The sequence below is a fragment of the Peromyscus maniculatus genome, chromosome 1, assembly GCF_049852395.1.
Source record: "Peromyscus maniculatus bairdii isolate BWxNUB_F1_BW_parent chromosome 1, HU_Pman_BW_mat_3.1, whole genome shotgun sequence".
Lineage (NCBI taxonomy): Eukaryota > Metazoa > Chordata > Mammalia > Rodentia > Cricetidae > Peromyscus > Peromyscus maniculatus.
In genome coordinates, this window is record NC_134852.1 from 210,775,075 (window position 1) to 210,919,253 (window position 144,179).

A 144,179-nucleotide genomic window follows, 5' to 3' on the forward strand; every position below is an offset into this window, starting at 1 on the left:
ACACCAGTCACTATGCCTAGCTGTGGCAGCCAACAATCTCTGCATGCATTGCCCAGTGTCTCCTGACCTTCCCACCCATGCTGTTGGAAGGCATACCCCCATTACAAGGAGTACCGTGAGTGTACAAATGGCCCATTCCCAGTCAGACCAAGGACCTTTCCACAACATAAAATACAAGGATTAACTTGCAATTATTTGGTCAATTTGGACTTCGCAGACAATTAAACTAGTTAATTCAGATCAAAGTTTCTTCTTTGGGATTTGACTTATCAGGACTGGCATCTAAATTAACTCAATTAGTGGACTAACTGCTAGGCGACGTTTTAATTCTAACTTGAGGTTTCAAGTTCAGAAGCTCCCCAAGCGCAATGGTCATCTGCTTAATGGTGCTCTTTGTCAGCATGCTTGCATACACTCCTGCACACACCCACGTGCGCGCGCGCGCGCACACACACACACACACTCACATGCATACACACACATATACACGTATACACACAATATTCACATACATGCACACACACCACTCTTACATATATATACACACATATACACACAACACTCACACACATGCACACACACATATACACTTATACACACAATACTCACATACATGCACACACACTACTCTTATACACATATACACATATACACACATGCACAACATACCACTCTTATGCACACACACATACATACATACACACAACACTCACACACATGCACACACACATACACACATATACACTTATACAGACAATACTCACATACATGCACACACACCACTCTTATACACATATACACATATACACACATGCACAACATACCACTCTTATACACACACACATACATACACACAACACTTAACACACACACACACACACACACACACATACACACGGCTTCTTCCCACTGGCTCTGATATGGATATGCCTCCTTTCACTTTCCCTCAGTGTGGGTCTCAGTGTGAGGTGCCTGATCACTTGATGATGAAAGAACCATGTTTTAGGGTCACATAAAGCCATGCTTAAGTTCAGACTCTGCACTTATCATCTCCTGGAAACAAGACATGTCGTGAGAGCAATGGATGAGGATGGATGTTCCGTTCTTCAATGTGTGTCACTTAAGAGCCAAACCAGGACTGTGCTCAGTGTAGAGCATTTGCATGCATGAGTCCTTGAATTCAATGCCTAGCATCATGTGAACCAGGCACAGGGCTGCATGCCTTAATCCCAAGCACTCAAGAAGGGGAGGAATTGGGACCAGGAGTTGAAGACCTTAACTGCAAAATGAGTTCAGGGTCAGCCTAGGCAAGGAGAGCCTGTCCTGGACAAACTGATGCAACCATAACAAACTGAACCTTGATAATATCCATACAAGACTCCGTCAAACAAACACAAAGATACAAGCCATAAAAATACCTGATCCTTGAGCCTCTCACCAAACTTGAACCACTAGACTTTGTGGATACATGTGCTGTGCCATTTATTATCTAGTATTCTGCTTTTTGCTGCCAAATGCATCTTAATTTTCAAATGAAGAAAGAGAATTTGCAGCGGAAGAAGAGATATCTAGTTGCCTCTACAATATCTATTGTCCTCTCTTTTTAAATTCTTGGTTATATCTTTGGTAGCAATTGACCTCATTTTGTAGCTTCCTTTGAAACTCCAGCTCATTTGAGATGCAAATAAAAATTGATGAGTAATGGTGCTGTGAGTTCTCTCTAAAGACCCTTCATGCAGCAGGGTGCTCTCTCGTCCTTCTTCTTCGTCCTTCTGCCTGGAATATGAAGGTAAAAGGGTGGAGCTCTGGCCATCACACTTGAGTCTGAGTGACTTTAGGATTGGAGACCGCACCTGAAAGAGGTAGATAGCATGTCTGTGCACAACAACGCCTGGAATACCAGTGCTTGCGGGGTGGAGGCAGGAGGTCCAGCCACCAAGACCTGCTTTGATGATGCAGTGTATCCAAGGTACACCTGAGCTAGTGAGACCCTACTGGAACCCAGGCTGTGGACTTCTTGTCCCCTCTGCCTCCCAAATCCCCATCTCTGCCATCTATTAAGGCATCTGCAATTCTTCCTAATGACTACTTAGCAGCTTCCCATCGATCACATGGCCCCAGTCACAGACTGAACCTTCAGCACAAATTCCAATGGCAGGTCAATAATTCTTAGTCAAGAGGTTCCTTCTCAGTAACTGGTTCATTAGGTCAGGCTTAGGACCAATCTGTGAGTCTTATTCCTCCTGTGACTGTGATGTACACCATGAGCAAGGACCATTGACTTGGGTTGTTATCAGTGACTTGAGCCTTAGGTAAAGGTTCCGGGTTACTGAAATGGCTTAAACAGTGGTTCTCCCCCTTCCTAACACTGTGACCCTCATGCTGTAGTGACCCCAACCATAAAATTATTTTAATTTCTACTTCATAACTGTAATTTTCCTACTGTTATGAATTCTAGTGTAAATATCTGATATGCAGAGGTCTTCGGTAACCCCTGTGAAGAGGTCACATTTGACCCTAGAGAGGGTCATGACCCACAGGTTGAGAACCATGGCTCAGTGTGTATAGCACTAGCAAGCCTGTCATCCTGAGTTCAATCCCCTGAACTCACATAAAAGGAGAAGGGAGAACTGACCTCCACATGTGCATTAGTGCATGCACAGACAGACAGACACACACACCCTATAATGATAAAAATATATTTTAAAAAATTCATAAATTGAAAGCTCAAATAAAAAATTTTATGGGGAGGATGAGAAAAGGGCAAACACCCCTAAAATTGAAGAATGTGAGTGTCAGCTCTGATGATAAGCACATAGTTGAACCTCACCATGAGGTGAGGGCCTGGCCTGCATTAAAACACACCCCTTATGAGGCAGACAGACATAGGGGGTGTTTAGGACCCTGAGACTCCCATTTGCTTTGGTCTATGCACACACCCCTCCTGTGGTAATGCACTTGGCAGCCTACTTCTTCCATCTGCACCCACCATGCACAGACATCCCTCTCCAAACAAGGCACCTAGCAACCTTAGAACTACCTCTACCCCCAAATCTGCATCAGGCAGCAGGTACTATCTCATATTGATAAAATGAAAATCCCCCCTGGTAACAATCAAATTTAGTTTCTACTCAAGTGTATTACCAAAGTATTGAGGCATGAAGCCTAGAAAGGCAGAGCTCGGTGAATGGGCAGGAAGGTAAAAGTGTGTCCTCTAGTACCGTCTGGCTAGGTACTTACCATCTTAGGCCTAAGTGAAGTTGGGTGTGCATGTGATTAAAATCAGATGCATCATGGGAAGAGATAAATGTCCAGCTGAGAAGTGGTTATGTAACCCAATCTATCAGTTAAATAGAGAACCACCCAAACTAAGCTTCTTAGTGACCAGCTCCTCCTTCTTGGACTCCATGAGAGGCAGCTGCCAACAGCATCTGTGCCCTGGAACACCTCTTCCATGCGGCCTGCCATCAGTCCGTACAGTGTCTCTCTTTAGTCTGCTCTACCGCTTCGTTTCAACTCTCTTGCTACCTTTGAAAACCTGTGTGAACCCTTAGTTTCGAGGGGAAACTGTGGCGCTGTATCAGTTTCCTAGGACAGTGAGCCAGCAGCCTATGTGTACCCCACAATGCAGAGGAAAAGGCTACGCAGTTGAGCTATGGACAATGTGAAATGACGCTGAACAACGTGCTCCTGTTTTGAAGTCTTACATCAGAACCAAAGGTCAAGAGAGGGTCACCATGGACACTCAGGGTGACCCACTCAGGGTATCTTCAGTTATCACTAGAAAATGAAAAGTGACCTTAGCTACAGCACACTGCTGACCTCAGCAGTCCAAGGATCACATCTGGGGCCCATCACAGTTTCAGTGCACAGCCAAATTCTGCCTAAGGTTTTCCTAACTGACTCAGAATGGATCGGGTGTCTGTATGTCAGGGCAGGTCCTAATCTCTGTCTTCGTCTCTGACAAAGGAAGGTAACTGTAGGGGACACTTTCTCTCTTGTGTCTTGCCAGAACATGCGAAGATTCATCGCTCACCCAGAATAACCAGTTGTTTACACTGATAATTCTCTGAAAGCTCTTAAAGTGCTACATTTCATTGTTTCCCAGGACTCTCTTCCTCCGTTCTTAATTAGGGGATTACTCCTTGAAAAATGAGCGTGTTTTTATTGCAGGAGGAATTATAATAAATCTTACAAATTTAAACTAGGAATCAAAGCTCCACAGAGTTGGGAGGAAATCAAAGGACTGCAACCCTCTCTCTCATTTCCCCTGGGCAGCCTGATTCTTCTCACATCAGCCTCTGACTGCACCCTGGGCATAATGGGTTGAACTCCGCAGACAGTGCAAGATGAAACGTTACATCGTACATTGCTAATGATACATGCAGAATGCCAATGCTTACAAATATTTAATGTGTTGTAGGAGAGAAGATCTTTATTAAACACCTTGGAGTTTATCAGTTTCCAAGATTGGACATCTTAGAAAGCCATGTCCAATTGAAGAATTAATTTTTCAAAACTCCCGATTAAAGGGTGATAAGGAACTTTCAGAATTCAATATGATGGAAAATAGAATGCCTTATAGAAATGAGGACTGATTCCTTATTGCAATGGTAAGCCTGCATATTTTCTTTTACTTATTCCTAGAAATAAATGAGAATTACTTCAGAGAACAGCAGTCATTATCAGTTCTCTCCAGAGAAGTAATTGCCTTACTAAGAATTCTCACAGCACAGAGCATGGCGTCAAGGTTGTGCAAATGTTTTACTTCAACTTCAGAAAAGAAAAAAAAAAGATGAAATTGTTCTCTTACTGGAAGTACCGAGTTAAGTAGTTCCTTAAAAACCACAGAGAAAAAAAAAAGAAAAAAAAAAACCACAGAGAAGCTTTTTGTGTAAGTGCGAGAAAAAGAAGGGGCGGGGGCACTGTGAACTTCTAGAGAATACTGAGAATGGCCACACCTGTTTCTTCAGACTCTAAAACATAGCTTGCCTTTTGGCAATTCCTTTCTACCAAAGCAGAGCGGAGAGAAGGCCATCATCTTAAAATGAGCCACTGCACATGAATGCCCAGCAATAGGTTTTGTTTCTGTAATGGCAGAACCTACTTTCATTTCCTGTCACATCTGTGACCAGTTAGCAGTTTTCGAGAAAAGACTACTTTCTAAGAATGCATACCAAATGACCAATGCCATTGGAGGAAAAAATGGTGCTCTGCCGTCTCGCCAGCAGCCCTGAGCACCTGATTAATGGCCTTGCTCAGCCGACAGTAATTTCTGTCTTCAGTGTAAGCTTGGCCCTGGAGTCTGACTTGTTGGAGACCACTGACACCCTTTTTTTTTTTTTTTAAGATTTATTTGTATTTTTAATTATGTATGCGTGTGTGTGTGTGTGTGTGTGTGTGTGTGTGTGTGTGTGTGCCGTTGCCTGTGGTGGCGGAAGAGGCCTTTGGGTCCACTGGAGCTGGAACTTCAGGCAGTTGTAGCTGCCTAAGGTAGGTCCTCGAAAAGAGCTGTATGCTTCTTAACCCCTGAGCCAACTCTTCAGCCCCGAGAGCCTCGATGCTCCATGTCCATAAAGATCTGCTAAGTAGGTCTCTTTTAGAAACTATAGACAACTTCCACTTTTTAAGATGATATCAAGCCATGCAATTGTTTTCTGCCCCAAAATGAATGGGGTACCCCTGAGTCTTGCCGCCTCGTGCGTTCCCCACCTGGCACAATGCTGGCTACATTGTTAAGTGCCCACTGACTGGCAGTTAGTCCAATGCTGCCCTCGGTTGCCCAAGGGCAAATGAGAGAGAATGACCCCACTTTAATCCCTCCCTGGATGCTGGCCAAGGGATGATCATCTCATCCGTTCCAATTTCGGTGACTTACATAATGAAGCACTTTCTGAGACTCATTAAAGAGAAAGAACCGTGAGCACTCTGGAGCATATGCAGAGAAAAAAAATGTTTTAGTTTTCTCCACAGCTTGCCTCAAAGGAGCTCCTGATTTAGTGAGTTGCCATGTATTTATTTAAATATTGTTAAAAGTCATTTATTTATGTAGAGTTTTTATTTTTTTGTGCACATATCAGATGTGTGAATGTGGATGTGTATTTGGTGTTCGTGCACATCTGTGCAATGTGTGCAGAGGCCAGAGGAAGGCATACAGTGTGCTCTTTTATTATTCTCTACCTTATTTCTTTGAGGCAGACTCTCTCCCTGCATCTGGAGTTCAAGTTTTATCAGCTAGGCTAGACACCAGCAGATCAAAAACCTGTGCTAGGGTAACAGGCATATGTGGGACAACACCCAGCTTGTCACATGGGAGCTGGGACTTGAATTCTAGTCCTCAAGCTTGCACAACAAGCGTTTTAAACCACGGAGTCATAACTCCAGCTCCAGAGTCTCACGTAGTTAGACTGGCCTCAAAACTGCTATGTGGCTGAGGACATCCTTGAACACCTGATCCTTCTGACTGCCTCCCCAGTGCTGGGATTACAGGTGTGCACCACCACACCCAGCTAAGCTGCCATTATAATAATGATAGTTTCACCCCATGCGTATTTACTTCACTCCATCCATATTTTATACACAATTACATGTTATCATTTTAAGAGGAAATCATCCCAACCATTCTGCTTTCTAGATTAGGAAAAAGACCCAGGGTAGCTGAGCACTTTGCCAAAGGAGGCACAGCTCATAAACAATGGAATGGGATGCAACTCAGGTCTGAACCAAAACCTGTGTGTATTAGCCAATAATATTCCAAGTCTATAAAGGAAAAGTTGAGCTCTGGGCGAGTGATATTTACTATAGTGCTAACAGAGAGTGTCGCTCTCCTGCTGAGGAGAGGTTTCTATAGGAAGGCGGGCATCTCGGTTAGACTGCAGTGTATTACGACTTGCTCTTGAAATATTCAGTACATAAAGCAAAGAGAGAAGGGTCTGGTTCAGTCAGTGCTGCTCAGAGCCGTTCTGTGGATGGCACAGTACTGTCAGTCTTTGGTGTGATAATCTGAGGATAAGCATTTGAGGACTTTTAAAGCAGTAAGATGGAGAATGAGAACAGTACTGATGGGGGAGTGTCTTTCTGTACACTGCGAATATGTGCTGCTCTGATTGGTTGATAAATAAAGCTCTGATTGGTTGATAAATAAAGTCGTTTGGTCTTTGGCAAGGCAGCTTAGAGGTAGGCAGGACATTCAAAGAGAGATGGGGGGGCAGGAGGTGGCGCTAGCTGCTCAAGGAACAACATGTAATGGGACATGTGGCAATACACAGACTAATAGTTATTGGCTAATTTAAGATATAAGAGCTAGCTAGCAAAAAGCTTGAGCTATGGCCATGCAGTTATAATTAATATAAGCCTCTGTGAGTTTAATTGGGAGACATGAGTGGGAGAGATTTGTCCTGACCTCCGGCAGGCTGGGACACAGGAAAACTTCGGCTACACAGTACAGCACTGCATTTGGGCTTTTAAAATTTAATTTTTCTGGTAGTTCATATATATTGCAGTTATAAAATTTTCATTCTGGGGATTCCCGAGATGGCCCAGCAGTTAAGAGCATGCACTGCTCTTTCTTTCAGAGGACTGGAGTTCAGTTCCCAGCACCACCTCAGGAGGCTCACACGTGCCCGTGGCTCCAGGGGACCTATGACCTCTGACAGCCTCTGAGTGCTACCTGTGCTTATGCATACATAACCACATACATATATGCACATATACATAATTAGAAGTGTCAGCAGGTATCTTATCATATTGGGCATTCGAGATGTCTCTTCTGAGTACCAGATTGCATGTCTGTATCCTGCCCTAAGAAGAGCCCTTGCTTTGTTCTCTGGGACACTCTGCCATAGCCCTTACCACGTATTGTTTGAGAAGGATTGATTTTGCTCGTCTGGGAGTACATATGTAATATTTCAGTCATGTTAATGAGTTGCCAAGGTGATTTTCCAGTCACACTACTCTGTCCCCCAGAATATGTCACATCTTTCTCCCAGGCCCTTGACCACACCTGCGATCATGGGGCACACTGGAAGAACCCCTTCCCTAGAACTACATATGCACAGTGAAGTCTGTCTTCGGGGACCTTTGATGGATGTCAAGTGAACCAATTAGTCAGCAATGACCATGAAGTTAGAAAAAACTGTTTCCTGAGTTTTAACTTACATCTTTCTTCCAGGAAACAAAAGAAATGAAGCCCGGGCGGGCATGTTGTCAAACCCGGCAGCAGCTGCGATCGCAGGACTCAGTGGCAAATGTTGTCGACACTTGCAAGTGGTGTAATTCATCCACTGCACATTGATTGAATGTCCTGTCCTTCAGCCTACCACGCTAGAGTCTTTCAGAGAATAATGCAAGGTGATGTTTTTTCCAGGGCTCCTCTTAGGGCAGAATACAGACATATAATCTGGTACTTGGAAGAGACACCCTGGACAATTTATGTACCCAGGAATCAGAATTGGCTTATTCATGACTTCTCAAGGAAGCCACGCATTTAAAGAGCCAATTACTGCAACTGGTGATACAATGCTGCTGCCAGCAGAAAGTGTTATTTTACAAAAGCCTTTAAAAGAATTCCTTCCCCACCCCCTGGATGATAATATGTTTAAGACTGCAAATGCACACGCTATTTCCTTATTTTCAGAGTTTGTGTTCTGGCAACAGAAATGTCTGGGAACAGCAACACCTTTGCTAGAGTTGATAGAGTTGATTTTCTCCTGGCTGGTGACAAGCAGGAATCCATTGTGGCAAAAGCTGACAGAACGCGGTCTTACAGTCAGCCCTGTCTCCAGAGACCAGCTGTGAGCACACAAGATGGCTCTTTTATGTGCGACTTTGGGAGTTAACGTGATGACTCAGAGGGCGGGGAGGGCATGCTCCAGGGGTGTCTTCCTTCAAAGTCTGAATGGGAGGAAGACGAATGGCTGGTGAAGTCACACTGCAGATGATAATTCTCCCTGGGCAGGTTATGAAAGTCCACTGACAAAGTCTGCAAGGTGTGGGAGACAAGGAGCCAGAAGGCAGTGTGCTTGTTTCAGAGCCATTTATCAGGGGAAAGTATCTCTTGATGGAATGACATTGTGTATGGCATGTTGGAGTGTGCGTGAATTGTGCCTTTCTGGTAATCAGTGAACGGTTTATGCATGTGAAAAATGTAAATATTAAGCACACATTTAATAAAACAAACTGGCTATAAACTTAAGTGGATCAAGGTGAGAGTTCATGTCTGAGCTTGTCTTTCTGTTGATGAATTACACAGATGGGCAATTTTATAAATATCATGGCTGTGCCATCTTCCTAATAAAGTATGTAATATACATATTATAATATAGATAGTAAGTCCTCAGCACACACACAGACACACACAGATTCATGTGATAAACATGCAACTATTTTTTCTCCTCTTTCCTGCCTTAATTTCCTGTTCTTCATTTAGCACACACACACACACACACACACACACACACACACACACACACACACACACACCGAGAGAGAGAGAGAGAGAGAGAGAGAGAGAGAGAGAGAGAGAGAGAGAACAATCCCTCTAGATTAGTTATTTATTATCAGAGATAAATTTGTTGAGTGGGATGTAACCTGTAGCATAATAGGCTAAAATAGATCTTTTCAGCCATTAGCTGAGGAATCAGCCAATCCACAGCCCAGATCCAAAGTTTAAGTCTCCATGTTACAGATTAAGAAACAGACAGAAGCTGCAGCACAAGGTTGGCATGCGTTTCTAAAGGAATGAGGAGAGGGCTGGATCTTTTCTCTTTGGAAACTCTGATGCAGAAGCGATTTGACTTCCAGAAAGAAAACATGACCAAGTGTTCATGGCTGATTAGTGCATGTTCAAAGTAGGAAGGGAGGTAACATTTATAGTGGACTTAGGTTGTGGGTATAGATCGGGTCTTATTTTTATGAATCCTATTGTACAGCCATAAAGTAAATGTACACTGAACTACACACAATTCAGTGTTAAATTGTAAAACCTAATTCAGTATTCATATGCAAGCATTGTTTTTTTTTTTTTAAAGAAACATGCCTATTCTTAATAGCTAACAACAAGGATCTAGAAACTTAGCTATGCCTTGGCTCCAAATACAAGGGCACATTTTCATTTTCCAAATGATCTAAAACACTCAGATGGAATAGATACCCAATCACAGACCAGAAGAAACATCCTAGCTCTCCCCACCCTTCCCCTAAATCAACCTTACATTTAAAAATATGTAGAATATTAAAAAGGCAGATTATGCTTTTTCTAAATTCAATTAAGTAGTAATAGGGAAGGTTGAAGCCTTCAGGAGTTGAGATAATGAATGACAGAAGACAGAGTCCCTCTCTCTCAGCCTCTGGGCAGTTCATGCTAAATAAGAAGCTTTCATTCCACTTGGTAATGGGAAACATCCATCACCTGCCTCTCTGAGGCCTGCCCTAACGCTTCCTCAAGTGGAGAACATTATTAAACGCTTAAAGAAAACTGAAGTCACAGAAAGACAGTTCCCTGGCTCATGATAACGTAGATTAATCAATGGAGACGATTTGTACATTATCTTTAGAATGTGAATATAGAGTGGTTTTAAACATTCCAAATCCTCAGAGCCTACTTAAAAATAATACTCATGGCACTTCCTCCAAGTTCTGTATTAAAATGCCCCCATAGGCATACAGGATTGGCCCATATGTGAGTTACGTTATGTGCCCATCAAAAAGCAGGTACATAGTAGATGTGTACAGATGAGAAGACCAAACAATATTCAAACCATCAAAAGGAAGAGATGCTACATTTCACCGGTCCGGTGAGTCTAGTCTGTGGTATTTGTAACCTAATGCATGTATGTGGTTTATATTAGAAAGTGTGGAGGGGCTGGAAAGATGGCTCAGTGGTTAAGAACACTTGCTGCTCTTCCCGAGGACCCAAGCCGTTCCCAGCACCCACGCCGGGTGGCTCATAACCACCTGGAACTTCAGCTCCCTCTTCTGACTTCGGGAGGCACTCTCACACAGTGGCACACACACAGAGATACGCAAACTTATAAATAAAAATAAAATTTCAAAAAATAAGCATGTGTACTATGAATACAAATATGAATACAAATAAATGAAAACTTAATGTTTATAGTTGCTGTTAGATCTCTCAGGATGTCCAAATATCCAGAACTGAGCTAAATCTGGGCTGTAGAAGGTGTCTGGTGTTTAGGTGAAAGCCAGCATTCAGGAACTTGTGAAACTGGTTCCCATCTGCCAAGAGGAGTCATTTCTCTTACCGCTGAAGGAAGGACACATGTGGGTCCCATCAGCCATCAAAGCCCACGCTGTCCTCCAGGCCCCTCAGTATCCCAAGCCCCATCACACATCTCAAAGCCTCCACTCTGGCTTCCTGGCTTTCCCCACTCTGCAGGCAGGCTTCCCTCCTGCAGGTACTCATTTGTCTGTTCTCTTTATAAAGACACGGTTTTCACCCCGCCCTGGATATTGTCACTATCCACTGCTTTCTCCCTCCTCCCACTTCCTCTCTCATATTCCCTTACTTCCTCTCACTATGGCTATATGGCTATGCATTCTCTATTCTCTGTCTCCAGCTGTCTCTCTGTCTCCACTATTCTTTCCCTCTTCCCTAGCCCTGGCCACGTCTAGTCCTGCAGGCTGTTTGGTCTGTCTTTCTCTGCTGTGGACTCTTCCAGATGCCTCTGGCTGTTCCCCGAGAACACTGTTTTATCTACAATAAAAACCTAACCGTGTCATGGATTGGGTGTGTCGGCAGTCTCCTCGAGGCACGGTTGTTTATATTTGTTTAATAGGAGACTTTCCCATTGCCTCTCATATCCTTTGATACTGAAGTGTGCTTTGCTGGGAACTTTTCGTACCCTCTGAATGAATGATTTGAGAGCCTGGGAGCAATTATAGACATTTCTTCAAGGGCCCCCAAAGCTAAAATTTTAAGTAGTCTTATTTTATACTTTATAAGACAGCTTTATAGTCCTGGACGTTTTTGAATCGTTTTCCCTCTTTTCTGCTTCTTTACCCTTTAGAGTTTTCATATCCATTCTGAATGAGGAAAGGTTAATTAGTTAGTTTTGGTTTGGATAGAAAGTATCCTCACCAAAGGCTCAGGTTTTGGACACTTGGTCCGCAGCTGGCAACACTATTTCAATGTGTTCTGGAAACTTGGGGAGGTAAGACCTAACTAGAGAAAGTAGGTTATCGGACATTGAGGGAGCCTTGTCCCGCCCTCTCTCCTTCTGGTCATCGGTCATTGAGGGAGCCTTGTTCCGCCCTCTCTCCTTCTGGTCTGCCGACACCCCAAACTCTCACCACCACGTTCTGACAATTGAACAGAGTCAGGAGACTACAAACCGAGTTATCTGAAACTGTGAGCCCAAATAAACCCCTCCTTCCTAAAGATGTCTGTGTCTCGTATTTTCTTCACAGCCATAAGATAATAACCAGCACAGGGTGGGGAGATGGCTCACTTGCTGCACACACATGAGGCCCTGAGTTCAGATCCCCAGAACCCTGTAAAGCTGGACACAGCAGCCCAAACCTGTGATCCCAGTCAGTGCTCTATGGTAAGATGGGCATCAGAGAAAGGAAATCCCAGAGGCTCACGGTCCGATAGTCTGCAGCAAGAGACCTCTGTCTCAAATGAGGTGGAAGAAGTTGTCCTCTGACATCCACACATCCCTGTGGCACACAAGAGCATGCATGTGTGTACACACATACAAAAGCTAACAAATCAGAGGGCATGTCATTTCTTTTTTGCACAAATATGAAAACCTGCTCTCTGACAGGTGGGTTGTGTGCGGCAGCTCCACTGCTGAATGGATTAGCTTTTAGTGTCAATGAGTCAGCTGAGGCAGCAATGTGAGTTCACTTCATGGACGTGGACCAGCAAGGCTGCAGGCTGGTACTGTTATAACTTAATGGAACAAATTGTCAAGAAAATGTAGGTCAGGCCTGGTGAGACCTGGCAAGCGGCAGGACGTTTCTGGGCTTACGAGGATGCCCCTTGCGATCTGGACCCTCACCTCTTGGGTTCTTTGGCTAAAATGCAAAAACCTCAGCAAAGAGACGAACCAAAGTAGTCACAGGTAGAAGCTCATCAACTCTTTTGACTTGCTTCACTTGGTTCACACGGCCTTGTCAGGCTGAGGAGGAGGGCAGGGAAGCTTTGAGACAGGAAAAGAATATAAAAGATTTCCTTGGGTGAGCCATATATTCAGGGTCTGGTAACACCTCCCAGATGGACATAATTCTGTTATTGCTTCCAAGATTACAGCCAGACATAGTGGTTCCCAACTATAACCACAGCACTCAGGGGCTGAGGCAGAAGGATTGATCTGAGTTCAAGGCCAGCTAGGTATATGTAGCTCAATTCTGTTTTAAAAGCCAAGGAAGAAAGGGAGAGAGGGAGGGAGGGGGAGTGTGGGAAGGGAAGAAGGGAGGAAGGGGAGAGGGAAGAAGAGGGAAGAAGACACAGAGGAAGGGAGGAAGGGAGCAGGGAGAAGGGAAAGAAGGCAGGAAATAGAGGTGGGAAAGAAGGTACGGGAAGAAAAACGGAGAGAGAAAGAGAAAACAAATGGCACGAGCTAGTCTGGTGGCCTTTTATATTTGTATAAATCACTCACTCTAGACTGAAATTCCATGGGTGCAGTTGATTCTGATCTGTGCTTTCTATGGCCTGCCCATGGAAATTACTTTTTAACTTTCATATTCCAGGACCCTGTGACCATCTCCGTTCTCCATCTAAACTGAGCCTGTCTGTCCCGTCTGTATGGGTATTGGAACATTAGGGACTTTGGACACAGCAAATCTCGGTTCCATCAACTGTCATTTTTCAGTTGTTGGGCCTTCTGTGGGAGCCCACGGAGGCTTCCTAGTGAGAAATTACTAGGGTCAGAGAACCTGAGCTTGCGTTACCCAGCAGGGCTGCACAAGGAGATGATTTGGTCACCGGCATGTTTGCCAGGTGTTTGGAAGGGTCTACACTTGGCTATACCGTGTGCTTTGATATTGCAAGGGGGAGGTCTTTTGCCTCTCCCCTTGGCATGTTATAAAAAGCCCTTTTCAATAAAGAATGAGGCTATTGGGTATTGACCCAGGCCCTCCCAAAGCTATCCTGTGTTTCTGTCTTTCTTCTCGTCATCTAGGTCTCTCTTTCTATCTAGTATTTCTTATCCCTCTCTCCTCCTCATAAGAACCTTTCAAAAAGGTGGGAGCTGGACTCCTACAGCCTTTGTAACTGCTTATTGCTTTTAGAAATCAGTTTTCTCATTTTCACACAGCAACATTATTTCTCAGGTTGTTAGATGAGTTCCACATGGGTTTACCAAGTTTTTGTGCTAATCACTGCATATGCAACACATCATTAGTGCACAGAATTCATCTTTCTGTTCTCAGGAGTATTTTTTTCGCTTTCCTCACCTTCCTGTCAAGGTCAAACGATGTACACATATTCTTTACATTCTTGTTCAAGTCAGCAATACTTAAAATACTCCCTGACGCTGCCTGTTACCCAACACTAGAAATCTCTTTTAGATGACATTAATCTGTTAAGTATGCTATTTTCCCCTCAAACTATTCCATCTACCTCTTCTTATCATGCCCCTCACCCACCATCATGTTCTTGAGAATATCACAGCAAACCTCCAAATAGCTTTCTTAAGCATAAATAAATCATAGCTACTCATTTCCTTCATGCCCCAGCCTCTCAAGGAGGAAGTGTGTTAGTGTGCCCTGACTTATTCAAAAGGAGATCTGCACATAGCACACTGCCTCTTATTTACATCTGACAGTGGAAACTCACTGTGTGTTTGCTGAATTCCAAAGCACAGATAGGTTCTGTTTACTCACTGTGAACCACCCCTGCTTTACTAGCAGAGTCTACATATTAATGTTTATTGAATTATTAACCCCATTCTGGATTATTCTAATCACTACTTCTTTTTTCATATACAAATATCCTACTAGAAACTTCTAGAATCTTGCTACTGTTTATTTATGATTTGCTGAATCTACCTCCATTCATTTAAACATAAAAATATATCCAAATTATGTTATTGTAGGGTTTTTGTCTTTGTTTTTGTTTTTTTGAGACAGAGTCTCACACAGTAGTCCAGGCTGGCTTCAAATTTGTGATCCTCCTGCCTCTACCTCTGGAGAGCTGGGATTGTAGGGATGGACCTCCGAAATCTTACAATAATCTACAGTGAGGCTCCAGGTCTAGCGTCAGCCTTTCTCCTGTGTGCTAAAGGGTTAACCCAGAAAGCTTGGTTACTCAAATCCTGAACATTCCAAGAAAAGACTTGGGAGAACCAACCTCTGAGCATTGGAATATCCTATCTGACAGGAATATAATGGGATGTCTCAGACCTCAGGCCAGTATCGAATCATTTTGACCTCTGGCATCCAGAGGCTGAGTGTGTAAGGTCAGTCATGCAGAAGCCTTATCTACATGACTGATTGCCATAAGAACCCCTGACATGATGGCTCAGATGAGCTCTCGTGATAATGCTTCTGTTATAGGGTTTGGAGAGTTAAACCCTGTGCTTGAACCTCCACTGAAAGAAGAAACTGGAAGATCGAGACAGTTTCAACTGCTTTGCCTCTTGCTCATTTTGACCTGTACCCTTTAAAACACCAAACTTTAACTGTAGTAGAGAGGTTTTCTGAACCCCAAGTCTTTCTCATGAATCTTGCCTGAATTTCTTTTGGGGACTCCCAAAATACTACTGGCTCTATTCTTGTCATATGCCCTTAGTCAAATTAACCTCATTTAGGTTCACATTCCCTATAAAATGGGAATTAAATCAGCCGCATCAGCATCACAATAACCATAGCCAGCAGCAGCAGCAGCAGCACCATCATCATCACCATGACCATAATCATCATCACCATCATCATCTTCACCATCATCATCTCTGTTTTGTGGCTATCTTCAAATTGCAATATTCCCTACTAGAGGGCAGAGGATAGTTCATAAGACTCAGGAAGTAAATAAACTTTACAAGACCCAGGAAGCTTCTCAAACTTAGAGCCACAAGGCTCCTCCCCAAGGCTGTCTAAGCAGTGGGGAGAGGAGACTCTCTGTGAAGCGCAGCTGCTTGCAAGTTGCAGGGAGCTCCAAGATTGTGTGATGTATTGTGTCCCCCAATATACTGTGTCCCCCAGTAAAACTTGGAGATGAGAGGAAAAAGCCAGCCACTATATAGAAGTCAGGCAATGGTAGCACACGCCTTTAATCCTATCATTTGGGAGGCAGGGATCTGTCTGTATCTCTGTGAGTTCAAGGCCACACTGGGAACAGAGCCAGGCATGGTGGTACATGCCTTTAATCCCAGCACTAACCATAGAGGTCTGGAGGTCTGTACAGACAGACAGAAAGTGACAGAGCTGGGCAGGAAGAGGAAGTGATGTAGCTGGGCTGAGAGAGCAAATGAGGGAGCAGAACAGAAAGGCATATAGGCATGGGTATACAGGAAGCTCCCTTTGGAGACTGAGGTGTTGGTGACGTTAGCTTGTGGCTTTTCCTATTTCCCTGATCTCTCAGGGTTTCACCCCTATATCTGGCTCTGTGGTTTTTTTTTTTTTTTAAATAAGACCATTTAGCAATTTGTCTACACAAGATGTGGTTTTCACGAGTCTTCCCTCATGCTAGGGAGGCCTTTCTAGCAATGCAGCTGCTTTTGGGTCACCCAGGCTCCTCTAAGTGACACTAACAAACTCTCTGGTTCTCTAAACTCAGCTTAGGTGGAACTGGTTTTGGGGTCTGGCATTGGTGCCCTGTCTAAGGAGAACTGGAAGTTGTTCATGTCTCCCCAGGAAAAGTCACATAGCATCTGCATGGGCAGTGAAGTCATGCTATCAAGTTATTTTACTGAGAATCACCAGAAAAATGCCTGGGAAAAGCTAACATCAGCACATAGCATCTATCCAAGCTTGTTTCCTTTATCTGTGTCTCTCACGAGTTCCCAGGGGCCTCCATCCCCAGGACAGAATTCTCAAGACCAGAGTACTAACCTCAGTTAGAACAGGGAGCATTGCCCTTCAGTCTTTTTACCCTCTAGGACATTTTCTCTCTCTTGCCCTTCCCATTTCAACCCCCAAGGCATTCTTGATGGAGAAGACTCATCATCCATCATCTGTATCTTTTGGCCCTACACAGTACAGCTATCTCTTTCTTGATCTTTTAAAAAGTTCCTTTGGTTTTCTTTGAACATCTCTGGGATTTCTCCCCATTCCCAGATCACTGGATGTCAGCTTTTTTGACCTGACTTCTACATGTCTTTAATGCTCCTAATATTAGCATTTTGTCACAGGTCCTTTCTTTGCAAAACAAAAATATTCTGTAGATGAAATTCTAAACAGTCTTCTTAAATAGGAAACACAGAGCCAAATGCAGAGTTAAAAGCCCAAAAGATCAGAGCACTAGCGAGGACCTTTAGCTTACCAGTCGCTGCCGTCCCTCCCCTGAGAGAGAGACCTTCTCCTGTGTGACCTGTCTTTTTATTGTCTTTCTGTTCTACCTACTCATTGGCTCGAAACCCAACCACATGATTTCCTCATCACTGCCTGACTATACAGACCTCCAGGTCTCTATGGTTCGTACTGAGATTAAAGGTTCGGGTTGAAGCTTGGCTGTGTCCTTGAACACACGGAGACTCTGTCTGCCATGTGATCGGATTAAGGGCATGTGCTACCACCGCCGACTTCTGCTAAATGGCTTGCTATTTGCTCTGATCCCAGGCAACTTTATTTATTAACATACAAATAAAATCACATTTCAGCACAAATAAAATATCACCATAATATTCTTTGCTTAATTTTAAGTTTTATTTATTGCAGTTATTTTTCCTGATTACAAAAGGAATGTACACTCAAACGCAAGCCTCACACATATTTTCACCGAAAGGGCACCTAAACCTTCTTTAATCCCCTCAGCCCACAGCAGAGAACCCCTTGTGTAGCCACGCAGATTTCCTTAATTATCTTGTCATTTTCTTCCCTATTAGGATACTTTTCAATGGCATAGACAGAGAGAAAATTTTAAAGAGTTTTCCAGCCCTTTTAAATTCCGAGATGGAAATCATAAACAGCTGTCTTTCTCTTCTCTGCACTTTATAAACACGGTGCCTTTCCTGTGTCTGCGATACAGACCTGAGCATCCTCAGCTTCATCTTCCTGGCTGTCAGGAACACCTTCCCGTGTTTCAGTTTGGAGACTCAAATTGTAAGGCCCCAAAGCAGCCTCGGTGCCCTGCTGCTGTGGCTCCTCAGAAGAGCGTGTACAGATCCTCGGGGAAGAAAAGCTTCCCCAGGCCTGTGTGTCGGGGGTCAGAGCGAGCCCCAGGAACCACGGGGGACCCAGTGCTGTATTTGGATCTGGTCGATTTTTTTTTTTAGTCTTACTCATAAACTACCTTTGGTTTGTTGAGGGCAGCAAGGCATTTTATCTAGAATGTTAGAGACTTCAGTTTGCATCGATATATTTTGAGACAGGGTGTGTCAGTTATTTTCCTTTTGCTGTGACAGAACACTTGACCATGGCAACTTAGAGAAGAAAGAATTTATTTGGGCTCATGATTCCAAAGGGACCGGGAAGCAAGGTAGCAAGCTGGATCAGGATGCCAGGGCTCACGTCTCGAACCACAGCAGGAAGCAGAGAGAAAAGGGGAATGGCACACGGCTCTTAATCCCAAAGCCCGTCGCCTGTGACGCGACGTACTTCCTCCAGCAAGGCCACACCTCCCAAACTTACCCACACAGCCACTGACTGGGGACCGAGTAGTCAGACATCTGAGCCTGTGGGTGGCATTCTCATCCATTCCACTACACAGTGTCTCACTGCATATCCCTGACTGGCCTGGAACTCCCTTAGTAGACCAGGCTGGCCTGTAACCCACAGAGATCTGCCTGCCTTTGCCTCCCGAGGGCCACCACCTCCAGGTAGAGTCTATTTATTTTATTATGCTCTCGTTACACCCCGAAGGCAGTCCCCCTCCCTCCACTCCAGCCCACAGAAAATATTAAATAAAATGACCTGTGTGTTGAAGGCTTGCCTAATGTGTTAGATGTCGGTTACTTCAGAAAATTAGAGGTTGGTGCTTCCAATGCCAGGAATACTGTGTTTGCATTGTATTGTACTGACATGTATTTGTTGCATGAATGGGAAAAATGCAAATCCCCTGATTGGGATCACCTAAGAGGCTTCATGAGGACAGCACATTGTCCTGGGAGATTACTATGGAAAGAACAGTTGTGAGGAAATGTGGGAAAACAATTAAGAGAAATTTAGCTATCCCATAATAGCCTCACTTCCATTTAATGTATCAGGGGAAGAAGAAAAGGAATTTCCCCTCTATTTTGCCTTATTCTGGGATCAAAATAGTGTTTGTGAATTTTGTGGTGGATTGAAACACTTTTAAAGAGAAGAGCTGATGCCCCGTCCACAAATAGTTTAATTTTATTAATGTAAAACATAGTGTTTTGTTTTTGTTGTTGTTTTGGTTTGTGTGTATGTTTGTTTGTGTTTTTGAGATAGGGTCTCACTATGTAACCCTGGGTGGCTCAGAACTCACAAGATTTACCTGTCTCTGCCTCCTAAATACTGGGATTAAAGACATGTGCCACCATGGCCCACTCAGCTGTAATTTTTAATATCTAACCAATCTACAAAGGAATGGAAACTCCAAAAGAATATTTTTAAAAAAATCTTAGAATTGTCAAGAGCTGCAGTTATCAGAATAAGTTCATATGGTTTTGTTGTGGGATATTTGTACACTATGTGAGGGTGTATTGTTGTAATAAAAAGCTGAATGGCCAATAGCTAGGCAGGAGGTATAAGTGGGATTTCCAGGAAGAGAAAGGAAGAAGAGGAGGAAACTAGGCACACAAAAGAAGAAAGGAGACATGGAAAGGAAATATAAAGTGCAAGATGGAAGAGAGGTAATGCCACACGATAGAATGTAGATGAATAAAAATGGGTTAATTTAAGTTATAAGAGCTAGTTAGCAACAAGCCTAAGCTATAGGTCAAGCTTTCATACTTAATAAGAAGTCTCTGTGTCATTATTTGGGAGCTGGCTGGTTGGCAGAAAAAGACTCATTACACATGGTGACCAGCATGGGGCCAAGTATCTCCACAGAAGGCCTGAGAAAGCTTTAAAAAAAAAGTTCAGAACACAGAATCAAATACAGCTTCTTGACTGGCTTCCAGGTGACCAAGGTCTCTCAGGTGACCAAGGTTGGCTCATCATATAGAGACACAGCTACCAGCTGCTGCCTGCAGGCTGGAGCCAGATGACAGAGCCATGCACCAGCACCATGTGCTAAACTGAGTCTCGGGGCTTCTGACTTAGCAGTTTAAGATTTGTCTCACATGGTCAGAGAATGTTCCAGGCGCTTAGAAAAGTCAGGTCCAGACACAGAATACCTCTAAAAAGGTACAGTATGTTAAAAAATGTGCTTAGGTGCCAAAGAAAGAGAAGAAAATGAGTATAGACAGTCATAAAAAATAAATAGTTTAAAAACAATAAAGACTTTAAAGAGAGAGTAAAGTAATATTTAAAAAAAGTAAGCCACAAAAGGATGGGAAATACACAGGGTGTGTGGATCCTGTTTGGTGCTTTGTTGACTTTGAATTTTTTAAATGCTGATAATTGAATGGCAGCAGCTGAGAGACATTGGACAATGAAAGGGACTGATGAATTAAACTAGCTTAGATACTTTAGAGATGTCTTGGCTTCAGAATGGAAGTAAAAAATGTGTGGCTTTGGGGGAGAGGTTGTGTTTTTGTTTCCACAGACTATGAAAGGCTATGGATTCCTCCAAAATTAAGATTAGATTTGACTGAGGGAGACCTCCTGAAAATCTGGGCTACAAACATTAAAAAAAAGGAACAAAAGAAAAAACTATAAGACAGGTGATGTATAAGCTGATCTTTTGACGTGGGAACAGCTCTGAGACTGGATGAGACATGACAAATCTTGTTGGCTATAGATTCCTCATGACTTATTACATGCCATCCTTTCATATGGCATGGATAGAGATTTATATTAGAGTTTGGTTATATGGTCCAAACAAACTTATAAGGTTAACAGATGCCTTTTACCTGCTCAAACATAAAACATAAATCATCTTTAACTGACTTGTGCACACTACACAATTCCATACTTATGTTAATGTAGATATATGATACCTTTTGTGTGTTTTCAGAAAAAAAAAGGACCAGATACCAATAAAGGCAAGTAGTCCAGGTGATCCAGCCTCTCAGAATGCCTCTGTTGAAGTTTTCTAAAAATTGTTCTTCCAAAATTATCTTCAAAGCTGCCAGCTGAGATGGTCCAGCCTCACAGACTACTTTTGCCACAATTTCCCCACAGTTCTGCACTTTCCCATTACACAGAGACTGAACAACAAATGATACAACTCGCTCTCTCAGGACTTGACCATTATCTCAATTTTCTCAGGGTCCCCTAAAGATGCCATCTCTCCCAGACAACAGGAAGCAGTCTAGAGAACTTGATGTCCACATTCCCAAGAAGTGGGGTCAGTTGTTTTTGATCATTCGCTGGGTTATGGATGTTTGTCATTGTTTAGGGAGGCTGAATGCAAGTTGTTATTGGTTGTGGTCAGGAAAAAGCTGAACAAAGGAGATTAGGTTCAGAGATCTCTTTCTGAAGGAAAAAATGGGTATGGTATAAAAATAATGGGCTAAAAGGGTGGATTGTTGAGTTTACTTTTGAACAACTACTAGCCTCAAATATTTTACATTGGTATGAATTTTTATATATTGATACAAATTTAAGGTTATTTTTGTTATACTGTATATATGTTTCTATTTTTGTTTAAGGTATTGTACCTCTGTAGCTCATTTAAAAATGTAATGTAAAGTTCTAGTCCTTGAAAACTATTAGAATAACAAAGAAAGACAGGTTAGTAGTTAGTCTTCTATAATTATCAAACCTATAGTCAGTTTAGGTATGTTTCAAGGTTAAACAGAGATATATTTTAAATTGATAGATGGTCTTCAAACACTTCAAAGACCTACAGAATATTTAAAATGTTTTAATAGCATACAGCTTTTCATGACAGTGAGACATGTCTTTTCTTGGCAACACCAATTTACTTCCAAAAATGATGATAGTCATCGAAGAACCTCTACATGGAGTTTGCTTTCTATGTGGCAAGAGGGAAGAGAGGTAACACCACGTAATAGAACACAGATTAATATAAATGGGTTAATTTAAGTTATAAGAGCTAGTAAGGAACAAGCCTGAGCTGTAGTCCGATCTTCATAATTAATAAGTCTCCATGTCAGAGATCTGGCTGGTGGGACAGAAAAGACTTGTCACATGATTTACCACCGGCTTAGTCTATAAGGGGGCATTGAGTGGCTAGAATTCATTTATTCATTCCCAGATATTTATACAGTCACTAACGTGTGAGGCATCTGTGATACAGGATGAGGTCTATACGTACCTTGCTCTGCTGAGTGTATATATTCAGATGATTTTTCATTCTAAATGGCAAACCCAAGAGTATGCTACATCAGATAAAACAGTGAGCCAAGCAGAAGGTGAGTCTTCAGAAGCACCAGAAAGTCTTTCAAATTCCATACATATCACACACACACACACACACACACACACACACACACACACACACACACACAGGAATGTGAAGGTAGGGTTTTTTTTGGGGGGGGGGGAGGGGTTCTTTTAGTTGTAGAAGGGTGCCCATGAACAGGAAGTGAGTCCTTCACACCTAAAATTCACAAATTTGGTGTTTGTGTTGGGTACTTTACAACGACAACTCCAATGTACTGCCTCAGGGAACTAAGAGCACTTTAGAAACAGAGATCAAGTGGAGATTCCATCAGAACTCTGAGCTGCCCCAGCAAGCCCATGGCCAGTACCGTGAGGCTATGGACTACAATTCCCAGAAGGCCGCGCGGCACAGCTCGAGAAAGGATGCAGCTCAGGCTCGTGTGTCATCTGTGTGCGCCTCCTGGTAGTGGGTACAGGCTGTGAAAGCATGGCAGCTGCTGAGACAGAGGTGGTGTCATCTCTGATTGCAGCCCCAGCCTCAGACGCTGCAGGAACAGCCGCGAACCCTGCAGCCGTAGCTGCAGCTGCAGTGGTAGCGTCCGGGACCAGATCTCAAGCTCAGGTCTCCAAAGCCGCCCTGGCTGCTAAGCTGATGTCGCTCAACGGCGTGTTCGCCGTGCACAAGCCCAAAGGGCCCACTTCAGCCGAGCTGCTGAATCGGCTGAAGGAGAAGCTGCTGGCAGGTACTGCAGCCCGGGTAGGGACCAGGCTGCGGCGTTCTCCGCCGCAGGGCAAGGACCCTGGGGTTTTTACATTTTACTTTAGTATTTATTTATTTACTTACTGACTTAATTTGCGCGCTCACGGCTCAAGAGAGAAAAAGAGCGACCGTTGAATTAACTTTAGACAGAAACCCCGGGCATCTAGGGTTGGAGTTATCAAGCGCAGACTCTTCCAACAGTGGCCATGTGAGCGCCTCACGGGAAGTATGTGTGTGTAGATTGGGGGCCAACTTGCATACACAAGTTTCCACCCTGATGCTTGCAGCCCAATTTTCTGTGTTTGATCCCTCCCAGGGTTTTTGTTTGGCTCTTGTGAATGAGTCCTACCAAAGGAAACTCGGGTTTGTACTCCCAAGTTGCAAACTTAAAAACATCAAAAATATATTTGAAAAGCCCATAGACCGGGTCAGCTAGGACTTAGAAAGGACATCATTTTCACCTACTAGTGGTCATGAGAATTCGTCTTTTAATCAAATACAGGTTCCTAATCCCCACATTTGCAGAGGTGGTGATTCTGAAGATCTGGGATATTTTTGGGAAATTGCACTCTTAAATAGTTGCTCCAGATTCTAGTGGAAGTACTTTATGGAGCATATTTTGAGGAACATTAAAATAGAAGTTTGTAACACGAATCTTAAAAGGTCGTATTAATAAAAAACTTGGGAGCCAGGTATTGGGGTGACTTCTGAAAGGTCAGAGAAACAGAACAAGCCACATCCAACCTCACCTTGCCAACTTTTCAGCTGATCCTGTTTCCTCAGACTGAAAGCTTCTGAGTCCTCATCTGAATGGATCTCAGCTGTACTGCTGCTAAAAAGCATAAACATTTAAAAGCCTCTAGTTCCTGGTCCTCATACCTCATATACCTTTCTGCTTCCTGCCATCCTGCCATTAAAAGCATGAGTTAGAGATGAGATCTCAAGTAAGACATGAGATCTCAAGTCCTGGGATTAAAGGTGTGTGCCACCACGCCTGGCTCTGTTTCAATGTGGCCTTGAACTCACAGGGATCTGGATTTGTGCCTCCAGAATGCTAGGATTAAAGGCGTGTGCTACCACTGCCTAACCTCTATGTTTAATATAGTGGCTCTTCTGTTCTCTGACCCCTAGATAAGTTTATTGGGGTGCACAATATATCAACCACAGAAGTTGGCCATTTTTCTAAGCATTCTTCCTGTTGATTCATGTGCACTGGGAAAATATTAGAAAAGCATAGTTCATCAGCCCAGTAGATAATTTAAAATCGTGGCATTAACATCAAACAAACAAAAAACTTTAGTTTTGTTTTGCATGTGCATATGTGTGTAGTGTGCATGGATGTGCCCCCCTCTGTGTCTCTCTGTCTCTGTCTCTCTGTGTGTGTGTCTCTTTCTGTCTCTGTCTCTGTGTCTCTGTCTCTCTCTCTCTGTGTAGGTCAAAGGTGATGATGGCCATCTTCAGAGAAGGCTTTCCATCTTACATGTTGAGGCAGAGTACCTCTCTTGAACTCAGCTTGCTCCAGGGAACAACCAGCCTGGCTCTCTCACACTGGATATCAGACAGGCTCCAATGCCACATGGTATTCATGTGGGTGCTGGACGTCCAAACTCTGGTCCTCGTGATTGTATCTCGAGCACTTTACCCTATGGACAATCCCCAGTTCCGAAGCCTTGGTTTTACCTGATTCTCACGTTAAGCTGCATCTTTGCCGTCCTGTAGAGACACAAAGATGAACAGTGGCTTTATGTTACTGGGCTTACAGTCCTGTGATTTCTGCAGGCTTTAGTCATAAAAAAAGATGTAAGTTGTTGTGGGCTCCCAGCTCCGCACTCCGATCTCCAGGTAAGCTTTATTTGTTAGAGCACAAACAAAATATCACCACAAGCCTCGCCTGTCTTGGTACTAATATAGAAACTTTTTACATTGCTCAGTGTCTCCTGGAAGACTTCATCTATTTTGTTTGTTTTGAGATAGGCCTGCCTTGAACTCATTATGTAGTCAAGGGTAGCCTGGAACTCACAGTGATCCTCCTGACTCAGCTCTTCAATGTGAGACTTACAGGTGTGCACCTCCATAACCAATTTTAAATTGTTTTTTAGACATGGACCCAAACTATTCTGATAGGAATTTGCTAATTATAACAGGTAAAATGCAGATTTAAATGTCTGTTGACAAATAGGTACATTCTTCCAGATGCTAAATGCTGGTGTTGCACCTGCTCATTTGTTAACTGTGACGGTTGACTTTGATTGGCAGCTCAAAATAGCCTAGAATTCCCTGGGAAGAGAACTTCAGTAAGGGAGAGGGGTTATCTCTATTGGGTTGGCTGTGGGCATGCTGAAGAGGGATTTAATTATGTCACTGATAATGCTAGGACATTGAGTTTTCTTTATATGCTATTTTCTGTCAGAGGATATTAGTGGTGATATTTCATTTGTGCAACCCAATAAAGCTTATCTGAGGATCAAAGGAAAAAGCCAGCCACTATAGTAAACATAGAAGTCAGGCAATGGTAGCACATTCCTTTAATCTTATCATTCGGGAGGCAGGGATCTGTCTGGATCTTTGTGAGTTCAAGGTCACACTGGGAACAGAGCCAGGCATGGTGGCACATGCCTTAAATTCCAACACTAGTTAACCATAAAGGTTTGGAGGTCTGTACAGACAGACAGGAAGTGACAGAGCTGGGCAGAAAGAGGAAGTGATGTAGCTGGACAGAGAAAGCAAATGAGATAGTGTGGTGGTATTGTGTTCCCCAAAATATTATGCACCCTAATAAACTTATCTGGGGTCAAAGAACAGAATAGCCACTAGATATAGAGGCTAGAAAATGGTGGCACTCACACCTTTAATCCTAGCATTCCAGAGGCATGGATCTCTGTGAATTCAAGGCCACATTAGAAACAGCCAGGCATGGTGACACACGCTTTTAATTCCAAGAAGTGAGCCTTTAATCCCAGGGAGTGATGGCAGGAAGCAGAAAGGTAAATAAGGCATGAAAACCAGGAACTAGAAGCATTTGGCTGGTTAAGCTTTCAGCCTTTGGAACAGCAGTTCAGCTGAGATTCATTCTGGATGAGGACTCAGAGGCCTCCAGTCTGAGGAAACAGGATCAGCTGAGGAACTGGCAAGGTGAGGTAGCTGAGGCTTGTTCTGTCTCTCTGATCTTCCAGCATTCACCCCAATAACTGGCCTCAGGTTTGATTTTATTAATAAGACCTCTAAGATTCCTGCGACAAGATAGCAGAACAGAAAGGCATATAGGTGTGAGTATACAGGAAGTAGGTCTCTCTTTTGGAAGCTGAGCGTCACTAAGGTGAGGGTGGCTTGTGGCTTTTCCTATTCCTCCGATCTCAGGTTTTAACCCTGATATCTGGCTCTGGGTTTCTTATTAATAAGACTGTTTAGCAATTCATCTACAGATACTGAACTAAGGAATTGCATCAAAGGGAGTGCTGTGGTGTTTTTAGGAGTTTTGTTTTTTTCTTCAGAGATGTATTGCTTTCATCTGGCCTGGTTTGTCAGTAAACCAGCTTTTTTGACCAGAGATTAGCATTCTTAGGGAAGCTTTTCATAGCATCGAAACTCTCAAGTTTCTTAGTTACACTTCATTAGGACTGGTTGTCTCGAGGCTGTCACTAGGCTGGTTTCTGGACAGCATCATGGAGATGCTGGCCTCCTTCTTCCCTCCTTGTCTACAGTGCTTGTCATTGGGCTATTCTGTTTATCCATATTAGCTAAACTGTGCCTCCCAAATGCCATCCTGACTCCCGTCAGAATCGCCTTGCAAGCTACTTAATGATAGCACATTGTGACCTTCCCAGGTCTGACAAACACTGGTTCCCTCTTGGTCAGCAGCCATAGGCTCTTAGTAGACATTCTCCGCCTGTCCTTGCATTGATTTCCGCCACTGTAGGGTCCCTTCTCTTCTATGACTTTGAACCTTCCAAGGCCTGAAGCATACTAAGTTTTCATAGTTAGAAAGGAACTTACGTGGTCATCCAGAAACACTCATTGAATATTTGGTTTAGAAGAGTGAACAAAATTTCAGAAGTGTGGCAGAGACGTTATGTGTGTAAGTTAGAGATAAATTTGGCCTCAGACAAGGTGCTTGGATTTATGAGATGTTCATACTGTGAGGACACTCAAGTTGGAAATACCAAGAGTTCCCTAATGTGTTTTTGTAACACTGACAGAGATCCACGATGCACTGGAAGGTGAAGCATTTGAAGTCCAGGCCTAATCTTTGAGAAGTGGTTCTCAACCCTCCTAATGCTTCAACCTTTTAATACAGATCCTCATGTTGTGGTGACCCCCAACATGAGGGGGTCATAAAATTATTTTTGTTGCTACTTCATAGCTGTAGTTTTTCTACTGTTGTGAGTCATAAGTAAATATCTGATATGCAGGGTCTCTGATATGTGACCCCTGTGAAAGGGTTGTTCAATTTCCAAAAGGGTCTCGACCCACAGGGTGAGAACCACTTCCTCAGAGGCTCCTGTTGCTTCAGTCATGTTCCTCCACGTGTGGTGACATTATAGCCTGAGTGACACTGGGACTGTATGCCTGATCTGGAGATTCTGAACCAGTGGGATGGGAGTCATGCAGTGAGGCTGGCTGACCCAGCACAGCCCCCTGAATGTCCATCTGTCTTCTCCACTCCCACTGCTGCCGGCTTTCTCCTTGTCTCTGCCCTGCCCTCTTCTCATTTCCTGTCATGTTTCCTGTCCCCTGGTGTCAGTGGCTATAAAGTAAGTTAGATGTGCTGAGGGACAGGGTACAGGTATGACGGTTGTCATAATGGCGGGCATGTGACATGAGCTGGGTTAGGATCCTTATTTTTTCTTTTTATTAAACACATGGGTTTGCATCAGGTCCTCTGTGTATATTATGGCTGCCAGCTTGGTGTTATTGTGGGAGTCCTAACAGTGGGAGCAGTGTATCTCTGACTCGTTTGCCTGCTCCTGGGATTCTTTTCTTCCTATTGGGTTGCCTTGTCCTGACTCCATATGAGGGCTTTTACCTTGTCTTATTGTATCTCGGAGGCCTGCTCTTTTCTGAAGAGAAATGGAGGGAAAGTGGATCTGGGGGAGAGGGGAGATGGGGGAGTAGGAGGAGGGAAACAGTGGTTGGGATGTATTATGTGAGAGAAGAACCCATTTTCAATAAAACAGTGCGTCAGAAATCCAGCGGCAACTTAGCTGCTCTGTACTTGTCCTTACGCTTTCTCTGAGATTAGTTTCTTTAGTGAACTGAAAGTTTTGATCATGAGGGCAACAAATAAAACTAGCTCAAGAACTCAGTGTAGAATCAGCCCTGTGTGAGATGTGCTTTCAAGGTTAGCAAGCAGCAGGGAAGGACAGGAAACTGAAAACATTTAGAGATGTTAGCTGAGGGTTTTTAAAAGTAGCAGAAGTGCCCAAACCAGCTTATTGTCATTTTCTAACTACAGGGGCATTACTAGAATTCACTGAGTTAGCCTAAATATTGACACGCTTAAGACTGTTTTTCCTGGGGCTGGAAAAATGGTTCATCAGTTAAGAACTTTGGCTCCTCTTCCCGAGAACTCAGGTTCTATTCCCAGCATCCACTGGGGTCTCATGTCTGTCTGTAACTCTAGTTCTTGGGGCTCTGATGCCCTCTGCTGGCCTCCTTGGGCACTGCATGTATGTGGTACCCAGCTATACATGCAACCAAAGCATCCATAAACAGCAAACAAATAAATAGGTAAATAAATAAGAATTTTTTTCATAAAAAATTAGTTCTAGTTTCTAGTTGACCAATTTTGAAGTACTGTTCTTTTGTTTAGGAAGTGTCCATACATTTGTGTGTGTGGATGTGGATACCTGTGTGTGGAGGTCAGAGGTCACCCTGAGGTGTCATTCCTCAGGCACCATCCACACTATTTTGAGACAAGGTCTCTCACTGGCCTGGAACTCACCAAGTAGATGTCTTTGAGACCTGCCTGTCTCCCCTTGCTCAGCTCTGTGATTATAAATTCATGTCACCACGCCCAGTTTTTTCTTCCGTGTGTGTCCTGCGGATTGAAGGAAGGCTTCATGCGTGAGTGGTAAGCCCTTTACCAGCTGAGCTATTCCCGGGCCCGGCTATACATTTTCTGTTGTTCTGATTTTTGAGACAGGGTCTCATGCATCCTTGGCTAGCCTGGAACTCACTATGTAGACCACCCTGGCCTCAAACTCATTGTTAAAGGCACGCACCACCCATTCAGCTTGCTACACATTTTAAAATCTGGTTTGCTAGTTGGGTGGGCCTGGCCTCACATTTGCACTGTGTTAGTTTGACGAGGTCGTCTTCTCATCCACATCCCCCCTGACTTACCTGGTAATTACTCTTTTCACCCCAATTACTCTCGTAGAAGCTGGAATGCCAACTCCAGAATGGAACAAGAGGCAAAAGCAGACACTGAAAATTGGACATGGAGGGACACTGGACAGTGCTGCTCAAGGTGTTCTGGGTAAGCGACATGGAGGAAGTTTATTGGCACTCTCCTTTGATACCAGGAATGCTCGGTGAATGCGGATTAAATCATGACGCCCGGCTCCTCAGCACACCTTGGAAGTTCTAGTTGTACTGTACTTGCAGTGCTTCTTGTAGGAAGCCCTTGAGTGGTGCAAAGCAGACAGCACCACACAGCACACAGCACACAAAACAAAGCACACAGCACCACACAGCACACAGCACACAAAACAAAGCACACAGCACCACACAGCACACAGCACACAGCACCACACAGCACACAGCACACAGCACCACATAGCACACAGCACACAGCACCACACAGCACCACACAGCACACAGCACACAGCACCACACAGCACCACACACACAGCACACAGCACACAGCACCACACAGCACACAGCACACAGCACCACACAGCACACAGCACCACACAGCACCACACAGCACACAGCACACAGCACCACACAGCACCACACACACAGCACACAGCACACAGCACCACACAGCACACAGCACCACACACACAGCACACAGCAACACACAGCACACAGCACACACCACACAGCACACAGCATACAGCACCACACAGCACACAGCACACAGCACACAGCACCACACAGCACCACAGCACCACACAGCACACAGCACCACACAGCACACAGCACACAGCACACAGCACACAGCACCACACAGCACCACAGCACCACACAGCACACAGCACCACACAGCACACAGCACACAGCACCACACAGCACACAGCACCACACAGCACACAGCACCACACGGCACACGGCACACAGCACACAGCACCACACAGCACACAGCACCACACAGCACACAGCACCACACAGCACCACAGCACCACACAGCACCACACAGCACCACAGCACCACACAGCACACAGCACCACACAGCACACACCACACAGCACACACCACATAGCACCACACAGCACACAGCACCACACAGTACCATCACCTCTTCTGTGTGTGCACAGGGTTTTGAACAAAGCTTTGAATCTGAGTAGAACAGTTAACACACCAGGTATGAAACCATTTTGTTTAGAAAGCTGTGGATGTGGCTGCCGTCTGTGGACCTGTTTTGTAGGAACTGTTTCCTCCCTTTCCTCTGTCATACACATGGTTTGCTGTTTGACTCTGGACTTCTGTTTCCTTCTAGGAATCTGGAACTCTGTGCTACCTACCGCATAGGCACGGGGCCTGGGTGACCATTTCCCAATGCCAAATCAGGTGTTCGGTGCTGTGTTTCTGACATGTTTCCCCAAGAGAAGCACTCTATGTGTGATGTTGCATTTCAGCATTGTTGTTGAAAGAGCAAGCCAAGTATCTCCCCTCAGCAGGAGGGGAGAGGTTGAGGGAGCTGGAGTGGGATTTCTCCAGTCTTTCCCTGGAACATCCTTGCTATGTCAGGAACTCTGTGAGTCATAAATATACTACAAATAACAAATCCTATCTGTTTGTTGGTCTTTGGGCATGGGATAGTTGTGGGGCTACTGACAAGGTGTGGTGCAGCTTTGGGGCATTGCTGTATCTAATATAATCTCAGATTAGTACTTTTTAGAACATAAACCTGACAGTTCTTGAGGGAAAGCCATTTGTTTCTCACAGAGTTTTATAGGTTTAATTGCTTGTGGAAGAAAACTTGGTAGTATTGACTGAGAGGAGAAAAATCATTTGTCCTTTTAATTTCTTGTTTTGAAACTCTGGAAGAAGTTCTGAAGTCTTCTCTTTATGGACAGACTGTTAAGGTGTGTATCCTTAGGTTAGTTATATTTGAAAACTTTCTGAGATTGTATCTGTAGGCACAGGAATGTATAGACTGGGCCTCCCATCACTTCCATCCCCATGTATTAGAAACAGACCTTTATTGCTTTACAGGATACTTTACTTGATTTAACCCGCCTGCCGTTGCTCCCTGAGTGCTAGTTAAAGGCTGTCCACAGTGCCTGGTCCCCGAATGCTAGCTAAAGCCTGCCCCCAATGCCTGGCCCCATAAAAGCTTTTTTAAAAGAATAAAATAAAAGTGCTGATGAACAGGGGAGGCTGCACAAGAAATTGAGGGCCTTCCCTTTGGTTCATCTAAAGCCAGAATCTGTCCTGGGGGTGGGGTTCAGGTGAATGTGTAGATGAAGCACAATCCTAATTAGTCTTAACAATAAATACCTGGAGTCTGATATTGAGGATGAAGGCTGAAAGATCAGAGAAGCAGCCACTCGAGAGACTTCTGACCTCTAGGAATCCTCAGACTAAATGGGCTGGAGATCCTGTCTCCTCCTGCTTTGTATTCCTGTTTCCATCTCCCAAGTGCTTGGATCAATTTCTTGTATCCCAAGGTGGCCTTGAACTCCTGATCTTCCTGCTTCCTCCTCCCAAGTACTGGGATTAAAGGTGTGTGCCACCGCTGCCTCGATGGTTAACTAGTGGCTAACTCTGCCCTCTGATTGCCAGGTAAACTTTGTCAGAACACAAACAAAATATCACACAATATTTCCCCCTTTTTGTCTAAACAAAAAGCACAGGTTTTAACTAACATAGAAAAACTATATGCAAAAAGTACAATAACTATATACAAATATATACAGGCAATAATTACATTAAGAATGTCTAGTCCACTAGCATTTGGCAAATTCAGAGAAAATACTCCATTATCTATCCTATCTTGGTGAGTCTAAAGTGTTGTACCTAATTCACTTTCTATCCTAACTTGCATTACCAACCCAAAACTATCTTTTTATGTCTTTCAACCTTATACACTTTACACCTCTTTTGTGAGTGTCTTTTCTGAGATGGGTAACAAGGAAAATTATAACTATGACTATCTGGTCTTCAGCTCCATCAGAGATGTGAGAAGGATATAATAGTACCTGAGTAAACAGGAAGTACAGAGCAAACAACTTCCAAAAATAAGAAATGACAGAAACAGCTGGCTGCCTGGACAGTCACCCAGGGTTCCTCTGTAATGTTGGGGCATCCATCTTCTGCCTGCAGGCCTAGCATATCTGACAGACTTTCTGAGAAGCAGGATTGTAGAAGGACTGTTCTACCTTGTCTTGGCAAAGTTCAGCAGTCCTTTCTTTTGTGTCCTGCTTGTCCACTTTGGACAGCATACTGTCGGCAGTCGAGGCAAGGGCAGTTTCTTGCCTAGTGGCTAACTTTTGCTACAAAGAAAGTAAAGTCTTTATGGAGTTTCTTTGATGCCCATCATCTTCTGTGAAGTTGATTGGTGCTGCCAGGAACAAACATGTCTCATTGTCATAAAAAAAGAACCTTATGTTATTAAAACATAAACGCTATATATATTTTGTAGATCTCTGAAGTGTTTGAAGACCATATGACTATCTAAAATATATTTCTATTTGACTTTGAAAACATACCTAACATGACTGCAAGTTTGATTGTAATAGGTGACTAACTACTAACCTGCATTTCTTTATTATCCTAAATAGTTTATAATAACTTTCAAGGACTAGAAATTTGAGGTACAAATTTGAGGTACAATACCTTGAACAAGATTAGAAACATGTACAGTACATTCTAACCAAAATAACTTTAAATTTGTATGAATATACAAAAACCCATATCAATGTAAAATATTTAAAACTAGAAGTTGCTTTATTGGTTTAAAAATAGATTCAATAATCTACTTTTTTATCCTATGCTGTAGATGATTGATTGATAAATAAAATGCTGATTGGCCAGTAGCCAGGCAGGAAGTATAGGCGGGACAAAGAGAGAGGAGAAGTTGGGAAGTAGAAGGCAGAGGGGAGGAGACGCCAGCCTGCTGTCCAGGGAGCATCATGTAAAGGCAGCAGGTAAAGCCACGGAACACGTGGCGACATATAGATGAACAGAAATGAGCTGAGTTTAAGTGTAAGAGCTAGTCAGTGGTAGGCCTGAGCTAATGGTCGAGCAGTTTAATTACTATGAGCTTCTGAGTGATTATTTTATAAGCAGTTGTGGGGTCTGTGGGGCTGGGCAGGACCTGAGAAAACTCCAGCTTCAACAGTCCTATTTCTATATCACCCTTTTTTCTTTTTATGACAAGACCCCTGAATCTCATCTCCTTAGTTCAGCTTTTTTCCTGACCATGACCAATAACAACTTGTAACCAACCATCCTAAATGATAACAAATATCCATAACTCAATGAATGACTCAAAGCCACCCTCCCCACCTCTTGGGAATGTGGGCATCATGTTCTTAAAATTACATCCTGCTCTCTTGGGGTGTTGGCATCTTTAGGGGACCCTGAAAAAAAATGAGATAATTGTGAAGCCCTGGGAGAGCCACACACATGCAGACTTGATTTCCTGTGACTGACAGTTGTGTTTTCTGTGGTTTATGTACTGTTGTTTCCCTTAGATCAGGCCTCTGCTTCCCCCACTAAGTCACTCAGCTGTCCTGTCGTTCCCTCCGTGCCTCTGTGACTTTCCTACCTTCTTTCTCCCTTTCTCGATTTCACTTTTCCATTCTTCCATATCTTGACTCTGCTCTTGCGTCATGTCATATGGGGCAGCTTTTATTCTGCATTTTAGAGACGGTGCTCTTCTTTGTATTAATGGTACAGATTCAAGATATAATGTAAAAAGTAAATTTGAAAGAAAAATAAAGATTTTAAATATATATGCATCTATAAATATATACATGTATGTGTTATGTATGTATATATACATATATTTGTGTGTATGTATATGAGAGTGCAAAACGAACTAATATAAGAGCTGTTGCCTGGAGTTGTCTTGTCTTCATCTCTAGAACCCCTCAGCATGTCAGGTTATGTCACAAGGGGCAGCCAGAGTTAATGCTGCTGATCAGATGACTTCATAAGATTACCCTGAAATTTCCAGGTAAGCCCCGTGAACATCTTTGAAAGTCCAAGAGGCACAAGGAAGTAGACATGGCAGTGGGGGCCACAGTGGTGTGGCTGCTGGCTCTGAAGGAGAGGGGCCACAGCCAAGACTGTGAGCAGCCTCTAGGAGCTGGGAAGCTTTAGCTGTGGCTTCTCCCTGGGACCACAGAAGCAGCACAGTCATGTCGGACCCCAGAGCTTGTTTTAAATTGGTATGTAATCATTGTCATAGCCCATTGTCACCTGCTTTAGATTTCTGGCCTGAGACCCATAAACTAGGGCACTGGGTGGCTTTAGGCCACATGCACAGTTTGTGACAGGAGCAGGAAGCTAACCCACATGTCATCACCAGCCCCTTACATGGAGACTAATTCTCTTCTAATCACTTTAAACAGGTAGGTTAGCTTTACAGGTTATAAAGCACTGTGGAGAATTTCAGAAATATTACAAACTGTATTTCTCTTAGCTCTCTATTCATGCATATTTTCATTTACTTTTTATTTTATGTCTCTGAGTGATGCCAGGAGAGGGTGTTAGATCCTCTGGAATTAGAGTTGTGGTTGGTTACAAGCTGTTATGGGGGTGCTGGGAGCTGAACCCAGGTCTGCTGGAAGCACAGCCAGAGCTCTTAACCACAGAGCCATCTCTCCAGTCCCTGCCCAGGCCTCTTCTAAAACTGAGCTCTGCTGTGTGTTTTTCTATCCTTTTTTTCAGTTAACAGAAATAATTTTCATGATAGTTTAAAAAACTTCGCAAACACTTTGTAAACATTATTTTTCATGTCTACATAATAGTAAAAATACAGTTGTGTGATCATTTCTCAAGCCGAGGTGACTGAGGTCATTAGCAGAGCTGTTTTGTAGGGCTGGTTTTGTTAGGAGCATCTTTCTGAATAGGCTCTTTCTTTTGCTTTGATTACTAAGTGATTCCTAGGACTGTAATGGTTCTGCTCGAGACAGTGTTACAGAATTAGGTGAACAACTGTGAAACCTTCCAAGGGTAGAAAGCTTTGGAAATGCTCTCACCTGTCCACAGATGGAGTCCCACTTTATAACTAGAGATTGGTGCTGGGATGTGACATGGGCTTTGAGATATAGGATTTTTTTTATTGTTTTTAAGAAAACATTTCAGTGAACATAGAAAATTTAGAAAATAGAATAGTAATTGTGAGAAGACCCCTTATTTTACCCACCTGCTGTGGAATAATCCTTCTGTACATTGTGAAAATGTGTTGCTCTCATTGTTAATAAAAAGCTGATTGGCTGATAGCTAGGCAGGATTTCGGGGCAGAAGGAATGCTGGGAAGCAGAAGGGTAGAGTCTGAGAAGTTCCGAGCCAGGCGCAGAAGAAGCAACATGGGAAGTTCATAGATGAGGAAAACGAGCCTCAGGAGAGACACAGAGAGAAGTAAGATGAGCATGCCATGTTGAAAGAAGGTACTGCCATGTGGCAGAGAGTAGATAAGAAATATGGTTTAATTTAAATTTAAGAGTTAGCTATTAACAAGCCTGAGCTATCAGCTGAGCATTTATAATTAATAAGTCTCTGAGTGGTTATTTGGGAGCGGCTGCTGGGACACAGAGGAACACTGCCTACATTCCACATTTCTCAGGCCATGTGTCTGCTTTCCTATAACTGCAGTTTCTCTTATCTCCTGTACTGACTTTTCTAGGTTCAACTGAGACTCTTCTTCTACACTCGAGGGCTGACCTCTTAACGTCTGGCAACATTTGTCTCCCTGTTAGGATGTAACTGATGGCTAAAGCCAAGTCTTACTCAGTTCTGCACCTATACAATAAGTACAAAATAGGATTTTGCATGATCAAATGCAAGTGCAGGCCTTGGTGGAGAGTTACCACCAAGTAAAACTGCAAAATCCATCCCTTGACTCTTCATTCAGCCCTTCTTGAAAGAGCTGCTCTTCCTAGATACCACTGCTGGACCAGCATTCTCCAAATTCTGCCTCCACTAACTTCCTCAATTTTTCGCCTTGGTTCTTCTTGAATATTAAATGAGAGGGTTAATCTGAGTGACTCTCAAGTTTCTCCTTGAAATTCCAGCATTCTAGACCATCTGATTAGGCTGGAAGCTGTTGTCATAGTATAGCATGTAGCCGAGTTAAAATCACCATGTTAACCTGCTTGAAGGCTGATGAACCCACTGCCCCACTCGTGTGTCTGAGAATTTGCAGTTTGTCCCTTTAGAACATGCTTCTCTCCCACACATTCCCTGCCAACTTACTCCACTTGCTGTGCTGATTGAAGCCTTCTCTGGCCTTGGCTTTCTGGGTGTCCTCCTTGTCACCTCCCCCAGTGGCTCCTCTCTCTGTTCATGTTGACACTTATATACACTACCACATGTCAGTTAGCATTCTTCACCCATTCATTGGGACAACAGTTTTAAGCACTGTGATTTCTCCCTGTTTGTATTTTGCTTCCCCTGAGAACACAAGCTTCAAAGTCAGAAATAGTTCTCTGCCTTCTTCCTTGTCCTCTCAGGACTGTGGACGCATGGAGTAGCTGTTCAAAATGTATTGACCAGGGATTCATCTGCATGTGGTCAATTATCAAATCTTGGTTGCTATTATACAAAGTGTTTGCCCCATCAGCGTTAGCAAGTGCTGCCATTTGAAGAATCCTGAGCTCTTCAGAGCCACTGAAGGCAGGTGGCCTTTTATCTTAGATCTTGAACTATTACGATTCTCCTTACAGGTAAAGGACCAATCCTAGTGAGTGGCATGGGCATTCAGAGGGGTCTGGGGTATGAATGAGTTGAGACTTGAGCTATATTTTGAAGGTTGAACTTTGAATACTGTGGAGCTGGGACTTGTGAGTTGGGCCTCATGAAGGTTTGTTGTGAACTTTGTGGTGTGCACAGTGAGGGTTTCAGAAACAGTTATGAAGTGATCTAGATTAGGAAAGGAAGGCTGGGGGGTAGGTAGATGTGCAGTGATTGGATGTGGGTGGCAGGGTGAGGAGAACACGCAGTTTGGTTTGAACTTCAACTCCACCTTGTGTTTCTTGAGCTGTGAAAAGGTGGCCAACATTCTTAGTCTCTGCAGCCCCCATTTTCTTCACGTTTGAGGTGGAGATAATGATATAACTGAGAAGGATTGAATGAGATAATGAATGAAAGTACAGAGTGGAAATTAAATGGTAAGCTGCTCAAATACTGATGATAGTCCCTTTCAGTTGTAGCCATTTTCCTCTGAATTCTGAGTTGTGCGATTACATTGTGTTCTTTTCTTAAGGCAAATACTTGGAGCCTTACAAAAAATTGCCCGCTTGTATAAAAAGAAATTATTAAATCCACTCTACTCTCCTTCATGAGCTGTGGTGTGTAAGGATAAGTTGTGGAATATTTGTTTAACTAGGCAAAGATGTGTTACATTTGTTCATGCTGCATTTGTTAACTATGTAAGGATGTGTTGCTTTTGAATTAATTAAATAAAATTAAACTGGGCTCAGAGAGGTGGGGTTAGCAACTGGTTGGCAGGAAGTAGCGGGGAGGAGCTTAGTGTGGGTTTTTCACTTGGGGCGGTGTGAAAGGGGGTGTTTCCAGGCAACCAGCAAAGAGAGAAAGTTGGCCAGTTGCTATTCTGCCTCTCTGAGCTCACAGGTTTTCACCCTAGCCTTTGAATCTCCAGTTTTGTTAAAACAACAGAGATTTAGTTAGAACTACCTTTAGCGGCAGCAACAGAGCCATTATCTGGGGAAACAGAATTTCTCCCAGGCTGTGGCCTTGGCTGCCCAGCCCTAGTTTAAAGCAAGTCACTGTAATGAAGGTCAGACAAGCAATAAGCAGTGTTTGGAACAGAAGAGAACTACAGCCACCATGCTGTGGTTGGCCGGGCTGGGCTGGTGCGGTTCTCTTGGCCCTCATTCCAGCTGTAGTTTTGTTTGTTTGTTTGTTTGTTTTCTGTTGGCTGATCAGCCATGTTTTTCTTTTCTTGATTGTGTGCTGCCTGCTCCTAATCATCTGTAATGGTTCGTTAGCTACAATGATGGCTTTTACTTTGTTTAGTAATGAATCCTGTCAGGATTTCATCAGCCCGCTTGAACATGGCTAATTGTACCATGTCTATTTTATGGTACCCATATACAATCCCAGCGCAGCCTTTGGGACTGCTCTGAATCTCCATCCTATAGTTGACTGGGATGAGGCATCTGCTGTGTTTAATATGTAGGAATGGGAAAATACTCTTTTCTCTCTTTCCCTATTCAGAATTCTTAGTTGCCTGACATCATCTAGCTGGATTAATAGTGACTCCAAATTCTGTTAATGTGTATTTTTTATAACCTTGATCTTCATAGGCCAGTAAATTATAAACAAGATATGCAGATGTTTGACAAACTTTGATTTCAGAATAGATTGTCATATTATTTCTTTCTTTCGTAGTGGTTGGGATTGGAAGAGGAACAAAAATGTTGTCCAGTATGTTGTCCGGGTCCAAGGTAAGTCTGTCAGAACGTTTTTCTTTCTTCTTTGATGTTTTTCTCAGTGACTGTTTTACTTTTCTATTGCTGTGACAGATCACCGTGAGCAGGACACCTTATCCCTGGAACTGTCCTAGACTGATAGTTCCAAAGGTTAGATTCTGTGATGGTGGAGCAAAGACCTGGAAACAGGCAGCTGGAGCAGCAGCCTAGAGTCACATCTCAAGCCACAAGCAGGAGGCAGGGAGCACCCTGGGAATGGCAGGTGTCTTGAAACCTCCAAGCCCACCCCCAGTGACTCACCTCCTCCAACAAGACCACACCTCCTAATTGTCCCTAAACAGTTCCACCAACTGAGGACCAAGTGCTGGAACATATGGGGGCCATTCTTACTGAAACGAACACAGTGACCTACGTGTTGAATTTCATTAATAAAAACAAACAAACAAAAAACCCAGAGGACTGAGAGATGGCTCAGAGTTTTCGAGTGTTTGCTGCTTTTATAGAGGACCTAGGTTCAAATCCCAGCACCCATATGACGGTCACAACCAGCCATAACTCTAGTTCCTGGAGATCTGACACCCTCTTTTGACTTTTGAGGGCAACATATATGCAGATGAGCCATTCATATACACTTTTAAAAAAATCTAAAATCCCTCAATCATAATAAAAAAACAAATTGCCAGACATAGTAGTATGGGACTGCAATTCCAGGACTTGGGATGCTAACATAGGAGTATTGTTGCAAGTTCAAAGCCAGTCTGAACTACATAGAATGCTGTCTCAAAAATTTAAAGAAAGAAAAGTAGAATTTGCATGGACAAGTGTCTTTCCTGTTCATCACAGTGCTTGTAAACATAAGGCTATGAACTGAACAATTAGACTAAAAATATTTTAAATAGTCTATATTTGGATTTCTTAACGATGAAAGGAAATTATAGATTATAAATTCCACTGAAAGATTGTGTGTGTGTGTGTGTGTGTGTGTGTGTGTGTGCGTGTGTGTGTGTGTGTGTGTGTGTGTGTGTGTGTGTGTGTGTGCGTGCGCGCGCGTGCTAGTGCTGCTGTGCCTGGCTCTTCATGGTTTTGGGGATTGGAACAGAGTGTTTGCACCGAGAGAGCTTTGCCCACGGAGCTAACATCTCCACACCTGGTTTGGATTTTTTAGCCTTGGGATTTTTATAAAAACAGAACCATTTTGTGAGGTGTGTACTTTTTAATGAAAACGTGCCTTGTTCAGTAATTGTGAAGTGAAGACAGTGAGGTACTCAGAGAATAGCTCAGCAGTGCTGACTGTGTGAGCGTGAAGACCTGACTCCGATCTCAGCACCCAGCATCAGATGCTGGCATGATCACATGTATCTGTGACCTGCTGTTGAGGTGCAGGGACAGGTGGGTCCAGGAGCTTGCTGGTTACCCAGTATAGGCAGAATGGTAAACTCCAGGTTCAGTGAGAGACCCTACCTAAAAAAGATAGAGCGGAAAGGCATCATGGAAGATATTCCAATGTCAACCTCTACCTCCACACATGCGCACCCCCCACACCTACACCTACACCTACACGCACGCACGCACGCACCTCAAAAGAAGACAGCAGGACCCCTTTAAGATGATTATATTGCTTGTCTGTGGAGGTAGCCTTGACTAAATCCAAGTGCACTTTTTTAGGCACTTGTGGGGAGAAAGAGGAGGTTGGCAACCTAGGGGGCCACTTGGGGGGTTCAGCATGATAGAAGAACATTGAAGAGAAAGTTAGGATGTCAAAGTTGTCAACCTCCATAGACTAGCACCACCTCCCACACATGTTCATATAACCCACACATGTACATACAACCCACACGTGTACATACAACCCACACATACATGCAGAAGTGTTAAAATGTGAGTCGTTGCTTACTGGTAGATTACGCGTTGTTCTTCAGCTCGGCCATGCAGCTCACAATCTGTTTTGGATACAAATTTTTGCCAGTAGCTTTGTTTCTTAACTACAAAATAGAAATGATTTCTTTAGTAAGGGAATAAGGATTATATTTATTTTATTTTTTACATTATTTGGCGTCTTTTAAAAGTTTTACCAATAAACAAATCACTTTTATGTCAGTAACAAAATGACATATTTACATTAATAATTTGTTCAGGCTCTCTCCCCAAGCTAGAATTGGTTGAGGTCACTGAAATATTTGCTGTTCATCCCTCTCTACAAAATCATAGGCACGTGCAGCACTCTGGTTACTGAGAGTTCACTTGTAAATTCCAGGCATATTTTCAGAAAAATGATGACTGAAGATGGAAACACATCTGGTTCAGGTTTTATTTGGTAGAAACTGCTTTGGTGTTCATCTAGAAAAGCTGAATGTCGCACAGAGAAATTAGGGATCCTCAGACGACTGTAACGGAAATAGAACACCCAGGTGCATCTCGTCACAGAAACCCAATGTTGTGTTTCACAGAATTTTGGATCAGGCATCAGTGTTTGCTTTTCTCACACTTCTGATTTCATGTTACATATTTGTTAAAAAGATTAAGTCATTTTGTTTTGACTTGTGTGTTGAAGATTACATTTTTTTGTCAGGAACAATTAGTAACTATTCATGGATATTGCAGAGTGTTAATAGACTGTATTCCTTACTTTGTATGCTGCTGTGACAGACTACGTAACAAAAGTGACCCAAGGGTTCTCTGGGCCCCCAGCTCCTGGGGTCAGACCGGTGTGGTGGGAAGGCCTGGTTGTCGGGGCAGCGGCTCCTGCCACAGTAAGTGAGGAAGCAGGAGGGAATGCTGATGCTCAGCTGGTCTCCCCCGTGGACCGGTACAGCTACATTTAAGGTGAATCGCCTCACCTCACTGAACCTTATCTGCACAGTTCTTCACTAACCGGTCCAAACATTGGCTTCCATTGTGCGTCTAAATCCCATCAAGGTGACAAGGGAGATTAGCTGTCATAAAGACCATAGTAAATTCCCTTTATTGTGAGGCTGTATACATAGACATCTGTAAAATATAAGCAAACATTTTCATCAAATAACTCCAGTCCTGTATATGATGGACCTTTGTTTGTTTGAAACAGGGTCTCATATGGCCAAGCCTGGCCTTGAATTCCTGATCCCCCTGCCAGTGCCCCTTAAGTGCTGGGATCGGGTGAGGCACCACCGTGTGCCTGTGAGGTGCTCTTCTACCCCACCGCTCCCCAGGCCCTTGTGTGCCTTTGACGTTTTCTTTCTAGCTCATTTGAAAAGATGTCAGTGACTATAGCCTCTGTTTGACCCAGGTTTAATGACCGAACTCCTGTTCACTCCTTATCTGCTTCCAAAATCCTTTGCAGGTGGATTTTCATTTGTATCACACACTGCTTGAAACATTACACTGGTGTGTAAGGTGGAGCTGCTTCATTTCATTCTAGGGTGGTAGGTGCTCAATTGATGTTACGTGCATATTGTGAACTCTCCCTTACACACCAGGCCTGGAGGTATTGCTAATCTAACGTGGATGAACATCTTCCCACAGCCAAGAAACATCATTAGAAATTGTTTCTTCTTCTTAGTACTCTTTCATATTGCCACTCTTGATTAACAGGCAGAGTGCTGGATTTTATTTTTTTATTTTATTACTTTGTTTGTTTGCTAGAGGCAGATTCTCACTATGTAGCCTGGCTGGCCCGGAACTCACTGTATAGATAGGCTGGCCTGGAACTCACTGCTGAGTGCTGGGATTAAAGTCTTTTGTCACCATTGGGCTCTTAAATGAAAATCTTCAGGCCATCTACTATTGCTAATGTCTGTGAAGATGGAAACTTCTGACATTCAGATCGTGTCTTGCGATCTCTTCCTCAGGTCAGGGTGTTGGAGCCCGGAGGCCTGGCCCTGCATCCTCGGGTCCTTGCTGTAGGCTTGACTTCGCCTGTGGTCCTGTTACTCTTGGGTGTTGTGTTTTTTTTCACTGCTCTTTTGAGGTTGTGTGTATAATGAGTGTTAAAGCATCTGGGTTTTCTTTACAGTTGCTCACCACACAAAGTGCTCAGTAAGTAGTGCTATTCCGTTCTCGGGAGGTTCACATCTCAGCAAAGCCCTTTCTCTTCTGAATTTCAGGCCCGCCAGATTGCTCTAACATCATGTTCCATATACACCTGAAGTCAATTTTATCCAAACACGTTCTTGACTGCAGTTAATTTTTTCTTTTTTTAAATTCCTGTAATTTCTCAAACTATAGAGAAAACAGCACTCATCAAAAAGAAAAAGCTATTTTTTAAAAGAAGAGGCAATTTCTCAGACAGAAATTTCACACATTAAAGGATTTAGGGTGTAGATAGATGTGGTTCTCAAAAGAGTTTACAAGCCAGGCGTGGTGTCACACACTTAGTCCAGTATTCTCTTTAGGAGGCAGAGATGGTGGATATCAGGACCAGCCTGGTCTACATAGAAAGTACCAGGCCAGCCAGAGCTACATAGTGAGACCCTATCTCAGAAAGAAAAGAAAAAAGTTTGGAATCAGTGTAGAAATAGGTCTTCATAAAGTATAATTTAGACAAAATTCTTCTGGGAGATTGGACTAATGTCTGGTGTGTAAAGGAAGGCAATGCCTCCCCACCCTCCCCTAAGTTAACCTTTGAACCAGTTAACTCAGCAAAAGCTGGGGACCACATGCATGTTGAAGCCCCAGGCTTTGATGAGGTTCTGGAGAGTGGCCTTACAAGTTTTCCATATGATAATTAGAGTTGGCTACTTTATTTATGTCTTAGAGACCAGAGCACATGAAAGAAGAAGTTACCTATTGTGAAAACTTGAATCTAACTCGCACTGTACAGACATGCGGTTACCCCACACCTACAAGGAGGTAGACCACAGTGGTCTCTCAGGCAAAGCCAGCAAGTCTCACAGCAGAACAAGTATTGTTGCTCCACAGCTTTCCACCCTGGATGTGTTCAGAGGGCAGAGGTTCTCTAAGAATGCCAGCATCTTAGGTTCACCAGTCATTATGCACCTGTGAAATTCAGCTAGTCTTGTTTTAAGATTTGACATTCTATCAGTTGTGGGATATTTGTACACTATGTGAAGATGTATTTGCTGTGATTGGTATACAAAGGAGTTGATGGCCAATAGCTAGACAGGAAGAGGCTAGTCGGGACTTCCAGACACAGAGGACTCTAGGGAGAAGAAAAGCAGAGATGCCAGGAGACACAGAGAGGAAACAGGAGGTACAAGATGGAAGAGAGGTAACACCATGTGGTAGAATGTAGGTCAATAAAAGTATGGGTTAATTTAAGTTTAGGAGCTAGTGGGACAAGCCTAAGCTAAGGCTGAGTTTTCATAATTAATAATGTGTCTCTGTGTCATTATTTGGGAGCTGGGTGGCAGAACAGAGAAAGACTCATTACATTCAGTCTTCAGAGGCCAATTCAATTTGTTCCTTTTCTATGTCCTCTTAATTTTCAAATGTTTCATAAGAGCTTTATTGAAAATTAACAACTAGGAGCTGTAGAGAGCTGTTCTGTTTATAACGAAGACATTCAAAACCACATGGTTTGGGTTTCTAATTAAAAAAAATATTCCTCATCCTAAGTAGCATGTCCCCTTTTCTTTGTGCACTCTTGAACTGTGAACCTCAGATCAAGCTTGAGATGAGTAGAGGGGAGTTGTTTTAAATGGGAATCACAAGTCCCAAAGAGCAGAAACGTCAATGGAGTTTTCTACAGAGTTTCTGCTTGTTTGTTGTATAAAATTATGCTGTAATAAATACATCAATCTAACAGAGTTCACAACTCCCAGGAATCCATCCTGGAGAAAGAAACTCCAGAACCTGGCAAGTGAGAAGGAGTGCTCGGTTCTATGTTGTTGTTTTAGCCTCGGCACAGTGGATGCTCTTAGCCAGCTGCTATTTCAGCCAGGATTGCAATTCTGTTCCCTCAGGCACTGCTCTGTCACTGCCGCTAAAGGTAGCTTTAACTAAATCTCTCTCTTTCTATTTATAAATAAGACTCCAGATTCAAAGGCTGGAGTGAAAACTTTCTGTCTTAGAGAGGCTGGGTCACAACTAGCTGACCTTCCCTCCTTGCTAGAGCCTTTGAAAGACCATGTTTCTGCTTTGCCAAACCAGAAAAGGCTGCAGCACTCCAAATCCATCTCTGTTACTTCCTGTGTCTCTCTGTCTCTCCTGGGTACCCTCTGGTGCTCTATGATTACTTTCTGTCAACTAGTTGTTAATGTAGCCTCTTGGCTCAAGGTTAATTTTATTTGATTAATGTAAATACAAACTTGGGGTTCACAGTGTGACCAAATATTCCCCGACATTTCGCCCTTTTTGTCTAAATAAAAGAGAAAGGTTTTAACTCTAACACAGTAAAACTATGTACAATAAGAAAAATTATCAAGTAAGGATTACATTCACAATGGCAAGTCCATTTGTGTTTGGCAAATTCAGAGAAACTACTCTATTATCTCTCCTAACTTGGTGAGTCCTAACTCACTTCCTGTCCTAACTTGTATTACCAACCCAAAGCTATCATTTTAGACCTTAAAACATTTTCTTAGATAAACAATTTAAGCTTTTGTGTCTCTCAACTTTATTCCTCTTTTGGGAGTTTCTTTTCTCAGTTTAATAACAAAGAAAACTGTAACCATGGCTGTCTTCAATCCCATCAGAGACCTGAGAAGTGATATAACATTACCTTATTAAACAGGAAGCACAGAGCAAGAAGCTTCAAAACTAAGAAATTACAGAGACATCTGGCTCACTGGATAGTCACTCCAAGGTTCCTCTGCAATGTTGGGTATCCATCTTTGCCTACAGGCCTAGATACCTGACAGACTTTTCTGTGAAACAGGAATTTTGAAGAACGACTCCGCCTTCTCTTGGCAAAGTTCATCAGTCACCTTTTGTGTCCTGCTTGTCTAATTTGGACAGCACACTGTCAGCAGTTAAGGCAAGGGCAGTTTCTTGCCCAGTGGGTGACTTTGCCACATTGAAAGCAAACTCCACATGGAGGTTTTTGATGCCCACCATTCTTTTTTGAAGTAAATTGGTGCTCCCAGGAGCAGATGTGTCTCACTGTATGAAAAGCCTTAGGTAATTGAAATATCTTAAGTGTCATATTCTACAGGTCTCTCAAGTGTTTGAAGACCACCTATCTATCTAAAATATATCTGTTTAACCTTGAAAATATACCTAACATAACTACAAGTTTGATCATTATAGATGACTAACTACTAACCCATATTTCTTCCTTATACATTATATTTTTAAATGAGCTGCATAGGTATAATACCTTAAACAAGAATAGAAACATATATACAGTATAACAAAAATAAACTTTAATTTGTATCAATATACAAACATTTATGCCAACATGAACTATTTGAGATTGGCAGTTCCTTTTTTAGTTTGAAAGTAGATTCAATAATCTACCAAAAATAATCTTTAATTTGTATCAGTATATAAAAATCCATACCAATGTAAAATATTTGAGATTAATGGTTGCTTTTAGTATAAAATAGATTCAATAATCTACCCTTTTATTCTGTCCTTTCCATGTCCCCCCCTCTTTTTTTCCAGAAGGAGATCCTTGAACCCAACCTCCCTTGCTTGGTTTTCTCCCTGATCATAACCAGTAACAATTTGCAACCAACCCCACTACATGATGACAAACATTCATAACCCACCAAAAGATCAAAAACTGCCCACCCCACCTCTTGGGAATGTGAGTGTCATACTCCTAAAATTACTTCCTGTTGTCTGGGGGTGATGGCATTTTTAGGGGACTCTGAGACAGTTGAGGTAATGGTCAAGTCTTGGGAAAGCTACCAGTATTATTTTCCTGTTTAGTGTCTGTGTGACGGGAAAGTGTAGAGCTTATCTGAGGTCTTGGCTAGATAGTCTGTGATGCTGGACCATCTCAGCTAACCACCTTGAAATTGTCCTGAGCAGTTTGTAGTTCAAAGCTGATTTTTGGGTGGCATTTGTTAGCATAATGGCATTATCATAATGCAGGTGGAATTGTCATTGTGGAGTCCCATCATCTTTTTGGAGACTTCAAAGGTCACTGTTAGGAATGGTCACAGTTCACTGCAGAAAATTTAAACATTTTAAATGTCCTATATAGCAGATCTCAGAGAGGTTAAAGGACCGCAATCTATTAAATATATTTAGGGTACACAAACCTAATTCCTAGTTACCTGATTCAGACTCAAGCCCAAAATCACATACAGGAAGCTAGATGAAATCTATTTCTAGAATTAGTACTCTATATAATGATTAATATCATGACAGAAAGTTTAAATGTATATATATATGTATGTATGTGTGTATGTATACATAAATTTATAAGATAATATTTATACTTTAGTGACAATAGATAGTCCCTTAATTTTGGTTTTCTTCTGCCCCATATCAGGTGGGTCTTTTGACATGAGACAGAGATTTTGGATGTTTCTTTAACAAACATTCTTGGATTTAGAGAGAGCCATGTTCCAACTCCAAAGCCAGGTTTGATTTTTAATTGAATTGGGACCACAAAGAGACCATTTGCCTCTTACGTTTGTAGAGAGCAGCAGAAACAAATATTTTGGAAGATTTATGAAATTTCATCCTGTTAGAAATGTTCTTTACCATTAGGCCAATTTGCTCTTTTTGGATCATTTTCTCTGGATGATTCATCCTTCTTCAGATGTCTCATTTGTTCAGTGGTCTTTAGACTCCTTACTTGGAGGCTTTTATTCTCCTGGAAATACACAAACAAAACTCTGCCCCAACCCTAACTTTGGGGAGTTTCTTTTTTGTCAGGTTATATCTTTGTTAAGGCAAAATATTTTGATCCAGCTGGGATCTCCCGCTCCCCCAAGCTCTCTTTCCCTCCACCCTCGCCCTTCATTACCTCAACTCATGTCCAGGCTGTTCATGTAGATCTCATCCATTTCTCCATCATTGAGTGATCCCCATGTCTTTCTTGGGGTCCTGTTTTCCAGGTAGCCTCCCTGGTGTTGTGAGTAGCAGTCCAGTCATCCTTGTTCCACATCTAGTATCCTCCTATGAGTAAATACATACCATGTTTGTCTTTCTGAGTCTGGGTTACCTCACTCAGGATGATTTTTTCTAGATCCATCCATTTGCCTGCAAACCTCATGATGTCATTGTTTTTCTCTGCTGAGTAGTATTCCATTGTGTATATGTACCACATTTTATTTATCCATTCTTCAGTTGAAGGGCATCTAGGTTGTTTCCAGGTTTTGGCTATTATAAACAATGCTGATATGAACATAGCTGAGCAAGTGCCCTTGTGGTATGATTGAGCATTCCTTGGGTATATGCCCAAGAGTGGTATAGCTGGATCTTGGGGGAGATTGATTCCCAGTTTTCTAAGAAAGCACCATATTGATTTCCAAAGTGCCTGTACAACCTTGCATTCCCACGAGTAGTGCAAGAGAGTTCCCCTAGCTCCATATCCTCTCCAGATAAGGTGTCTTCAGTGTTTTTGATCTTAGCCATTCTGATAGACGTAAGGTGGTATCTCAGAGTTGTTTTGATTTGCATTTCCTGATAATTAGGGATGTTGAGCAATTCCTTAAATGTCTTTCAGTCATTTGAGTTTCCTCTGTTGATAATTCTCTGTTTAGTTCTATAGCCCATTTCTTACTTGGACTGTTGGTCATTTTGATGTGTCTAATTTCTTGAGTTCCTTATATATTCTGGATATCAGTCCTCTGTCAGATGTGGGGTTGGTGAAGACCTTTTCCCATTCTGTAGGCTGTCACTTTGCCTTGTTGACCGTATCCTTTGCTCTACAAAAGCATCTCAGTTTCAAGAGGTCCCATTGATGGATTGTTTCTCTCAGTGTCTGAGCTACTTGTGTTATATTTAGGAAGTGATCTCCTATGCCAATGTGTTCAAGACTACTTCCTACTTTCTCTTCTAGCAGGTTCAGAGTAGCTGGATTTATGTTGAGGTCTTGGATCCACTTGGACCTAAGTTTTGTGCACGGTGACAGATATGGATCTATTTGCAGCCTGCAGCCTTCTACATGTTGATATCCAGTTATACCAGCACCATTTGTTGAAGATGCTTTCTTTTTTTCATTGTATACTTTTGGCTTCTTTGTCAAAAATTATATGGTCATAGGTGTGCGGGTTAATGTCAGGGTCTTCAATTCGATTCCATTGGTCCACATGTCGGTTTTTATGCCAGGACCAAGCTGTTTTTATTACTCTAGCTCTATAGTAGAACTTGAAGTCAGGGATCGTGATGCCTCTAGAGGTTGTTTTATTGTACAGGATTCTTTTGGCTATCCTGGGCTTTTTGTTTTTCCATATGAAGTTGAGTATTATTCTTTCCAGGTCTGTGAAGAATTGTGTTGGTATTTTGATGGGGATTGCATTGAATCTGTAGATTGCTTTTGGTAAGATTGCAATTTTTACTCTGTTAATCCTGCCTATCCATGAGCATGGGAGATCTTTCCATTTTCTGACATCTTCTTCAATTTCTTTTTTCAGGGACTTAACATTCTTGTCATATAGGTCCTTCACTTGCTTGGTTAGTGTTATCCTAAGGTATTTTATATCATTTGTGGCTATTGTAAAGGGTGATGTATCTCTGATTTCCTTCTCAGCCTGTTTGTCAATTGTATATAGGAGGGCTACTGACTTTTTTGAGTTGATCTTATATCCTGCTATGTTGCTGAAGGTGTTTATAAGCTGTATCAGTTCCTGGGTGGAATCTTTGGGGTCACTCAAGTATACTATCATGTCATCTGCAAATAGGGAAAGATTGACTTCTTCCTTTCCAATTTGTGTCCCCTTAATCTCCTTATGTTGTCTTATTGCTCTGGCTAGAACTTCAAGTACTATATTGAATAAGTATGGGGAGAGCGGACAACCTTGCCTCGTTCCTGATTTTAGTGGAATCGCTTTGAGTTTCTCTCCATTTAATTTGATGTTGACTGTTGGCTTGCTGTAAATTGCCTTTATTATGTTTAGCTATGTTCCCTATATTCCTGATCGCTCCGAGACCTTTATCATGAAGGGGTGTTGGATTTTGTCAAATGCCTTTTCTGCATCTAGTGAGATGATCATGTGGTTTTTTTCTTTGAGTTTGTTTATATGCTGTATTATATTGACGGACTTTTGTATGTTGAACCACCCTTGCATCCCTGGGACGAAGCCTACTTGATCATGGTGGATAATTGTTCTGATGTGTTCTTGGAGTCTGTTTACCAGTATTTTATTGAATATTTTTGTATCAATGTTCATGAGGGAGATCGGTCTGTAGTTCTCTTTCTTTGTTGTATCCTTGTTTGGTTTAGGAATCAGGGTAATTGTAGCCTCATAGAAGGAGTTTGGTAATGTTCCTTCTGTTTCTATTGTGTGAAACAATTTAAAGAGTATTGGTATTAACTCTTCTTTGAAGATCTGGTAGAATTCTGCGCTGAAACCATCTGGTCCTGGGCTTTTTTTGGTTGGGAGACTTTTAATGACTGTTTCTATTTCCTTAGGGGTTATTGGACTATTTAAATAGTTTATCTGGTCTTGATTTAACTTAGGTATGTGGTACCTATCCAGAAAATTATCCATTTCTTTTAGATTTTCCAGTTTTGTGGAGTAGAGGTTTTTGAAGTATGACCTGATGATTCTCTGGATTTCCTCAATGTCTGTTGTTATATCCCCCTTTTCATTTCTGATTTTGTTAATTTGGATGCTCTCTCTGTCTTTTGGTTAGTTTGGATAAGGGCTTGTCGATCTTGTTGATTTTCTCAAAGAACCAACTCTTTGTTTCATTAATTTTTTGTATTGTTCTCTTTGTTTCTATTTTATTGATTTCACCTCTCACTTTGATAATTTCCTGGCGTCTATCCTTCCTGGGAGACTTTGCTTCTTCTTGTTCTAGAGCTTTCAGGTGTACTGTTAAGTCACTAGTATGAGATTTCTCCAACTTCTTTATGTGGGCATTTAGTGCTATGAATTTCCCTCTAAGCACTGCTTTCATAGTGTCCCATAAGTTTGGGTATGTGGTGTCTTCATTTTCGTTGATCTCTAGGAAGTCTTTAATTTCTTTCTTTATTTCTTCCTTAACCCATTGGTGATTCAGTTGAGCATTATTCAGTTTCCATGAGATTGTAAGTTTTCTGTAGTTGTTGAAATCTAACTTTAAACCATGGTGGTCTGATAGAACACAGGAGGTTATTCCAATTGTTTTGTATCTGTTGAGGTTTGCTTTGTGGCCAAGTATGTGGTCAATTTTAGAGAAGGTTCCATGGGATTCTAAGAAGAAGGTATATTCTTTTTTAGGATGGAATGTTCTGTAGATATCGATTAAGTCCATTTGAGTCATAACATCAGTTAAGTCCTTTATTTCTCTGTTAAGTTTCAATTTGGGAGATCTGTCCAATGGTGAAAGTGGGGTGTTGAAGTCTCCTACTATTAATGTGTGGGGTTTTATATGTGGTTTAAGCTTTAGTAATGTTTCTTTTACATATGTGGGTGCCCTTGTGTTTGGGGCATAAATGTTCAGAATTGAAACTTCATCTTGGTGGATCTTTCCTGTGATGAATATGTAATGCCCTTCTTGATCTCTTTTGATTGATTTTAGTTTGAAGTCTATTTTGCTGGATATCAGGATGGCTACACCTGCTTGTTTCTTAATACCATTTGATTGGAAAGTCTTTTCCCAGCCTTTTATTCTTAGGTAGTGTCTAGCTTTGAATTTGAGGTGTGTTTCTTGTATACAGCAGAAAGATGGGTCCTGCTTTCATATCTATTCTGTAAGCCTGTGTCTTTTTATAGGTGAATTAAGCCCATTGATATTAAGGGATATTAATGACCAGTGTTCATTCCTGTTATTTTTTGGTGGTAGTGTGTGTGTGTACTTCTTTGGGGTTTACTGCTGTGGCTTTATCTATTGCCTGTGTGTTCGAGGGTGTATCTGACTTCCTTAGGCTGGAATTTTCCTTCTAGTGCTTTCTGTAGGGCTGGGTTTGTGGATAAGTATTGTTTAAATCTGGCTTTGTCTTGGAATGTCTTGTTCACTCCGTCTATGATGATTGAAAGTTTTGCTGGGTATATTAGTCTAGGCTGGCATCCATGGTCTCTTAGTGTCTGCATTACATCTGTCCAGGTCCTTCTGGCTTTCTCTATTGAGAAATTGGGTGTTATTCTGATGGGTTTGCCTTTATAAATCACTTGGCCTTTTTCATTTGCTGCTCTTAATATTCTTTCTTTATTTTGTACGTTTAGTTGTCTAATTATTATGTGGCAAGGGGACTTTTTTTGGGGGGCTCTTGTCTGTTTGCTGTTCTACAGGCTTCTTGTATCTTCATAGGTATTTCCTTCTTTAAGTTGGGAAAGTTTTCTCCTATGGTCTTGTTGAATATATTTTCTGTGCCTTTGAGTTGGTATTCTTCTCCTTCCTCTATCCCTATTATTCGTAGGTTTGGTCTTTTCATGGTGTCCCAAATTTCTTGGACATTTTGGGTCATGACTTTGTTGGCTTTAGTGTTTTCTTTGACTGATGAATCTATTTCTTCTACTGTATCTTCAATGACAGAGATCCTCTCTTCCATCCTTGCATTCTGTTGTTTATACTTACATCTGAAATTCCCGTTCGTTTACTCAGATTTTCTGTTTCCAGAATTCCCTCTGTTTGTGTCTTCTTCATTTTTTCTATTTCCCTTTTCAGGTCTTGGACTGTTTCCTTCATCTGTTTTATTTCTTTTTCATGATTTTCTTTCAGGGCTTTTTTGTTTTCTTCCAGGGCTTTATTGTTTTCTTCTACTTTATTTGTCCTTTCCTCTAGTTTTTTATATTGTTTTTCCCATTTTTTTGTCTTTTCCTCTACACAAGCCTCTACCTTCTTCATGATGTTATTCATAAGGCTGTTTTCTTCTGCTTCTTCCAATATTTGATGTTCAGGTCTAGATGTTGGAGGAGGGCTAGGTTCTGGTGATGCTGTATTGCTCTTCATTTTGTTGTATGTACTTCTGCCTTGACGTCTGCCCATCTCCTTGTGGTTCGTTCTTGGTCTTATCAGCTCACTTGGTCCAGACAGAGCTGACAGATTCAGGAAGTCTCTCTCTCTCTTGTCCAGATGGGAGCTCTCTTGTCCAGATGGGAAGTACGGGGCAGGATGGGAGCTCTTGTCCAGACGGGAAGTCCAGGGCAGGATGGGAGCCGGGGGCCGGTCTCTAAGCATTAGGAAGTGGCTGGGGTCTCGGGTGATGATGGGCTTGGGGGCAGGGCTTGGAGATTGCAGGGTCTGCCGGGGGTCTTGGAGAAGGGGAGCCTTTCCGGTGGGGGTAGAAGGGATCCTGGCAGATGGCCAGAACCTGGGGCCAAGTTGGGCAGATCTTCCCCGGAATGGCTAGTGCCCAGGGATGGGATCTAGGCTGAGCCCAGGCACTCACCTCTTGTCCAGAAGGGAAGTCCGGGGCAGCATGGGAGCTAGGGGCTGGTCTCTAAGTCTCAGGAAGTGGCTGGGGTCTCGGGCGGATGGGCGTGGGGGCAGGTCTTCCCTGGAATGGCTGGTGCCAGGGATGGGATCTAGGCTCGAACTCTTGCCTCTTAATCAAGAAGTCTGTCCTGTTTGAATCTAATCTTTATCAATCTTGATGGTATCCATAGCTTTTCTTCTCCTGAGAAAACAAAGCAAAACCTCTTTCCAACATAACATATATCCTGGTTTGTGGTGATATCTTACTTGTGCTGAAATGTGATATTTCATTTGTATGTTAATCAATAAAGTTTGCCTGGAGATCAGAGGACATAGTCAGCCATAAACAGAAGTCAGGTGGTGGTAGCACATGCTCTTAATCTAATCACATGGCAGGCAGAGTCTCTGTGTGTTCAAGGACACAGCCAAGCATGGTGACACAGGCTTTTAATCTCAGTGCAAAACATAGAGACCTGGAGGTCTGTGTAGACAGGCAATGAGGAAGTGAGGTGGCTGGGTTAAGAGCCAGTGAGAGGCAGAACAGCAAGGCAATAGAGACACAGGTTAGACAGGAAGATGCTCTCTTGGGAAGCTATGGCAATGTGGTGCGCTAAAGTTAGTTGGAGGCTATTGCTCTGATCTCTCTGGCTTTCGCCCCTGTATTTGGCTCTGTGTTTCTTATTTAATAAGACTGTTTAGAAATTTGTCTACACTGGTTTCCATTCTAAGGTCAACACTTCTTTAAAATATATAGGATGATTTAATTCAGCAGTTTTTTCTATTATCCAATGTCTGTTCGCAGCCATTGTTCCTTTAAAAACTTTGAAGTCAATAAAGCACTGTGTAATTTATCTCTGGGGGGTCTTTATTACTGCTTTCTGTTTATTAAGCATATCTTATAGAGTTTGATTAGATCTTTCTTTAACTGCTTGTCTTGTAGGATTGTGGGGTATACCTGTAATATGCTTTATGATGTAATACACAAAAAGCTGTTTCATTTTACTAGAGACATATGCTGGAGCATTGTCAATCTTAATTTGTACAGGTATCCCCATTATGGCCATGACTTCTAATAAAGGTTGATTACAGAATCAGCCTATTCAGAACTTAAAGCAGTTGCCCATTGAAATCCTGAGTATGCATGTATGATATGATGCACATATTTTAATTTTCCAAACTCTGCAAAATGAAAGATGTCTATTTGAGAAATATCATTTTTTTTTTGAGTACCTTTCGGGTTACTTCCTGCAGTTAATGGAGTTTGAATATACAAAGAACGAGTAGGACATTTCCTTATAATTTCTTTGGCTTTTTTCCACATGATAGAAAAAAATCTTTTTTCAAACCTTTGCTAATAACATGGTGTTTCTTATGAAATTCTGAGGCTTCTAGCACATTTCCTATAATTAGTTGCTCAATTTCATCATTACCTTGTGCTAGAGGGCCTGGTAGACCCATATAGGATCTGATATGTGGTATATACAAAAGATATTTCTATTTCTGATTACTTGTTGTAGTTGAATAAATAGCAATGTTAATTCTGAATCTTCTGGAATAAATTCAGCAATTTCAAAATGTAAAACAACTCTTTCTGCATATTGAGAGTCAGTAGCTATATTAAGAGGTTCTGAAAAATCTAATAATACCATAAGACTAGCATATAATTCTGATTTCTGAACTGAGGCTTTAAAGCACTTTACTAAAATTCCCTGACTTATAACTTGCCTTTCTTGATTTGTTTGCATCAATATAGAATGTAGGGCCTCTAGAAATGGTGTTGCCTTTATTATATGAGGGAGAATCCAATTAGTTCTTTTTATAAATTGAAGTCTCTTGCTTTTGAGGCATTTGTTACTAATCTCTCCCAAGAAATTACTGCAAGCTTTTTGCCAATGTTCATTTTCTGCCCACAATTTCTGTTGTGTCTATTCCTGATAATTGACAAAATCTCAATTTTCCTTTCAGAGTCAATTCAGAAACCTTTTCTACATACAACCTTAATCTTTTATTATGTTTGTGTGGCAAAAATATCCATGCTAAGATATTATCTTCTCTCTGTATGAGAATTCCTGCAGGGGATTCTTGGAAGATAGTAAGACCAGGATACAATCAAGCTCTTGATCCAAGTGATCCACATGTGCATCCTGTAATTTCTCCTCTACCAAAGCCAATTTTCTCTCAGCCTCAGCTGATAATTTTCTTGGACTATTTAAGTTCTTATCACCTTATAATGTTTAAAATAAATTACTTAGTTCTTGAATTGCTAATCTAAGTGTGGGCTATAGCCAGTTAATATCTCCTATCAAATTTTGAAAATCATTTAGAGTTTATAATTGATCTCTCTTGATTAGTACTTTTCTGTGGCTGAAATTTTCTGTAAACATATCTATATCCTAAATAATTAATAGAATCTCCTCTTTGTGTTTTTTCAAGAGCAATTTGTAATCCCCAACAAGGCAAAATTCTCTTTACTTCATCATACCTTTACTTTTAAGGTATCTGATTCTGAGTCAACCAATAAGATATCATCCATATAATAGTAAATTATAGATTAAGAAGACTGTTTATGAATTAGTTCTAATGGCTGTTGTACAAAATATTGAAATAAGGTGGGGGGGGCTGTTTAACATTCTTTGTGGAAAAATTTTCCAATGGTACCTTTTAACAGGCTGGGAATTATTATAAATATGCACTGTGAAGGCAAATTTTTCTCCATACTGTTCTTGTAAAGGTATAGTAAAAAAAAGCAGCCTATAAGTTTTTTCACTATAATAGACCATCTTTTAGGTAATAGAGAAGGCAAGGGAATTCCAGGCTGTGGAGAGCCCATTGGCTGAATCACCTTATTAATAGCTCTTATTATTAATAGCTCTTAGATCGGTTACCATTCTCCATTTCAGATTTCTTTTTTTTTTTTTTTTTTGGTTTTCCGAGACAGGGTTTCTCTGTGTAGCTTTGCGCCTTTCCTGGAACTCGCTTTGGAGACCAGGCTGGCCTCGAACTCACAGAGATCCGCCTGCCTCTGCCTCCCGAGTGCTGGGATTAAAGGTGTGCGCCACCACCACTCGGCCAGATTTCTTTTTAATAACAAATATAGGAGAATTCCAAGCACTGGTTGATTCTTCAATATGTTGAGTATTTAACTGCTCTGGTATCACTTGTTCTAAGGCCTGTAATTTTTCCGATGTCAAAGGCCACTGTTCCACCCAGACAGGTTTGTCAGTTAATCATTTTAAAGGTAGGGCTGTTGGTACCTTTGAAAGATCAACAGCTGTTGTGCCTTGCTTATGTACAACTTGAATAGTCAGTGACTGTCCTTGACAATACCTTTTAATGTTTTTCTCAGAAGCATACATTAATTTATAGTTTCTTTCTGAAGTTGTCAGAATGTTAATCTGTTTTTCATTGCTATAATAAATCAGTCATGTCCCCACAAATACATTGCTTTGTTAGCCACATGATTTTAATTTTTCTGTCTGTCCTCTGGCCCTATACACTTTACCCATCTGGAACTTTGTTTTATCTGAGATTAAGTTCCAATACCTGGAGGCTGAACATTTACCTCCTGAAGAGGCCAACCTGGATGCCAAGATTTTGGTGAAATGATGGTTACATCTGCATTTGTGTCTATCAAACCCTCGGTTTCAATGCCATTTATTTGTATTTTTAGTTTTAGACATTGATCATTTGTGGAAATTTGCCAAATTACTTGTTTTATGGCCTCTCCTGAAAATTTTGTTTTATCTACTGATGCTGTTCTGTCATCTAGAGCACTATGGATTTTAACAACAGGTATTAAGTCTTTTAATTGCTCTGTAGAGGAGTTTCCACCATGGTGACAGGGAATGATTGAACCAAGTTTGACACAGCAGCCTGTGGGAGGTTCCCCATGGTGTTTCCAGATGGCAAAGGGGTCACTTTGCCTGTTCTTTGTTGATCTGCATTCATTAGTCCAGTGTTGGCCTTTGTCACACTTTCTGCATACTCCAGAAGACAGAGGCCTTCTGTTTGAATTACCTCTAGAAAAAACACTGTTTCTAGGAATACCTTGCCTATAGTCCCTTTTCAGATGACCTAGTTTACCACAATTAAAACCTCTGTCCTTTTGGTTTTCTTTAAGTTTTTAGAAATCACCTCTCCTATCCAAGTATCATCATAAATGTGAGATTCAATATGAGCTGTATTTTGGATCCATTCCTCTAAGGGTGCTGACCTTGTCTTTAAAAGCCTAATCACCCTTTTGCATCCTGAATTAGCATTTTCAAAAGCCAAAAATTCAATTAATATTTGCCTAATGTCTGGATTGGTTGTCATTCAATTTACAGCTAAAGTTAATCCTTGTTAAAAAAAAAAAAATCAGCAAAGGCTTCTTTTGGGCCTTGTATAATTTTAGTAAATTACTCAGTCCTCTTTCCTGATTCTTCAACACTCCCAAGCATTCAAAGTAGCTATATGGCATAGAATCAAGGTGTGATCATCAAACATAGACTGTCTTTGCAAATCACATAATGACCCTCACTGAAAGCTGGCCTTGGGGAATCTCATTACCTCTAGTCCTATTTCATTGTTCTATGACCCTAGCTTCCTCTCCACCATGTTTCCATTGTAACTGAGGGCCAGCTTCTAATACTGCTGTAACTAAATCTTTCCAGTCTTGTGGATTAATTCTGTTCTGAGTTGCCCATCAATTTAACATCTGCTTCACAAAGGGTGAATGCATACCATATGAAACAACTGCTTCCTTAAATCTCTTCAAATCTAACATTTCTACAGGATTCCAATGAACTTCTGCATAGCCTTGGGAGTACCTACCATCTGGTGGTTGTTCTTGTATGGTAACTGGATAAATTAAGGTTGGTGTTCTAATAACCTTGGGCCTTTCCTCTTCAGTTTCATAATGCAATGGCATGTTAGGTTTTGCTCTAAATTCCTCTGTCTGTGTCTGAGTATTTTTCTTATTTTCATTAGTAGGTCTTTCTAAAGCTTGTATCTTATCAATAATAAGTCCTTCTAAGACTTGTATCTTATCAATTTTTCTCATTTTCATTGGTGAGTCTTTCTAATGCTTGTATCTTATCAGTCATTATCATACTTGGCACAGTTATCAAACCACTTTTTAAAGGAGAAAATATTAATTACCAAACTGATAGTAATTACAGTCGATAATATGTGATGTCCTAGCTAAGTCATTTATCCCTCATTTAAGTTTTCCATTTTCAAATCATCCATAGGAGCACCACACAGGGTTCTAGCACCTGCACTGTGTTGTTCCCTCTCCTAAAGGACTTCCCAGGTATCACCAATCTGCTGACTTCTCCGTACTTTGGTGGTGGTGTCCACAGGGGTCTGCTTTCTGGAGTCCCGGCAAGTGGCAGCTGCATGCTGTGAGTGCTCTGTAAGAGCCCCAGATGGCAACTGCAGAAGAGCCAGCCGACATGATTCCTCCTTCCCTGTGGTTGTGCCATGTGTTGCATCACCAGATATTGTCTTAATTTTGGCACAGTGGCTGTGCCTTAATCTGCTGCTATTTCAGCCACTTTCAACTCCGCAGTTACCAGCCTGCTTCTCTAGCAGCAGCCAGGCCATTCAGGCTTCAGCCTGGGGGCATTTCTCTTCCCACAGGTACCAGCTCTGTGGCTGTTGCTAACAGTAGCTTTGACTAAATCTCTATCATTCTATTTATAAATAAGACTCAAGATTCAAAGGCTGGGGCAAAAACCTGCTGGCTCACAGAGACTGGGTCGTAATTAGCTAACTTTCCCCCTTGCTGGCATCTCTGAAAGACCCATGCTTCTGCTTCACCAAACCAGAAAAAGCTGCGCCACTCAAAACCCTCCCTGCTACTTCCTGTGTCTGTCTCTCCTGGATGCCCTCTGATGCTCTATGGTTACTTTCTGTCAGTCACTAATTGCTAACACAGCCTCCTGACCCAGGGTTATTTTTATTTAATTAACTCAAATGCAGACTTGGGGTTCACAGTGTGATCAATATCCTCCAACAAGTGTACTCCCGTGTCTTGTTTCTTCTTTTCCATATCTTTTTGGTGGTGAGCTGGAGCTTAGGTTTGTCTGCATGGGCTTTTCCAAGTAGCTTATTGATAACAAGTAGAATAGAAGGTTAATTCTCATTAGATGCCAGTTTACGGTAAAGTGAATCCAGCTGTGATTTGGATAATCTATGTGCAAAGTGTGGCCAAAGGACTCCCAAGACTTCCAGTGGCTCTATTGAATCACAACTGTGTTAATAATTTTGGAGTTTTTTTTTCCACTTTGCAATCTCAGGATTTAAAAAAACAAAACAACAATCAAAAAAGAAACAAACAAAGAAGCCAGAATTTCTACCAGATGTGCAGTGTGATGGCTGTGATGGTGAATGGAATGTATATGTGTGTGTTTTAAATTTCCAATATAGGAAATATTGAAAGGTATGCTGTGTATTTTTAAATTTTGCCAACAGGACTAGAGAAATGGCTCAGTGGTTGAGAGTATTTGTTCCTCCTCTACAGGACTCAGGCTCAGTTACAAGCAGCCACACAATGGCGCACAGCCATCTGTAACTCTGGTTCTGGGGATCTGACACCTTCGGCTGACTTCTGCCAGCACTAGACAGTCATGTGGTGCATAGACACGTGTCCATGTAAGAGGCATGCACATAAAATAAAAATAAATAAATCTTAATTTTTAAAAGATGATGCCAGGGCGTTTCAGCAAGTTAAGTACATGTTGAGGTTCTTAAATCATTATGTGGATATCATGTCCTCTAGAAAGAATCCAGCATGTTGTTGGACACAAGGAAGATCCAGGAGTGCTTTGAGAGTTGTCAACTATAGCCTAATGTCTAGTATTCCGGCAGAAATGTGAAGGATTGCACACACAAAAACTCCTCAAGCCTGTGGAGTTTTTTTAATTAATAAAAAACCCAGAGCCAGATATTGGAGTGAAAACCGAGAGATTGAAGGAATAGGATAAGTCACAGCCAACCTCACCTTACCAACTCCTCAGCCTCCAAAGAGACCTACTTCCTGTATACCCATGCCTATTTACCTTTCTGTTCTGCCATCTCTCTTCCTCTCTTTGTCAAGCTACATCACTTCCTGTCTGTCTGTACAGACCTCCAGACCTCTATGGTTAGTGCTGGGATTAAAAGCGTGTGCTACCACTGCCTGACTTCTATGTTTACTATAGTGGCTGATTTTTTTTCCTCTGATCCTCAGATAAGCTTTATTGGGTGCACAGATAAAATATCACCACAATCCTTCTAGCTGTTTATTATTTGGGAAAGTGTAGATCAATTTATGAAACGTGGGAAACAGTGGGTATGTGCAGGAGATCATGTGCCAGGCAGCACAGTGTGAGAGCCCAGGAGGATGAGCCGTCGAATGGCCCTTGTCAGGGTTACCGCCAGGCTCCTCACCCTTAGCGGAGTCACCCTCAGTGTCTTCCCTTTTCACAAGGGACATCCTAGAGGTATAGATTCACTGTGGCCTGTTTGTGTCTGGGAATTTCACACCTGCTGAGAATAAGATCTGTCCTTTCATGGTTCTTGGGAAATATGGTAGAATCTGGATTTGAGACAGCCTTCCATTCTCTTTATGTGTATAATTTATGTTGATTACCTACTGTTGTCCATCTTTTGGAGGCGAGGGTTTGGAAGCTCTGAGGCAGGGGAGATTAACAGGGTGGCTTTGAAAAATGAAAGGGTTTGATACTTAGTGAAGAGAAGAAAATCAAAGTTGTGGACTGTTGTTTGTTTTTGCTCTTTTGAGGGTCCTGCCATCCAGCTCCCAAATAAATCACACAGGGAGGTTATTCTTATTTATAAATGTCCAGCCTTAGCTTGGCTTGTTTCTTGCCAGCTTTTCTAAACTTTAAATTATCCCATCTACCTTTTGCCTCTGTGCTTTTCTTGTTCTATTACTTCTGTAAATCTTACTCTGTGGCTTGCTAGGTACTTGGGTGACTGGCCCCTGGAGTCCACCTCCTTCTCTGGCTACTTTCTTCTTCCCAGATTTCTCCTTCTATTCATGCTCTCTGCCTGCCCGCCCTGCCTATCCTTTCTTGCCTCACTATGGGCCGTTCAGCTCTTTATCAGACCATCAGGTGTTTTACACAGGCACAGTTAACACAGTTTCACAGAGTTAAACAAATGTAACATAAACAAAAATAACACACTAAAATAATATTCTCCGATAGTGAACTTGGCTTGATCCAAGGTAAAGGACATCTAGAATCCAGAAACCAAAATGCAAGCATAAGGCACCCAGTTCAAACATGTTATATAACAGACCACTGCAGCTAAGTTCAAAGTCACAGTATAGAACGCATCATCATCTTTTTCCTTTAAGTGCAGAGAGTTGTGTCACCCCACCCCATGTGTGTGCTGCTCTGTATGCACGTGGAAGCCAGCGGTCTACCTTGGGTGCCTGTTCTCAGGAGCCATCCACCTTGGGTTTTGAAACAAAGTCTCTTATCAGGACCCAGGGCTTGCTGATTAGGTTAGCCTGGCTGGCCAACGAGCCCTCGGGATCCACTTAGCTCTGCCTTCTGAGCACTGCTTTCATAAACACACACCACTGTGCTGGGCTTCTGATGAGTGTGCTGGCCTCCCTGTGTAGCAAGCACTGAGCCACCTCCCTCACCAGCTCTCGAGCTACCTGTGAGAACTCTCTGTAACTCCACGAGTCACTGACCACTGCTGACTCTGAATCATTCTGTTTGTTATGTGATAGTGATTGTTATCCATTGCTTACCAGGGACAGAAATTGTTTTAAATTCTTTGCTTCTTCTCATGAGGCACTTATTATTTTTCCCCACGTTAACATGAACCGATTCTGAAGCAATTAAGATGTACTTAAGCACTTTACCTGCCTGTTAGAGCTGGAGTCTCTGCTCTGCCCTATCCTTCTGTGCCCTCCCTGTGGGACGCTGACTCACGGTTGGCTGCTGTGAGCTAGAGGAGAAAAGTGTGTCTCGGGTGCTAGGACAGAGGAGGGAAAAGCTGCGTGTCTCGGATGCTGGGACTGAGTGTAGAGTTGTAAGGAACTCATTTTTGCCAGTCTTAATGAACTTCTAAAACAATGGTCCAAATGCTTTGAAGAATTCCCCTGCACTGCATTTGTGCTAAGCAACATGAGCCGTGTGATGTGAAGGCGGCTTCATCAAGGGCTTTTGCTGTCATGTCTGCAGATTTGTGGAAGTCACAATTTTTAACATTCTTTTCATTTTTTTAGTCCCTTTACTAATGCAAGTTTGTCATTAATAAATTTGCATTGCTACAAAATACTTTGAGGTTCTGCCCCCAGACAGGGTCTCACTAATGTAACCCATCTGGAACTCACTATGTATCCCTGGCTGGCCTTGAACTCACAGACATCTGACTGTCACTGCCTCCCAAGTGCTGAGATTAAAGAGTACAGTACCACACCTGGCCTGAGTGTCTCTTTAAAAGTCAGAGGAGTACAGATTATTTTCTCAGGAAATTAGAGTCCTTTCATCTTCTCACCACTTCATGTGAAACAAAACCCAAATTTGTCTGGAAGAGGAGTAGGAAGAGTGCATGGTGCAGGTAGACCAGAGACGTGGCCCCTGCCTAGAGAGAAGTGGCCCAGGCCTCATCTGAGATGTCTTAATTCCATGAGAGCTAATGTCCTTTTTGGATCGTGATCAATCTAAAACCATTTTCCCTTCACGGCTCTACTATCAGCTGTCTTCATTGAGAACACGCTGCTGGCCAAGGGTGCCTCTGTTGTACTTGGTGTACTAGCCTGGTGTTAGCCAGAGGTGGCCAAGATTTAGCTTTCATTTGAATGTGTGATATATTTACTAAGACAGGTGTTAGTATTTATGGAATAGTACCAGATCATTTGACTTGAAATCATTTTCATTGCATGTCTGGTAAAATGACTGAGTCTTGTGATGCCGTGTTATGGTTTATTATATCATTCTTTCCACTAGTGGGCACGTAATGCGCCCACTCTGCAGACTGCTGGTTCCAGGGCCTCTGTGGCTACTAAAGTGCATGGGTCTTAGAATCCTACTCAGACACAGTGTGATGCATGCGTGCAACCCAGGCCTTCCTCTCACACTTGGCTTGTAGCACACAGCACCTCCTACAGAGGAAATGCGGTATCAGCAGTTGTTACACTGGATTATTTAGGGAATAATGACAAGTCTGCACATAACCATACACATCCTTTTTATTTTTAGAATTTTTTTTTTATCTATGGTTGATTGAATGTGTAGATGTGGAATTCATGATGCAGAGAACCAACTATGTTTGCAATTTCTTTAAAAACCAGTGTGCCCAGTATAAAAATATTTTGGAAGTTTGCAATAAGAGTATACATATAAGCCATAAAACCCTTTTAGTGGGTTTTGTTTTTCTCCTGTTGGCTGGTATGGGGAGTTTGTGTTTCTGAGCTTACAAATGCTTCCCACACAACAGAAACAATCCAACAGGGCAATTCCAGTGTGTTATTTTTGCCTTTACTTTGTTTCAGGCTGGTGGTGTTAGTAAAGTTCTCTTGTTAGAAGGCACAGCTAACAGTCCTGAATGACTCATGGCCGCCTCTCTCATTTCCTCCCCTAGAGGTATATTGCCATTGGAGAGCTGGGAAAAGCCACCGACACTCTAGATGCTACCGGGAAGGTAACAGATGAGAAGCCGTACGGTACGGAGCCTCTAACGCCGTTTTCCTCTGCAATTAAACAAAGTTTGTGTGATTGCAAAATGCAGAACTTAAGTAGCATGTGGTGGCATCCACTGGTAATCCCAGCACTTGGGAGATGGAGGCAGGAGGATTGCAAGTTCCAGACCAGCCTGGCTACACAGTGAGAATCTGTCCCCGAAAGAAAAGTCACAGCAGAATTACAAACAAATGTTGCTTGATATTTTCAGACCTGAGTACATTTCTCTAGCTTGAGCAAACTGGAAATTGCTCATCACATCACAGCTTACTTGCTGTAAGTTTTATAGAGACTTTATAGGTGCTTTCCCCATAAGTGTTCGTCATGTTCAGAATTATTTGTATTTATAGCTGGGATTTAGGCTGTTTTTCCTCATGAATGAGTAACAAAACAGTCGTTATCATGTTGGATTTGACCTGGTCATGCCTCTAATTTTTCTCAAACTGACTTCCCAGCTGTTGAAATGAATGCGCCTAAGTTAGTCCTGCAGAAGTCATCATGTGCCTGTGTTTTGGAGTGAAGAGATCCAACAGGAGAGAGCTAATTCTCTGAAGTAGTGGGGACTCCCCAGGGCCCGCCGTAATTTGTCTGCTATTCTTTTCCCTACTTTAAGAAAGGGAAGATAAATGAACTGGTCGCCTAGCAACTCGCACGCGCAGGAGCTATTTATAATGCAGCCTTGCGGTGCCGTCTGCGAGTTCACCTGCATTGTTATGTCACCGATTGTGATTATTCGTAGGCGTTCCGGTCTTCCCTGTGTGTGACATGAACTCTTCCTGATTTGACTGCAGACAGTGTAGTGTCTGCTTCCCTGGGCCGCTGTGTTGATTGCCCTTACTGCAAATTCCATATCAGGACAGTAGCAAGAACGACCTTTTCTTGTTCCTAATGGCTTCACTTGCCCTGCTAACGTCCCTGTGCCTTTGTATCTCACTCAGTTAATCAAGCAGTGTAATGAAAATTAAGACACTAATTTTTTTCACAGCCTAGATGTTGAGGTATCCATGAAATTATTATTGGAATTGGTGAATACTGGCAGTTCAACTAAATACTCATATTTAGGTGAGGCCCAGCTATGACTTTCAGCTCGTGAGTTTTTAAGGAATAAGAGGCCTGAGACAAGAGGCAGGGCAGACTTTCTGAGTATGCCAGGGATGCTGGCGACAGTGACACACAAATAAGTCAACCTCCTCTGCCCTCGCCCCGTTGGCCAAGCGTCCACAGGAAGGGACGAGGGCGGTGTGGAGGGAGCGCAGCGGAGGAGGACTGCCCGTCCTAGCCTGTGCTCTGAGTATCTCTAAAGCTCTTTGTCGTCTCCAAAATGATGATTCCGCTTCATGTTGTTGCAGCAGGTGACAGGGCACCACACAGACACCTCGGGATCACCAGCCTCTAGTAGTAGCTGAGGCAGAACCGGTGGTAACTGGGACCAGGTGCTAGTGGTAGAGGCAGAGACAACTGTAGTTAGAAGGGACCAGTGAGTTAAAGGGATGCAGCCTGGTGATTGACTTCCTGGATGGGGGTAGTAAGGAGCCCGTCAGTTGTGACCTGGGATTTCAGGTCACAGAACTAGTTAGAGGATGCTGCAGTTCCTAGAGTGGAGGACTGGGGAATGCTTTCTTCCTGGCCGAAGCATTTTGGAATCTTAACATTTTCAGCATTGTATTTGTTAATTTGTAACTTTGTTTATGCTGAAGAAAGCTCAGGGCTAGAGAGATGGCTGTGTGGGTGAAGCGAGCTGCTGAGGTATGAACGCCTGAGGTCCCATCCCTGGACCCATGCAGGGCTGTGCCATCTCCTGGAGGGAGACGGAGGCAGAGACAGGAGAATCTCCAGCTGCCACGGGCCGGCTAGTGTGGCATGTGCAGCAGCAAGCATGGTGGCCGGTGTGGACCTGAAGTTGTCAGATCAGAGGATGACTTCAGCTGTCCACTCGGTTCTGTACTCATGAGTGTATTTCCTCAATTTATATCCTAATAAATTCCCTAATACTCCTTAGGCAGACTCCTGTGGATTTCTCTCAGCTATGACTTTCAGCTCATGAGTTTTTAAGGTCGAGCATGAGACTCTTAATCTCAGAGTTGTGGGTTCATGCCCCACATTGGGCACCAGATAAAGTGAGAAATTCTCAGATCTGACCAGGAGAGAATCCACCTGGCAATTCAGTCACACTAGGAAACAGGGAGAAGGGACCTTGTGACCCCTCTCCTTTCCTTTTAAGAGGTCATGTACAACAGCGAGAAGCATCGCCTCCTTCGGCCTATAGCCCACGGTCATGGGTGGAGCAAATACCACTGCACAAGTTAGTTGATTGTGTGAGCCTTGCTGTGGTGTCCTCGACCCCTCTGGCTCCTACACTCCTTTTTCCTCCTCCTCCTCCTCCCTCCCCTCCTCTGAAAGATTCCTAAGCTCCACCTAATGTTTGGCTGTGGCTCTGCATCTGCCTCCATCAGTTGCTGGATGGCACCTCTCTGAGGACAATTGGACCAGGCACCAGTCTGGTCACAGGAGACGGGTCAGTTCAGGTTCTATCCACTGTTGCTGGAGTCTAAGCTGGGCTCCTCCCCGTAGACTCCTGGGAGATTCCTCTGGGCCAGGCTCCCACCTGACCCCTAAGTGCACCCCAACAGTCTCCCTCAGCACTCTTCCCCTCTGACCCCGAAATCTGATGCTCATGTTCCCATCCCCACCTGCCCTCAGTCCACTCATACAGACTCTTCTGTTTCCCCTTTCCAGGGAGATAAGGGTGTCCCCCCATAAACTCTCCTTGTTACCTAGTCTCTCTGGGTCTGTGGATTGTAGCATGGTTATCCTTTATTTTACAGCTAATGCCCACTTATTAGTGAGTACATACTAGGTTTGTCTTTCTGGGTCTGGGTTACCTTACTCAGGATGATTTTTTTCTAGTTCCATCCATTTGCCTTCAAATTTCCTTGTGTCCTTGTTTTTAACAGCTGAGTAATACTCTATTGTGTAAATGTACCACATTTTCTTTATCCATTCCTTGCTGAGGGACATCTAGGTTGTTTCCAGGTTCTGGCTATTACAAATAAAGCTGCTATGAACATAGTTGAGCAAGTGTCCTTTGCCTTATAGAAACTTTTCAATTTCATGAGGTCCTATTTATTAATTGTCAATCTTAGTGCCTGTGCTGTTGGTGTTCTGTTCAGGAAGTTGTCTCCTGTGCCAATGCATTCGAGATTATTTCCCACTTTCTCTTCTCTCAGGTTCAGTGTACCTAAATTTATGTTGAGGTCTTTGATGCACTTGGACTTGAGTTTTGTGCAGGGTGATAAATATGGATCTGTTTGCATTGTTCTACATGCTGACATCCAGTTAGACCAACACCATTTATTGAAGATGCTTTCTTTTTTCCATTGTATAATTTTTACTTCTTTGTCGAAAATCAGGTGTCCATAGGTGACACACACAATGTTTTAAGCAAGAAATATTTTTCTATATTCTAGAAATTTTTATTGCTTTGCCTCTGACAGTACATGTCCAATCCATCATTTACAGTACATGTCCAATCCATCATTTTTCCTTCCATGGATATCCAATTGGCCTGGTGCTTTCTCCATTATTCTGCATGTCACAAATCAAGCGCCTTAACAGGCATGGGTTTGTCTGGAATCTGCATCGTCAGCTCAGTAAGTTGGTCCATCCTTGTCTCAACACTAAAGGATATGTTATCTTAGATTATATTACAGACCCCCCCCCTTAAAAATACTTATTTTATGAAAAGAATTCATCTTTTTCTTTATTTCCTTGCTGAAATTGGCTTGTTTTTAAATCATGAACATAAAGTGAATTTTGGGAGGGATTGTGGGCTGTCTCAATCTTGTGCAGGTAACCATGGCTGCCCTGAGTTTATGAGTGGGATATTCATGTCTTGTCCAGAACATAACCTTAACGAAGTTTTTCCTCTGATTTTTTTCTCCATATTCAAATGTTAAATTAATTGCACAGTTCTGGAGTTGAGTTAACTTGGTCAGCATGTATTACATAATCATGGTAGACTTCATAGGTGAATATTTAGTTTGGGCTTCTGCATCTATATCTGTGACTGGCATCTTCTTGTATTTGTTTTTTTTATCCCTGCCCCCAACTCCACCCTCTCAGGGTTCTGACTGGGCCAGAGAATTAGGTTGATGTAAGAAAGATGTTTCTGTTTTTAAATGTGGTTTTATCTTGGTGGTGCTGGAGAGAGCCCAGGCCTCCACAGTGGCCCTGCCTCTGGGCTGTGCCTTTGGCCCGGTTTATCTCATCTCTTAATAGCCTTTCTCTTTTCTGGAAGAATTTGTGTCCAGTTGAAATAACTTCTTCTTCTAATATTTGGTAGTACTTACTGGTGACATCTCTGGGATGTTCTTTATAAGGACAGTTTCAAATTACGAATTTTTGAACTCTAGGCAGAAGCACATTTTGAGATGTTTGTCTTTTTCTCCTCTTCCCAGACCATAGTCCTTGCTCCCTGCTCTGTAAGGGCCAGAAACAGGTGAGTGAGGCCTGGGTGACTTGGCCGCTGCCTTGGCAGCTGGACTGTCCAGCAGTGGCTCACTGTGGTGGAATATTACACTAACTGTTGTTCTGTGTTTGCTCCGGATTCAGGTCGGCAGCAAGCACCGTGCTGTGTGCATGGAAGGATTGATGCACTGGGAGCGAGTAGTGGACTGCACAGCTTGTTCCTGTCTGTAGTGATGTGTGTGTGTGTGTGTGTGTGTGTGTGTGTGTGTGTGTGTGTGTGTGTGTGTGGTGCTGCGGATTGAACCCAGGACCCTTTTCCCTGTTAGGCAGCTGCTTTGCCACTGAGCTGCGACCCCAGCCTAGAGAATGACTTTAAAGTGCAGTTCAGATGAAGGCTTTCACGTTGGTGGCTCCTTATGTCACAGGACAAAGAAGGACGTACCCAGGGCCCTTACACCTGTGCTGCACCTCTCTTTTTTGGGTTCATCACTGGGTGTCCCTCGTGTGGAGAACGTTATCTGCATCTTTAGATCTTGTGGTAGTAGCATTGTTAAGTCATGGGGCGGCTATCTGATGGGACTAAGACCAGGCTTTAGACACAGCAGTGTTTCACTGCATACCCATGTGCCCCAGCTTGACTTTTATTATAGGATACCCTGCTCTGGAGGCTTTCTTTGTGGTTTTCCCAACATTGCACAAATGATTGGCCTGGTGACTTTTAAATGCCCTTCACCCTGGAGATCTGTTACGCTGAGCAAATTAGATTTCAGCAAGAACGTCTTGAGTGCCATCTTAATAGTGTGTGATCGCAGAAGAAAAACTGTCTTTGTCTTCAAAGCGCAGGATTTTGTTGGTGAGTTAGTAGCTCAGCATGCCAGAATGAACAGCATGCACCCCACAGATGCCTGAGCTATAAAGTCAAAGGGAGATGATGCAACAGAAGTGTAATGAGATGGAGCATGTCTCAGTATTGTGTGTGTGTGTGTGTGTGTGTGTACATCCTTGTGATGGGTGTGTGTGTGTGTGTGTGTGTGTGTGTGTGTGTGTGTGTGTTTGTGTACACATCCATGAAAGAAAGCCACTGAAGCAGGACAAAGGCGAGCATGTTCACAGGAAAGGAATGTCAGGGAAGAGCCGAGCCTAGCAGGAGTGGACAGCTGTCTTGTTTTGAACTACCTGGCTAAGTCAATGCACTGTAGCAGTTTTACCAACTATGGCATTCCCATCAGTCAGGCCAGCCTGGTGGTAACATGGGCCACCTACATTTGGCAAGCTCAGAATAGCGTAACTAAGGTGCCACTTGTAATTCTTTAATGTCACAGCAGAGATCTGCAGTGGGCGGGGCTGCCATCAGATCTGTGGTGGGCGGGGCTTCTGCCTGAGATCTGTGGTGGGCGGGGCTGCCATCTGAGATCTGTGGTGGGCGGGGCTGCCATCTGAGATCTGTGGTGGGCGGGGCTGCCATCTGTGATCTGCGGTGGGCGTGGCTACCATCTGAGATCTGTGGTGGGCGGGGCTGCCATCTGAGATCTGTGGTGGGCAGGGCTGCCATCTGTGATCTGCAGTGGGCGGGGCTGCCATCTGAGATCTGTGGTGGGCGGGGCTGCCATCTGAGATCTGCAGTGGGCATTGGAAGCTGCTAAAGAAAATACAGGATTGTTGCTGTCCACTGGCTGAACCTCGAAGATTCCAGTTTTGTTTGTATTTAGCTTACATGGTTACAATGAGGCTAAGACTGTCTTGCTGGGTGTACACAGTACTCTCTGATGTCCCTTAAGTTTTATCATGGTATTGGAACAATTCAGAGCACAGTAATTTTTGTCTAATATTTTTCAAATAAAATCAAATGCACATTTACCAAAAAGTTTAAATTTGCTCTGAAATAATAAAAACATTGACAGTAGTCTAAATGAGTTATAGAATATTTCCAAGGTATGGTTTGTTCTTGATCATCTGCAAGTATGAAAACCCAAATACTGAATTTGAGCTAGTATAATACTGCGTCCTTCTGTTGAACGCACCAAAAAGAGCCTGAAAACATGACTGGCATGTGAAAAGCTTTATATATAAGTCTGTAGTAGAAGTTTCTCGGTCCAGACCGGCTCCACGGTGGGATGGATCTCTCCCACCCAAGCTCCTGCAGCCGGTTATAAAATAATCATTCAGAGGCTTATATTAATTACAAATCATACGGCCTATGGCTCAGGCTTCTTGCTAGGTAGCTCTTTCATCCTAAATTAACCCTTGTCTATTATCTATATGTTGCCACATGGCCATGGCGTTACTGGTCTGCTGGCATCTTGTTCCTTCGGTGGCTGGACCATCTCAACCAGCAGCCTTGAAGCCTCTGTGGGTGCAGAACTCAGGGGAAACTGCGGCAGAAGTGTTCTGAAATGTTGGATCATCTGGTCCATCTGTTTCCATTGGTGTCTGCTCCCCTCATCCTAAAAATATATACATTTTTTAAAGTAACATACATCTCAGCATTAATACAAGTACAGACTGTACATTGTACACAAGTCAGCCAAAGACAATTTCTAGTTATGTGTTTGAGCAGGTAAAATATACATCACGTGGCTTGCATTTCTTTCAGGTTTATGTTTTTATGTCTGTAGTCAGGATTTCAGGGGATCTTCTTCAATCAAATCTGATCATGTTTAATTTTGAATGAATCATAGCATCTCATTTCCTGTGGAAATAAAAGCATAACCTCTCCCCCAAAGTGGCATACCTTTTGACTTAAGTTTTGGAGTCAAGATATTTTTAAAACATGTGGGTTGGTTTAATCCAGCAGCTTTTATAATCAAATGTCTTATAGCAGTCAAAAATTTTAAAGACAACACAGTAATACACATAATCCAGACTTTATGTGCATAAGACAACACAGTAATACACATAATCCAGATGTTATGTGCACTATCCATCCTTATGTGGCTCATTGTTGAGCTTCTAAGACTCTCCGTTTGGAAGTTTGTCTTCTTGGCATAAAAAATGGCCTGCTGAGCAAAGAACTGCCCTTGCCTCAACTGCTGACAATAGGCACACTGTCCTTTTTGGATGAGCAGGACACAAGGAAAAGCAACTGCTGAACTTTGCCAAGACAGGGTAAGACAGTCTCTCAAAATTCCTGCTTCTGAAAATGGTCTGTCAGATATTCTAGGCCTGTAGCCAAAAATGGATGCCCCAATGGTGCTGAGAAACTTTAGGTAACTGTCCAGGCTGCCAGCTGTCTCTGTCTATTCTCCCAATTTTTTGGAAGTTGCTTACTTGCACTTCCTGTTTTCTCAGGAATATTATTTTCCTTCTCAGTCTTTGATGGGGTTGGAGACTAGATAGTTACAGTTACAATCCTCTCATATCTTAGCTAGAACATATTAGGTACTATAGTTAGATTCTTCAAGATAGGACAGCTATTGGAGTAATCTCAGTAGCTTGCCATTTGCTACGATCTGGACATTTCTGGACATTTAGAGTGTGTTTCTTGTTTCCTGCTGTTCTTGTTGGTTGTAGTTCCATTTTTGTTTATGTTAGTACCCTTTGTTTCTCCTGAACAATACTTGCTTGCTTGATAACTGTTTTGTTATATATAATTTTACTATGTTAAAGTTAAAACCTTCCTTTTTGATTAGACAGAAAAGGAGAAGTGCTATGGGATGTCTTTTTGTACGCTGTGAATATATGTCACTCTCATTGGCTAATAAATAAAGCTGCATTGGCCTATGGCAGGGCAGAGTGGAGCCAGGCAGGAAATCCAAGAGACATGAGAGAGAAGAAAGGTGGGGTCAGGGAGCGCTGTAGGCCGCTGCCAGGAGAAGCAAGATGTGAGAGGGCAGGTAATTCTCAAAGCCACGCGACAAAACAGATTAATAGGAAAGGGTGGAGTCAAGTTATAAAAGCAAGAAGCCTGAGCGTAGGCCATGTAGTTTGTAATTAATACAAGCCTCTGTGTGTTTACTTGGGACTGAGCAGCTGGGGGACCAGGTGGGACACAGGAAAACTTCCGTCTACATAAGTCGGTACACATTTTCTAAAATCTGCATTTAAAAATGCTCAGTAAGCATGCCAAAGTCCTTGCTGTGTGTATTCCCTTTCTGTACTGGTTTGTTTTTGAGCTAACTGAGAGTGATCAAGTGGAGGAAGTCCTGGGGAGACAGATCAATAATAGCTCGGCTTGGAGACAGAGTTGAATGTGTGTGTGAAATTTATTCCATAGCATAGGATAGTTTAAATTCTCTCAAGTGAAACTTAAGGTACAGCTGTGCCCACTGTCCTCTGTGCTGTAATAGATGCTCAGACATCGGACTTAGAGAAACCAAGCACAGAAGTGTGGGCACTCCCTGTCTGCCCCTGACCACTCAGTGTTGATTACTGTAGGGCCATGTCTGTAGCTAATTTCATATCTTACTTGGATTTTCTAAAGGCGCCATCAGAATCTCCCAATACATATATGATGCATCATTTTAAGTGAGGAATAACTGGGGTAGGGTGGGACTTGAACTAAGGGAAATTAAGTTTCCATGAAGAATAACGTAAAATTTTCTTTGCTTTTCATCTTATTAATATGCATTTTATTCTTTTCAACAAGGTGGCATTTGGCCTACAAGACATATGTTGCGATTTAATGATGTTTGATTTTTTTCTTTTAGTTATTTGTATAGGTGTTTTGCCTGTACATATGTCTGTACACTGCTGTGTACCTGATGCCCTCTGAGGCCAGAAGAGGGCATCAGATCCACTGGGATTAGAATCATAGAAATGTGAGCCTCCATGTGGGTGCTAGGAGTTGAACTAACCATTGAGCCATCTCTCCAACCCCTGTAATTTGTATTTTATTGAAAACTCATAATAATGCTTTTCAGAGCTGTTGGGGCTGTTGCTTTTATGGCTATGTCATCTTTTCTTGGTTCATTTTTGGCAGATAAGATAACACACGAAGATATCGAAGGCGTTCTGCAGAAGTTTACTGGGAATATAATGCAAGTACCCCCACTGTAAGTTCAGCTATTAAATTTGTTTAATTTTGTCATCTATAGGTTAACATCAATAATTAGAATAAAGTGGGCTTTTCTTTTGCTCTGTTTTAATCTGGACATTGTAAATAATCAAAAAGAGATGAGCAGATTCAGCCTGGATGCAAAGCTTTGATCCTGAGACAGAAGAGCATTCAGATCTGTGCTGGATGTTAGCACAGCCTGGCCTCTGTGCGTCCCGTTTCACTGACTCTTCAAGTTCTGTCTGTAGATAACAGGGCAGATCCGGGGATGTCACTCTCCCTAAAATTAAGTAACAGGACTGTGTTAAAGCAACAGGCCTGTGATTCGGAGTCACAGTGTGTGCTGCCTACCTGCCCCAGGATCTGTCCGGCATATCCAACAGAGAAAAGCTACATTTGTAAAGAATGTGGGTGTAACTGCCTCACCACTTGTCTTGGCACACTAAGGTGCCTATAATAAACACCGCAGACTCGGGAGCTGCTTCCCATGGTCCTGGAGGTTCCGTCCAGGCCGAGGTGCTGGCGGATGGCTTTGCTGGGGAAAGCTGCCTTCTCATAGATGCTCTGCCTTGGTGTGGCGTCTGTCTGGGGCCACCGCCACCTCCTTGCGGGCTCTGGTTTATGACCTGGTCACCCTCCAAAAGGCCACTCCTCCTAATGCCATCATCTTGGTACTTAGAATTTCAGCAGGTGACTGGAAGGGGAGGTAGTCAGGCCCCAGTGCCACTTAGCCATATTTGTGTGCACATTGCTAGGATAGACCTAGGATATTTATATTTTATTTGTGTTTAGAAGTCTTGTTTTTGTTTTCTCTAAGAGCATTTTTCTCAAATACAAAACTTTGAAATTTTTAGGAACATCTGCATAAAATGTTTTAATCATTTGTTAGACTAAGTTAAACATATATGTTTATTGTATGTGAACTTCTTTAGCATTTTCTGTGATTATCCATGGGTTTGTGGTGTCATGAGATTACATAACACAAAGCTGAGCTCTGTTTCCTGTGTGAGACATTTTTCATGGAGAAGCTGCTTCTGAGCTGGGGGTTAGTGAAGGGAGCTGACAAGGTCATCTCCAGGAAAGCTAAAGAAGAAAATGGATGCTGCTCACTGTTTATATCTGTCTCAGAGATATGTAGGGACTTCATCCCCAGAATAGTAGCAGACCAGGAGAAAAGACTGTTGAATTTTAGAAGGGACTTGGGTGTAAGGAGCTGCTCATCATCCTTCATCCCATGCCTCTGGGAATTATGCTCTCCACACTGTCAACTCTCTCACTCCCACTCTCTCCTTATCACAAAGCTATTCTGCACTGAAGAAGGATGGGCAGAGGCTTTCAACGTTAATGAAAAGAGGTGAAGCCGTCGAGGCCAGACCTGCCAGGCTGGTGACTGTGTACAGCATCTCCCTCCAGAGATTCCAGCCACCGCTTTTCACTTTAGGTATGATGGAGAGGTTTGAAATAATCTGCTTTGCTCATATCTTTATTTTGTGTTAGGCTAATTTTACATAGTTAGAATGGATCCTTTTGGTCTTGGAATTTCTTTGCATGTAAGAAAAGTTATGGTTTGATTTCTTGAGTTAAATGTAACTAACTCTGTAGAGGTTCAGAAATACCTAACTAGGCTGGTTTTCAGATGTTTTGCTATCATTTTACTATAAACTTGGGAGTTAAATACTTTAGATCTCTTCAGAGAAGTAGGTAGAGGATGTGTATTTTCAAGATTTTAGAGTTGGGGCCTCGAGAGATGGCTCAGTGGTTAAGAGCACTGGCTGTGTTTCCAGAGGACCTGGGTTTGATTCCCAGCACCCACATGACAGTTCACAACCCTCCATAACTCAGTCTCAATGGTTCCAACACCTTCTTCTCACCTCCTTGGGCACCAGCTACACACATGATATGCAGACATATGTGCAAATAGATTCCCCAGACATGTAATAATAAAAATATATATAAGTTAAAATTTGTTTTAGTTTTTATCTTACAGATACTTTTCCTTCCATTTTGATTCATACTTAATGCATTTCATTTTAGAGTAACTATTGATATGCCCCTTTCAGACAGAGCATGTTTAGTTAGTTTAGGGATAAAAGGCTGTAAAAGTGAACTGGTTTCTATCCCGTCCCTTCTTTATGACCTGCAGGTTAGTTCCAATGATGGGAAAATATGGGAGAAATAGGTGAGACAGATGTGTTGTTGGACACCTGGTCACATCTTTAGTTCAGGTTGTCAATTTGAACATCCATATTTGAAGTAAATTTAAAAACGAAGAAACACTTGTTTCTATAGTTTAAAGTTGTCTATGTAGTTTTAAAATGTAGTTGTTAGTCCTTGGGCTCCTTGAAATCAATCCAGCCCTTCATTTCACAGTAATTGTGACTAGAATCCCTTTTAGATGGCATTTCCCAACGCCTTTCCTTCCTTCACCTCACTGCTTCTCCTCGCCTCACTGCCTCCCCTCTCCCTCACTGCCTCTCCTCGCCCTCACTGCCTCTCCTCACCTCACTGCTTCCCCTCGCCCTCACTGCTTCTCCTCACCTCACTGCTCATCCTCTCCCTCACTGCCTCTCCTCGCCCTCACTGCTTCTCCTCACCTCACTGCTTCTCCTCACCTCACTGCTTCTCCTCACCTCACTGCTTCTCCTCACCCTCACTGCTCATCCTCTCCTCACTGCTTCTCCTCACCCTCACTGCTTCTCCTCTCCCTCACTGCTTCTCCTCACCTCACTGCTTCTCCTCTCCCTCACTGCTTCTCCTCACCTCACTGCTTCTCCTCTCCCTCACTGCTCATCCTCACCTCACTGCTCATCCTCTCCCTCACTGCTCATCCTCTCCCTCACTGCTCATCCTCACCCTCACTGCTCATCCTCTCCCTCACTGCTCATCCTCTCCCTCACTGCTCATCCTCTCCCTCACTGCTCATCCTCTCCCTCACTGCCTCTCCTCACCTCACTGCTTCTCCTCACCTCACTGCTCATCCTCTCCCTCACTGCTTCTCCTCACCCTCACAGCTTCTCCTCACCCTCACAGCTTCTCCTCACCCTCACAGCTTCTCCTCACCCTCACAGCTTCTCCTCACCCTCACAGCTTCTCCTCACCCTCACAGCTTCTCCTCACCCTCACTGCTTCTCCTCACCCTCACTGCTCATCCTCGCCCTCACTGCTTCTCCTCACCCTCACTGCTCATCCTCTCCCTCACTGCTCATCCTCTCCCTCACTGCTCATCCTCTCCCTCACTGCTCATCCTCACCCTCACTGCTTCTCCTCACCCTCACTGCTTCTCCTCTCCCTCACAGCTTCTCCTCACCTCACTGTTCATCCTCGCCCTCACTGCTCATCCTCTCCCTCACCGCTTCTCCTCGCCCTCACTGCTCATCCTCGCCCTCACTGCTTCTCCTTGCCCTCACTGCTTCTCCTGGCATTCTTACTTCACACATAGTAAGTTCCTGCAGAAGGTGGTACAGTTAAGGAAACAAGACTGTTGCTTACATTTCCTGATTCCAAATGACTTGACACATAATGAAGGGGGGGAAAAGCCCTACAGAGTGGTCCTTTCCATTCGCTCCATGAAAGTGCAGCCTCCTCTTCGGCAGAGCAGAGATACCATGAACGATCAGGATTTCCTGGCTGCGTGTGCGTCAGAAGTGCCTGATTGTACTGACTGGAGTGTGAAGGGCGTGTGTGAGCAGCTGTCTTCTGAAGTGCCACTCAGAAATGCTGCCACAACCCAGGGTGACCCCGGTGCTCCGCTCCCTTCTCGGCTCGGTAGCCCCCGGTTGTGAGCTGTAGAAAAGAATTAAAGTCCCCGGGTGCTGAGCTTGGATTAGTCCTTCCCAATCTCTCTGTTTGATTGTGCAACTTGAAACGATGTAGAAGCAGAGTGCGTGGCAGCCCCACCCAGGGCGTCGGTGAGCTCTTCCTGCAGGCCTCCTCTCCACCCAGCCTGTGAGGCCGTGCTGATCAGCTCTACTGCAGTGTGTGGCTTTATCTCATTATGGTTTTAGCACCCTAAGCATGGTTCTTCTCATTGCCAAAGGGATTTTTTGGTTGGTGTTTGGTTCAATTTTTTCAAATGTTATAAAATCTGAAAATATTTTTTTTTTTTTTTTTTTTTTTTTTTTGGTTTTTCGAGACAGGGTTTCTCTGCGTAGCTTTGCGCCTTTCCTGGAGCTCACTTGGTAGCCCAGGCTGGCCTCGAACTCACAGAGATCCGCCTGGCTCTGCCTCCCGAGTGCTGGGATTAAAGGCGTGCGCCACCACCGCCCGGCCTGAAAATATTTTTAAAACCTACAGCTCATGATAGAAAAGCTGAGATTTCTGACCATTTCGAACGTAATAAATGAACAAAGTATACACATCTGAAAATGTTTTTTAGCATCTATAGCAAAGCTGGGATTTCTATTTAAAACCTATTAAATGAACAAGGCTGAGGTATTAACGTGATGCGGCTTGCCAGTTAATTTAAAATGTGTTCATGACTTTCTGCCTGCTCCACACTCTGACTTTTCAATCTCACAAACACATATGCCGCCGGATGAATAATTTATGGTTTAGCACATAAATATTTTATGGCTCGATTGTTTGCATAGTGCGTTTTTACATGTGTTGAAGAGCATCATTTTTATGTAAAGTGGATCTCTCAGGAGGTCAGCCTTTTACCAGGTCTCTGCTAACATTCCAGATGTTGAATGCGGAGGAGGCTTTTACATCAGAAGCTTGGTCAGTGACATTGGCAGAGGTAAGCAGAAGGCTGAATTATGAATTGTCATTTGGAGAGCAATGCTCCTTTTTGATGGGAAAAGGAATTTTCTGTTTTTCGTTTTTCTGAGTACTGGCTGAGGAGCTGAACTGTTGCTGCTTTTAGCTCAGATGCATTGTGGGTTTATAGTGTGCACTCACAAGCCCAGCAGCTGCAGCGAGGCACTGGTAATGGGGTGGGCGTGAAACACAGACAGAGGAGCAGAAAACGAACACAGTGATAATGGATGAAAAAACCAACATTTTTTCCAAGTAAAACATTTTAACTCAAAGTGGATGTCAGGAACAAAAAGATTTATCCTCTAAAAACTATTTACATTGGTACAAATCAATTTTCTTTAAAACTGGAAGCCACAATCTTACAAGCACCTGGAGAGTTCTGGCTCTGCCTCTCCGTTCCCTGGTCACATGACAGTGGACAGGTCACATTGTCTTATTTGCAGAGTAAGGGGAATAATTGCCTCTTGGGATTGTGAGATAGATCATTGAATCTACTCTGAGAAAAAAGATAAAGAAATAATAGGATAAATAGGTGGATCATTGAATCTACACTGAAGAAAAAGGGGAAGATATAAAAATGACAAAAGGTAGACTACTGAATCTATTATGAAAAGAAAGAAGAGAAAATATGGATATGATAAGATAAAAAGTAGATTATGGAATCTACTTTTAAAAAGCAACTACTTGTTTTAAATAAGATAAGTAATGAAAATTTTTTGGTCTGAGTTTATCAGATGTTACTGGACTGGACATTGTTAATATATATAATGGAGTTTTTGTCTGAATCTGTCAAATGTTAATGGACTAGACATTGTTAATGTAATTTTGACTGTATATTGCATATACTTATTGGAGATAGTTTTTCTTGTACTAGTTATAAGTTTTTTTTTTTTAATTTTAGACAAAAAGAGAGGAAATGTGGTGGCATTGTGTTCCCCAAAATATTGTTCACCCTAATAAATTAATCTGGGGTCAGAGAACAGCCACTAGATACAAAGGCTAGAAAATGGTGGCACTCACACCTTTAATCCTAGCACTCCAGAGATAGAAATCCCTCTGGATCTCTGTGAGTTTCCAAGGCCACATTGGAAACAGCTAAGCATGGTGACTTTAATCCGAGAAAGCCAGCCTTTAATCCCAGAGAGTGGTGGTAGAAAGCAGAAAAGTATATAAGGCGTGAGGACCAGAAACTAGAAGCATTTGGCTGGTTAAGCTTTCAGGCTTCTAGCAGCAGTTGAGCTGAGAGCCATTGGGATGAGGACACAGAAGCTTCCAGTCTGAGGAAACAAGACCAACTGAGAAGTTGGCCAAGTGAGGTTAGCTGTGGCTTGTTCTGTCTTTCTGATCTTCCAGTGTTCACCCCAATACCTGGCTCAGGTTTGATTTTATTAATAAGAACTTTTAAGATTCATGCTACAGGATTGCTTCAAGTGCCAAGTGGTTTTGAAAAGCAGGTGTAAGTAAGTTTAGACCACTAAAGAGTCTTCCCTGCTTAAGCTCTGGTTTACCTCAGGCTCTGGACTCTTGTACTGGGCTAGTACCCTGAGACGTCTGAGTAGATTTCTGTTGTTTGAAAATTTGCAGATTGTGAATATGTGTGACTCACCTTACATTTTCACTTTTGGGTGCTGTAGAACTCTCTTCCTGCGCCAACGTGCTGGAGCTGACCCGCACCAAACAGGGGCCCTTTACACTTGGAGAGCATGCCCTCCCTGAAGACAGGTGGACCATCGACGACATCGCACGGTCCCTGGAGCACTGCTCATCTCTTCTGCCAGATGAGCTGTCATTTAAAAAACCACGATCTGAGCAATCCAGTGACCAGGCTCTCAGCTATGAATATATAACTCTAAGCGAGGCAAAGAGAGAAGAGGATGCAACCAAGACACTTTGAGACCGGCCGGGGAGGGTCGTTTCCTGGTTCGTGTGTGTACCCGGCCCAGGAGTGGTCATTCTTTGCAAGATGTCTTAATGTCTCTGAATGATGAATATGATTGGATTCAGATAAATCAGCTTTCTGAATTTGATCTTTCCTTAGTCTTTTTCATATGAAAAAGTAAACAATTTTCTAATCACGAAAAACAAGTCGTCCTGTTAGCGTCACAGAAGCAAGTGGACTGGGTGTCATGTTGTTTTGTTTACACTGCCAGGGCCCCCCACTGTTCTGGAATGCTGTGAGTATATTTGAAGTGTTCAGTATTGAACTGTCCTGTGTGTCTGCAGAGCTCAGGGCTGTTGGGAAGCGCTGTACTGGTGGGCTGTGTTCCTTAGATCCACAGACTTCTGCTCCTACTGACAGAACGTAGTAGGTGATATGGGTTTAGTCTTGTCTCCTGTCTAGAGCAGAACTGGGCTCCGTAGCTGTGTCTTGTGGCAGCTGTTTCTGTGGTCAGCCACATCGTATCAAATAACTGAAAACGTGAGTGTTAGGATATAAACTAAAGACTGTGTCTTGGATTAAAATTCTGTCCTGCCTGCTCGTCAGCGCGTGTCTGTGTCTCTCCATGGTGTCTCTCCGTGACATGGATTCTGTAGTTACTCACTCCTTCAGGTGATGCTGTGGTGTGGAGAGCGCCTCTGCCACTCTCAAGTGCTGGTTTCACGTAGCTTCAGGAAGCTCTCACCACCCATAATATGATCTTGAGAATGTGATCACTTTTTTTTTTTCTTTTTTGGTTTTTCGAGACAGGGTTTCTCTGTGTAGCTTTGCGCCTTTTCCTGGAACTCACTTGGTAGTCCAGGCTGGCCTCGAACTCACAGAGATCCGCCTGCCTCTGCCTCCCAAGTGCTGGGATTAAAGGCGTGCGCCGCCACCGCCTTTAAAAGTAGCAAATTCCATGAGTGCTTAATTTTTTTGTTATGGGAATATTTTTTATTCATTTATTTGTGTGTTTTGGGTTCTTGGAGACAAGGTCACCTAGACGGGGGATAGTGGAGCTGGAGAAGAGGCTCTGTGGTTAGGACTCGGTTCCTTTCAGCACACCTCAGAGGTTAGACCTGAGCACCAACGTCAGGTGCCTCTACTGCTCAAACCCAGAGCAGCTCAGCAGCCACTTCTGTCCTTGTGGGCACCTGGGAACACACACGCCCCCATGCACACACAGATGAAATAGTTGCTTTAAAAGGCATATGGATTAACCCAGGATGACCTCACTCACTGTACAGTCAGGGCTCCTCCTGTCTCTATTCCCAAGTGCAGTGATTACAGTAGTACACACTATATCCTGTAGGGACACAATGCACTGCAGCTTTGCCCACGGGTAGAGACCACAGGCGTACACCGCTATATCACGTAGGGACACAATACACCGTGCAGCTATGACAACATTCAGATCTTCATTTCCTACGGTATATTTTCAAAAAGATTTATTAAACATTTCATAAAATACAAGAATTTATACTTTTTGGATTGCCATTCTTTTTAAAGGTTGTTGCCTCTAACTAAAAATATTTTAAATAAGTGGACTAATGGTCTTATTATGGTTACTGTAATGTAAACCTAATATAAAAAGTTAGATGCTTCAACAGAACATTCTCAGTATATTGGTAACATTTTTAATAAAAATGTTAAAACTAATTCTGGGCAGGCAAGATGGCTCAGCAGGCAAAGAAAAGAACTTTCCCCCACACCTGATAGAAACTGAGTTTTGGTCCCTGGGCAATCTACGTGATGGAGGGAGAGAACCGATCCAGCAAGTTGTCCACATCCACTGTATAGCACGTGCACACTTACCTCCACCCTACACATATAAAAAATGAATAACATCTTTTTAAATTTAAAAACTAATTCTTAGTGTAAGACAGAAAAAAGTATTGCTATCACGGTAAATTTATAAATTAGAAGTTTCGTAACTTTGAGCCGGTTGTCATGGTACAGCCTTTAATCCCAGCCCTCAGGAGGCAGAGGCAGGTGGATCTCTGTGAGTTTGGGGCCAGCCTGGGCTACAGAGTGAGTTCCAGGCCAGCCAGGACTATGGAGTGAGAGCCTGTAAGTCTGTAACTTTGCTCCTGTCTAGTTCTCTGTGATTTGTGTAGGTAAACGTGGCAGTAGATCCTGCTGTTGGAACGGCACAGGCTGCCTATCATCTGTCTTCACGAACAGCTGAAGTCCGAATAGACCACACAACTGAGGGATTTCTTTTGTCTTTTTCAATATAAACTTTACACATACACTCTTCTGATGGGAAAGAGTAGACTGTGAAAAGGCAAGTCAGTTCTAGAAATGGTAGCCAGTTTTTTCCTTTTGTTTGAAAATGCTGAGGAAAACTGTGCACGTTAAAAAATTGCCCATAACATTCCCCATCCTGATGCAGCCATTTTAGATTTCATTTTTATATTGTATTTCCCTTTTTACTTACATAATCCAGGCACCTATGCTCTGATTGACTTTTCATGTGGCTTTTGTCTGAGTGTGGTTAGTCTTGATGATGAACTCAGTCCTGTTGGTGCACCGGTAAGAGCTTCTCAGCTTTCTTAGGACAGTTCTCAGAGTGTGGTTATTGTAGGCAGTGTGGTAAGAACCGGGCAGCCACATTCACAATCTCACCGTTTGGGATTGTATACATTGTTGCTAAAGTTTCTCTGCCTTTGTGTGATTTGTCTTTATACTCTGTTCATTTGTATAAATAAATGTCTGGATGGTTTCCTTTATACGATGCATGTAGTATTTGTAGTAAGTGCTTAGCAGAAGTATTTTTCATGGCCTGTCTTAGTTTCTTTTCCGGGTCCTGTGATTAAATGTCCTGACAAACGTGACCGAAGTGGAGTGCTTGCTTTGGCTCCAGTTCAAGGGTGCAGCCCATCAGAACAGGGAAGGCATGCTGCTCAGAGCTCCACGGTCAGGACGATTCAGCCACAAATGTTAGTACTCACTGGCTTTCTCCATCTTACACAGTCCAGGACCCCTGCCTGGGGAATGGCCCTGCACACTCCTGTCAGGATCCTCCCGTCTCCCAGGCGTGCCCAGGGCCCGTCTCCCAGGAGGCTCTGCAGCCTGCCAAGCTGGCGGCCCCGAGAACTTGTGTCTTGCTTTTTAGACTTGGGTTTTGCTGTCCATACTTGCTGACTCATTTTCTTCATTTTTCCCTCTGCCATTGTCAGATGTGTGAATATGAGTGGTTAAAATATATTAAAATTTAAAATATTTTAACTTTCATGAGTAGCTGAAACAAAGACACAAACTCTGAAAAAGTTCAAGATTCATCTTTTTTTAAATTTTAATCAAAACATTGAAGAAATATATGTGACTTATGTGTCTTAGGCCTTAGGATACATGGCATAATAAATCATTTCACTTGCAGACAAAAGACAAGTTAGAGTTTTCTGAAGATACCCCAGCATAGAACATACCTAGTCACCTCATTTTGATTCTTTAACCCTTACATTTCTGAGAAATATTGTGTTCACCTGAAAGTTGTTTAAAATAGTCATAGGATTTGTTTTCTGACCTTGAATCCACAAACATCAAAATATGGGATCTGTTCTTTATAAACTCAAAATCACGATTGGTGAACAGGGGTAAACTCACGTTTCCCCATGCTCACGGGATCTTCCATAATGAAGTAATTCACAGTTGCAGACTCACCGGGATCCCCCGTCTAAGAACAATGGGGACAGTTTATGCCCCTCTGACCAGTTTGAAATCCATATCAAACTTACAGTGAACATTTAGAGGTTCAATTGGATGGTGAGTCATTCTGTTTCTAAGGAATAAAGTGATTTACATCGTACCATGATCTGGATAATGGGAAAACGTGATTCAAAAGCACTATAAAGCCCCGTGCATTTATTAAGCAGATGGAGACAACAGTGTGAAGCCTGGACACCGAGATGATGGTAATAGCTGAAAATTTAGGTAGGAGGACTGTCTTCGAGGGCTTGGTTCTTAAGGTGTGCGCAGTTCCCGCTTGCCTTGGCCCTCTGGGGAATGCAGATGTTGAGCAGCCATCACACGTCACTCAGATCAGCAATACCTTTCATTTAGCAATGTGTAAATTAAGTTCTTTAAGTAGTATGTTTTCAGATTGATATTAAAAATGCTGAAGCCAGTCACAAAGTTGTTAGGTATTGTTTTCTGTTTCATTTCTCTTAGAAAACGATGTAATAAGATTGTTTCTGTGTCTACCATCTATCAGCTCTTTGATGGATTACGTTATCTTTGAGGGACTCAGTTCACTCACCCTTGAGGCGAAGGAGACCACCTGGCCTGTTTCTAGGACTGTCCACAGGCTTTGTGTCCTCAGGAACTCGTTCCTCAGGAACTGGGGGTTTACGACATTGACTGATTCTGGGAGATTCCCACCCTACATTTCTTTGCATAGTGCATGTCTTCTAACGGTTATCAATTTCTCGTATGCTCACATTTCCTTCTGGGCATCAACCCCTCTTTCATGGTTCCCATCCCTTCATCCCTCCATGCTGAATCCTGAGTTTCCACAAATCTTTTTTCCACATGCTTCCTTCGGCCGTTTTAATTTACTACCAATCATTTATTTCAGTGACTGTTGTATTCTGTTTTATTTCTAAAACATCACGTATATTATATATAATGTATTATTTAAAATTTGCTTCTTTTTGTGTGTGTTGTGTGCCCCTCCCCATGGCACAAAGGATTGAACCCAGGACCTCATTCATATTTAGGCATTGTCCTTCCACTGAGCTGTATCCTAAAGCCCATGTTGTCTTATTCCTTCACCAGGGTTTCTGTGAACATGTGTTTTTAAAGTTTTATTAATGACTTAATATGTATACAGAAAACTGTTCATAAGTGGATCTCTTCACATGGTTTCAGAAATAGAACACATGTAACCAGTGTGTAAATCAAGGAACAGAACACCCCTGCCCCTGCCTGCCCCCAAGTCCGGAAGCGTCTTTGGTCACTCGCTCTCTGGCCCCACCCACCACCAAGAGTCACACTTCTAACATTGTGCATTTTTATTATTTTGTCTGCTTTGTGCGTTATAGAAGTGTAAGCATATGGTTTGTGCTCTTCCACGTCTGCTCAGGGGTGTGTGTGTGTGTGTGTGTGTGTGTGTGTTGTTGCTGCCTTAGCCCAGGCTGCTACAGCGAATACCACAGATGGGATGGCTCAGTCAGCAGCTGTTTACCTTGGGAAGATCGGGGTGCCAGCATGGTCTTGTTCCTGATCAAGTCTCTTCTGGCTCGCCAAGTCCTCTTGGGACGGGGAGGAAAGTCCCTGTCCCTCCTCTTCACACAGGACACTATCTCATCGTGGGCTCCAACTCAGGCTTCCTCTAAGCTTGATTGTTGCACACAGGCTCGAGCTCCTAACTGAGCACATAGGGTTGGGCTGTTGTAGCGATTTGAGTGAGAACGTCCACTGTAGGCTCAGATATTTGAATGAATACTTGGCCCCAGCTGGGGACAGACTTGCTGGAGGAAGTATGTCACCCTTTGAGATGAAAAGCTTCATGCGTGAGCTCTCATCTGCCTGTCTCAGCCTCCATGCCTCTCTGTGATGGCTCCTGTTCCCTCTGAAACCTTAAACCAAATCGACCCTTTGGTCATGGTGTGTTGTCACCTACTCTGAACACCATGCCAGCGTCGGGAGTCAGAAAACGCCCGACTTCTGCCGTGGCCACGGCTTAGTGTCTGTCCCCTGTGCGTAGCATTGAGCCTCCTCTGTTCGACCCAGGGACAGGCACTGCTTCGTGTCAGATGACGGGCTCTGTGAACTACCTAGTACTCGCCTCCTGTAACAATGCACACACTCTTTTGCATTGGCTGTTTCTAAGAGTCGGTCCAGGTCGTAAGGTGTGTGGATGTGAAGCTTTGATAGCTCCCAGCAGCAGGTTCTCAACGCTTAGCAGCAGCGCCCTGGAATGTGAGCAGTTACCGGTGCTGGCTCTAAATGTTCTCTTAGCCATGTACACAGACGTGTGTCATCACAGTGCAGCTGTAACAGTCACCCCCCCACCACACACCCACATACACCCCCCCATACACCCCCGCATACACCCCCCCACACACACACCTCACACACACACACACACACACACACACCACACACACACACACCACACACACACACACCCCACACCCCCCACATACACCATACACACAACCCCCACACACCACCCCCACACACACCCCCACATACACCCCCCCCACACACACACACCCCACACACCCCCACATACATACCCCACACACACTCCACACACACCCCACACACCCACGCACACCCGTGCACACACACACACATGCCCTACCCACGCCTCCAACCTCCACAGTTACTTTGTCTGACTTCTGAGTTAATCTTGTCTGTTTAGTGGTTTCTGGTAATTCATTTAACTGAAATTCCTTTTTTAAGATTTTTTTTTTTTATTATTTTTAAAACTAAGTATAGGTGTGTGTATGTCTGTCTGTCTGTCTGTGGGTATGTACATATGAGTGCTTGTGCCCACAGAAGCCAGAGGCGTGGAAGCCCCTGGAGCTGAGTTACGGATGGTTCTAAATCATCTGACATGAGTACTGGAAACCAAACTCGTTTCTCTGGAAGAGAAGTGTTGGTGAACCCAGAACCACCCACATGCCAGAACCAGGTGTTCCCCCAGCCTGCCTTCAGGGACTCGGTGCCAGCAGCCACATCACCGGCTGCCAAATGAGACACATTTCCACTGTTGCCATGAGTCAATCTCTCTCTCTCTCTCTCTCTCTCTCTCTCTCTCTCTCTCTCTCTCTCTCTCCCCCCCCCCCCCCCTCTCTGCCCCAGAACCCAAACAAGCAGCTCTTAGCCACTGATCTCTCTCTCCGGCCCTTACTCCACTCATCTGAAACTCTTACAGACTGTGTTCTAATACTGGTTTTTAAAATCTCCTCATTCTCAGCCAAGGCAAAGTTGGGTCCTGGGTTCATTCCACGAATCTTTATCTGTGTGGACAGTGGCTCGCTCGGGCGCATCCCTGCAGAGGCATGGAGATTAGCTCTGCCAATCAGAGGCCCACTGCTCCACATGTGAAGTGTGTGTGTGCTTGTAATAAACTCCAGGTACACAGCAGAAGACAGACCTGAAGAGAGAAACGGGGAAGCCGGTCAGAACTGGCCACATCAGCTCTCCTGTGACTCGTGGACAAAGTGGGTAAAAGCTCAGGGAACAGCAAAACCAAGCGTGGTAATGCTATGGAAAAACTGAACGCTAGCAATCACGTGACCTGCGTGACTTACAGAATGCTCTGCCAACAGTGGAAACAGGGTTGCAAAGGATGTACATAAGTCAGTACAAGGCCAACCATTTCAGTCTCATAAAGCAACTTGTAATACACTTACAAGATTAAAGCCATATATTTTATAGTCATGTATTTTGTGATCTCCAACACAATAAAATTAAGAGACCAATCAGAATTCCTCTAGTATTTAGAAATTAAATAACAAACTTCAAAACAACGTAGTGGGTGAAAGATTCATCACAATGGAAATTATTTTAAATGGAATCATAACCATGTAAAGACTACAAAAACACCAAACGCTAACAACATGCCGTTTTCACAATCAGATAACCTACATCTTGGAAATCCCTATAGCCGCTAACATACTTATTTAAACAAAAAAGCAGACAAATGCTTTCACTCAAAGACCAGAAACAAGGAAATGACTTTGTCTATTTTTATCTGTCTTCTATGTATCAGTCCATCTGTCATCTATCTGTCCATCCATCCATCCTATCTACTATTAGTTCTACTGGAGAATCATGACAGGAGAGCCACTTCAATCCCGCCTGCCTGTTCTATATTTTGCCCAAAGTACATTTGTTCCCCATCTCTTAGAGGAATTTCTTACCCCTTTGAATTTACCTTACATCCTTCACACCCTGATGTCTCAAAGCATTATCCAGTGTCTTGTTATGATTAGGGTAGAATTTGATACTCTTGGGGCTTTCTGTGTACTTAAATTATGCCCCCCAGCATTTATAGTTGAAAGAATTTTGAGATCATTTTGTCTATTTTTGGTAAAAAAAAAAATATGGACCCCACTGTATCCTAAAAGTAAGAAACTAATGTAGTTAATTTTAGTTTCTTAGAAAACAGTCTGAAGGAGAGTGCTCAGTCGGCAGGATGCTTGTGGCAGTGTGAGGACCTGAGTTCAACCCTAGATCCATTTAGAAAACCAGATGTGATGGCACATGCTGGTGATCCCAGCACAGGAGAGGCAGAGACAAGGTGCTCCCCAGCCAGGCAGCTGAGACCAGTCTGCAAATCCCAGGCCAGTGAAAGACTGTCTCAGAGAACAAAGTGGAAAGCTTCCCAAGGAAAGGGAACCAAGGTTGAGCTGTGGCCTACACACTCACACACACAGAGTCTCACACTTAGACACACTCACATATACACAGTCTCACACATACACTAAAAACCACAATCTGTCAAGCAGTAAAGAAAACATTTAATTTTCCTGTACCGGGATGCTTTGAAACATTTCACCTTCTCATCCTTTCGTTACAGGAGAAGATAGCACAGAGAAGTGGCTTCTATCTCCAAATTATTGCATTAGCCAGGACAGCACTCAGAGGCCAGGTATCAAGTCACTAATGTTCTCTGGGTCCACGGAGCTGGCAATATGATTGAAAGGTGATGACTGGCTCGTTTTATTCTGTATAATTTAAATACATCAGTTGTCAAAATATTCACAAGTGACTTTCCTCTGAGGAGATAAGGTATGGTCTACAAAAGACGTCCAGGCCTTTAAGAGCTTTCACTTAACAAGGTGGCACTTCAAGAAGCACACGAGCACACGTAGCAGTGCAGGGCTGTGTACCATCATCAGTGAGTGTGTTTGTCAAGAAGGGTTTAATGGAACAATAATTCATTCCTGAAAACATCTGTTACGCTCCCGCTGAAAGGAGAGGAGAGAACACAGGATGTCATTGGAACAGACAGGCTTTGAGTCACTCTTGAACTGTATATCCAGAGAGTCACGAGGACAGAGCAGCCCAGGGAGGGAGACTAGTCCCACAAAGACGGCAGAGGGCATGGCATGGTCAGTCAGTAAGAGTCTGATCTGAATGGAGGAAGAGATCTGAGTCATTTGGGATGATGTCATTTGGAGCCTTGCAGTTTCATCAGGATTCAGGGATGTTTCAGAGGACAGACTGGCTCATATGGCAGCTTTCTGTAAGGAGGTTACACGTAACACAGTTAAGTAGGTAGAAGCAGGAGGCAGACACCCAGTCAGAAATGAGTATGGAGCAGTCACGGCAGATTGAGGTCATAAACTACAAACTGCAGTATCATTAGGTGATGGACATTTGAATGAACAGCAAAAAAGAAATTGATGGCCTTAGTGATTTGCTAGATAATTGAGGGTTATGAAATTGAAGGACAAAATGATTAGCAATAATTTTTCTTGAAGGAAATGAAGCTGAAATTTTGTATGAGTAGCATTTTCTTAGGCATTGAGTAGCTGGTAACAGTTGCCTGTGATGGGGACATTCACCATGCATTCTCCTCTTTTACCAGAAGATGAGCCTCTTGGAAAGGCTCTCCAGAGGGTGTGGTGTGTAGGGGTCTGTGATGTTGGTCTATATAGGGCTTCCTAACTGTGATGTGAAGCACTAAATCTTGCTAGTGGTTGAATGCATGGGCTCTGGATGACACACTTTCCCAACTCTGCTGCTACCATTAGCTGTTAACCTTAGACAAGTTAATTCACTTTCCTAAGCCCCAGATTCCTTGCTTGTCAAGTGGGTATTAATACTCTCTTTCACAAAGTCAGTCCTGAACCCCAAATTAGATGATTCAGATAGGTATTTAGTATGATTCTTAGAGTCCAGGAAGTAGTGAACAGTGAATAGCTGCATATACCACACACCTGACTTTACACAGAGGAGGAGGAAGGTGACATTCTCCTGGTCTGTGGGTCTTAATCACATGCATTTCTCTTGTTTGAGTAACAAGATGTGAACTACACGTCTTTCGTGGCAGCAGACATTATGAAATGATGAGGTAAAGCCACTGATGCAAGTGAAAAGACTAGAGAACAGAGTCATCCACATTTGCACAGCAGGTATGTTGAGTGCCCTAAACTGAATGCACATATTTAATCCATTTACTCCTTGCTTGGAGGCCCATCCCATCATCTCCCCACCATCTAAGAGCTTGTCTTTGAACCATGCCCAGCTGTTTTCTATAAAACTGGTACCAAGCAGTCCCAAGCCAGATTTGTCTATACATATACAGACACAGCATTACCATTAGCACATCAGTTCTTCTTTGTGGTTTCACATTCCAGTTTTATTATCTGTAGTTAGTCACTATCTGAAAATATAAAATAAGAATTTCTAGCTACAAACATTTCATAAATTCTAGGTAATGTTTATTAGAGTGTTTTTAGTCCATTCTGTTTTATTGTTAGTGGTCAGTTGTTGTACCTTGCTGCCTCATTTATATCATAGAAGCTGGCACACATGAGTGTTGTACTCTCTGCAGACTGAGGCATTCAGTGGGTATCTTGGAATGCACCCCTGCAATAAGGGGCCAATTACCTTAAAACCCTTTCAGTCACATTATTTCATTAGTCCCTTCCAGCTAATCCTGTGACGTCAGTAGGTCTGTCTTTAGTTAGGTGAAGAACTTGAAGAGGCACTGAGGGCATGGTGGCTCCCCAAGACAGGGTTAGGGCTCTGTACACTCATGGCTGTTTGTATCACATCTGGAGAGAAGTGCTCTGAGGCACAGATGTTTAGTGGAAGGGACGAAACACATGCTGTAATGAAAAAAAGAAAAAAGAAGAAAGAAAAGAAAACAATTTTAAATAAAAAGACTGGGAGTAAAAGCAGAGAACAAGACATTTGCTTCCATTCTAGCATGGCAGAAAATAAGATACTTCTGGTTTGAGCCTGAGCACGGGGTGGAACCGGCAGTGGTTTAACTTGGGTGAGACCCCTCTTGGACTACATCTGGTCTGGGACTTCTTGGTATGGATTTTATAAAAACCAGCTGGGCACAGTTCAAAGACAAGCAGCAGCATGGCGGAGGCGCTGATTGGTGGATTTATTAGCACAGACCAGCAGATTTAAATATGTGCAGCTCAGCTAAGCAAATAGGAGAGAGGAGGCTAAATTTATACAAGTATCTGAAGTGTGTAAACGCTAAAAAGGGAGATTATTCATTTAATACAATACACAGGGGCATGATGTGCAATAATAGGATAAAAACTTAAGCTGAGCATATAAAATTTTTCCCGATAATGAATCTATTGAGGCTGGCTGTGGCACAGCCTTTCTCTAGAGAAGCAATGGAAATTTCAAGCCTTATGGTTTTTAAAACTTTCTTGGGAACTAGGTATTAGGTGTTAGAGCATTGTGACTCATTTGGCCAGGTGTGATAATGGCCTTATGGTTGGATAAGGATATGTCAGGGCAGGGGATACAGCTCAACTGGTCAAGTGCTTGCCTGGTATACACAAAGCCCTAAATTCAGTCCCCAGCACCCCATATAATTGGACAGGTGGTGCACACCTGTAAGCCCAGCATTAAGGAGGTGGAGGGAGGAGGATTAGAAATTCTACATCATCCTTGACTACGTAGCAAGCTTGAGGCCAGCCTAGAAAAATGAGACCCTGTCCCCAAAACCAAAAGTGGGAGGGGCGGCAGGATGGCTCAACAGCTAAGAGCACCGCCACTGAGGCTGATGACCTGAGTCTGCTCCCCAGAACTCAGCGTGGTGTAAGGCAGAACTGGCTCCTGCAGGTTGCCCTGTGACCTTTGCATATGATGGCACACCCCACGTGTGGCAATGCATTATGATAAAAGGGTCTCTTACATTCTAAGAGATTTGAGCTTTTGCTGGACCTCACAGCCAGGGTTAATGGCACACCCTGAGGTCACTTAGTGCTGCTGTCCTACTCTGTACTCAGGCTGTTTCTTTAACCTGCCTTTAGGAGGATAATGTAACAACCAACCTTATCTGCCTTGGATTAAACAACTTTTACAATTTAAGCTAATGTTTAGCTGTAATCTGAAATTATGTTCTTTCATGCCCCTGACCCAGAGTAATGCATGTGTGTTTGCATTTGTGTTAGAATATTTTTTTACTGCAAGTTATCAAATAGGATGAAAGTGGCCTTATAAAATGAGTATCCACCATACATTCTGAAAGCAGCATTCAGATATTGCTTGATAGTGTTGGTTTGTTATCTGGGTCAGGTGCAGTCAGTTGAAGTCAATAACTTTATGCCACATAAAACTCTGTTGAAGATTTGTGCAAAAAATCCCTCATTCCTTCCCTGTGTGATACTTTCTTTGTTGGTCAATAAAAGAGAGAGCAAACCCCTCTGTTAGGACACAGACAGACAGACAGACAGACACACAGAGAGAGAGAGAGAGAGAGAGAGAGAGAGAGAGAGAGAGAGAGAGAGAGAGAGAGAGAGAGAGAGAAAACAGACAGATGCATAGGACAGCCTTCAGGCAGGCACAGATTCAGACTCATAGACAGACAGACAGACAGACAGAGGACAACAGAAGACACAGGAACAGTAAACTAAAGAATTCAAATCTGGGCTAGCACTTGGTTACGTGACATCCAGGGGAAGTGCTTGGATTTCTTTCCTTGATGTGATACACCTTATTGGTGACTCTGGGTTTATTATTAATCAAACCAAACACACCGAGTAAATAAATGTGAAAGGTTTAAGTCTCTTCTCCAGTGTTACATACACTGGATTATTGACATACAACAAACTTATAAAGAGATTTGCTTTACAATACTGAAGCAAAGAAAGAGATGAGGGAAAAGAAATAGAAAGGGGAGGAAGAACAGGCGAAGAAGATGAGAGAAAGGAGGATGGATGAAGCCAGCGTGGCAAATTCTTGATCACCTGACTCTTAGGGGAGTACTGACAGTACATTTTACTATTTTTCTGCTTTCTCATATGCTTGCAAACCTTCACAATAAAAATTGTTGATTGTGTTTTCCTGAACAAAATTTAGCAGTTCACCTGTCCCTGGGCTCTGGGACTTAACAATGCCTTCCATTGGGTGAACAGACTTCTGGTCAACCAGAATCCAGGAACTTTTCTATCTTGTTCTTGAGATGAAAGACACTTTCTAAATCTGTAGGTGGAAGTCAAGAAAATCCTTAGCACCAGGTGGTGGTGGCACATGCCTTTAATCCCAGCGCTTGGGAGGCAGAGGCAGGCTGGTCTACAAAGCGAGTTCTGGGGCAGGCTCCAACGCTACACAGAGAAACCCTGTCTTGAAAAAAAAAATAGAAAATCCTTGGCAATGCAAATCTCTATTTTCATTCCCAGAGATGGGTCTTTTAAGGTGAAAGGCAGGTTGTTGAACCACTTCTCACAGGCCACCCCTGATCTTCTGTCATTGAGGGTAGATCTGGTGTTTTGGGGATGACAGAATCTTGGTTTCTCAAATGGAGAAACAGTCCCCTTTTGTTGAGTTTGGGAAGAAAAAGGGTCATCCATAAAGGGGAGTGTGTGTGTGTGCGTGTGTGTGTGTGTGTGTGTGTGTTTAGATGAGAGTGGAAGTGAGTTTGATATTTGCTTAGCTGATTTACAGTACTTCTGTCTTACCTTTCAGGTCATTGGAATTAGAGTCGTATGCCTCTATGCTCAGCAGGAAGGGAAAGATTTGAAACCCCACTAAACATCCATAAATCTAGAGACTAAAACAAAAACAGAAAACAATAAAAACAGGCTGTGGAGATAGTTTTTCAGGTAAAAGTACTCGCCAGGCAAGTAGGAACAGCATTTGAACCCTCTGTACCCACATAACTGCCAGATAGGTATCCTGGTGACCAGTCTGTAGTTCCAATATGCCAAAGGCAGAGACAGGCTCCCAAGAGCAAGATGGCTAGCTAGACTAGTCAAAGCTACGAGTTCTGGGTTTGAGTGAGAGATATAAAAGATTCAGAGAGATAGAGGAAGACACCAGACGCAAACTTCCGGTTTCTACATGCACACACACTTGGAGATATACACCTGAACACACGTGCACTCACACATGCAAAAACAAATAAAACCAAATCAAAACAATAGAGAATCGAGTTGGAGGTCTAGCTCATTGACAGAGCGCCTGTCTAGGATGTGTGAGCCTCGAAGCTCTGCAGGGTTTTTGTTATTTTTTTTTTAAAGAAAGAATTTATAAAGCAAACTCTTTCCGTCATTTCCCCTCTCTAAGAAGACCTCGCCTCACCTTCTTGCTTTGATTGTTTATGGCAGGAAGTCTAAAGAGCTTTTGTAGTGTAGGCCTTGTCTGCTTCTTAGTTTGCTGGAGGAATATAAATATTTGATCTGGATGCTGCTGATGGCAATCGAGCATGAACAAAGCCTGATATCCCAGGAGCTGTCGTGTCTGAAATTTTCTAGAACGTGCAACTAGGCCAGCGTGGGGCAGTAAGAAAGAGGTGGAGACGGGTTTATGTGAAGGTGACTCTGGGCACACGGGAACTACCTGAAGGGGACTGGAGTGGGATGTGTGCCGTGCATACTTTCTGTAGCCCCAATAACTGTCTTGGGCTAGGCCAGTATCCCCCACCAGGGCACTTGAAGAAGAGGTCATTAAACTTCCTGGGTCTTCCTTCCACGCCGTCCTCTGCCCACTGAGCTGTCATTTCCCCTTCTTAAGCTCCCCAACCCACCAAATAAAGCTGGGTAAGCCATGCCTAGTTTTCCCACCGCATTCGTGGCGTTTGGCACCACCCTCATATAAAGATGTGTCAGGGAGGCTGGCGTTGGCACACGCCTTTAACCCCGGCCTCTGAGAGGCAGAGGCAGGTGGCTGTCTGAGCTGGATGCCAGGCTGGTCTGCAAAGAGAGTTCCCGGCCAGCCAGGGCTGCAGAGTGAGAACCTGTTTCAAACAAACAAAAGAAAAAGTGTTTGCCAGCGGCAAGGGAGATGGTTCAACTGGGAAGGTGCAGCCCATGCAGGCAGGAGGATCTGAGTTTGTTCCCCAGATCCACAAAAACAAACAGACCAACCCCAGGTGCAGGGCCCTGAACCTGTAATCTTAGCACTGGGAAGGTAGAGACAGGAGGATTCCTGGGACTTGCTGACCAGCCAGTCTAACTGAATCATCAAGCCTCAGATTCAGCAAGAGAACCTTGCCTAAATAATCAAGCAATAGAGGAATATACCTGTCCTCCATCTCTGGTCTCCACGTGCATATATACGCAAGTGTACCCACATCTGTACATACAAGTTCACATAGGAATGTGTGCACTACTCTCTTAGGCCATTGTGGGTCGCTGAAACAAAAACCCGAGGCTTGGTGGGTTGTCTAGAAGAGAAATCACAGCTGTGCGCGTCCAGAGTTGGTGCTAGCAGCTATCATCCCGGGCTTCATCACTACAGATCACATTATGGCGCGAGCGACCATAGGTCAAGGAAGCAGGAGGCACACACGAGGCCAGTGTCACGCTTTCGTGGGAACCAACTGGAAGCCCATGAGAACAACACTGATCCCTTCTGAAATCGCACTCTGGGTGACACAACCATCTTTCCCTGGGCCCCTAACACTTAAAGGCTCCGTTACCTTTAGCGGAGCCTCCCTGAAGACGGCGCCTCCAGCGCACGAACATGTGGGCTCAGGCCAGCTCCTAACCGAAGCCTCCTTCCCGTGTTTTTTCATGGCCCAACTTAAAACTTATAGTCATGAAGTCTTTTTTGATGGCTCAGTCAGAATTAATCCATATTCATTTCATTTACCTCGACACCTCATACATAAGCTTATAACAATACTTAACACCCCGTTCTAATAGTGTGTTTAGTTGCCTGCCTTCCCTGCTAGGCTGTGGGCTTAGGGCGAACAAACGCTTTTCATCTACATTTCCCAGTGCCTGGTATAGTCGAGGCGCTCGACATCCTTGAATAAATCTCGGAAGCCGTGACGTTCCAAATGGAAGCTCATCAAGTTTAAGTGGCTAGAACAAGTGAGCCGGCCTTCATCCAGCACATGCGCAGTGTTCTTAGGGCCTCGGGTTTGCCAGTCTGTCTCAAGGAGATCCTGCTCCACGCCCAGGAGATGTAGCTGTGCTTTAATTGAGACTTTCTCCCAGTGTAGTTAGTCCCAGAGTGGGCAACCGTTCCCCCATTTCTGTGTCTCCAGAACAGGATGATAAATAATGCAGTGATCGCACAGGAGAGATTAATTCTGCTACCCCGAGCTGCCGCTGAACTTTAGAGCCCAGGAAGGAAGCAGGACTTACACTGCGTGCAGCGATTTGCGGCGGCTTTTGTTTGTTTGTTTCCGTTTAACGGAGGCGAGAGCGCGGTTTGTTTGGCTTCTTCTTCAGTAAGAAGCATCTTGATGTAACTAGTCCGGACATCTGTCCCACTTTCAAAAATTACAAGTTTCGATCACTGCTAAATTGTACGGATTCCAGTCTGTCTGCTCTGCATACATTTGCATTCATAAAAGCGGAATCAGGCTAAAAGTCTTTCTAGTGTAATCCCCTAAATGCATGAAGTATTAGATGGCTTTCCCCCACTAGTTCATCCGTTGCTAGGAACTTAAAAGGATCATTGATTTGAATTATTTAATGTGTACAGCAAGTTGAGTTTCTTTTCCTTAAAAAAAGGAAGACCCATCCTTGGGTGCTGCTTTAGTTTTTATTTCAATTAACATTTATTTATTTATTTATTTATTTATTTATTTATTTATTTATTTATTTATTTATTTATTATTTTTAAGTTTGGGTTTTTCACGGCGGTTTCTCTGTGTGGTCCTGGCTGTCCTGGAACTCACTCTGTAGACCAGGCTGGCCTCAAACTCAGGGATCCTCCTGCCTCTGCCTCCCGAGTGCTTGGATTAAGGGTGTGCGCCGCGGGTGTGCGCTGAGCGCCCCCCCCCCCGCGCCTGGCTTATTTATTTATTTATTTATTTATTTATTTATTTATTTATTTATTTATTTATTTAATTATTGGAGGCTCGTATGTGTGCATGCTCAGAGGCTGACTTTCCAGCTTTCATCTCCCACCATGTGGATTCCAGGGTGGCCAGCCTTGACGGCAAGTGTCAGTACTCACTCAGCCATCTTGCCCCCCTGCGTTAATTTTTTTTTCATGTGAAATCTCATTATTCTTGGGAAAATTTTTAAAGCTGTATTCACATGAGCTTCAAAAAAGGGCCAGATTTCTTCATGTTTTTAGACGTCCAGGAAATGTTTGATTGTAATGAAACACTGGTGCGAAAATTGGGTTGAAATTGCTGAGCTAAAAATAAAGCTGTAGCTGCGCATTACTCTAATGTTGTAACTTTTTTCTTTGAGGATTGCACAGACTTAGAGACAAGAAGGAACATTCTAGTTTGTAATAAAATTGTCACCCTGAATGTTTGTTGCTGCTTTTGAAATTTTAAGCCGGTTTTTACTCAAATTCAGTCAACAATTTTAGACTTGAAATGTTGAACATTTTGTTGTATGATCTAAGTCTTAATTCTTATTTATTTATTTTGGTATTTTACTCTCTCATAGAAAAGCAGCTGTGTGTCACATCAGCACAATTCAACTGCTAACATCTGGGGGACAAGGTTTATTTTTGTGCTCTGTTCAGAAAGCAGGCCAGAAATGGAAGTCTCGTTTGTGCCGTTTAGTGTGGCTTTCTATGGCAATCCGAGGCTCTCATTTAATCCTTTGACAGCACAGCACAAATGCACAAGGCAAAGTCCCGTCTGTATGTGACGCCCGACTTGTGATGGGAGACTGGGGGAGGATTAGAAAGATAACTCTGCCATTTGTCATCTAAACCCGGCACTTTTGAGAGCTCATATGGAATGCGAGGACAATTAAAAGCCGTCAGTGGCCTTACAGCAGGTATAATGAGAACCACCACCCAGGACACACCAGGCGCACGTCACCTGGACCAGAAAGTGCATCACCAACACAGACAGTCTGTTGACCTTGTACAGCAAATTCCCCTGGGAATTCTAGCGAGTTATTGATGGAACACTGAGCATGGAACAGTAAGTATGGATTCTAATATCTGGTGCAGCAGAACCCTCACTTAGGGTCACAGCCGGTTAAAGTCATGTTAGGACACAAGACAGAGCAGGTGAAGCTGGACAAAGGGTGTAAACGTGTTCTTATAATAAATAATAAGTCACCGATGATAGATGTTCGTTACTGGTTAAATACCTTAACCAAAAGAAGCTAGTCATCGAGGAGGGCCGGAAGCCAGCAGCATCCTGCCAACGTGAGCTGGGATGTGAGCTGCATGGGGCTCTGCTTCTAGCCTGGAATCAGGTTTTGATGTTACATGCAGCTACTCTCCCATTTTCACTTCACATCAATTCTTCCTGAATTAATACACGTTAACACTAGCTGCAGCTTCTCAAATCTATGAATCTTGCTGATGTTTCTCCCTGTACATGTCTTTTTCCTTAAAGTCTCTCTGAGGCCTTTCAGCCTGTGTCAGAGGCCTAATGTATGGGTGGTAATGTGGGCATGTATGCAAGGAGGCTGCCAGATGAGAGGAGAGTGAGGCTCATGCCCTCCGGGCACTGCTCTCTGATAAGGAGAGAGAATAAATGGTTCTGCTACACAAGGGCCTGTGCCATCCAAAGGGGATACACGTTAATGTGTTAGGCAGAGGGGCAGTGAAAACATTTTTCTCTATATATATTTTTTCGCATATTTGAACTGTGTTCTAACTTTTTAAAACTGAAAACAGATATAAGGACTTAGAGGACCTGGAAAGCTGTCTGGTTGTAGGGAATCTGCCCTCATCTGCAACATCCCACTGTGCCTCAGTTTCCCTGAAAGCTGCCTTGCCTTGTGGAGTCCTCCTTTCACAGTGTGCAGTGGTAGTTAATAAAATGCTTGTCTCGTTGGGCCTCAGTGCATTCCTGGTTGCTTTCTTTTGGCCTTTGCTGTGGGATTTCCTTGCTCAAATAGCTCACACTAGGCCTTAGCATTGGCTCCCATTGTGCCTTCTCACTGGACAGCTTGCCTAAAGGACCTGGGATGTGGACACTATCATCTTTCGGCTCCCACAGCTCCAGCCTAAGTCACAGAGGACTCCTTTTGCTCCCCACAGGAGTTGTCCATCTGTGCTATTGGCAGAGGTAAGTGAGGTCTGGGCAGAAGCAGGTGTGGAAATCCAGAAGCAATAAATGCTGTTGCATGTGCCCAGTTTGAGGAGTGTTCGGTGTCTAAGAATTGGCCTTGAGGCAAGTACAGTGAGTCTTTCTCTCTCCTGCCAGACAGCTCCCAAATAATGACATGAAAACACTATTAATTATTAAAGCTTAACCTTAGCTTAGGCTTGTCCCACTAGCTCTTATAACTTATATTAACCCATATTTTTATTAATCTATGTTCTACCACGTGGCCTTTACCTCCCTCCCATTCTGTGTGTCCAACTTGTTCTGCATCTCCATGGGCGTCTCTCTCGTGCCTAGATTCATCTCCTACTTCCTCTCTCTCTGCCCAGAAGTCCTGCCTATACCTCCTGCCTAGCTATTGGCTGTCCAGCTCTTTATTAAACCAACCACAGCAATATATCTTCACATAGTGTACAAATAGCCCACAATAGGCAAGTCTGAAATTCCTGGGAGAAAAGCTCATGAGGGTGGGTGCTGACTACCTGAATAATCACTGTGTTTAAACTCACAGTGTACTGCCCAGTGGCCATCCCAAAGAAAATGGAGAGAAGCTAAATGGCCTTTGCAGGAGACCCCTGAAAAGTGGGGGCTTCCTCCCTGACCCCGGATTAGGCACAAACCACAACAAAACACCTGTTTTCACAGAGAGATCCTTTATTAAGAGGGGAAGAAAAGTTAAAGTGGCTGCTTTCTGACTGGGGCAGAAAAACAGCAGCAAATGACCTTGCAGGTGGGATTTTTAAGAGGAGAAGAGGAGGTCTGGGTTAGGATGGGCTAGGATGCGGTGGTAAAGGAGGTAGGGGACTAGAGAGAAAAGGACAAGAGAAAGGGGGAGGGTATTTGTTCTGGAGGGACAAAGGAAGCCTCAGGATAGAGGGGAGACAGACATGGCACACGGGCAAACAGTGGTTCATAAAAGTAAAGGGGATCCCATGTTAGGATGAGGTATTTAATTTTAATTGGGATGATAATTAGGTGAACCAAAGGGGGCTTTTGATTGCTGGACTTAGGTAGTCAGCCTCACGAGGAGGAAGTGGCCAAATAAGGGAAGAGACCTTGTGGGTAGCTTTTGGAGTATAATCTAATGGTTTTCAGTAAGGGGGGCGGGGCGGAGAAGGCAAGGCCTGCCAGAGCCACGTGCTCATCCCAAGTCAGACATGAGGTAGGAGGGGACAGCGGACAGTGCGATCCTGAGGACTGAGGGCAGAAATGGTTGGGGTGCGGAGGTCTGGCTGGAGCTGCTGAGCAGGAATGAGAAAGTCAGAACAAACAGAGTCACTGGACACAAAGGACTTTGAGCCACCTTAGGAGTCCCTTGAAACGATTTCTAAGATCTGTTTGGTGTGTGCCTTATCCCAGGCAAAATGACAATAACAACAACAACAACAACAATAATAATACTGAGTGCTTCCTGCCTGGTACCCTGTTGTAGAATATTATTTTAATGGTGTGTTACTTTTGTTTATGTTGCATTTGTTTAACTCTGTGAAGCTGTGTTACTGTGCCTGTCTAAAACACCTGACTGTCTGATAAAGAACTGGTCAATAGCAAGGCAGGAGAAAGGATAGGCAGGGCTGGCAGGCAGAGAAAACTGGGAGGAGAGATCTAAGATGTAGCAGCCAGAGGAGGAAGATGAGTCCAGGGATCAGCCACCCAGCCACCCAGCCACCCAGCCACCCAGCCACCCAGCCAGCCACAGGGTAAAAGTAAGATTTACAGAAGTTAGAGAAAAGGAAAAGCCCAGAGGCAAAAGGTAGTTGGGATAATTTAAGTTAAGAAAAGCTGGCTAGGAAGTAAACCAAGCTAAGGCCAGGCATTCATAATTAATAAGCCACCATGTGTGATCTATTTGGGAGCTGGGTGGTGCCCCCCCCCAAACAAACCACACACACACACACACACACACACACACACACACAGACAAACATGGTGGGGGTGGTTGGCAGGGGAGGAGAAGATGAACAAAAGGAGCCACAAGAGAAAAAGCCAAGGAGAGAGAGAAAGGACATGCACAGAGTGTTGTCACTGAAGATGAGGAGCTGAGGTGCCTCATCCAAGCAGAGCGTGGCAGGCGCCGTGGGGTGTGGTAGAAGAGAACCCCTTTGGGGCCTGATTCTGTACTTTCTTTACCTGAGTTATAACGCTGGTGTATATGTAGCTATGGAGAAGAGTACTGTTATAAACAGAAAGCTTGGCAGGGGAGTGTACTCCTGATCTACAATGGACACCAGAGAGCTCTTCTACCCTCCCCCCCCAGAACAGGCCGTTAGAACGGAAGGTGACCTTGGAGAAGGAAGGAGAAAGCCTGGCTCATGTCCAGCTGTCTGAGGAAAAGCATGAGACCACACCGGTCAACGCTGGAAGTCCTCAGCTCGGCCAGTGGCTGTGTTCCAGCCTCGTCCTGTTACCTTGGAAATCCAAATATTTCCAGTCCCTCCCTTTCTCTGTGCCAGCGTGGACGGGGCTGTGACAAGCGCCTGCGCCGTCACAGGGACACGATTACTCACCCTATGGCTGCACATGCAGATGGAGATGAGAACCGAGGGCTCCGGAGGTGGAGGAGATGTGATAATAGCCATGTTTCATTTATCTTGCCTTAAACCTGTGGGCCAAAAGAGGCAGCTTGACCTTCCATTTAAAAGGAATAACAATAAGATAAATCTCTACTTTTTCTTCATGTGTTTCCTATTTTGCCCTAATTTCATAGATGAAATCACACACTCAGAACTGACTTCATAATTTAGCTCTGAAGTCTAGAAAGGCTACACAGGGGGAGCACAGTGCCTTTTAATATACACAGGGGGAGCACAGTGCCTTTTAATATACACAGGGGGAGCACAGTGCCTTTTAATATACACAGTGGGAGCACAGTGCCTTTTAATATACACAGGGGGAGCACGGTGCCTTTTAATATACACAGGGGGAGCACAGTGCCTTTTAATATGCACAGGGGGAGCACAGTGCCTTTAATATACACAGGGGGAGCACGGTGCCTTTTAATATACACGGGGAGCACAGTGCCTTTTAATATACACAGGGGGAGCACAGTGCCTTTTAATATACACAGGGGGAGCACGGTGCCTTTTAATATACACAGGGGGAGCACAGTGCCTTTTAATATAAATGGGGAGCACAGTGCCTTTTAATACACACAGGGGGAGCACAGTGCCTTTTAATACACACAGTGGGAGCACGGTGCCTTTTAATACACACAGGGGGAGCACAGTGCCTTTTAATATACACAGGGGGAGCACAGTGCCTTTTAATATACACAGTGGGAGCACAGTGCCTTTTAATATACACAGTGGGAGCACGGTGCCTTTTAATATACACAGGGGGAGCACAGTGCCTTTTAATATACACAGGGGGAGCACGGTGCCTTTTAATATACACAGGGGAGCACAGTGCCTTTTAATATGCAGAGGAGGAAGATGTGCCCTTTAATACACCTATGCCCTGGTGTGTTAGTCACCTAGAAAGCTGGAGGAAAGAGCTCCCAACTGAGCAGGAACAAAGAGGGTGCTGTGTGAAGGGTGTCCTGGAATCCCTGACCCAAGAGCAAGTGGAAGTTCTAGGAGAAATTATAACTATTATTATCTTTTTGTTTTCAACATTAATGCAGGAACTTTAATTAATTGCACCCTCACTTCAGAGCACACAGCCACTGGCATCCCTGCCAGCCCTTGCTCTTGTGCAGTGTATTACCCCTGGTTCCTGTCAGGATCATGCTCCACCCAGCCACCACCCATGGTGATGGTTCTGATATATTTAATGTGCCTTTGTTTGTCTGTGGGTGCTCTGACAGGCTGTGGAAGCTGGTGCTATCAATTTGTCCAACAGTGCTTCTCCACGTGTCTTGCAATCTTTTTGTCTTGTTCAAGTGGACTTTTAAGGTCCAGCCTTCCTGCTATGTGCACGTCTAATTTATTGACTAAATTACCAAGGATAATTTAGAGTTCTGACTTCCTTATCTGGTCTCTACAAAAGCTGCATTTTGTACCAGGTGAGTTAGGTGCTTTATTTCATTTGACCTGTGGATTAACACATCAGGAGCGGTGCATTGTTCTAATAGTGATGCCAACACTGAGTGAGAGCAAGTGGGAGTTACAGCAGGGATTCAACAACACTAGCGAGTGACGTGACTTGAACCTGGAATGTCCCCCATAGGCTCGTGTTTTGAGTGCTTGGTCTCCTGCTTGTACTGATATTTTGAAGGCTATGGAGCCTTTGGGAGAGGAGGCCTGAGTGGTAGAAGCAAGTTACTATGGAGCCAGGCTTTGAAGGGTAGAGCCTGGCCTGTGTCCTGCCATGGTCCCTGCTTCCTGGTCTTCCACCTTGTGAAGCATGTCCATGACACGCTCCTACTACGCAAACCCCAGGATGACACCCCCACTAAGACGGGCTGCTGTGGGATGGTCTGTATGTCAAATTGCTCTGATTGGTCAATAAATAAAACATTGATTGGCCAGTGGCCAGGCAGGAAGTATAAGTGGGACAAACAGAGAAGAGAATTTTGGGAAGCAGAAGGCTAAGGAAGGGAGACACTGCTAGCCACTGCCATGACAAGCAGCATGTGAAGATGCCGGTAAGCCACGAGCCACATGGCAAGGTATAGATTTATAGAAATGGATTAATATAAGATATAAGAACAGTTAGCAAGAAGCCTGCCATGGCCATACAGTCTGCAAGCAATATAAGTCTCTGTGTGTTTACTTGGTTGGGTCTGAGCGGCTGTGGGACTGGTGGGTTAGAGAGATTTGTCCTGGCTGTGGGCTAGGCAGGACCAGAAAAACTCGAGCTAAAATAGGCTAAGAACTTCTGAAACCAGGGACCAGACAAAATCCTTCCTTCTTAGGCAGTGTCTGTGAGACAAGTTGGTCACTGTAATGAAGAAATAGCTAAAACAGATGGTGATGTACCCATAGGCATGGAGAGGGCAAGTTGCTCAGCATCCTCAATGTGTCTGCTCCTCCAGCTGCTTCTGGCTCCCTCTCTTTTCTTGGTCTTTAATAATGTTGGCTCCAGCTCATCCACCTCTCTGCCCTCTGCAGGGCATGGCCTTTGGATTCAAGTAAAGAATAATTCTTTAGAATCATTTCATGCCAAATACAAAGGAATACAACAAAGCGTTGACCCTCCGTATCCATTCTCTCAGAAGACTAATGTTCTGGAAGCAAAGGTTGTCCTGAGTACCTCTCGAGATGTGTGCTCAGCTAAACCAAAATTTCATCCTTCAAACAGGAAATTGCAGCCTCAGAGCTTTAAAGCGAGATCTCGAATTGCTCCACCAGTTGGATAAAGGAATAACTGCTGGTGATTTCAGTTGCCCAGTAGGTGAGGGATCAATTTATCTGTGAGGATTGCTTAACCAAACTTTGTACAGGAGTCTGGAAACTTTTGTTGTGCCTCTGAAGAATGTAACAGTTAATAGATTGTGGAATATGAGCCCTGTGTGTGGGTATGTTTCCATGCCCTTGTGAATCTGGTAAAATAAATCTGTTTTCTCTTTTTATTATAAGATGTTTGTCGCCAACTGCACTTGCATTACCATACAGAGTAACTCCCAAATCGCACTGCGTGAAATGTTTCAAACCTTAATACATAAGATCCCTAGCCACGTGTGACAGAAGAACTTCCGTTCAGTACTGAAACTCTGCAGAAAGTATTTCATCTTATCTTCTCAGATCTTGTATTTTTTTCCTCAAGCCTTCATTTCTATTATATTCATTTTCAAAGTAGCACAGGTAAGTAATATTTTTCAATAATCAATTATCTTTGGGCATTTCTCTGTCTCCTTCCTTACTCCTTCAAAAAATATGTCCAGTAGCTGATGTTATATTTCATTCAAATTATTTGATTCTCTAGTGCAGGATTTAAAGCATGTGCCTGATTTTTATTGACTCGTCTTATTTCTTATCATTAAACATCTGTTCCCTCACCACATTGTAGGCCTGATTGACTCTTCTAATAAAGTTTCCAACATTCTTTTTTCAATATGTACTGGCAAACTATTAACTATTTTGAGTTTTAAATGTTTCACAGAGCATGCTGACTCAGTATGTTTGAAAGCACCAAAGCACAGAATAAGAAGATAATGTTTACCTAACATGAACACGAGTACCTCACACAATGGGAACACTGGAATTGGGTTCCAAAGGGTCATAAGGGGAAATAGCCCATAGTCTATGTCTGAAAAGGAACTATGAGGAAAGCTAGTTCATCGTGGAATGGAGGAGTCTCACTGTGGGAACTCAGGAACTCCACCTATGCAGCTACTGGGAGGACTTCCTGGAGGCAGCTGGAAAACTTTCGGCCAACCCTTCAGACTCCTCACATCCGTTTACTGGAACTGGAGTGTGGTCCTTTCCGGTCTGATAGATCCTCTCTGCAGAGCAGTCATGCTCAGTGGATCCCACAGGCTGCTCAGTCCATCCTGGCAAGGCAGGCACCGGACTCAAAGCTGTTCCCAGCTTTGCTGGGTTCACTTTCTCACTATTGTGTGAGATTTTGTTTGCATTTTGACAAACAAAGCTTGCTTGGAGTCAGAGGTCAGAGCTAGCCACCAGTTAACCATCGAGGGTTAGAGGACTGTAGGGAGAGGGACAGGAAGTGATAAGTTGAGACAGAATCTTAGCCCTTTAGGTTGGAGGAATGGAAGAGGTAGGAAGTCATCAGTGGCTGCTCCCCTGCTTCCCTGATCTTTAATGTTTTTACCCCAATATCTGACTCCTGGTTTTTATTGATAAGATTAATTAGATTTATACTTCATCTGGCTCCCAACGTGGGATACCATATGTAGATGGACGTTTCCTGTCCCAATTGCCTGGTCCCAAATAAACACACAGAGGCTTATGTGAATTATAAATGCTTGGCTGATAGCTCAGATTTATTACTAACTAGCTCTTACATTTTAAGTTAACCCATATTCCTTATTTACCCTCTGCCACATGGCAGTACCTTTATTAGCATGGCACGTTCATCTCCTGCTCCCTCTTCGTCTGACTAGTGACTCCTGACTCCTTTTCCTTCCCATCATCCTTAGTTTGGTACCCCACCTATCCTTCCTGCCTGGCTACTGGCCAATCAGCATTTTACTAAACCAGTTCAAGTGACAAGTCTCTACAGTGTGCAAGAGCATTATCACACAGCATCTCACTCTCTTAGAATCCAAGCTCAGAGTGCTCAGATGTGCCGGGCAGTGGTGGCGCACGCCTTTAATCCCAGCACTTGGGAGGCAGAGCCAGGCGGATCTCTGTGAGTTCGAGGCCAGCCTGGGCTACCAAGTGAGTTCCAGGAAAGGCACAAAGCTACACAGAGAAACCCTGTCTCGAAAAACAAAAAAAAGAGTGCTCAGATGTGCTGTGACGTGGTAATGGAGATTGCAGAAGACCCAGGAAGACAGTGAGAGCAAGATCAGGCAGGGCATGGCCAGAACACTGGGGTTCTTACTAGTCACTCTCAAAGTCACATTAAAAGAAGAGCTTGGTACTGTAGGAGATTCAAGATCGATTCTTAACCCATCCCCCTCATTTTAAATCTCTCCTAGAATTGCAGGGGAAAACATTCTGATCACAGGAAATGTTATAGCACATTTTTGTAGAGAAATACAAAATATTAAAATGTATTATAAAGCCAAAGTATTAGATCAGGACTAGACTAATAGATCAATGAGACAGACACTATGTGCATTTGCAAATGCATAAAGTAGTATAAAATAAAGGGGTGAGCTAACTAGTGGGGGGATTGATCATGCAATAATTGATACAGATCATGCAATAATTGGCTAGTCCTCAGGGAAGAAATAAGCTTATTCACTTATATTATTTCTTATACCAAATAAATTTGAGGTGGATAAAAGTTGTCTATGTGATAATTGTACATTTTTTTAATGTTTAAACTATATGCTGGAGGGCTGGACACAGTGGCGCATGCCTTTAATCCCAACACTCAGGAGGCAGAGGCAGGCAGATCTCTGTGAGTGTGAGGCTAACCTGATCAAAGTATGAATGCATGAACACCATTGTAGTTAAACTTGCTTATTGAACCAACAGGCAGAGCACACATTAAGAATGTTTCCTTTTCATTTTATTATACATGCGTGAGAGCTTGCCTGCATATATGTCAATGTATGCGTGTCTGCCCTGCCTGTTGCCATGTCTACCCTGCCTGTTGCCATGTCTATCCTGCCTGTTACCATGCCTACCCTGAAGTTGCCATGCCTACCCTGCCAGTTGCCATGTCTACCCTGTCTGTTGCCATGTCTACCTTGCCAGTTGCCATGTCTACCCCACCTGTTTTCATGTCTGCCCTGCCTGTTGCCATGTCTACCCTGCCTGTTGCCATGTCTACCCTGTCTGTTTCCATGTCTACCCTGCCTGTTGCCATGTCTACCCCACCTGTTTCCATGTCTACCCTGCCTTTTGCCATGTCTACCCTGTCTGTTTCCATGTCTACCCTGTCTGTTTCCATGTCTACCCTGTCTGTTGCCATGTCTACCCTGCAGTTGCCATGTCTACCCTGCCTGTTGCCATGTCTACCCTGCAGTTGCCATGTCTACCCTGCAGTTGCCATGTCTACCCTGCCTGTTGCCATGTCTACCCTGCCTGTTGCCATGTCTACCCTGCCTGTTGCCATGTCTACCCCACCTGTTTCCATGTCTACCCTGCCTTTTGCCATGTCTACCCTGTCTGTTTCCATGTCTACCCTGTCTGTTTCCATGTCTACCCTGTCTGTTGCCATGTCTACCCTGCAGTTGCCATGTCTACCCTGCCTGTTGCCATGTCTACCCTGCAGTTGCCATGTCTACCCTGCAGTTGCCATGTCTACCCTGCAGTTGCCATGTCTACCCTGCAGTTGCCATGTCTACCCTGCCTGTTGCCATGTCTACCCTGCCTGTTACCATGTCTACCCTGCAGTTGCCATGTCTCCCTGCCATGATGGACTGTTTCACTTCATAGTGTGAGCCACAAATAAGCCCTTCTTCCCTTAAGGTGCTTTTCTAAAATACTTTGTCATAGCAGCAAGAAAAGTAATGCAGCTCAAAAGGACATCAAGAATGAAGGATGTCCCAGCACCAGGGGTCCTTGTGGGGAAAAGAGATCATGTCTTCAAACAGCAACTTGGAGAGACTGGAGGGGGCAGGCACAGGTTTAATAAAAATCCTCACATGAGAACCAGAGTCCCAGAAGCACTGACTGGTGTCTCCTTTTTATTGTTGTGGTTTTTGTTAGTGTTAGTGTTTTGTTTGCTTGTGTGTTGAGACGGGGTCTTACTCTATAGTTCTGGCTGGTCTAGAACTATGATGCAGACCAGGCCAGCCTCACACTTATATGAACCTCCTTTCTCTGCCTCTAGAGTTTGAGGATTACAGGCATGGGCCAGCACCATGCCCAGATAATGCAATACTCTGAGTGAGACCCAAACTGACCTAAGGACCTTCCAGTACATTTCTTCTCTGAAGGTTCACAATCTTCCACCCCCACAATGGGACTAATTTTCTGATATGTCCACCATGTTAGCATGGGGGTGTAGTGGGGCTCAAAAGTCTGAGGCATAGCTGGGTCCCCAGAGTTATGTAGTGAGTGTTGATGAAAGAGCTCGGTGTCCTGGTGAGGCTTCCTATACTCGGAATTTCTTTGGACCCACCAGCTCCTGAAAAATGACATGGAGACTTTTTATTAATTGTGAAAGCTTGGCTTTAGCTTAGGCTTGTTCCCAACTAGCTCTTATAACTTAAATTAACCCATTTATATCACTCTACATTCATTCTGCCACGTGGCTCCTTACCTCTCTTCCAAATTGTACATCCTTTCTCCTCTCCATCTTGCTGGTGTATTTCCAGCTCTCTGATTCTTCCCAGAGTTCCCATCTCTGCCTGGAAGTCCCGCCTATCATCTCCTGCCTAGCTATTGGCCATTCAGCTCTTTATTAAACCAGCCACAAGGTGCCTTGGCAGAGACACATCTTCACAGTGTACAAAAAGATTATCCCACAACAATTTCAGGACTGGACTATTTTTTGAATTTTTTAAAAATAGATTTTATGTTTTAACATTTTGGTTGTGTGCCCAGCCTTTAACAGCTGAAACATCTCTTCAGCCCAAGATTTAATTAATTAATTAATTAATTAATTAATTAATTAATTAATTAAGACAGGGTCTCTCTATGTAGCTCTGGCTGTTCTGGAACTCACTGTGTAGATTAGGCTGACCTCAGAGATCTGCCTTCCTGTCTCCCAAGTGCTGGGATTAAAGGTGTGTGCCACAATGCACAAAGCCACTTTTAGACTTGTGTGGGAGCCCGTTCTCGGGTTCCTCGTGGCTTTACCCAGCAGGTCCGAATAGAGGATGATCAGGACCACAGGCCTGAGTGCAGGTGTCTGAGATGGTCTGCACTTGGCTGTGCTGGGGGAGGAGGTCTTTTGCTCCACCCCTTGGTGTCTTTATAAAAACCCTGGGCCAGCCGGGGAGTGGTGGCACACGCCTTTAATCCCAGCACTCGGGAGGCAGAGGCAGGCGGATCTCTGTGAGTTCGAGGCCAGCCTGGGCTACCAAGTGAGTTCCAGGAAAGGCGCAAAGCTACACAGAGAAACCCTGTCTCGAAAAACCAAAAAAACAAAACAAAACAAAACAAAACAAAAAAACCCTGGGCCAGAGACAGTCGGGGCCTGTTGGAATAGGTTCCAGGCCCTCTCAAGGCTATCCTTTATTTTCTATCTGTTTATCTCCACAAGATTCTCTGCTATAAATCCTTCTATCTAATATTTCCTGCTGCTTGCACTCAAGAAAACTCTGGGAAGCTGTGGGGGTGGTGGGTAAACGCCCCACAGACTTGCAGAAAAATTAAGAAGAGTATGGTTTCCTCCACTGTCTCTGGTTATTACAATTATTAGCATCTTGTATAGCTATTGTTCATTTATTACAATTAACCAATATTAATACTAATATCTATCCCTGATTGAGAATTCCTTACTTACCCCCATCCCAAGACACCACTTAGGTTTAGTTTTAATGTCTCCTCTGGCTCTTCTTGACTTGGACCAAGTTTCAGTCCACTTTGTGCAGAAAGGCCCAAGGACGGCAGCGTGGGTTCTTAGAAACCACAGCTCCATGTATTCCGGGTCTCATACACATGGTCTGATGTTCTGATAGCTCACAACAGTGTTTCAAGGTTGGTGAGTGTCTCTCAGCCACGTGACTGGAAGAACTGCTCTTCTCCTGACAGATGACTAATTGAGCACACATGAGCATTTTTCCAGGTGGAGCATATTTCATGGGATTGCTTAAATTACAGCAGTACACGCAATAATCGTCCAATTACCAGACTTATGTTCACATTCCAGGCACTCTGTTTTCCCAACTATGTCTCCGGCTTTGAAAAAATGTGGCTTTAATCACTCTGAAAATGTAACTTGACGGATCTCTTTCCACCATCCATGCCCCTTCTGTTGACTGTTTCCTAGGTGCTCACGGACCTGCTGGCAATCTCCACTTTAAGAAATGAAAGACAAGTTTCCTGTTGCACTGTGACTACTGCTCCTAGTCTCTATTGGCTACTTTTCTTGTCTCTGTGATGAAGTCCCCGACGAATTGGTTTTGGCTCTCAGTGTCAGAGGGTCTCAGTTGATTAGGTGAAGTAGGTGCAGGGCTCTGAGAGAGGGTCATTCCATGTCAATCAACACTTGCTCAAATGGGACAGACCAGGAAGCAGGCAAAGCCAGCTCAGAGCTCTCAAATGCCTGGTGGACCCTCCTGCTAACCAGGCCCACCTCCTAAAGGCTCCACCGTCAGCTCACGAGCCGGGAACCATGCAGGCGAAACATGGTCCTGTGAAGGACACTTTGGGTTCAAACTGTAACACCATCAACTTCCTTGTTTCTTTCTTGGTGGGCATCTGGAAGCAAGATCTATTACTATGATTCTCTTTTCTTGTCCGCCCTTCTATTCCTTTATCTAGTGGACTCAGACCCCTTCCTCAGAACATGAAATTGATCAGGTAAACAGTGAGTCCCGAATGTCATCCTCCTCTGGGCCGATGGAGGAACTGCCTGTGTGCATTGCTCTCCCCTTAAAAGGTCGCTTGGTTTTTATGTTTTAAAATGACTGTGGTTTTCATCTCCAAGCATTCCCTTATCTTTTCAGCATCCCTCCCCTCCCTTCCCATAAACGTCCTTGTTTCCCAGAATCTGCCTCACCTCCTCTGCTTCTCTGTGTCATCCTATCCACACATGAGCCCTTATTACATTATATCTTCGATATCAATAACTCTGGCCTTTCTCCCGCGATCCAGACTGCAGTTTTCAAACGTCCCTGGACATTTATAATTGAGTCTTTCTCCCTCACCCTTCGGAGTCTCTTGAGCGATACCTCCCTCTACCTTTCTGCCTGCTATTGCCGTTCATTTATTCAGTGTTTACCAACAATAGTCTTCTTCTTTCTTCTGATTCTCTCTTCTTTGTTTGGTTGTCTTATTTCAGCTGCCCCTTGCACATTAACTCAGTGGTGATACTCAAAGTGTTTCCTGAACAGTCTGTCCGAATTCTGCCTTCAATTTGCTTAGGAACATTTAATGACTGTGTGTGGCCTGTTGCAAGACACACGTCTCAGGAAGACTCCAACCTCCGGAGTTCCAGGGAATGCTTTAAAAGCACAAAAGCACATGACTGAGATGGGAAGAAATGATTTCTGTTCATTCAATGAGAGAGTGCAGCTCTGCTTTCAATCAATGATTCTTTCTAAGATTTATTTTATTTTATTTTATTTTATGTGTATGATTATTTTGCCTGCATGTATGTCTGTGCATGCCTGGTGTCTGTGGAGGTGAGAAGAGGTTGTTCAATCCTCTGGAACTGGAGTTATGGATAGTTGTAGGCCACTTGATGGGTGCTGGGAATCGAAACCAGGTTATCTGCAAGAGCATTCCATGCCTTTAATACTGAATCATCACTCCAGGTCTCCAACTCATATATATATATATATTTAAAGGCAGGGTGTCACTGTGTATTCCTGCATGGTCTCAAACTCACAGCCCAGCTCATAATTCTTAAAAAAAAAAAAAAGCTAAACAGCAAACAATTTGGAGACCTACTATATTAATCTTAGCCTGACATTTAATGTGCTCTTCAACTAAATCTTAACTGAATTTCCTAAATGAGAACTGATACGCTACAAGCTGACTGTGAACCACCTACTGTTTGGCCAAACTGACTCATTACCAGTAGAAATCCAGAATCCCACCCTGTTAGGGACTGGCTCACATTGCCTTCCCCTAAGGGATGCAACTAAACTTCCTACGTTGAGTTCAATTCTATCTCTAACTCTAGCGGCTTGCTCACATTTCACCACCTCCTTCAGGCTTCCAGGAATGCTTTCCTTCCCCTGGAGTCCTCCGTGAAGTCCATTTCATGACGTCTTTGCACTTGTTGCAGACCTGCTGGGTTTTATTATTGGTATTCATGCCACTTGTATTTGTAGAATGCTTACAGCAGGTGTCCTAAACATCTTCCCATCATTCACAGCCACTAACACAGAGCTTTCTTTGGACGAAGCACTGATAGCATCTTCTATGTGAGTAACTATATCTTCTTTTCTATGCTCTTGTCCTGAAGGAGTCAGTATGAGAAAACACAAGGTGTATGTTTATGTAAAATAGATAAAAAGAATGAGAAGACTCAAAAAGGGAGAAAGTGGCTATGAGAAACAAAACAAAATAAAAAACAACTTGCCTTACTCAGCACTGTCCAAGAAGGAAGAGAACTGACCCTCACTTGGTCTTCAGCCCTCTTTACTGCACCTTTATTTGCGTGAACCGACATAGAAGATGTCAACCCGTTAAGACTTCTGGTGTCCTTGGAGATAAGGACTGCCATGCTGGGATAGGAGTGCTGAACAGGGAAGTCCTGAGCAGCAGTGTTGAGTGGGAGGACCGGGCATGAGAAATAAAGAAGACAAAAACAATAGCTGGGACCAGGAGGTCTTGCATAAGCTGATGGTTTACACCAAGCATGTTTATTAAGAAGTACAGCATCATGTATATTAGTTACAGGGGGAAAATGGCGGAGGTCAGAACACAGGACACCTCAGGCACGGTTGCCTTAGGATGGATAACCACAGCCCAGGGAGAAGAGTCGGGTCCCCGGGGGCTGCAACCTTGACTCCTTGAAGACACTGGCTCAAGCCCTAGTCCGGTTTTGCCAAGTCCACTCCTAGGCAAGGACAAAGAACTGAAGTTTCCTTTGATCAATTCCTCTAAGGAAGCCGTGGGCTGGTCTGGCTCCCCACACATGCTCATCATGAAGATGGGGAAAACCGTAGCTGAAATGACGAGGACAAGGGCATGTGCCGAACAAGCCAAGCACATGCCGCCAGGGGCTGATGAGAGCTGTGATTCCAGCCTTGTGCCTTGTCTCTTCTTTTATGACTCTCTAGAGTTGAGATCTTCTCTTGTGAGCAGAGGAAACATCTTAACTTCTGTCTGTCATTAGGACTGTATTATCTCCCTTTATGTCTCCCCTATCTGTGCATAACACACCCTGTAGGCATTCTTTGAGCCCTTATGAGTACCTATTATGCAACATCCATTTTAACACAGAAAATCCAGACTCTACCAAGAAGCCACTTGAAGCCTGCTCAATGTAACTAAACACGACCAATCCAACTCATAGAACCCTGGCCAAGGCACACAAATAACTCCTTCATCAGACATTTTGCTAGCTTGTCTGTTTTGCTCATGAAAGAACACTGGTGCATCTGTGTTATAGCTGTGTAAGGCTGGGCTGTGACACATCCCTTGCTTTTTCTATGAAGAGTGTGTAACTGATGACAAACTATGGCTAAGAAAATGGATATTTTTCTGACTTCAGTTCTGCACCGAAGCAGCTGACCGGCTTCCATTTGCTTTTATGCGGCTCCTTTGCTCTTGGTTGATTTTGAGTAATAGCTTCACTTCTGCAGAGAGATTTTATTTGAAGTCTATTCAGAGATTTGGTTCAACAAACTGGAGTATAGGTTTCAGAAAATCTCTTTTGAACCTTACTATAATAGATTTTCTCATCGGTTATTCCTGGAACACTTCACCCTTCACAGCCATGCACTCAGCAGCATTGCTGTTAACAGCCTTGCGCTCACAGCCATGTATTCAGCAGCATTGCTGTTCACAGCCATGCATCCACAGTCATGCATCCACAGCCATGCATTCAGCAGCATTGCTATTCATAGCCATGCATTCAGCAGCGTTGCTGTTCACAGTCATGCGTTCACAGCCATGCATTCAGCACTGTTGCTATTCACAGCCATGCATTCAGCAGCGTTGCTGTTCACTGTGTCCCGTTTGCCCATTTAACCTGCTTTTTTCAACTTGGGACATAAATGGAGAAAAATTGTTTAAAATTTTTCTAATTAATTGCTTGAAGTCCCAATTTCCCTCATTATCTGGAAGTCCAATATCTTCTTAAGAGATTCCTGTTCTTTATCCCATCTTGTTCCCTGAAGTATTGCTCTTATATCTAAACAGCATGAAGAGAAAGGACAGGGGGTTGTCATCCACATCACATCCCTTTGGGAACTGCTCCTACGCATGTCTGTGGCCCCTTTTGTTTCAGCCCATTCTGCTGCTGCTGTAACAAATCACAGACTGGGCAGCTCATCAAGTTCAGGTTCACAGTTCTAGAAGCCAGGGACTTAGAGTCAGAGAAGCTAGCAGACCCGCCACCTGGTAAGGGCAGAGTTCTCATAGACAGATAGTGGTTATCATGTCCTCATAGAGCAATGTGGAAGGGGCAAGAAATGTTCTCCAGATCTCTTTTATTTATCAGGCTAAAAATCCCATCCACAGGAACTTCCACCACCTAAGTTACCTCTGAGAGGCACTGTCTCCTAGTAACCTCACCTGGAGGTTAAAGTTTCGGTTTGTGATTTGTGGAGAATACAAACCTGTGCTCCTTTCCCATGCTGTACAAAGTGTGGAGAAGTTCCTGGCCTGGGCCACGTGCTTTATGAAGACAGCACTTCTCCAGGACCGTGGAAGAAATGGACACTATTCTAGACATTGTGGTGTTTTGTTTGTTTTAAGTATTTTGTCTCAGAGATTGTATTAGTTACTTTTTGCTGCTGTGGTCAAAGATTATGACCAAAAGCAACTTACAGAAGGAAGAGTTCATTTTCACTTGTGGCTCCAGAGGGAGAATCCATAATGGTGAGTGAGGCATGGCGACAGGTTGGAGCAGGAACCTAAGAGATCACATTTCCATCCAAATGCAGGGAGCAAAGAGGGCAAACTACAAGTGGACCAGGCTACAAACCCTCAAAACCTGCCCCAAGGGATGAACTTCCTGCAAGGCTGCACCTTATACAGGTTCCACGACCTCCCAAAACAGCACCACCTTAGGAGACCAAGTGTTCGAATACCTGTGCCCATGGGGACATTGCTCACTAAAGCCACTGGAGATCTTTTCATTTTTAACCAACTACAGGCTTATATCAAATCTGAGGGTGTAGGGATGGATTTCCTTTACTTCTACAAGGTTCCTAGGCTGCTGTAACACGCCCCACAAACTCAGTAGCTTAAGACAGTGGCTATCTCTCTACACTCTAGAGGTCTGTAACTCAAAATCTAAATGGTCTTTTAATAAAAACCCAGAGCCAGATATTGGCGTAAATGCTGATAGATCAGAGAGACAAAGGAACAAACCACAGTTGCATCTTACCTCTAGGACTCCTCAGCCTGAAAAGCCTTAGTTCCTGTCTCCTCATGCCTTATATACTTTTTTCTCTCCAATCATATCACTTCCTTCCTAGTGCTGGGATTAAAGGCATGTGATTCCCAAACACTGGGATTAAAGGTGTGTGCCACCACTGTCTGGCTCTGTTTCTCTCCTAGACTGAGTCAATCTCATGTAGTCCAGGGTGGCTTTGAACTCACAGAGATCCACACAAAGATCCCGAGTGCTAGGATTAAAGAGGCGTGCCACTACTGCCTGGCCTCTATGTTCAATCTGGTGGCTTGTTCTGTTCTCTGCTCTTCGGGCAAATTTTATTAGGGTACACAATATATCACCATAGAGGTCGGAAGTCCAAATGCATGGTGATGCAAGGACATGCTCCATTAGATATCTGTAAGGAAAGTCCTCGCTGCCTCTTGGTGATTCTCTGGAAAACATGATATTGCCCACTTTGTAGCACCTCCACCTTGGCCTCCACTGTCTCATGATAGCCTGCCACCTTTGTTGGTGTTTCCATATCTCTTCTTTCCTTTTATTTCTTATTTAGTTTTTATTCATAATCATCAATGGACCTCTACACTGTGGCTAGACTTGGAGGGCGATGAGGAACATACAGAACTCGGAGAGCTGCAACAAGCGCATGAAGATCCCAGGACACTGTGGACAGGTGAGAGGAGGGTGCTCTCCCGGGTTACAGAAGGAGTGGCCGGCCTGACGGCTGAGACAGATGCACACAACTGCCCACAGTTGGCAACGCGAGTCTTCTTGCTAGTCCTGCTGTTCGTGCCCCCAGAGCACCCCACAGCCTCTACCATCCTCATGCCTCTTTCACCTTCGCAAAGACCTTGCCAGTCTACCACTGACCGCCACTCGTGTTTGGTGCAGCATTCGGCAGGAGCAAGGTACCAGCATGGCATGTCTCAGGATGAAGTTCTCATTCTCAAATTCCTCCTCACAGATCGACTTTCTGTGAGTGTTATTATGGTATGGAGTATCGTTACCCTTGAACTTGAATTCTGGAATGATTCTGTAAAAAGAGGAACTCTTGTGGCCAAATCCTTCTCTCCAATGCTTAGAGCATGAAAGTTTTCTGCTGTCTTTGAACTTTGTCTGCAAGCAGTGAGAGGGCAACTTGGCCCAGGGTCTCACCATCAACTATGATGTCAAGGACCATGGTGGAGTTGACCATAGCTGACAGCTGGTGGCTTCAGTTAACAGCAGCTGTAGAGCTTCTCACATCATCTTAGGAACAAACCAACCAACATGGCTCAAAGGCCCACTCTGCTTCAGTCTTGACTCATCTTAACGAATTTATCTCCAATGGCTATATTTCCATAGAAGGTCACAATTTGAGGTACTGGGAGTTAGGACTTCAAATTGTTTTTTGGAGGAAGACAACTTGATACATAATGGCCCAGTACTCTTTTATTACTATCCAAAGTTCTTAAATGGAAATAACCTTCACACCCTAAGGGAAAACGCCTGGTCAGGATAACTAGGATAATAGGTTCCCTATCTGCCTGCATTTTCATTACTCACAGAACCTATCAAGACAAAGATTTTCCCCATGGAGACCTGTTGTTACAGTACGGACAACTTCTCCTGGGAGAAAACAAATAGGCAAACTGTAGCCCTTGTACATATCATACTTGGTTACACAAGGCAGGGACTCAGCTTTCCTTGTCAAATGCTCTGCTCTCCTGCCCCAACAGCACCTACGGGCATCGACGGATCTCTTATGTTTAATTAGAGAAGCTAAAACCAGAGAGGCAAAGTAACTGTTGACATGGTTCAAACAGTAAGTGGTAGAGCTGTGTTTGTGAATATTCACACCTTTGTAGCTCTGACTACCAAAAGAGCTGAATTCTATCCATCCTCGAGACCCACTGAACAGCATCAGCTTCAAAGACATTGTTCTTGTCTTCCAAGGATCTAAGAAAGTGAGGCCAAAGGTATCACAAAAGAGCCAAAAGAGGATAGAGGCCTTTAGATATTATTGGGTAGGCAAGGAAAGGCTAGTTAGTTAGTTAGTTAGTAATTAGTGGGTGAATTGGCTTTTTAGGATAATGACCTAATCAAGATCAAACTTTTGTAAAGTTGGTCTGTCTATAAAAGTATATTCAAGTGTAGTGGAGAAGAATCAGAGAGTTTCCAAGAAACTCCTCAAAAAGTCCAGGAAAGGTGAAATGCAGAGAGACAAAGACATTGGAACAAGTCAAAGATGGTTCCAAAGTTTGAACTTTTAGAAGCTAATGCTTCTTTTAAATGGGGAATACACCAGGGGCTGGTCTGGGGTGGGGATTCACTGTTGGATGCTGAGTGAGCAGGCAGCTGAAGTGGATTACAATGGAGTCATATCTGTGTTGAGGTGGGCAAAGGCCATATTAAGGTAATAGCAAGAACCGCAGCAGAGAGAGAGGGGATATGGGTACCTGGAAAACTGAATGTCCCAGTGAAGGTGTGGCACAGAGAGACGGTGGAAGGGTCAAGTTTGGGTCCTGAGGACCATGGTGAGAACTTGCTCCAGTCAGGTGACGATGAAGGAGACTAGGAAACAGGAGGGGGACAGAAATAGGACTTCGATCTTAGGAAGCATAAAATTTTCATGCTTGTAGGAACCACCAAAGACGATTCTCTAGCCACCTGAGTTTAGATAAATAGAGACAGAAATCCTCCATGGCTTGCACTTGAATAAGCTAGGGCAGAAGTTCTCAGGATAACAATGCTTTTCCTATTGGACAGTTCTGCCTTTCAGTGAGGACAGCTAACACATGGGAAGGGAGACAGGTTTGTCACCCAGTGGCAGAGTTTTGGCCTGTCAGGGCAACCTCTCCCTCCAGCCCACAGGGCATGGATAGGAAGCAGCTCTGAGGACCCCTGAGAACAATGGAGCACCTTTGTGCTTGTGTTGGACTGACAGGGGACCAAGATGCAATGTGAATATCTCAGAGCCCTGGCTGTAGGGAGCACTTTAGGTTCTTGAGACTGCCAAAGAGTGACTGAAAAAAAGACTATGAGCCAGGGTCTGGATTTGTCTGGGAAAGTAAGGTGGTCTAGAAGTAGAAGAGGGCATTGAAGAGAATGGAGAGTGAGGGGAACAGGCAGGGGTAGGAGCACCCAAGAGCAGTCTGCCACAAAACAGGGGAGCCAGGAGGTTGTAGAAACTGGGTGACCTAAGTTATCCTGGTCCCCTATGGAGGATTTTGCTTTCACAAAACAAGGTCTCGGCCGGGCAGTGGTATCACATGCCTTTAATCCCAGCACTAGGGAGGCAGAGCCAGGCAGATCTCTGTGAGTTCGAGGCCAACCTGGGTTACCAAGTGAGTTCCAGGAAAGGCGCAAAGCTACACAGAGAAACCCTGTCTTGAAAAACAAAAACAAACAAACAAACAAAAAAGCAAGGTCTCACTAACCTCCATCAGCCTTAGACTTGCAATTCTCCTTCATCATCCTGAAAGCCATGACTCTGTAGTCAAAGACGAGAGTTTAAAAATTATAGTGAGAGAAAATGCAGAATTCCTCAGAACAGAGAATGAGATTAAGAAATGTTGTAACTAGATAAATGTAAGGGAAGGTGCCTTTGAGCCCTAAAAGAAGGAGGACGTGGGTGGAGGTGCGGGGAGGAAGGGGTTGAGGGTGGGATGGTGGTTTCACTAACATGGATCAAGGCAGCGTGCCCAGGGCCAGACCATGTGCCCCACCTGTGCGCGGTGACGTGATTATTGCTATGCACCGGGTACTAGGCTAAGTGCCGAGGCCCTTTGTGTTAACTTTACATGATCCTTCTAGAGAATGCAGCTATCACCTTCTTTTTACAGACGGGTAGATGGAGACACAGAGACAAAAGATGAGTTAATGGAACAATTCATAAAGCAAAGCTGAGCTGGTGTGGTGGTGCCTGCCTGTTCTAGCACCTCAGAGGCTGAAGCAGGAGGGTCATAGGTTCAAGACCAGACTGAACCACATGGTGAGACCTTGTCTCATAAACAAACAAACACATGGCAAAATTAGGATTTCAACTTCTAACTAATTACTAACTTGTAATTACTATGCTCTTCTTCCTCCTAAAAAGGCACGTGACCTGGGCTGGAGAGATGGCTCAGAGGTTAAGAGCACTGGCTGTTCTTCCAGAGGTCTTCAGTTCAATTTCCAGCAACCACATGGTGGCTCACAACCACCTATAATGATCTGGTGCCCTTTCCTGGTGTTCAGGCAGAATATTGTATACATAGTAAATAAATACATCTCAAAAAAAAAAAAAAAAGAAAGAAAGAAAGAAAGAAGGCACTTTGACCAAGACGAGCTGCAGCTACAGAATGACTGGTCCCAAAGTTCTGGCTGAGGCCATCTAAAGACACTCTCTGAAGACAAGAAGGAGAGCTGGAGCCATGGCTCAGTGCTTATGAGCTCATGCTGCTCCTGGAAAGGGCTCTGTTTCCAGCACCCGCACCAGGTGGCTCACAGCTGCCTATAATTCCGGGGACCAGATGCCCTCTTCTGGCCTCTGGGCAACTGCACTCCCTATGAATCTACCCTGACACATGACACAGACACACATAATTTAAAATGAATCTCAAAAATAAATTAAAAAGGAAAAGACCAAAAAGAGACAGTGTGAGCTGGGTGGTGGTGGCGGCGGCGGCGGCGGCGGCGGCGGCGGCGGCGCATGCCCTTTAATCCCAGCACTCAGGAGGCAAAGCCAGGCGGATCTATGTGAGGCCAGCCTGGTCTACAGAGCAAGATCCAGGACAGGCACCAAAACTACACAGAGAAACCCCGTCTAGAAAAAAAAAAAGAGAGAGAGAGAGAGAGACAGTGTGGATTTACCTCCAGGCACTTCATTCTTGGGGCATATTGTTGAACCCCACTTTTGATTTTTAGAAATGCTGTGATGAAACTCAGAATCCAGGTCCCAGCTACAGTAGAGAATTCTCCCCAGAGTCACACTCTGATGATGATGCTCACAACCACCCAGTGTCCCCCTGACTCAGAGTAAGAAAGGGTGGCCATGGTGGCCTATGCCCCACAGTGTCTGCTCTTTACCTAATCTGCTGATTTTGTCTTCCTCCGCGGCTCTGCTCCAGCCACAGCCGGATCTCCTTCCTATGCCTTGAACACACATCCACCCTCTCTTCATCTAGAACACCTTTCTCCAAAAACCAGCGTTCCAATTCACTGATGAGATGTCTGAGTGGACTTTGTCCCCCACATCTCCATTCGCCTCCTTTCCTGTTCTGGTTATCTGTTGCTGCTCAAGCCACACCAAGACACATCAGATGCTTGTAGGAGCCATCCAAAATAGTTCTCCTCCAGCTACCTGAATTTACAAATAAACAGAGACAGAATCCTGTAGCTAGAGTTTTCCTGCCTTGCCCACAGTCAGGACAAATCTCTGTCACCCGCCAGTCCCACAGCCACTCAGACCCAACCAAGTAAACACAGAGACTTATATTGCTTACAAACTGTATGGCCGTGGCAGGCTTCTTGCTAACTGTTCTTATAGCTTAAATTAACCCATTTCTATAAATCTATACCTTGCCACATGGCTGGTGGCTTACTGGCATCTTCACATGCTGCTTTTCCTGGCGGTGGCTGGCAGCGGCTGGCAGTGACTCCTTCTGCCTTCCTGTTCTTTCTTTTCTCCTCTCTGTTAGTCCCACCTATACTTCCTGCCTGGCCACAGCCAATCAGTGTTTTATTTATTGACCAATCAGAGCAATTGACATACAGACCATCCCACAGCACAATCCTTAATTGCTTGTTCTGGATTGTGGATCTCTCAGGCATCTGCAGCCGGATGGTGGGCAGGATTGGAAAACTGGAGCTGGCTGCATGCTGTGTCCAGGCCCATCTTTATAGCCTCTCTTCCAAGGTTGAAGGTGAGGACTCCTGCAGGCCAAGCGGCAGCTGTGTCTTCTCAGGTGACCCCATCTTAGACCTTGAGCAATGTAACCTGCACAAAACTCACACAGTTCCAAAGGGGAGCAAGCACAGAGCCCACTTCTTAGCTGAAGAGGTGTAGTGACAGTTTTGTCAACTTGACATAACACAGATGACCCAGGAGGAGAGTTTCAGAGAGGAATTACCTGGGTTAGTTTGGGCTTGTGTCACTGTGGCGGGAGGTGGTGTTGGTTAAATTAACTGATGTGGGAAGACCCAGCCTGCTCTGGGGCTCTGGGCAGGAGATCCTGGACCGAGTAAGGCTGAAGAGGGGCTGAGAACAAACAAGCATGTACGCACTCCATTCTCTCTCTGCACTTGACTGCGGATGGGGCGACCCGCTTCATCTTGCCTCTGAGACATCTTGCCTCTGCTTCTCGGCAGTGACGGAGTTTAGCCTGGCACTGTAAGCTGAGTGTGGTGATCTGATTGGGACTGTCCCATAGGCTAATGATAGATTTGACTATTTGGTCCCTAGTAGGTGGAACTGTTTGGAAGGGAGGTGAGGCTTTGTTGGAGGAGGTGTGTTGCTGGAGGAGGGTTATGAGGTTTCAAAAGTCCATGTCATTCCCAGTTAGTTCTCTCTGACTGTGCTTGTGAATCAGATATGAACTCTCAGCTCTTGTTCCAGTACCATGCCTGGTTGCCTGATGCCATGCTCCCCACCCTGGTGGCCGTGGACTCACCCTCTGAAACTGCAAGCTCAATAAACTCTTTCTTTGTACGTTGCCTTGGTCGTGGTGTCTTAGCACGGCAACAGAACAGTGACTAAGACACTGAATTTCATCACAGGAACAAAAACAAGCTAGGAGAGCTGTCAAAGTCCTATGAGGACTACCTACAGGATGGGAGAGTCCTACCGCCCTCTGGCCTGGCTGCATTTTCTCTGCGACATGCGTCAGCACCTAGCTGAAACTTCCATCTGTGTCCTCTGCATCCAAATGTTCTGTTTCTCTGCTGCCTCCCCCGCACCGGGCCTGGCACATAGTAGTATTGATACACACTGCTTGAACGAACTCTGACCTTTCACCCTGACCTCACCGTGTCTTCCATCTCTAACTTAGATCTGAAGATAGCCAGTTTACAGTTGAGGGAAATGAAACTCAAAAACATTTGTAAGTTGCACGGGAAACTCAGCTACAAAGTGGAAAATCCAAGGTCAGCAGGCATATCCAGCTCCTCCAGGCCTCTCAGGCCACGAACCAAGGATCCTAGTCCCCAGCCATCTCTGCCCCTTCCGCTGCCCCTATCCACTAGCAGGCCGATTTCAGTTTTCCCCTTTGGTTGCACTCAAGCTGAGAGCAAAGCAATTACACCTTAAATCCTGGGACAGCCAATATTTCAGGGTCTGTTCAGGGTAAGAAAGCACTCTAGGTGTTTAGATCTTACTTTGGTTTACCACAGAAAGGCAAAAGTGAAAGGCTAGGTGGCTTTTAAAACAGCAGGCTCCAATTTTCAGCTTTGCCTTGCTGTCTTTGTAGGCATTTTACTAATATTCATCATTGTTTTACCCAGGAAACCCTAGAGCTGTGATATTTGGCATAAGAAGTCCCCTCCACTGGCTCTTTAAAGACCTTGGTTACAACCGCCGCGTTACAATTCACAGGCCTCATTTCTGAGGCCCCGGTGTGTTTATTTCCACGTCTCTCACTTCTCTCCAAAGAGGATCTCATACAATGCTGTTTGAGGGCTAAAGACTTCAAAGCAGATTTCTCTACCATTTTTTATCTTGAAAAATATTCAATATTTGTGTAATTAAAGTGAAGTCTTCCTAGAGAAAATGACAACTCAAATAATCTTAAATGTACCTCCAAGAAAAAGGCTGTCAAAATGACATTTTGCTGTAGAGTCACATTCTCTAAGGCCTTTGCTTCTCGCTCCGATTTCTTGTAATCTTTGAAGGTTATGTCATGGCTGACTTCAAATCACGTTTTAAATTATCATGGCCTCTTTCAGAACGGGTTCTGTGAGCGAGAAAATCTTTCTTTTGCTCTAGATTTTTTTCGGCTTTGCTGTTACCAAGGATTTGAAACAGCAAAAGCTGAAAGCAAACAAAATCTTCTCTGACCTTGGTTTTCCTGCTAGCTAACATCTTATTCTTTTTCTTGTGCACTAACAGTTTTTAAATAGCTCTTTAATACCTTCTGTCTCTATTTCTTCTTTGCTAAATTGTACGGCAGAGGTGACCCATGCCCTGCAACCTAATTGGCAAATCTAAGGGAATTCGTCGAGTTCTCTTTTTAATTGGAACCTCTTCCTGCAGCCTTGACATCACGCTTCTCACCCCCCCCACACACACACACTTCTCCGTGCCCAAGCATATACTTACCTAGGTTTTCTTCTGAAGAGCTGCATAGTTAATCCCCTAATGTATGCATCTGTGTGTATAAACTGAGGGTTTCAGCACCAAATGTATAAATTGACAACATGATCACTCCAAGGTATGTTTGAGGGGAAGGTTTTTATTGTAGATATGAGAGAGAGAGAGAGAGAGAGAGAGAGAGAGAGAGAGAGAGAGAGAGAGAGAGAGAACAGCCAAAGGCATCTGGAAGAGTCCAGAGCAGAGAGAGAAAGCAGTAGACTGAACATGGCCAGCAGACTGGACTTGGCCATGAGAGGAGGGGGCGTGAGGGATGAAGACAAAGAGACAATCAAGAAAGGGGAGCAAAGGAAAGCAAGAGAGCAAGAAAAGAGCTCGGAGAGGAAGACAGTGAGAGCGCAGCGAGACAGAGGGTTATGAGGAGAAATGGGAAGCCCAAGAGCTGGAGATGTTTAGGATGAGGAGCAGGGTGAGGAGAGACAGGTATCAGCACAGACTCTGAAGTAGGAACATGTGATACTATGGGAGCCTGGAGGTCAGTATGAGCCTTGTACACAGGACATGATGGGACACTGAGAGAGAAGAGGTAGCTACAAGTACATGAGATCCAGGATAGGGAGGTTAATCCATACCTAGGTCTCAGGTCTTCAGGGATGAAGCCCAGTTCCTAGAATCCAGACGGGTCTGGAAAACCTTTGCTAGACATTGGCCAGTGCGAAGTCCATGGGTCCAACCCAATGTTTAATGAGTCTCTCAAGAAATGTCTGCATTCATTTAGTGAACATTTTCCAGGTGTAGCACATGTCAGGCACAGGGGAAACTGAGATAAGACATTGAATCTTTCCATAAGTTGCTCACTGGGAAGTAGAGGGATAGAAAGATAAATGACAATGTTACTGGAGAACAAAGTGACAGGGTTCATAGCATTAGTCATTGGCTGTGTCTAACCAGCTGCTCTCTCATGGGCTCAGGGCACCACTGTTGAGAACTATGTTGGAGAAGGGTGATGCTGTTTTCCACAATTCACAACATGAATGAATAAAAAAGAAAGTGCTTTAGTAACTATTTTTTAATGTGTGTGTTTTGTTTACATGCATGTATGCTGTGGATATCACTCTATATAAATAAAACACTGATGGCCAGTGACCAGGCAGGAAGTATAGGCGGGACAAGGAGAGAGGAGAATTGGGGAAACAGGAAAAAGGGGGAGACACTGCAGATGCCACCATGACAAGCAGCATGTAAAGACGCCGGTAAGCCACCAGCCACGTGGCAAGGTATAGATTTATAGAAATGGGTTAATTTAAGCTATAAGAACAGTTAGCAAGAAGCCTGCCACGGCCATACAGTTTGTAAGCAATATAAGTCTCTGTGTTTACTTGGTTGGGTCTGAGTGGCTGTGGGACTGGCGGGTGAGAGAGATTTGTCCTGACTGTGGGCAAGGCAGGAAAACTCTAGCTACACATGTATATGTACCATGTGCATGCATAGAGCTCACGGAGGCCAGAGGAGGGCATTGGATCCCCTAGAACGGGAGTTAAAAAGAATTTCAAGCCACCATGTGGACATAAGGAGCCAAACTCTGCAAGGGCACTCAGCACTCTTAGTCTCTGGTCCATCTCTCCAGTCCCCCATAGCATCTCTTACAAATAGCAGCTCAAACCCGGGACCTCTCAGAAGCTCATCACACTTCATTTTCAATAGCCTTCCATGTAGTTGTGTTTGGCCCATTCCCTTATCTATAAAAACACCACTGTTTCCTTCTTTATTTTTTTTTTTTGGTTTATTTAAAACTTACACCTTTACATCTTATTTTAACTATTTACTCCCATCCATTCTTTCTTCCATTTAGAATGAAAAAAAAATTAGCAGAATCTATGACCAGCAGGAACAGATTTTTGCCATGCAGTATTAAAAAGTGGAAGGAAATAGTCAAGACGTACATGCTAAATAAAAACACAATATTTTGCACTATGACAACCTCCAGCCATACATTTAGGAAAATTTGGGATCTCAAGAGATACATTTGAAAAAGAATAAATAAAACCTATGACCAGCAATTAAGAAGAAAGCATTAAGGGTGTCAGAGAGATTCTCAGTGGTTAAGAGCAATGGGTGCTCTTGCGAAGGATCCAGATTTGGTTTCCGGCACCCACTTGGCAGCTGTAACTCCTGGTCCAGGGGATCTGATACCTCTACTGACCTCCATGGCCTCATACATGGTCCACATACATACATGTAGGCAAAATACACATACATACATATATACATGCAAAAGAAAATACTATGAACTTTGAGTTTTAAAATCTATGGGCTACAGTCAAAGTCATGCTTGTCAAACTCATGGTCCTGAACACTTAACATTGGTCAGGTCTCTGTTCATCTCTACTTACTGAATGGCCTTAAGTACTTAGCCTCCCCCAACCCCTCTTTCTGCTTATACAACAGAATAATGATTGCTTGTGTAAGGAATTAACTCAGAAGTGTTCGAGAGAGTATCTGGTGTGAAATAGTTGCTCAATAAATACTAGACGGCATAAAATATTTGTTCAAGAGTTCAAGTTTTTATTGTGACTAGTCAGCCAAAAAAATCAAAACTTATACTTAAGTGTTCCTAATAATTCAAAAGCATTGGCATAATCTAAATGTATATTAGCTGTCTTCATCCTTGGTGCTTATCTGGTTCTCTTTGACTAGAGTCCCAAATTTCCCAGAGTGGTGGCAGATGCCTTTTAATCCCAGCACTTGGGAGGCAGAAGCAAGCAGATCTCTGAGCTAGAGGCCAACGTGGTCTATACATCGAGTTCTAGGCCAGCTACAGCAATATAATAAGACCATGTCTCAAAAAAGAAAGTATCAAGTATAAAAGTAAATTAATACAGTTTTAAATTAAGCCCTTAAGCTTTATCTCACCCTCATATGTGATAAATAAGACATTCACTAAAATAATACTGCTGTTTCTATTCTGGAAACTGCCTCCTGAGGAACAGTTCATATACTGCCCTTTTAACCTCAACTGCAATTGGCAACAGTTTGTTTATTGTTTTTTTGATTTGAGAAGGGGCCCATTTGGGTCATTGAAATCCTTAGAACTGAAGCTGCTTTGGTTGTGGGCTTTTTTTTTTTTTTCCTGGCATTGAGAGCTGAGAAGGTGGGAATTCAATTAGCACCTTGATATGTTCATTATCCCTCCTTTCAGTTCAGGGGCCGCTTCACAAGCGCCGTTTCCTGGCTTCAGGTCACATCAAAAGAGGGGGCAACAGTTTCTTGGTTTTTAATTTTCTACCAAAAAGGCGAGGCATCCATTTTGTTCCGCTCTGATTAGTGTGAGAACCACTCTTCCCGAGTCAGTGAGCACCAGATGCTCGGGCGTGAGTACCACACAGGTCTCCGTTTCAGTCCCGGGCTTTGCTTCCCGTGTGTTTAGGCTCACAGGGCCTTCTCTTCACTCCATGCCAGGCGCTCGCCGTAAGGTCAAGGTGGTGAGGAAAAAGAATATTCTCCACCTCCACTTCCTTCTATATCAAAGTACAAAGGTGATTATTTTAATAGGAATTCAAAAATTAAAAATAAAAATCAAAGCAAGTGATGAACCTTACCATGAAGAGCTGCGTGAAGGTCCTAGTTTATTAGCCCTTCTTTAGGAGGGAAACCAGGGTGGGAATCTACAGAATATTCCCTCTGCTTTTCCTCTGAGAAAACTGAGGCCAACCTTGGTAAACCCTCTTAACTAGGATGGTATGACTTCATTAGCACTCGGGGCCTTTTATGACGCAGTGAAATCTCAATTCAATATAAATCTCTCCGATCAGAGGAGCTTTGCTGATGTATTAGTTCAAAGGTCCCCGGGTCTAGTAAGGTCTACAGGAGATTTCTCCACAATCAAGAGAGTAGAGCCTAAAATACTGTGGGTGAGTCTCTGCACCCTGCACGTTAGGAGAATGCCCCTGAGCTTCAGTAAGCCTGCCTGGGCTGCCTCTGTCTCACCCGGGGAGCACTTCATCCGGTCACGAAGCATCTACTTTGTATAATGCACCATGAAGGTTCACGATGAATAAGGAGATCGATCCCACAGATGCCGGGCAGCATCATTTCAGGGGGAAATGTAAGGTGAGCTTGCTCGAGGGCATCCTTTAGTCGAGAAGTCACAAACTCAAATGGCCTGCACACAACAGGAGTGTGTGTTTCTGGCTGTGTGTAAAACAGTAATGGGTGGGTAGAGAGTAGGTGGGAGTCGGTCCAGCTGGAGATGCCTGGGGGTTTAAAGGGAACAGCTGTTGCTCACTTGCAGCCAAGTGTGTTCTGATGAAGAATGCATGCAGCTCAGTGTGGCCAACCCTGGAGATTTCTCAGGAAAAGTCAGAAATCTCAACTTGTTTGTAAAATCGCTTACATTTCGCAGGCCAGTGTGTCCTGTGCAGAGGTCACAGAAGGTGAGCCACAGCCTTCGAGAACATTCTTTTTCACTTCATTTTATACCTTCCCGCCTCATCTCCTGCTTCCAGTTTAACCCAGTGGACCTTCAGGAGGCAGACCTTGGAATGCACTTCTGCAACAGTAAGCACATTACTGTGGGTTTTTAATTTAACAAGGTAGTATTTACGATTTGATTCTTTGAGGGAAGAGCTCTATCAGCTTTAGCTAATACTTCAAGATGAGGCGCATTAAGAAACTTGTGCTGAGCTGTGCAGGAAGGAATTCCATTTTGAAGTAAGGGCAAAAAGCATCAAATGACACAGGAAAGTCACCGCTTGAAGGGCTACATACCATTAAATCCGGGCTAGAAAGGGGGCAAATAAGCCAGGTGGTGGCGATGCCTATAACCCCAGCACTCAGGAGGCAGAGGCAGGTGGATCTCTGAGTTGGAGGCCAGCCTGGTCTACAGAGTGAGTTCCAGGTCAGCCAGAATTACACAGAGAAACTCTGTCTCAAAAAAGAAAAAAAAAAAGAAAGATAAAGGACAAATAGGCTAGCTACTAAAAGACCTTCATATGACTTCTCTCTCTTTTTAAAAGATAATATGAATATCTGTACGATAAACGCCAAGAGGAGTCGAATACTTAAGCACTGCTGTCCACACAAGCACCGAGAGCTGAGAGTTAAGCATCAACTGTGAGCAGTGCAGTGGGGTTAGAGACTGGGCAGCAGGAGGAACGAGCAGGACCAGAAGGTGAGGGCGGGGCCTTCCCTTGGGAAAGGCCTTGAAAAGTAGATGAGTGCACCATCAAAGGTGTGTGGTTGGAGACAATATTACTGTGGTTGGACAGAGCCCCCAAGATGTATCTGTCAGTATGATGGCTTCATGAAATGTCCCTTGAAGTCTTGGGCCCTTGGATACTTGGTCCCCAGTTGATGACACTGTTTGGGTAGTCCTGGGTGATGTGGCCTTGTTGAAGGAGGAGTGTCACTGGAGGCAGGCGTTGAGAGTTTAAAGACTAGCACCGTTTTGAGTTTGCTCTGTCTGCTTCCTTTTTGTGGTCCAAGACGTGAGCTCTCAGCTTGCTCCTCTAGCTACCATGCATATCACTTCCGATACGACAGGCTCTTATTTATCCCTCCAGAATCTTAAGCCCCCCAAAAATCTTCTTTCTATAAGTCAACATGGTCATGGTCTTTTATCACAGCAACAGAAAAGTAACTAATACAGTTTGAAACTGGACCCCCAGCACAGCAGTGTTGAGAGATGAGACCTTTAATAGGTCTGTAGGTCACCAGGGTTCTCCAGAGTGGGTTAGTTGCAGTAGAGGCTCCCAATGAAAAGATGGACCTTTCATTTCAGTTTGCAGCTGTAGTCCATGTGCTAGAGATTAAATAAGGAGGCCGTTGATACTTGTGACGTAGATACCATGTGCCTGAGGCCTCACAAGGTGCCTAAGTATTGGATTCAGGATCTCAAGGCAGGAACCCAGAGACAAGAACAGAAGCAGGAGCCATGGAGGAGCACTGCTTACTGACTTATTCCTTCATGCCTTGCTCAGCCTGCCATCTTTATACCACTCAACATCACCTGCCCAGGGCTGGCATTCATTGTAGCTGAAGTTTTCCTGTGTCCACCCAGCTCCTGCAGCCACTCAGACCCAAGTAAACATGCAGATACTTATATTACTTATAAACTATATGACTGTGGCAGGCTTCTTGCTATCTAGTTCTTATATCTTAAATTAACCCATTTCTATTAATCTATAAGTTGCCACATGGCTTTTACAGTTGCCACAGTACTTTTACATCTCACTTCCTCTGTGTCTGGCTAGTGACTCCTGACTCAGCCTTCCTGTTCCCAGAATTCTCTTCTCTGCTTGTCCCACCTATACGTCCTGCCTGGCTACTGGCCAATCAGCACTTTATTTATCAACCAGTCAGAGCAACACATTCACAGCATCCAGAACATCCCACAGCAGTTCATAGTGGACTGGGCTCTCTATATCAATCACTAGTCAAGAAAATGTCCACAGACTTGCCTAGAGGCAATCTTTCAACTAATGTTCCCTCTTCCTAGATGACTCTAGCTTGTGTCAAGTTGACGAAATAAACAACTAACCAGTACACACCCTGTGCAAGAAGCACCTAGCCAGATGCTGTCCCCTCGATGAAATAAATCTCCATTCTTAAAGAATTACTCAACTCATGTATGCTGGGATAGGAGCGCAAAACCAACTAAGTCACTGTGCTATTGAAAAAGCCAAGTCTCGGGTACAAAGTAGGAAGGTAAATAAAATCAGCAAGTAGTGAGGTAGAACACTTATGTGTGAACAAAGGACCAGGGGTTTGAGATAAACATAAGCATGTATATACAACACTCTGCTGGAAAATGTCAAACACTCTGCTTTTCTGGAAGAGAGGCCCTGGTATGTTCCATTTGCTTGCTTCTATTTGAAAAATGTTTTAACTACAGCCAGTCTTAAGCTATCGACAGGAAGTGGTTGAAAGTAGAGTGAACAACGTAAGGTGATGAGCAGCAAGGTCAACAAAAATTCAGGGTCATGAGACACCCCAGATTTAGGAATGACAACATCTAAGGAAAGGTTGTACTGGAAGGCTGAAGCCAACTGCCCACAGAGGTCATTGAGCTAAAGAAATGGACACAGAGATTGGAAATCCTCAACTAAATTTTTAGGATGGCCACAGCAGGGATAGGAAAGTGTAGAAGATGGAGCTCAGGTCCAGAAGCCATAAGAGCAAGTAGAACCTTGGCCTTGAGCTCAACACAAGCTGATAAGCTGCCATGTGTTGCTGTGTAATGACAGTCACTCATCACTAGCCATGGGGGGGGGGGATCCTCTATGGCATTGATTCTCAACCTGTGGGTCACAACCCTATTTGTGGTCAATCCATTCTTTCAAAAGGGTCATGTAAAACCATTGGAAATCACAGATATTTATCTTACAATTCATAACAGTAGCAAAATTACAGTTATGAAGTAGCAACGAAAATAATTTTATGGTTTGAGCTCACCACAACATGAGGGACATAATTCAAAGATTGCAGCATTAGGAAGTGTAGCAGGAATCTTAAAAGTTCTTATTCATAAAATCAAACCCGAGGCGAGTTATTGGGGTCCATGCTGGTAGATCAGAGAGACAGAATAAGCCACAGCTATCTCACCTCACCAGTTCCTCAGCTGGTCCTGTTTCCTCAGACTGGAAGCCTCTGAGTCCTCATCCAGAATGAATCTCAGCTGAACTGTGTTGCTCCATAGCCTGAAAGCTTAACCAGGCCAAATGCTTAACCAGCCAAAAGCCTCTAGTTTCTGGTCCTCACGCCTTATATATCTTTCTACTTTCTACCACCACTCCCTGGGATTAAAGGCTGGCTTTCTGGGATTAAAGGCGTGTCACCATGCTTGGCTATTTCCAATGTGGCCTTGAACTCACAGAGATCCAGAGGGATTTCTATCTCTGGAATGCCAGGATTAAAGGTGTGTGCTTTCACTGCCTACCTAGTGGCTTTTCTGTTCTCTGACCCCAGATAAGTTTATTAAGGTACACAATATTTTGGGGAAAACAATACCACCACAAGGAAGGATGAGAACCACTGCTCTATGGGCGTGAGGCTATGTGCACTACAGATATGTGTAAGGTCATATTCCTGTCCATTGGCAGATGAAGTCTGTGCACTGCACACACATGATAGTGCCATGTGCCTGGTAGTGACAGGCTGTGGTAGAGATTGAAGAAAGGAAGCTTTTAATATTTGTAATGTAAATACCACTTACCTGAGCCTTACAAGGTGCCTAAATATTGGCTTCAGTGCTTTGTTGCATTCTGTTTAGTTGAAAAAAATCTGGCTAAATGTTTAAGTAATTTATCTACTGTTACATAACATGGCACATAGCCCTTTCTAACATCAGAAGACTCAGCCTCCAGTGACGTCACTACATGGTCCCCTCCAGAAGATAATAGTCTGATGGAGATGGAGGAGACTGTAATCAGAGAGTTATAGTTCCTCTTTAAAAAATGTATCCAGCCTGCATATTCCTAAAGAGTCAATTCATGTTTTTTTTTTTTTTCTAAACCTCCCTTGAGCTTGCATGTGACTTGTATTTTTAGGCTCTGCTGTTAGCAAGTGTATTTTTGTGAGATTGAGTGGGAGAGTGGGAAAAGTTTCACAGAGCTGTTTCAACCAGAATGCAGGGAGCTCAGCAGAGACTGTGAAATCTCTGCCATCTAAGGTCTTAGGAAACCACAGAGAGATGCGCATGTTCTCACTTTATTATTCTATGTACATCCCCGATGAATGACTAGTTAAAGGTATTGTTAAGGCATTTTAAGTGACCCACTTCCAGCAGTGAACAGATCACTTACTGTGCCAAACCAACTGGCGTTTCTCAGATTATAAAACCACAAAGTGAGGAAAATGTTAAAACAGCTAAAGCAAAAAATGATGCCTGAACGGGGAAGGAGCAAAATGGAGCCTCATTGTCTGCCAAGGCAGATGGCTGACCACTAGGGGGGTTTCACTGCAGCGTCCAGGGTAATTGGATGCTGGGGCTTTCCTGGCAAGGACTGAGCAACTTCATTTACAAGATCCAGGTTCTTCTCAATACACCCTCTCCACGGCTGGAATGGATGGTTCATCCTAAACGTGACTGCTACCTTTACTTTATGATGCTTCTCTGGTCACAAGGACATGAAAAGTAATTAAGGACCGAATTTCCTAGCCGACTCTCTTGCATGTACAATTATCTGCAGATATAAAATTGCCCACTTTGATAATTATACCCTCAGAACGAGGGGCAAGTGGCTAATTATGCCCACATGTGGCCGATTGCACTTTCCATTAGCCAATTATATGCACAATTATTTGTGCACATAAATAATTGCACTCATGGAAAATAGCAGCCCTCCTTTCAAATCTTCCTGCTTGGAGAGGCTGATGAAGTAATTGCCGCACTGGAAACGGTACTTGGTGGGCACTGGAAGAGAATCAGATACCAGGGGACGTGTAAGTGACCAGAGCCTGCAAATGGCATCGAGTGCCAAAGAAAGCGGGAAGAATCATGGGATGGCTCAAGGCCAGCACGCACTTTAAGAAGTATGCTTCTCAGGGTGGCTGTGCACAGCGACCTTGGGCAGGATGTTAACCTCGCATGTCTACTGGCTCTGCATACACCAGGAGGATGATAATGCATTCCCAGCATTGTGCTGGGATGGATCTGGCAATTCATGTAGACTCCTTTGCATTATATATATAGAGACACTGTCATGTCAGCTGATGCGTCCAATTGTGCAGGAAAGGTAGTCACCCTCTGTAGCAAAGCAGGATAAGGTGGGGAAGCCACCAGTATGGATAAGGTGGGGAAGCCTATTGCTTTGCCTCTAATGTTTCTACTGAAGACAGTCCAGAAAACAACATGCTGTCATTCAAAATTCATTCATTTATTCAACAAAAGCTGTCAGTCTTAGGCTATCCTGAGCATTTGAGACATGATGAACAACAGTCAGAAAGTCACTAGCATGTTGACTGGGGCCACCACCGGTGGTTCAGTGAGCAGCTTTTACTCTGATCTGCTCTAGTTAGCAAATTGGGGGGAAATTTCACCTCATGTCTAGGAAACCTGGCAATGAATTTCATGGTTTGGTTGCCAGGCACATTTGGTGACACTGAACCTTGTGGGGTCTGGCTGTTTTCATCGACTTCAGAACTGAGAGTGGCAGCCGCTGCAGACGACCACGGGACCTCTTTCGACTTCCTCCTCTGGTTCCTTTTCCGTGCCCAGCCATCCTGTCTCTGCGCTGTCGCACTCTGATTCTCCAGATCCTCTCTTATCTATGTGGAAAAGGGCTCTCTATTCAGGGGGCAGAGGCAGGCATCACAGAGTCAGGCATGAACAGTTAGTCGCCAGAGATGAAGTGTTGGTTAGATGAACAGAGCAGAGAAGTCAGAGCCACATTAGAAGCTGATATAGAATAGTTTGGTGGAGGACTGAGAGTATTGCCTCTCAAGCCAGACTTTCCTGCCTTTGAGTCCCTGTTGTATGATGTTGGGCCAGTTAACTTCTGTTTTGCTCAATCTTCCCTAAAAAGGAAGCGGTGCTCACTTCATAAAGTTATTGTGAGAATCAAATGAGGAGAAAACATGAATGGGGAGTATTTGGAATACCCGTAGTATATGCCAATTGTTTTCATTTGTGGACTGAAAATACACAAAAATCTAAGAAACATGGTGCAAATGGTTTTGAAACTTCAACATGCCTTTAAAAGCCAATATGAACAACTGATGTAAGAGAGCAAACACCAGACTCCATTCTCAGAGACACACGAAGTGGAGTGTGCCAGAGTCCAGGAATTCCCCTTGGGGAAGCCCTTACCTCCTACCTATGTGATTCTGGTACAGGTGACCTAAGGACCACCCTTTGAGGAACCAAATCACACAGGGCTGGTTCTGGCTGTACCCAGTGTTTGCTTGGCGTATTGAACACTAGAGAAAGAACTTCCAAGGTTTGGGCCAAAGTTCTTTTTTCTGGGACCACAGGCCACTTTAGTTGTAGTCTGCACTATCACACTCAGATGTGGGTACACTGGACACATGCGGCAGCTTCCATCTCTGACTCTTAATTTTCAGGAAATAATGTATCTTAAAATAGTACTTTGTTATGAAATGAATCCCATTTCTGTGGTTCTGTAAATAAGAAAAAAACATAAACATTTGCACTTAGGGAACAAGGTGTCAAAACTAAATGCCTGGTCTTCTGGATGATTCATAGCCATAAGAAGCAGAGCTGGACTTCGGCCACTGTGCAAACATATTGATCAGTGTTGGATGCTCTGCAGTTTCCAGAGAGAAATGGCTCTGCCTGCTGTGCTTCAATGCTTGGGGGAAGGAAGAGGCTTCCAAACATCGGCTCTTTTCAACCCAGCTCTCTTAAACAGCAAATCCTAACACTAGCAAAATTAAAATGGCTCCCAGGCTACAAAGGGTTCCAGCACACAGAGTAATCACACACTTCTGTCTTCAGATGAGTGGACGAGCAGCCTTGTGCATTTCGTAACTGTTGCCATAGTCCAAATGCGTAAGTGATCGCTGGAAGGATAATGTATGCTCTGCTGGCTTTCAGCGGGATTTTATCAGCATAAGAAGAAATAGTTATCATTTGTAATGAAAAATTGTTCTACTTCAATAATACAGCAGGAAATCTGCCTTGCCCACATCTAAATCCTGATCTTCGTGAAGACAAATTCTCCTACCATCCCACAAACGCTACGGTTTAGATGTGCAATGTCTCCCCTCGGTCTGTGTTCCTCAGCGATGTTGCTGCTTTAGGAAACTGGGGAGCCTGTGGGAGGGGTAAGCCTGAAGAAATGAATCAGTGAGCGAATCAGTCAGGGTCCTCTAGAGGAACAGACCAACAGAACGAACATGTAGTAAAAGGGCATTTATTAGACTTGGCTTACATGAAATAGCTGGACAGCCCAGAGATGGCTGCCCACAGGAGAAGCTGGGAACCTTGCAATTGTTCCGTCTGTGAGAAAGAGAGCCACTAAATGTCCCTTGAAGGCCACTTGCTTGTGGTGCCATTGACAGCTGGTAGTATCTTGAGGTCGGGCCTCCCAGGAAGAGGTTACACCCCAGCTGCGGCTTCCTCTACAGTCCATTCCTACCTACCGTTGCTGTCTTGTCTCCCAACGGCCCCAAGCAGCAGGGCCGAGGGATCATAGCCACGTCACTGGCTCCATTACTCAATGTCTGTTGGGTGTACTTCTTTAGATAACTGTGAAATTTTTTGGCTCATCTTGAACTTATGAATGTCTTTTAATTGTATTTTGGTATGAGGAGAGCAAGAACATTTACACCTACTCTCACTGGTATATCTGAGTGATTTGAAATAGAGATTTGGGAGTCTCACGTAACTGAGTAGATATTCATCTCCTCTGACCCACTTTCCTGGCTTGGGTGTGTTAAGCCACAGCTCCTGCTCAGACTTGCTGAGGACGCAGAAGGTGTGAGTCTGAAGAGTAAGATTCACCTCAGGTCGGCTTCACCTCAGGTCCATTTGCCTTTGATGCCCATGGCACCAAAGCAGCAACTCCAGCTGACTCGGTCAGCCCACAGAAGCTGTCAAGGGTGGGGTGTGGGAGCTGCTGCTGTGAACTCCCCACAAAGATGGCCAAGCAGCCATCAGACTACTAACAGCTTTTGATTTAAGGTTGAAGGGAGCAGTCCCTTGGGCCACTTAGTGTGCTACATCATCCTGTTTGGGAAATGCTCTCAAGTAACTGCTGGACAGACTGAGAGGATGAACTCTCCCTGAGGAAAACGGCCATGGAGTCAGACCTCTCCAATGTGCTGGTTAGCTGTGAACTGGCTGTGGGAGAACACATTTTCTATATCCATTACAGAGAATATTCATTTATTCAATTCCTCCTCACTCCCACCTGCCTGTTTCTGTCATCATCTCTGTCTCCTCTGCCTCTTTGTGTCTACACACATGAGCACGCGCATGCTCTCTCTCTCTCTCTCTCTCTCTCTCTCTCTCTCTCTCTCTCTCTCTCTCTCTCTCTCTCTCTATCCAGTTCATTGTCAGCAAGCTTCTTTACTCCTGAGAAGGAACTGTGGGTTCTGATGGAAACAGCGTTGACTAGCCTGGCTCTCCGTCACAGACGATGTTTTAAAGCCTGCATCTTCACACAGGTGAAGGCCCGGTGGAAGCAGTCCTCTAACCCAGATCAAATAGAAGGTTCTTCCCAGGTGTGGCCACTCCGCAGCCTTTCATGGCCTTCCCTCGCCCCAGGGGGGATGCCCGTGCTGTCCTAAAAGGATTAGGTGCTGTGGGGTGTTCTGTATGTCTTGTGGGAGCCCGTTCTCCGGTTCCTCGTGGCTTTACCCAGCAGGTCCGCATAGAGGATGATTAGGACCACGGGCCTGAGTGCAGGTGTCTGAGATGGCCTGTACTTGGCTGTGCTGTGGAATGGTCTATATGTCAAGTTGCTCTGATTGGTCAATAAATAAAACACTGACTGGCCAGTGGCTAGGCAAGACATATAGGTGGGACTAACAGAGAAGAGAAATAAAAGAAAAGGAAGGCAGAAGGAGACTGCCTGGAGCCGCCACCAGGACAAGGAAGATGTAAAGTACCGGTAAGCCACGAGCCATGTGGCAAGGTATAGATTTATGGAAATGGATTAATTTAAGCTATAAGAACAGTTAACAAGAAGCCTGCCACGGCCATACAGTTTGGAAGCAATATAAGTCTCTGTGTTTACCTGGTTGGGTCTGAGCGGCTGTGGGACTGGCAGGTGACAAAGATTTGTCCTGTGGGCCAGGCAGGAAAACTCTAGCTACAATTAGGTGCTGGTAGCAATAATCCACAGTGAGGGAAGATGATGGAGCTGCATCTTCTGGCAGATGCTTGGATTATGAAACCAAATATAAAGCCTGCAGTCGGCTGCTCTGCCCCTTTGCTAACTGCTCTGCGGTGACAGCCTGGCAGAGGTTCAGAACGACTTGTTGCAGGCTGGAGTTGAGGCATTTATCTAGACACAGAAGAACGTCCTCTTGCCAAACTGATTCATTCTTGCTGCTGTGAGGGAAGGGCCGTCATGGTCCCACTCCTGAAGCAGCTGAGGGCAACAGAGGAGCATCTCTTTCGATCTCTCCCTGTGTTGGTCGTAACAGGTTATCAGAAAGCAGCAGGCACCAGGCAAAAGTCAGTGAGCAAATATGGGACCAGTGACCCTTGTTGAGTCCCTCCAAATCTTACGTGTTACTATAAAGCCTAACTATTCCTGGGGTGTTCGCTACAGTGGGAAATCATGGAAAGCTAGATCAACATGGCGGGGTGCTTGTCAAAACAACAGTCAAGCCAGTCTGTGGTATTCCCTGCCTGGCTTGGGGCAGGAAAATTATCACAAATTTGAGGCTAGCCTGGCCGACAGAGTGAGATCCTGTTTCAAATATATATATATATATATATATATATATATATATATATATATATATATATATATATTCCAAATATATAAACTTGAGAATTCAGCCTCTTGTTCCCAAATTCAGACTCTGTTTCTCCCGTGGACATGCCTCTACTCTTTTTGGAGAGTCCAAGACAACCACGAGCTCCCAGTGAGTAGAGTCCGGGCTTCCTAGCAATGTGAGACCTGGACTTTGGAAGTTCCCAAATGCTGCTCCAGCATTCTAGTCACAGTGGAGATGAACAATAAAAAAAAAAAAATACTCCAAGTTCTTCACCTGAGAAAGCCACTCATCATTTGGATGGGGTAGAGCACCGGAAATACAATGAGCCCTACTGTCTTCGGTCATCCATGAAATAAGCGCTGGAGAAATCGTGAGCTGGTGTACAACTGCTCACCAGGACTGCTTAGTGTTTTCAAAGGAAGCAAAGGGAGAGAGGGTGAAGCTGGGTCAAAGAGCGTCCTCCAATCACATGCTGCAACTGAACATAATTAAGGATCTTTTTTAACTGGGAAAGCACTCGTGAGGCCCTTATTTAAAAATGAACTGCCTGTAATTGTTAGTGTGTAGATATGATACACTGAACCAAAGCTACTACAATAAAACATATTTCAGGAGCTATAGAAGAATCTCTAGGTCAAGCAAGGTAAACCATAATGAATAAATGCTGACTCATAATTTCCATTGTAACTAGGAAGTAGAGGGGAATGAGTAAGTGAAACCCTTTAGCTACACTCTTTTGTGTTCCCACGTTTACCTAAGGTGTTAGCAAGCAATCGCCCTGACCCTCGGGTACAGAGCACTTGAATCTGTTAAATTGAACGGTGGTTGTGTCTGTGTGGTTTTGTCCTGAGCTAGGATCCCTTGCTGCTGTTAAGGCCACCAATGACCTTCACCAAGAAGCCTAAGGTCTGAGAGCAGAATGACTGGCTTGTGACAGTTCTACCTCCATCTTGAGCCCACCCTGAGAAAAAAAGATCACATGACTGTAGTTATCCGAGAGCCTCATGGCAAGATGTCTTCTGAATACTATAATTAGCATTATAGTTAAGTATTGCTTGGATTCTGTGCTTCTAAATACATGTGTCAGATGAGCAAGATGTCAATTTTCTCTGAAGAGAGACTAAAATTTGAAAATCATGTAGTTTGTGACTTGTGATTCTAGGTTAACAACACATTCATACATTTTTTTTTTTTTTTTGCCACATGGACTACATAGCAACAAAACTTGACTTAAAAATGTTTATTTCTAGGACTGACTAGAGCTTCAATAGTAATGTCAATGAGAAGTATCTAAAAGATTTTGTCTAATGGTCTTTTCATAACTAAATTTTCTTTATAATACCAATCTATACTGAGGCTAAAAACCATCATACATAATGTCAATTTATTAAAACACAATATGTACATTTAGAAATGAGCACAACATTGCCTGTTTCTGGTTAGTTAGCAGGCTAGAATAAATTATTGCAGGGTGTGTGGACAGGGTACAGAAATAGGTGGGAACACCTGGGCTCCCAGGAAACAGTGACAGGCCGCATGGTGCCACTCAACACTAGTCAAAGTGTGATGATCAGATCAGTGTTCTGCGTGAAAATATTGGGCCTGACCATAAACCTAACAAATCCACATCCCTAGAGTCCCAGAAATCTGTGTTTTAGAAGGATTTCCCCAGTTTACGGTGGGCTTTGGAGTTTAAGAAACGTTGTGTAGCTGATCCCAACTTGGGCAGGCTTCTCAAGGAGTCTGAGTAGGCCACTAGTTCAGTTTTCTGGTGCTTAAAAGTGACCCAGTTGGCTAGGTAAATGGCTCGGTCCATAAAAGCCTTGCTCTGCAATCATGAGGACCTGAATCTGACCCCCCAGAAGCCATGTCAGAATGCTGGGTATAGTGGTGTGCACTTGCAATCCCAGTGCTTGGGAAGTGGAGACAGAGACAGATCCTGGGGAATCACTGGCCTGCCAGCCAGGCTGGCTGAGTTCCAAGACAACGTAGACAGTATCCTGAGGAACAATGCACAAGGTTGACCTGTGACCTCTACATCCACACACACAGACATGCACATTCACATACAAGCACACAAAGTAAGCCAGTAAGGTCTACTTCGTAAGACTGCTTTCTAGATTAGACAAGGCACTCATGTCTCTGGCCTCCCGTCTGACATCTGGCCACTGCAATTGCCCCATCTCTCCGCTCTGCCATGTACCAGCTGTTTAACCATAGGCTAGTAGTTGAGCGTTTCTTCATATATAAGAGAACAGCATCTTTTATACTTAGCTCGTGACGTGGTTGTGAAAATCAGTTAAAATTGTGTGCTGAAGGCTATTTCTGCTCTGCACAAGGGCTGCACACGTGTAAAGGGTTGATAAGACCATGTTAATGGTTTGAAGCTTGGAGTGAGCAATACAACCAACCTGATCTAAGCCCACAGCGGCACATTGCCTGCTGTCCAGATGCTTGCCATCGGCATGTGAGCACAGGTATCCATCTCATAAAGATTGGTCAAAGACAGAAATGTAGGTACTTCCTCCCCCTTCCCTGCTGTCTGCTAAAATTTTACCAACAAACCACTAGTTTCGTAGTTGTTAACTTTTCACCCTTCTGATTTCTAGACGGGGCAACCTAGGTTTGCCAGCATGCTAAATAGAGCTATATTTCTGGGAAGGATTCATGTCACCCAAGCTCACACTCATCTATATATCATCGGGATCTCTATAAATTTATGATGAGGAGAGTTGCCCCAGGGCATTTCCCCAGGGGAATACAAAAGGAGCTAGTTAAATAGTTTGAATGTTTAGTGACATTGGGCTAACGTGACACTACATAGTCATTTCCACAGTGGAGATTCACTGTCTCCAGGAAGACACAGTGAGTCACTGGGCAAGGCTCTGCACACTCGCCCCTCTGAAATGGACATGTCCTTCCAGAGAGTCTCCCCTTACGGCATAACATCTTCATAGTCTTACCCTTTGGTGACTCCCCAGGGCCTACAGCTGTGTTAAGGCCCAGCAGTTGTTCTTCATCTTCAAGAGAGGGTTTGGGTTTGGTTTGTTTTTTCCCAGGGCTGGAGAGCCCACTCAGAGCCCCATTCCACCACTAACCTACACCCTCACACCCAGGCAGACATTTTCAAAGTTTTCAACCACTTGCACGAGAATCATTTGGGTCTATCTTTAAAAGGCAAATGTTTATGCCTTCTCCAGAACTCCTAAGTCAAACTCTTTACCGGTGGGGCCTAGAGAGCTGCAATTTAATCAAATTACTAGATAATGTATACACTGCAGAGTCAGGACTGGAGGTTCCTTTTCACAGCTCTGCTAATTACAGAACATGTGGACTTCGGGACTCCCAGTGCCCTGGTGCTTTTAAGTTCCTGGTTCTTGTGGTGGCTTCTTTGTGTTAGTCATGAAAGATATATGGAATAAATATTTGTGTCCTAACTCCCTATTCAAATATCATAATGTATTTGCTCAGTGAGATAATTTAGGAGGTAGAACCTTAGGTGGTAACTAGGTCATGAGGATAGAGAGATTCTGAATGGGATTGGTACCTCATATGGAGAACAATGAGTGTTCTCTGCTCTTTCTGCAATGAGAAGTTGGCAATCTGGAAACTGGAAGAGAGACTATGAAACCTGATGTGCGGTTCAGTCTCCAGGACCGAGTTACCAACATCTCTGTCACCTGAGAAGGCAAGGTGACTGTACCAGACACAAATGTTACTGCTACATATTTACACCTGTTTAGGAAAACTAAATTCTAACACTAACTCTAGGCCAAAAGCCATGTCTTCACTCTTTTTTGGAAAGAAATCATCTGATACTATTATTTCTGGTGGTGAAAACAGAAATAGAATTTGTTTTATGTGAAGTCTCACTACACAGATTACATGAGTTTATTATCATCTACGGGAAGCAACAGGTATACATTTTAAAAAAACATTTCTTTCATTTGTTTGTGGGGTGTGTGTGTGTGTGTGTGTGTGTGTGTGTGTGTGTGTGTACATGATAGCGCATATTCATCACACACACATGCTTGAGCTTGCATGGCAGCAGTATCGTACCCACCACACTGAGCAGGTAGAGGTCTGAAGAGTTGGTTTTTGCCACCCACATGTGATTCCGGGAATTGAACTCAGGTTGTCAGGTTTGGCAACATGTTTCTTTATCTCACTGGCCCAGGAATATACTCTGAATGGAGACTGATACATTGTCTGAGAATCATCTTAGCTCAGTGGAGTTAAGAAGGGCGAACTTGACTCCCGTTAGCTAAGTTACACTTGGGGAAGAGAAGGATAAAGCGCTGCCGGTGCCCAATGGGCAGGACTGGGGATGCTACTAACCACTCCTCTAAGCTCGGGACAGTGCCTACAACAAAGAATTGCCTGGCTGGAAACGTCAGCGGTGCTAAAGCGTGCTCCAGCTTCCTCCTGGTGTTTCCACCCTAGTCTGTGACTGCCCTTTCAGCACCAGGATTCATCTAGCCCCCAGCAGTCTGCAGAGAATTTTTAAAGGGCTGAATCATATTAATGTCAAAGGAAAAGAATAAATTCACATGAAAGCTTAGGGCATTTTTAAAAATAATGTTTTGCCTTTCACATACCAGGAGCTTCATAAAAAATATTTTAATTAAATAGTGAATAGATTAAAACATTAATTTCACGTGTGTTTTAATAAATAACAAGAAGATGGCTTCTCATATATATAACGTGTGTTCATCCTGAGCGGATTGTTAAATGGCTGCATGCTTTGTCCCTTTGAATGGATCCAATGACAGCGCCTTTCACAAAGAAAGGGGAGTGAGCTTCCTCTGCTGAAAACGGGGGGCTGATGACAGTCAGCCCCATCCAACCCCCAGATTTATTTAAAGAACTCAAAGAATTTCAGAAAAAAATTCGTGTGGCTTCAAGGTTAATGTGCAAGATTTACAGAAACTGGAAAAAAAATCACAGACTAAAAAAAAAGTATGAACTTCCTGCATGCCTCTGACTTAGGAAGAAAGCTCAAATGGGTTAATTATAAAAATCCTAATTTAACAGGCTTTTATATCTGCTTTCTGCTACAACTAGCATTTAATCAGTAATATTTGAGGAGAAATTATAAGTGGAAGTTCTGAGCCAAATTCGCTTTATTGTGCATACCAGGTCAAATGCTAAATTTCCTATCTGCAAATTGGGTTCTTGGATAGTTTAAAAGACATGAAGAGACTGGAATAGAAGTATAAGACAAGACTTAATTATATAGAGCATCAATAGTAGTGAATGATCAGGGAGACCACACAAATAAGTTAGAAGGTCCAGTAGCCATGGACTTGGCAGATGACTCAGTTGGTAAA

The 144,179-nt window shown here is 43.7% G+C and overlaps 1 protein-coding gene across 2 annotated transcripts; it reads left to right on the plus strand.

The window, feature by feature from the left end:
* Positions 1-22,981: 22,981 nt before the first annotated feature.
* Positions 22,982-83,148, plus strand: Trub1 (TruB pseudouridine synthase family member 1). 2 transcript variants are annotated; one of them, XM_076563385.1, is made up of 8 exons: positions 22,984-23,282; positions 29,679-29,777; positions 39,050-39,105; positions 64,078-64,159; positions 73,561-73,633; positions 74,937-75,076; positions 78,317-78,373; positions 80,028-83,148. In XM_076563385.1, the coding sequence occupies exons 1-8, from the start codon at positions 23,027-23,029 to the stop codon at positions 80,285-80,287; spliced, it is 1,023 nt and encodes a 340-aa protein (XP_076419500.1). In that variant the 5' UTR covers positions 22,984-23,026; the 3' UTR covers positions 80,288-83,148. The 2 variants fall into 2 exon arrangements, with proteins under 2 accessions (XP_076419501.1, XP_076419500.1); XM_076563386.1 differs by lacking the exon at positions 29,679-29,777 and having other exon boundaries at positions 22,982-23,282.
* The last annotated feature ends 61,031 nt before the right edge of the window (positions 83,149-144,179 follow it).

Bases quoted from the DNA above. Each gene is read 5' to 3' on its own strand.
- Trub1 (XM_076563385.1), top strand. From the start codon at position 23,027: ATGGCAGCTGCTGAGACAGAGGTGGTGTCATCTCTGATTGCAGCCCCA. The intron at 29,778-39,049 runs GTAAGCGACATG...TTTCTTTCGTAG, and splicing joins TGCTGCTCAAGGTGTTCTGG to TGGTTGGGATTGGAAGAGGA. The intron at 64,160-73,560 runs GTACGGAGCCTC...CATTTTTGGCAG, and splicing joins AACAGATGAGAAGCCGTACG to ATAAGATAACACACGAAGAT.